This window comes from Pelophylax lessonae (assembly GCF_965119305.1).
Source record: "Pelophylax lessonae genome assembly, chromosome: 8".
Taxonomy (NCBI): domain Eukaryota; kingdom Metazoa; phylum Chordata; class Amphibia; order Anura; family Ranidae; genus Pelophylax; species Pelophylax lessonae.
This window is the reverse complement of record NC_138775.1, coordinates 150,907,123-151,051,301: the sequence shown is the minus strand read 5'-3', so window position 1 is coordinate 151,051,301 and position 144,179 is coordinate 150,907,123. Positions and strand designations below refer to the sequence as shown.

At 44.8% G+C, this 144,179-nt stretch overlaps 1 protein-coding gene across 2 annotated transcripts; it reads right to left on the bottom strand.

Annotated features, from left to right (window-relative positions):
* Positions 1–30,865: 30,865 nt before the first annotated feature.
* Positions 30,866–86,941, bottom strand: RNF2 (ring finger protein 2). 2 transcript variants are annotated; one of them, XM_082266127.1, is made up of 8 exons: positions 86,752–86,941; positions 64,917–64,952; positions 52,726–52,817; positions 52,466–52,626; positions 42,760–42,975; positions 38,541–38,813; positions 35,101–35,272; positions 30,866–31,920 (listed from the first exon to the last, which is right to left on the bottom strand). In XM_082266127.1, the coding sequence occupies exons 3-8, from the start codon at positions 52,810–52,812 to the stop codon at positions 31,819–31,821; spliced, it is 1,011 nt and encodes a 336-aa protein (XP_082122253.1). In that variant the 5' UTR covers positions 52,813–52,817; positions 64,917–64,952; positions 86,752–86,941; the 3' UTR covers positions 30,866–31,818. The 2 variants fall into 2 exon arrangements, with proteins under 2 accessions (XP_082122253.1, XP_082122252.1); XM_082266126.1 differs by having other exon boundaries at positions 86,758–86,941.
* Positions 86,942–144,179: the final 57,238 nt, after the last annotated feature.

Below are 144,179 nucleotides of genomic sequence, written 5' to 3'. Positions count from 1 at the left end.
ACACAAAAAGGTCACTTTAAGGGAGATTTAATCATTATTGGATCCTCTAGCTTTCACATGCAGGCTTATGCCTGTAGGGAGAGTTTTTTTTTCTAGATGGCCTTATATGGCTACATCTTGTTTAAAACCATCTTTCCCCCATATTAGGCTGACCAACTCACTTAAAGAAGATTTAATAGTCTGGGCTAGATTTCTGCTAGAGTTTAACGGTGAAGCCTTTTTTCAGGAGGAGTTTATAGATTGTGAGGCGTTAAAGCTATTCACAGATGCAGCAGGATCAGTAGGATTCGCAGGAGTTTGAGAATCTCACTGGTGCTTTGGGAGCTGGCCAAGGCACTGGGTTCTGAAAAAAGCTACAAAAATATTGTGTTATTAGAACTCTTTCTAGTGGAAGTACCCCTATAGTTATGGGAGGCTAGTTTTGCCAATAAGCATATTCTGTTACATACTGATAATAAAGGTGTGATGTTCCCAGTTAACTGCTTATCTTCCAAACCTTTATTTGTCATTCAACTACTAAGATACTTAGTATTTTTGTGCCTGAAATTTAATATTTGGTTGAAACCAAAATTAATTCCTGGGAAATTGAATATTAGTTTATAGATTACACTTTTACGCCAACTTCACCCTAACGCAGATGCAGTCAGTCAAGTATGCCCGGAACATTTGTGGAGCCTGATTTGATGGTGGTTTTCACTCAAATAAGGATTCTGTTGCCCCACATACTTGGGCGGGCTATTCATTCTCCTGGAATAAATGGGTTTAATTTTGTGAGAATGGAGGTTTTTCCCCTGACGATCTCTAAGAGAGTAGAATTTTATTATTTTTATTTTCTTTAATGAAACTGCGATACTCATACATTCACATACACTAGTTAAAACCCTACCTGGGGTTTCTTTCTTCATTAGATAGAATAGGCTTCCAGCTTGTAGTCAACATTTCTCAGTTAACCACTTCTGGACTGGAAGGATTTGCCCCCTTAATGACCAGGCCATTTTTTGCAATTTGGCACTGTGTGATTTTAACTGACAATTGTACGGTCATGCAATGCTGTACCCAAACAAAATTTACGTCCTTTTTTCCCACAAATAGAGCTTTCTTTTTTTATTTTTTTGTAATATAAACAAAGAAAGAGTGAAAATATTGAAAAAAAATAACAATAAACTAATTTTTTGCCATACATTTAGTCCAAAATGTATTAATGTCTTTGATAAAAAAAAAAAATCTCAATAAGCATATTTTTATTGGTTTGCGCAAAAGTTATAGGGTCTACAAACTATGGTGTATATACTGGAATTTACGCAGCTTTTACTTTCTGACTGCCTATCTCATTTCTTGAAGTAAAATGGCAAGTCAGTACAAAACCCACCAAATGACCCTGTTTTTAGAAAGTAGACATCCCAAGGAATTTCCTGAGAGGTATATTGAGCCCATTGAATATTTCATTATTTTGTCAAAGGTGTTTAAAAAAATGACAAAAAAAAATAAACACACAAAAAATAAAAGTTGTCACTGAAATTATATATTGCTCACGCATGCCATGGGTATATGTGGAATTACACCCCAAAATACATTTTGCTGCTTCTCCTGAGTATGGGGATACCCCATGTGTGAGACTTTTTGGCAGTTTAGCCGCGTACAGGACCCCTAAAACTAATCACTGCCTTCAGGCTTTCTAAGGGCGTAAATTGTTGATTTCACTCCTCACTACCTATCACAGTTTTGGAGGCCATGAAATGGCAAGATAGCACAACCCCCCCCCCCAAATGACCCCTTTTCGGAAAGTAGACACCCTAAGCTATTTACTGAGAGGCATGTTGAGTGTTTTCCAGATCTCACTAAGATCTAACATCTTTCGAGACCCTGTGTAAGTGTGCCCTAGGCTGTGCCGTGCTGTACCCTATACCTATAATCTACTAGTGTGTGGTAGCGTCTGAAACAGTCCCCAATGCAGAGAACAGGTTGGCTAGGACAGGAGGGACAAAAATAAAGGGTGTCATGCCTATATCCATGTTTTCAACAGCCACGACATCTTGTTTGGGGGTGTCTTTGGGTGTAGGTACTCGGAAGGACATCTGGAAAATGCCTCTCATGCAGCCGGCGCACTGCACCTGGATTGTGAATTTGAGACACAGCACCTTCTGGATACAGAAAGGCTGCGATGATCTCTTCTTGGAATTTTAGGAAGGATCCACTTCGTCCTGACACTTTGTATAGCACATAAGCGTACAGAAGAGCCAATTGAAATAGGTATACAGACACTTTCTTGTACCAGCATCTGGCCTTACGGGCAATTAAGTATGGCGCCATCATCTGGTCATTGAAGTCCACACCCTTCCATGTTAAGGTTGCATTCATGTACACAGAGGGGCTTCTCAACAACACCAGTCGCCGTTGAAATTTGGACTGTTGTATCTGCGTGAATGGAGGACAGAACGAAAACATTCTGTGTGTCCCTCTACTTGACTGCAAATAATCTGTTAGACTTCAAGCATGTTCTCTCCCCCCATCTAAGTCGGGAATCTATAAGCCGTTGGAGAAAGCCCCAGCGATTAGGTCACGCGGTGCCACATGCACCATTTGCAAATTCAGAAAGGTGACTAAAAAGTGGCATGCTTGTATAGAAGTTGTCCACACATAAATGGTACCCCTTTCCGAATAAGGGTGACACCAAGTCCCAAACAATCTTGCCGCTGCTCCCCATGTAGTCTGGGCAGTTGGGGGGCTCCACATTGCTATCTTTGCCCTCGTAAATCTCGAAACTACATGTATAGCCTGTTGCCCTGTCACAGAGCTTATACATCTTGATCCTGTATCTGGCACACTTGCTGCGGAGAAACTGTTTGAAAGCAAGGCGGCCAGAAAACTTAATCCGGGACAAATTAACGCAGACAGCTTGTTGGGGCATATACAAGGCTGCAAACTTCTGGATGAAGTGATTTATGAGGGGCCAAATCTTGTGGAACCGGTCATATCCAGGGTCACCCCGAGGATGACAGAGTTCATTGTCACTGAAGTGCATGAACCGTAGGATTTGCTCGTATCTCGTTCTAGCCATGGCAGCAGAGAACACGGGCATATGGTGAATTGGGCCAGTGGACCAATATGACCTCAACTCACTCTTTTTTAGTAATGCCCATGAGGAGGGATAGGCCCAGAAAGGTTTTAAATTTGGAAACATTGATACATTACCCTGCAAATTCTCTGGCAAGGGTAAAATTTGGATTTGGGGCGAATACTTGATCAGCATATAAGTTGCTTTGGTCCATAATAGATCTGCACAGATCTTCCATGAAAAGCAGCTCGTAAAAGTCAAGGGAAGTAAAATTGGCTTTTTACACCTGAATTCCGGGTTGGCCCGTGAATGAGGGAAGTACTGGTGAGGTAGAAGTGGTGGGCTCCCAAATAGGATTTGTCAGGAAGGACACTATGAGCTCTACAGGCCTGTCTTTGAATTCTTGGTGGTTGCAAGACACTACTTGTGCTAGCCACCGCACTAGCTTGAACTGCACTTAAGGGACTCGCCACGTCACCAAGTGTTACTGCAGTGCTGGTTTAACTATGACCAGGATGTACTAGGCCACTGGTGCTTGCCAGTTCACCAGAAGGTTGAGTGGCACTAATACCGACACTTTGTTGCATACGAGAACCCTGCGATTGCTGTACCTCAGCAACAGAAGAATGGGGTCGGGTACGCCTGACCCTAGCAGGGACCACTTATCCATCGTCAGAGCTACCTGTCAAGGTGCTGCTGCTGTCTACAGGTTCGTATACTGAGCCTGATTCTGACAGTGAGGCTTCCCCATCGCTCTCATCTGTCATGCTCAGTATCCTGTAGACATATACAAGAAATTCCTGGCGCTGGAAACTGGTTAGTCAGAGATCCCAAGCCCTGTGGTGTCAAGCTGTATGGGATGGACAGCTTTAGAAAAAGTGCCAATAAGTCATATCAGGGGTGCAGCTGTCCCATACTCAGATCCAGCTGAGAAAAGTACGACACAACAATTAGATGCATATGATAGCGCTCCCCAAAATGATGACAGGTGGGCACTAAAGTCACAGATAAAAAATGGATGATCACAGCGGATAAATGTCACGTTTATTAAAATTGGTAAAAACACTGTTAGGCAGGGTGCATCCAAGCAGTGAGGCAATACCTGTTGTGGAAACCAAGGGAATAGGTGGAAACGACTCTCCAGTTCCTCTGTTGGTAAAGGAGCCTCAGGAACAACTACACCAGGGAGATGGCGAAGCCTGAGGGTGTGTGATCTGACGAAGGGCTCAGCCCGAAACAAGTTATCTCCAATTCTGTGGCTTCTTTCTTCCCCCATCGCTAGGTAGCTACCGCTGCTGTGGTGAGGCTGCACGTCCTGCTCGGTGAGGCTGCCGCTACCATTGGGATCGGTGCTTTGAACGGTCTTCCGAGAGCCGATCGTCATCCGCCGATGACGTCATCCATCAGCGCTGCTCGAGTCACCTGAAGCAAGGAGACGCCGGTGAGCTGTGGGCTTGCTTGCGGCTGGCTCGGCTCACGGGGGGGTTGTGTTTCTGCCCCTCCCCTCTCACACACCCTCAGGCTTCGCCATCTCCCTGGTGTAGTTGTTCCTGAGGCTCCTTTACCAACAGAGGAACTGGAGAGTCGTTTCCACCTATTCCCTTGGTTTCCACAACAGGTATTGCCTCACTGCTTGGATGCACCCTGCCTAACAGTGTTTTTACCAATTTTAATAAACATGACATTTATCCACTGTGATCATCCATTTTTTATCTGTGACTTTAGTGCCCACCTGTCTCATTTTGGGGAGCGCTATCATACCCATCTAATTGTTGTGTCAGTATCCAGTAGGCCTCTTCACTAGTGTACCGTTCATTTGACATTTTGGCCAATAAATTTACAGGTACCTAGTGTGACTCACGGGTAACAAAGCACCTGGTTGTCGAGGACTGTTTGAATCACTATGAAAAAAAAACTGCTAGTGCTAGCAGAGATCAGGCCGGACTCTACTAAATACTGCAGTTTTGTGTACAGTCAATTTCAATACACAACAATCTGTTGATTACTGCACTTTTGGGATAGGCAAGTGCTGGCAGGTGTCGTGGCCGATCCTGCTAACGCTGCATTTTGGGAACACTAAACTATGTGGAACGCTAGTATAGTTCTGGTCAGATCAAAGATATTGAACCATTCAGACACTATACTAGTAATGAAGGTGTTTAGTGTGTGTATGTGTGTGTCACTGCCAAAGGGTTAAATTATATTACTAAATATGCAGCGGGGATCTGACGCTGTCCTAGATTGACGCTAACTAGCGTTACCGCTAACTGACATCACTTGTGACACTAATATAGTGATCAGAAAAAAGATCTGTACACTAAAAAGGGACACTGTGACAGGGCAATGAAGCTGTTAACCGGGGGTGATCAGGGGGTTAAATCTTATTGGGGGGATGGCGGGCACCCTAAACCTATTGGTACAGAAACTAATGGTCTCTCACACTAACTGAAGTCACAAGTGACCTATTACAGTAATCAGTAAAAAAAGCTATGTACTGTATATAGTGTGTACTGTGACAGGGAGTGAAAGGGTTAACTGGGGGGTGATCAGAGGGTGATCAAGGGGTAATATGTGTGCCTATGTGTACTGGTGTCAGTGTAGTGATGGTGTACTCACTGTTAGATGCTTTCTTCTCTCAAGCTGGAAGCTAAAAGGGCTCCACGAGGGAAGAGAGCATCATTTCCTGTGCCTGTGTTTACAAAATTGGTCAGGACCGATCACCAGGTCCAGGCCAAAAATCATTGGCCTGGACCCGATGACTGATTGGTTCTGAACCAAATCAGACCATTGCAGGGACAGAGGGCGGGCTTTCGTGCGCCCCCAAGCTCAGCGCACGACCAGCGTTAAGCTACGTCGGGTAGTGCAGCCGAGCCAGTCTGCCAAAGTAAATCTGTGGCAGACGGCCGTCAACCGGTTAAGCAAGCCCTAAAGGGGTACAGGAAAGTACATTTTGCTCCGGATTAGAAGAACTAAATCCAGAGACAACTTAATTCAGCTTTGTCAAGTAACTCCTTTCATTTGTTTTTCTTATTATAAAGCTTTACTGTTTAAAACGGCATTTACTTTGGCATTTTTTGGCGTCAAAAGGATTTCGGAGCTAGTTCCTCTCAACAAATGGATTGTTAATGGCATTAATTTAGATCAAATCCTCTTGCAGGAGTCAATACTTAAGATATGTATAAATAAATCCAAGACTGACCAGTTAGGTAGGGGTCAATGGATTTCGATAGCAAAGGATGACAATAGCAATTTGTGCCTGGGGACCTTTTAATAAATATCAATTTGATTTAATTCTTAAGAAAAGACTTACTGTAGATATCTGGGTTTACAGAATTTTAAATTTACCCCACACTCTTTTAGAATCAGAGCTGCATCTGAAGCTTCCAGGAGCGGTATGTTGCGGGATCATATCAAGGCACTAGGTAGGTGGAAATCTAAGAGTTTCTGGTTATACATTCTCCTTAACTTGTTTCTTTGATTTTGTGGGTGGGCCTTGCTGCATTTGCATCTTTGGGCACTCGTATATATTTTGGGTACGTAAGAGAGCAGCTCGACCGTGTTTTTCAGAAAATGTATCCATGTCACCTGCACTTTTCAACGTGCTATGGAAGGGTATTAGATGTCTGCAGTGGCAACAATTTTATTTCACTTTATCAAAATTATTTGAGACACGGCCTCTTCCATTGATATTAATAGTGCATTTAGGAGGTAATGACTTAGGTAAAATGAGGACTTTAGATTTACTGTTTGCTATAAAAAATTATTTGTATAGGTTCAAACTGACTTCTCCCAATACTAAGGTTATATTTTCGAAAATAGTCCCTAGATAATCTTGGCTATGCTCTCTTGTAGAATAATGGAAAAAAATCAGAAAAATAATTAATAGGGAAATGGAAAAATATTTACCTTTGCTGGTTTGTATCACCAAGATGGTGTTCACTTATCTGATGTTGGGCTAGACATCTTTAATTTGGGCCTACAGAATTGCATTCAAAGGGCCGTGGGTTTAAGGTAGGCCGGACTTGTTCTTTGAACAAGTGCCGGCTTGTAGGGAATTGTTGAAATTGCTGTAAAGTTAAGCTTGAGTTCTTGAAACTGAGCTATTGCTGATGTTATATTAAAATGATTTGTATTTTTACTAACAGCAATTATTTTGAAAAAGGGATATGTTTAATTTTGCAAATACCAATAAAGTGCCACTGCCTTTTCAATGCCAATAGTTTTGTGTACTGTGTTTCATTTGTAGGTTTTAGATCTGGTAAAGAAGTTGGCAGGTTGTGGCCTGCTATCCCATAAAAAAGGATAGTGAAATCTTTGGGCACACCTGTATGGGATAGTGGTTGCCCCTGCTTTATTAAAGTCTGGTTTTGCTCAATACATTTGTTTGAATGTGTTGGTCAATTTTGGGGACATTTATACAGTAGTATGAGGAGGGAAATCCAATAGCCAATAGGAATTCCTGGAATTTGTTAGAAGCTCACTAACCCTATATAAGACCCTGAGGAAATAGACTTTTCCTTTTTTCTTCTATGGAAGCTCCCTCCTACCCATCGCAGGGACTTTATGTGATCATCTGCCACCTTGATATTTCAAGGGGGGCATTGTTGTAATCGCTGTAAAGTTAGGCTCGAGATCTCAAAACTGGACTTGCTGATGTTATTATTGAAATGATTTGTATGTTTACCATTATTTTGAAGAAGTGACATGTTAATTTTGCAAATGGCAATAAAGTGCCACGGCCTTTTCTAGGCCAATAGTTTTGTGTGCTGTGTTTAATTTGTAGGTTTTAGATCTGGTAAGGTTTTTGGCAGGTTACTGCCTGCTATCCCATAAGCCACTCTGGCAGCTGCAGTGGACTGCGCACTAGTCTCTGTTTGGGTGAGGGAGGATGATGATGGTTTAGTAAGCCAGTCCGCCACCTCCTCTGCATGCTGTGGCTGGATGCAACATCACTAAACAGAGGAAATAATACCCTACCTTAGGAGGGACCACGTCCACCTTTGCCTGTGGACATGTACACTGCTGGCCCCCTCACAGTGTCATGGGAACATCTGCCTCTCCTTGTTGGCCTTCCAGACATTATGGGAAGGTGCTTATTAACAAAATGTAATAAAGATGTGGAAATGTGTATGTGAATACACTTAAATCAATGGAAAATGTTGTTTGGTACACTAACTTATGTACTCACAACATAGACACACCCCACTGACACACTACAATATACTGCAGGAAAACTGCATTGATGCACTGCAACATACTGTGCAATAAACGCGCACTAATGCACTGAAATGTGCTGCATTAAACGTGCAGCAACACACTGATATATACTGTGTTAAACGTGCAGTAACGCACTCAAATATACTGCATTAAACGTGCAGTAATGCACTGATATTTACTGCGTTAAACGTGCAGTAATGCACTCAAGTATACTCCTTTAAACATGCAGTAACACACGGATATATAATGCATTAAATGTGCAGTAACGCACTCAAATAAACTGCGTTATAAGTGCAATAACACACTCAAATATTCCATGTTAGAAATGCAGTGATGCCTAGCACCTAGCGATAGCTTTTGATAACGTCCTATGGGAGGGACGAAATGCATCAGCTGACCGCGGATGGGGACGTCAGGTCTGGCTAGGGAAATGCAAGTGGCAGCGTACTTCTAGTTCCCAGTTTTATGCTTGTTTTACCTTGTACAAAAGTGAGTGTAATAATATTTTTTTAGTATTATTTTAATAAACGGTGTTACGCTATATATTCCTCCTCTCCTCTGGCATTATACTATACATGAAGGGAATCCACACCCACAAAGAAGGAGCTCCGTTGGCGGACTACTAATCCCAACATCTGAGATGTTTTGCAAAGGGCACATGACTTCTATTATGGAATTCTTTAGCAGCTAGTGAGTGAGTGGGCACACAGGAGGGGAGCAAGGACTGCACTAATTTTGTTTACAGCATTTGCCACCTCAGCACTTTAAATATAATAGAACTACAATAATTCTATGTGATGGTTTTTTATTGATTTTGACTTCTATTGATTTTTGAACTTTGATATTGTGTGTGTATATATATATATATGTTTATGCTACCGTTCATACATATTAGGTTTTCATAGTGGGAGTGCCATTTTTACACATATATAGAGGAAGGCTGAACACAAATATATGAACTTTTATAAAGTGCATGTGCAGCACTGGTGTTGTGGACACAGAGTTGGATTGCACATAAATACATGAATTAGCATTATTGATCTATGGTATACACTCATCAGCCACGTAGGTACACCTTGCTAGTACCAGGTTGCACCCCCTTTTGCCTTCATTCTTCATGCCATAGATTAAACAAGGTGTTGGAAAAATTCCTCAGAGATTTTGGTCCATATTGATTAGCATCACGCAGTTTCTGCAGATTTGTCAGCTGCACATCCAAGATGCGAATCTCCTGTTCCACCACATTCCAAAGGTGCCTATTGGATTTAATTCTGGTGACTGTGGAGGCAATTGGAGTACAGTAAACTCACTGTCTGGTTCAAGAAACTAGTTTGAAATGATTTGAGCTTTGTGACATGGTGCATTATCCTAAGTAGTCATCAGAAAATGGATACACTGTAGTCATAAAGAGATGGACATGGTCAGCAACATACTCAAGTAAGTCATAGCATTTAAACGATGCGTAATTGGTACTAAGGAACCCAAAGTGTGCCAAGAAAATATTCCTCACACCATTACACCACCACCACCAACTCGAACTGTTGCAAGGCAGGATGGATCCATGCTTTCATGTTGTTTATGCCAAATTCTAACCCTGCCACCCGAATGTTGAAGCTGAAATCAGAGCAGGCAATGTTTTTCCAATCTTCTATTGTCCAATTTTGGTGAACCTGTGCAAATTGTAGCCTCAGTTTCCTGTTCTTAGCTGACAGGAGTGACACCCAGGGTGGTCTTCTGTTACTGAAGCCCATCTGGTTCATGGTTCGATGTGTTGTGCAATCAGAGATGATATTCTCCATGCCAAGGTTGTAACAAGTATTTATTTAAGTTACTGTTGCCTATATATGCTAAGTGCATATATTTCTTGTAATGTATTTGATAGTTTTTTTTTTTTTTATTTTGCTTGTTCTTTAACACATTGGAAGCAATTTGGGACACAAACAGCATGTTTGTGCACACTGGGGCTATATTTATTGTGGCAGGCAGCGCAGCAATCTCTTTATCCTTATAGGTGTGGGAACACATGTTTGATGCTAGCAGCAGCTGACGGTACACATTATTGTTTTAATAGAGTTGGTAGAGCAGGGGTTTTTGCACAGTTTTTATATAATGCGTTTTGGGATTTCTACTTGAACCTTTACAATCTCCAGAACCCACTGGACCCAATCCAGCTACAGCAAAAATGGAAACATATATGTGTTTATCTCATAGCCTCGGACCTCCCCTCAATCCCTACTGATGTGGTCGAATCTTAACGCTCTGATTACAACCAACAAATTTCTGATGAAGGTCTAATCCCTTAACTACCTGAGGACCGCCGCATGCATATATACAGCGAAGGGGCGGTCGCTCTGCCCTGGAACAGGTACATGTACGTGATCCGGCATTTCCAGGTAGTAGGCATGCGCTGCCCAATCTGTGCTGTATTCACTACAGCCAGCACAAGTCGGTTAGCAGGTCCCAGCCAATAAATTACTGTATGGCTGGGACCTGCTGATTGGCTTAGCGAATCACAGTACAGAGCCCTGTGTTTATGAACAACAGGGCTCTGTACAGTACATGGAGCAGAAATGTGGCTGTTTTTTCTCCCTGCAAAGGGGAGGGTTTTTTATTGAATACATTTATAGCTGAAAATACAAAATATTGGTTTTTATTTTTCTACATTTTCAGTCTTTTTCATTTATATAATAAGAAATAAATAAAAAAATTATATAAATTTAGTTTGGGTACAGCATTGCAGTTACCAGTTAAAATAGTGCAGTGCTAAATAGCAAAAAATGGCCTGGTCATGAAGGTGGTAAAACCTACGACAAAGCATTTGTCTCCATCATAGCCCCCAGGTTTATAGTAGCATTTAATTCAGTTTTAGATGGGCAATTTCTCCCAACCAGTGTTAATTTTGGCATCAAATTTTGATTTAGTTTTCGTTATAGTCTTTTGACTAAAATGTCATTTTAGTTAGAGTCCCATTTTAGTCATCGTATTTTAGTCAACTAAAATCTCCAGTACATTTTAGTCAAATAAAATCCAATGTGTTTAGTAAATTGTAATTTATAGAATTTCCAAACTCATATACTCCTGGAGTAAAAAAATGTAATATCATGTTATTATTTATGGTATTAAGGTTTGAACAAACTCACAGATACAGATTTAGTCACTCTGGACAGTGGTCTGAGGAGGCCTGTAATGCTGCAGAGTGCTGGATGGTGGTCTCAGGTCTGAGGGATGGCCTGTAATACACAGTGCTCTGGATGCTGTCATGCCAGTGGTTAGTGGTCAGAGGAGGTCTGTAATGCTGCACAGTGCTGGATGGTGGTCTCAGGTCTAAGGGATGGCCTGTAATGCACAGTGCTGCTCTGGTCTCTGGCAGTCGTCACATGGTGCACACAGTCGCTTTGTTGTGGAAATTATATTAATATTTTTTGTGGACATTTTTCAGGATGTGTTTTTAGTTAAACTGCCATTATTTCTCCCAGTGTCAGTTTACCAGTAATCACTATGCACAGCGAATATGGCTTTAACTGGCATTGCGGAAAGACCTGTAGTTGTGGAAACCTTCCATTAAATGGAGACTGCACGCTACTTGTAGCCTGATAATCCCTATCGGCGGTGCCAGTCACAAATGTAAATCAGCCAGCCGGGCCCTGGTATTCACAGACGGAGATAGGTTTGTGATGTGGAATTCTTATCATTTTGATAATATCTACCCTTTTGCCAGGATTAATGGCTGGTAGCTTTCTGTTATGCTTGATCCGCATGATTGAAATACTGCTGCTATTGTCCTTTGCAGATAAAGTCTCATTCACTAGTACAGTAGCATGATCACTATCAAATGTGGTTTTTATTAACTATATTATATAGGATTCACTCTAACAGGTTATGACGGGAGTGCATGCTTGTGAATTAGTGTGGCAGAGTCCATGAGAATCCATGATAGTGTTTGGCAGCCATGTTTAGTAATAGTGCTTTGTTTCGCTTTCACTTGACAGTTGGAATGTTACTGCTTAGTGCCCGTCACCGACAGGAAGATTCTTAATGTACGGTGTTGACGGGTCCCCATTACTTTTTATGTGGTTCTACAGCTTATAAGGTAATCCCCCCTAATGTGAAAGGTTTGTGTGCTTTAGTGAAGCTCTTATCTGCTTCTGCTATTCAGGAGGGCAAGGGTGCAAGGCAGGACTTGCAGAGAACTGTTTTCCAGCCGTGATACAGTGTGTGTCTGTCTCTCTGTTTGTCGCCAATCGCGCTAGGTTAACTTTATACAAAAGAGCTGTACATTGTACTTTTCAGTACAAGGGATTAATGGCGATTGGCGCATATTCATATCCACAAGTACGCTCTTCAGCGCAGCAAAGTTTTCAGCGAACCGAGCGAATTTCAATGCTCCAAACCCCATTAATTTCCACCACAGCTGCAACTCACTTGCCTGCTGGGAGCGGAAGCAGGCGAAGCTCGGTGAAAACCGGAAGTTAATAAACGTCCCTGCCTCACATTTTCGTCCCATTTGCATTCGTTAAAGAAAACGGATTTGATTTTCGTCATAGTTTTCGTCAGTGGACGAAAACGTGCTGTACTTTTCATCACTGTAAAAATGCCACTGACGAAAACTTTTTTGTTGAGAAAATTAACACTGCTCCCAACTGACACACTACAGGCATATAGTTCTGTCATCCTGAAGATAGAAAAGGACCCTACTCAATGTATGAATCTCAGTCCTTAATGTAGGAAGTTTTCCACCCTAATTAGTTGGTTTTTTGCCTACCAAAGAGGCAAGATAACACCACTAGGGTGTGCAACATATTCTACCTAGCCCATGTTAGCTAGCCCCCATTTGTATGGTTTTATTCGATGCAGAAAAGTATGGATCGGCACTTCCTAAAGATGACCTTGAGGGTAGGCGCAAATTTTAGTAAGTGGATTGATGCCATTGAAGTGGACTGATGCCATTTACACCATTTCTACAGCAGTAGTCAGGGAAAACAAGGGAACCTCAGCCTATTTTACACTGGCCATTGGTACATGACAGGGGGTGGCCCTTGTCACCCTAATTCTTATCCTGACACTTTAGCCCCTTCCTGTGCCACACGTGCCAAAGCCCAAGGGTTAGGAGCCTCCCTGTGGATACAGCAGAGCAGAAGGCAATGGCTTTTGCAGATGACTTGTTATGTTTTGTCACATCGTCAGAAGTTAACCTACTCAACCTCGTGAGTGAATTTTGTAAATATAGAGACCTATCTAATTTCAAGATCAGTTTGCACAAGACGGAGATGCTAAATGTTACATGGCCCTCCAAAACGAGCCCATACTCTCGAACTGTCCTTTCCTCTTCCATGGGCGACTTCTCATTTTATTCGCCTAGGGGCACGAATAACCTCCACTGTAGACAGGATCTTTGTGGCCAATTGTGCACCTATAATTTGTGTAATCACGGAAGATTTACATAAGTGGCACACTAATTCCTACACCTGGATGGGTAGGAATGCCACTCTCAAGATGAATTTCTGGATCCTCTCAACTATTTTCAAGCAGTCCATCTCTCTAGGTGATTGCCTGGTGTGGAGACTTTGGCCGCAAACAGTGGCTCAAGATCAAACAATCATGTACTGGTATCTCTCTGCAATGCTTAACCCTGGGTAGAATTACATTTCTGGGCACTCTCAAGAATCGTTCCCCTATTGGCACAACTCTTAAGGTACTGCATCAGTGTAACACTCCTCCCTATTCAAACGCTGATTTTACTCGGTTGTTCCCAGTGATTGGCAACCCAGTAGTCCCTCCTGGCCATACAGATGGGTGGTTCAGACAACATCTCCAATGAGATACATTCTGACTTCAAGATTTAATTTCTGGTCTGGGTCTGAAGCCCATTTTTGACTTGTGATCAATGTTTAATCCTCCACTGGATGCACGGTGGCTTTGACATATAACTAACTTACCAGTTTGCTCCCTCGCAGGCTTTCATTAAGCACCATTACCCATTTCTAGACCTCTGTCCAGAGCCTGGTCTTGGCTGCTTAGAAGTTGCTACTCCAGCCTTCTGAACCCTATGTACCTCCCTTCTTGATAAAGTTAGAAAGAGATCTGGGACTTATGTTTTCACCTGAACAGAGAGAACATGCTTTATACTTTGCCAACAACTTGTCTCTTGTGAGTTAATATCAGGAATTGGGGTACAAGATTCCCACTCACTAGTATAAGGTCCCCGAGAAAAATCCTTCCTAAAGGCCCGTACACACTTGACGGAAAGCTGCCTGACCTGGGACTCCTCTTGTTTTTTGTTGAAAAACAAAAAAACGGAATTTTTGTAAAATCTTACCTGTAAAATTCCTTTCTCTGAGTCCTCCGACAGTCGCCACCTCTTCATATTCGTCACATATGGGGTATTAGACTTTGCTCCGAAGGAGTAGCTAGGCAACAGAATATGTTAACATTAAAGCTTTTAACATATCCCACCCTCAAGGGGTGGTCCCCTCAGTCAATACCCTCCTACTTCCTGCAACCATATCTCAGTTTCAGTGGAATAGCAGTAGAGTATACAACCAAACCCCAAAAGAGGGGCGGGGGCGGCGACTGTCGGAGGACTCAGAGAAAGGAATTTTACAGGTAAGATTTTACAAAAATTCCGTTTTCTCTTACGTCCTCCGACAGTCGCCGCCTCTTCATATTCGTCACATATGGGGACGTCCCAAAGCAGTGCAAACATGAGGGGTGGGAAACGTATCCGCGCCGAAAGGCAACGCAGTCTCCGCATCAAAGAAAGGAACCTTACCAAAGGAAGGAAACCAGCTGGGCTACAGGAAAAATAATTGCTCAACAGGAGCAACAACCCAGGAAAAGACAAATAACCAGGGGATAAAAAACTTATCCCAACAGCCAGAGGTCCCCAACAAGGGACCCTAGGGAATTGCCGCACTAAGAACCTTGCGGCCAAAGGAAGCATCCGCCGATGCCTGAACATCTACTTTGTAGAATTTTGTGAAAGTGTGCACGGTCGACCAAGTCGCCGCCTTACACACCTGGGCTACAGAAGCCCCATGACGACAGGCCCAAGATGTACTCAGAGATCTAGTCGAGTGCGCCTTCACAGGCACAGGGGGAACCTTCCCCTGCAAGGCATAGGCCTGTTCAATGGTCTGCCTGATCCATTTGGCGATGGTAGAGGCCGACGCCGCCATGCCCTTCCGAGGACCCTCTGGAAGAACAAACAAGGAGTCCGTCTTTCGAAAAGACTCAGTCGATTTAAGGTAAACCCTTATCGCCCGAACAACATCCAAAGAATGTAATCTCACCTCCTTTGGATGTTTAGGCTTCGCGCACAGCGAAGGCAAGACAATATCCTCATTAAGATGGAATTCCGAAACTCGCTTCGGAAGAAAAGAAGGATTAGGTCGCAAGACCACCTTATCCAAATGAACAACCAGATACGGAGACTTGCAGGACAAAGCCGCCAGCTCCGACACTCTGCGAGCCGAAGTGATCGCAACCAAAAAGGTGACCTTTTTGGACAACATAGACAACGAGATCTCCCTGATCTGTTCAAAAGGAGCACGTTGTAACACAGATAGAACGAGATTCAAGTCCCAAGGGGGCAGAGGATGCCTCCTAGGAGGAACCAGATGCCGCACCCCCTGAACAAAAGTGCCAACCAAGGAGTTGGAAGCCACGGGACGTTGAAACAGAACGGCCAGCGCAGACACCTGACCCTTTATCGTAGCCAGCGCCAAACGCTGATCGACACCCGTTTGAAGGAAAGACAGCACTCGGGAAACCGAGTACGTGCGGGGTGAAAACCCCCTGGACTCACACCAGGCAAAATAGGCCTTCCAAGTACGGTAATAAACCTTCACCGAGGAAGACTTCCTCGCGTTGATCAAAGTATGAACGACCTCTGGGGAGAGACCCTTCTCCTTCAGGACCTCGGTCTCAACAGCCAGGCCGTCAAAGCCAGCGACTGTAAAGCAGGATGATATATCGGTCCTTGAGACAGGAGATCGTCTCGAAGAGGCAGACGCCACGGGGCGTCGACCGCCAGATTCACGAGGTCTGCGTACCAGGACCGGCGAGGCCAGTCCGGTGCCACAAGAATCACCGTGCTGCGTTCCGAGTGTAACCTGCGAAGGAACCTGGACAGCAACTGAATCGGTGGAAACGCGTACATCAGCTTGTACTGATGCCACGGGGCCACTAACGCGTCCGACGCGTCTGCCCGAGGGTCGCGCATCCTTGCCACGAACCTTCTCACCTTGTTGTTGAGACGAGACGCGAACAGGTCCACATCTGGAAGACCCCACTTCGCGCACAACAACTGGAAGACAGCCGGGTGGAGAGACCATTCCCCCTGATCCAGGGTCTGGCGACTCAGATAGTCCGCCTGCCAGTTCTCCACCCCCGGAATGTGAACCGCCGTTATCGCCGGGACATGAGTCTCGGCCCAAGACAGAATGTCGGCCACTTCTCGAGCCGCTCGGGCACTCCTGGTGCCCCCTTGGTGGTTGATGTAGGCCACCGCCGTGGCATTGTCCGTCTGCACCCGAACCGGGCAGCCCTGCAGCCGGTCCGTCCAGTGATGAAGACAGAGATTTATCGTACGCAATTCCAGAATGTTGATCGGAAGGGAAGACTCCCCCTCCGACCAAGTTCCCTGGGCGGACAGAACACCCAGAACACCACCCCAGCCCGACAGGCTGGCATCCGTGGTGATCACCGTCCACGAGATAGGATGAAACGACTTGCCCCCGGACACCATCGGGGACTGGAGCCACCACAGAAGGTCTCTTCTGGTGCGATGACTCAACGAGATTTGAAGATCCAGAGATTGAGGTCGCCCGTCCCACATGGACAGGATCTCCGCTTGGAGACCCCGCGTGTGAAACTGGGCGAAGGAAATCGCCTCGAAGGCCGAGACCATCAATCCCAGACATCTCATGCACGTCCGCAGAGACGAGTGCAGAACGTCCCTGAGGGACCTGACTTCCTGAGTTCTGAGTTTGTCTTCCGGCAGGAAGACCTTCGCCTGCACCGAGTCCAGAATCATTCCCAGGTAGGGAAGACGAACCGACGGACTCAGTGTCGACTTTGGAAAATTTATCGTCCAACCAAACTCCTGCAGAGTTTGCATCGTGACCGACAGGTCCTTCTCCAGACCCTGGCTGGTCGCAGACCGTACCAGAATGTCGTCCAGATACCCCAGGACAGAAATGCCCTGGGCCCTCAATAATGCCAGAACCGGTGCAAGCACCTTGGTGAAGACCCACGGAGCCAAGGCGAGACCAAAGGGCAACGCCACGAACTGGTAGTGATCCTCCGCAATGGCAAATCGAAGGTACCTCTGGTGACCCTCGAAAATGGGGATGTGAAGATACGCATCCTTCAAATCGATGGAAGCCGTGAATTCCCCCGGAACCAGGGCAGCCACCACCGACCGCAGGGATTCCATGCGGAACTTGCGAACCCGCACAGAGCGGTTCAGAGTCTTCAAGTTCAGAATCGGACGAACCTTGCCCTCCTTCCTGGGCATGGTGAACAGATTGGAATAAAACCCCCGAAATCTGTCCCGATGAGGCACCGGAACTACCACTCCCTGAGCCCGCAGGTCCCGCACCGCCAGGTGCAGGTCCCGTAAACGCTCTGGAGACAGTTGAAGATTTGAGGGAAAAACCTGCTCTCCGGCCGAGAGAGAAACTCGATCTTGTAACCAGATCGAACGATCTCCTGAACCCATCTGTCCCGCACGCGGGCCAACCAGGGCTGAAGAAAACCGAGCAAGCGTCCCCCCACCCCAAAACTGGGTGAGGGCGCCCCTTCAGGCCGCACTGTTATGGGCTGCAGATCCGGATTGACCGGACTTCTGTTTTCCAGACCAGGGCTTCTTCTGAGAGCCTTGACCTTTGAACAGTTTGCCCTTGTAGTGCGACCGAAAGGCACGAAAGGACCCCTGAGGGGGCCGAAAATTAGCATGCTTCTTCCCAGAAGCCCCCTTAGCCTTGGGGAAATGGGGCAAGAGAGTGCTCTTACCTCCGGTGATCCCCTTAATTAACACATCCAAGGACTCCCCAAAAAGGCGAGACCCATCATAAGGCAGATTGGCTAAGGTCTTACGTGAAGACTGGTCCACCGACCAACATTTCAACCAAACCAGGCGGCGAGACAACACCGCCACGCTGTGCACACGTACAGCCAACGGGACTAGGTCCAAGTCCGCATCACACAGATACATGACACCCTGGTGGATTTGATCCACCATATCCAGGGTCGCCGGCGAGGCCGAATCGGCCACTAGGACGCGCCTAAGCATCTGCGTCCAACTTGCGACCGCCTGGGCCGCCATGAGAGAGGCAAACAGAGCCTTAAGCATAGAACCCGTAACAGAATAAGTATGACGGGCAAGAGACTCCAATCTCCTATCCGTGGCATCACGGAACACAGGGGAATCCTCTGCAGGAATCGCAGTGGATTTGTTTAAAACCGCAATTGCGTGATCCACTGGGGGTGGTACACACCACCTTTCATCAGTGGAAGGCGAGAAAGGATAACGCAGCTTGAACCTACTTGGTACAGCAAAAGGTTTGCGCAGATTGCGCCATTGTTCCTTAACAGCGCGCTGAAAATCATCATTGCAGGGAAAAACCTGCGGCGTCCTGCGTTTTCTCTGCGTCCCATAAGCCGCCAAGGCAGCGGGGGGACACACTTCATCCTGCAAACACAGCGTTTGTTTTATGGAAGCAATCAATTCATCCATGATTGCAAGCTCTTCAGGCGAGCCAGGGGGAGAATTATCAACCCCTTCAACTTCAGCCTCCACCTCGGACCCCACTAGATCCAGGGAGGAGCGGGACCCCGAAAAGGAGGCCCCCGCCATAACAGCCCCATCACCTTCACCCTCAGAATCAGAGGAAAGAGAAACTCTGGGTCTTTTAGTAGATTGAGCAGCCACCAGCATCTGCACCTGAGCAGCAAGGCCAGCCACAATAGTGGCTAAATCCCCCCCTGGGGGGGAAACAGCGGTCCCCTGGCTTTCCACCAAGGCGGTAGGAAATTTGCCCTCCTGAGAATCCATTGCCCCTATTACAAATGCCGGATAAGAAAGGGTTAACTGCCCCTTTAACAAGCGCGGCGAGCGCAGCCCACCGCACCACACACAAGCACAATGAGACCCCCACAGGGACAATAAAACTGACACAGGCAATGGATAGGAAGGATATAACCTGAGGAGACCCTCGCCGCTGCTGCTGCCTCGATCGGTGTTCCTGGAGAAGAGGAAGTGATGCTGCCAGGGCGCTCTATGAAAGCCTATGGGAGGCTACAAGAAAATGGCCGCCATGCATGTAGAACATGCGGCCGGAGCGAGTGTAGGCAAAATGGCGCCGAAACCGCCGCTCCACAGTACAGTAATGCACACATGTCATTATAAAAAAAACATGTCAGATCGCCGCATCGATCGCTGTATAGTGCCCAAACATGCCCAAAAACATGCCCCACAGCACACAGCTTCTCACACTGACAAGGCTGACACACACAGTGTCACACAGCTCCCCCCCTTGCAGCCCACAGCATGCAGCCGAGTGATAGGGAGACAAACAGTGTGAACAGAGGCAGGTTACACAGTCCCAGACTGACACCCCCCCAGACAGACAGGTCCCCACATAGATACACTTACCTCACAATGGTGTGGGGGACCCGCACAGGCGAACAAGCCGCTGCACATGAGGCAGGGAGAGTCGCATACAAGACGCACAGAATGGGGGTTAAGAAACCGCACAGCGTCCAGTGAGGTGGCCACCTCACCAATCATCCCTGCACCGAACAGGGATGGGTCGTTCACTGTGCCAGGAGCGTTACCTGGCTGAACGCTCGATGGCAGGCTGGGAAGCCACTGACCCACGACCTGCGACCAGGGGGATCAGCCCGAGACCCAGCCCGCATGATCCTCTTCATCCGAAGAACTAACTAACGCTGACAAAAAGAACAGCTAAGTAATGCCCCATACACACGTGCAGATTATCTGCAGACTTTTGTCTGCAGACTTACCAAAACCATATAATATGAGGTCAAACCTAAACACTTTCAATTTGTATGCAATCCGGCAGTTCCTTGCACTACATAGAAAAGGTAAGTCTGCAGACAAAAGTCTGCAGATAATCTGCACGTGTGTACGGGGCATAAAGGTAGAGAGAAAACTCAAACAAAAAATCAAAAAAGAAGAAAGAGTCTGGGGCACAAAGCCCCAGCACAGAGAGAGCCAGCCACTCCTGACAAGCTAGACATTGAAACTGAGATATGGTTGCAGGAAGTAGGAGGGTATTGACTGAGGGGACCACCCCTTGAGGGTGGGATATGTTAAAAGCTTTAATGTTAACATATTCTGTTGCCTAGCTACTCCTTCGGAGCAAAGTCTAATACCCCATATGTGACGAATATGAAGAGGCGGCGACTGTCGGAGGACGTAAGAGAAACACTTATTTGGGCATTTGTGTGTGAAATGGATTTGTGTGTGAAATGGATAATTCTTATCTACAGTATCTCACAAAAGTGAGTATACCTCTCACATTTTTGTAAATATTTTATTATACGTATCTTTTCATGTGACAACACTGAAGAAATTACACTTTGCTACAAGCCATTTTCCCTTCCCGGTGTCATGTGACTTGTTAGTGTTACAAGGTCTCAGGTGTGAATGGGGAGCAGGTGTGTTAAATTCGGTGTTATTGCCCTCACTCTCTCATACTGGTCACTGGAAGTACAACATGGCACCTCATGGCAAAGAACTCTCTGAGGAGCTGAAAAAAAGAATTGTTGACCTACATAAAGATGACCTAGGCTATAAGAAGATTGCCAAGACCCTGAAACTGAGCTGCAGCAACATACAGCGGTTTAACAGGACAGGTTCCTCTCAGAACAGGCCTCACCATTGTTGACCAAAGAGGCTGAATGCACGTGCTCAGCGTCATATCCTGAGGTTATGTTTGGGAAATAGAGGTATGAGTGCTGCCAGCATTGCTGCAGAGGTTGAAGGAGTGGGGGGTCAACCTGTCAGTGCTCAGACCATACGCTGCACACTGCATCAAATTGATCTGTATGGCTGTCGTCCCAGAAAGAAGCCTCTTCTAAAGATGATACACAAGAAATCCGCAAACAGTTTGCTGAAGGCAAGCAGACTAAGGACATGGATTACTAGAACCATGTCCTGTGGTCATATGAGACCAAAAAAAAAACATATTTGGTTCAGAAGGTGTCAAGCGTGTGTGGCGGCAACCAGGTGAGGAGTACAAAGACATGTATGTCTTACCTACAGTCAATCATGGTGGTGGGAGTGTCATGGCCTGGGGCTGCATGAGTGCTGCCGGCACTAGGGAGCTACAGTTAATTTAGGAAACAAAGAATGCCAACATGTACTGTGACATACAGAAGCAGAGCATGAGCCCCTCCCTTCAGAGACTGGGCCACAGGGCAGTATTCCAAAATGATAACGACCCCAAACACACCTCCAAGACGACCACGGCCTTGCAAAAGAAGCTGAGGGTAAAGGTGATGGATTGGCCAAGCATATCTCCAGACCTAAACCCTATTGAGCATCTGTGGTGCATCCTCAAGTGGAGGGTGGAGGAATGCAAGGTCTCTAACATCCACCAGCTCGATGAGGCCTTCATGGAGGAGTGGAAGAGGACTCCAGTGGCAACCTGTGAAACTCTGGTGGACTCCATGCCCAAGAGGGTTAAGGTAGTGCTGGAAAATAATGATGGCCACACAAAATATTGACACTTTGGGCCCAATTTGGATTTTTACACTAAGGGGTGTACTCACTTTTGTTGCCAGGGGTTTAGACATTAATGGCAGTGTGTTGAGTTATTTTGAGGGGACAGCAAATTGACACTGTTATACAAGCTGTACACTTACTATTTTAGATTGTAGCAAATTTCTTCAGTGTTCTCACATCAAAAGCTATAATAAAATACTTACAAAAATGTGAGGGGTGTAATAACTTTTGTGGGATACTGTATGTGAAAGACAGTTTTAATAGCTTGGGTATATTAAATTTAATTCAGTCAACTGAATATAACCTACGATTTTCATTGACAAATTACAATTATTGAGAAAAAAGTCCAGTGCTTTATGGTCTTCGGATTTTAAAAGGCTCACTTAGTTCCTGTAAAATACATGAAAATGACTGTAGCTTTGTTAAGAGTATAAATTGGTTGTGTGGCATTTTAGGTATTAGGTTGAAGTTTGACCTGCTATATTTTACTTCACAGGAATCCAGAAGGCCTTGTAAATTTAGGCAACAGAAACTAATCATTTATGCTGTAGAAACTTAATACAAGAACTGGATGAATGTTCTGGGCAACAAAAGCTGTTCTTGTTTTAAATTTGTTTTTCTAAACACATTTTTATGATGTCCAGTGCATTCATGTGAAATGTACAATGCTAACAAACGGCAGATGAAATAAAAACTCAAATCCCATTAAGCCATACCTGGCCATCAGATTTTGTCCCTAATACTTACAACCATTTCTGTAAACTAAAATTACTTTTTTATGGTGTACTATGTTAAAACATTAAAATGTTTATCTGTGAGGATTGACAAGAAGCTCAGGAACCATAATCCAATACGTTCTCTGTTCTAACCCTGTCCATGTGTGTGATGTACTGTGTATTTCTGACAGGGACAAAGTATTTAATGGTGCTGGGTACTGGAATGCAAACAAGCCTTTGTCTCATTGCAAGCTAAGCAGAAATGTTAATTGGTTAAACACTGATTATGTTATCATGCTTTTTATTTAATCCAGGGTCCTTACTTATTTAATTTGTAAATGAAAAATACTTTATTTACAATTGAAATATCTCAAATAGTGTACACGTTATACTGATTATAATAGACTTGTTAAAACAAGTATACTTGGCAAAGCCAACCATAATATAGAGACAAACATTTACATGCCAATAGAAACTTCAAGACTACGATTACAAATGGCATTGTAAAATGCTCTTTTTTGTTTTTTTTAGCAGTGTATTCCTCATTTGCCCATTATCATAATATTAAGACACAATACAAGTATTTTTTTTAACAATACTTCATTGATTCAAAGCTGCAATACAGGAAAGTAAAGCAAAAACTGATTTGAACTGCTTTAGAAAAAACAACTGAATAATAATTTCAGTACATTCCACTTTGTATGTGTATTGTGCTTGAATATAATTCTGAAATGACCCTTTAATGTGCCCATGTTACATTAATTTCTCTTAAAATGGAAGAAAAGGCTACCCCATCACTTACATGGTAAATTATGCCTTATCTTTGCTCTGATCCTCTCTGCCTTCATTTTGTAATAAATCACTTATTGAATACTATTCTTTTAACTTTTCCTATGCATTCAAGTGACCGCAAAACTCCTGCACGCTGGCTCTGCAGCTAGAGGGCAGAAACTCTTCTAGCAGCTATCAATGCCTCCCCAACCCTGGGAGCTATGGACACCAGCTGGATGATGTCATGGCTACAGGGAATTCAGCACTGTTGTAAGACCCTCCACAGTACAGATAAGTGCTAAAACTTTGCAGTAATGTGACCGCATAGAAATAAAAAAAAAAAAAAAAAAATATTCAGAAAAATGGGATCTTTGACTTACCGTAAAATCAATTTCTCTGATGTTCATTAACGGACACAGCTCCTGATCTTCCTAACCATTGGGTTATACTACCCCCTACAGGAGTAGGACACTAGGTGGAAAAAAAGTCTGGCTAAGCCTATGTGCAGTCCCAGGGGGGTATACTGCCTCTCTCTGCTATAGGTACTCAGTTTTGTTACAAGCAGTGGCAGGAGAATTCTTACTCCACAGAGGGGTGGGTGCTGTGTCAGTCAATGAACATCAGAGAAATGTATTTTACGGTAAGTCAAAAATCCCATTTTCTCTTTTGATCATTGATGGACACAGCTCCTGATCTTCTTAATTATTGGGTCATCCCAAAGCAGCATTAAACATGAGGGGTAAGAACAGCGAAAAAGAAACTCCCAAAGCTAACTATCGCCAACCAGGTAAACAGGAGCTCAATCAAAGCAACTGGAGCTCACCTGAAAACAACAAAACACCCTCAAAGAGGACCAGGTCCTCTAAACAGCAGCCTTCAAAAACCTTGCAGCCAAAGGAAGCATCCGCAGATGCCAACACATCCACTTTATAGAACTTTATAAAAGTTGACCAGGAGGCCGCCTTGCAAACCTGCGTCATTGACGCCTGATGACGGAAGGCCCAGTAGGCACTGAGTGCCTGAGTAGAATGCGCCTTGACAGGGAAAGGAGGAACCTGACCCTTGATGGTATAGACCTGAACCACCTTCTGTCTGATCCATCTGGAAATGGTCGCAGAAGAAGCGAACAATCCTTTCCAAGGCCCATCCATGAGCACAAATAGTGAGTCTGACTTCGTAAAAGACTCCATAGCTGCCAGGTACACCCTAATTGCCCAGACCACATCCAAAGCATGCAAAGCAATTTCCTTCTGATGTTTTGGCCTGAAACACAAGGAAGGCAACACAATGTCTTTATTCAAATGAAAATCAGAGACAACCTGAGGAAGGAAGGAAGGACAGAGGCGAAAAACCATCTTATCTCTGTGAACCACCAAGTAAGGCGAACGATAGGATAATGCTGCCAATTCTGACACCCTGCACGCAGAGGTGATAGCCACCAAAAAGGGCACCTTCTGAGACAGCATAAGCAGGGGAATCTCCCGAAGATTCTCAAAAGGAGGCTTCTAAAAGACTAAGAGCACCAAATTGAGGTCCCAAGGCAGCAACAGAGACCGCACTGGAGGGGTCAAGTGCCTAACTCCTTGAAGAAAAGGGACAGGGAGTATGTGGCCGAAGGCCCTTGAAATATAACCACTAAGGCTGACACCTGACCCTTGATAGTACTCAAGGTCAGTTTCTGCTCAACCCCCGTTGTAGGAAGGTCAAGATCCGAGCCACCGAAAAATAGCAAGGATGAACCCTAAGAGACTCACACCACGCAATATACGTCTTCCACGTACAATGGTAGATCTTCCTAGAAGTATATTTCCTAGCTTTTAACAGTGTTGGAATCACTGACTCAGGCAAAACCTCTATCCATCAGCACCTGTCGTTCAACAGCCAAGCCATCAAAGCCAGTGGCTGTAAAACCAGGATGAAAGATTGGCCCTTGGGACAGCAGATCCTCACTGAGAGGAAGCTTCCAAGGAACGCTGGGAACCAGCCGCACCAGATCGGCGTGCCAAGCTGGGCGAGGCCAGCCTGGGGCCACTAAGATGACCAAAATCCCTTCTGCCTCGATCCTGCGTAGAAGTCTTGGCAGAAGCTTGAGAGGAGGGAAGGTGTGAATCAGACGATACTGACCCCACGGGGCCACCAGCGCATCTGTGGCATCTATGGCAACCGCCAGAAGATCCCTTAAATGAGCCACAAACCTCTGCACCTTTCTGTTGAGCCAAAACACTAACAGATCCACCTCGGGTATGCCCCACCGGAGACACAACAGATGAAACACTCCGGATGAAGGGACCACTCCCCTTGGTGCAACGTCTGCCTACTGAGGTAATCGGCCTGCCAGTTTTCCACCCCTGGAATGTGTACGGCGGAGAGGGCTGGAACGAACCATTCTGCCCACCTTAGAATGCCAGCTACCTCCGAGCCGCCAGGACACTTCTTGTGCCCCCCCCCGGGGATTGACATAAACCATGGCTGTTGTATTGTCCAATTGAATGCGCTCAGGACATCCCTGAAGACAATTGTCCAATGTTCCAGGAACAGTCTGATCGCTCAGAGTTCCAAGACATTGATCAGTAGTCTGGACTTTTCCAGTGTCCAGACAGAATTTTTGCCGAGGATGCCTCCCCAGCGGGACAGGCTGGCATCCATGGTGACCACTGTCCAATACAAGGGGAGGAAAGATTTTGCCCAGCCGAAGCGCCGAAGGACAAAGCCACCATATCAGGGACTCTTTCGTTCCCCGGCTCAGCCGAATCTGATTGTCCAGAAACTGCAGATCCTTGTCCCATTTGGCCAGAATCTCCCTTGCAGGGACCTCCTATGGAACTGTGAAAATGGAACCGCCTTGAAGGTAGACATAATCAGGCCCAGCACCAGCATGCAAGTCCAGGGGGGTGACCATCTGCTGGACAGCAGGAGACGAATTGCAGCCTGCAGTTTCTGGAGTTTGTCCGTCCAGAGGAAGGAGCACTCAGGCTAAGGCCGAGCCCAGAGTCAGACCCAGATAGTCGAGCTTTGTGGACAGAACCAGAACAGATTTCTGAAAATTCAGAATCGTGCCAAACTTCCTCAAAGGTGGTATGGTAATTTCCATGTTTTCCACCAAAGCAGTAGAAGACTCTGCTCACAGAAGGAGGTCATCCAAGTAGCCCAGTACCGCAATACCCCACTGGCGCAACAATGCTAGCACCAGGGCCAACACTTTTGTGAAGACCTGAGGAGCTGAGGCGAGACCAAAGGGTAACGCCACAAACTGATAATTCTCCTCTACCATGGCAAAACAGAGGAAGCGCTGGTGATGGACACATGTTGGAATGTGAAAGTAAGCGTCCTTGATGTCGATGGAGGCGAGAAAATACCCCTGATGCAGGGAAGCCACCACCGTGCAAATGGACTCCATTCTGAACTTCTGCACCCGCACAAAGCAGTTCATCGCCTTAAGGTCCGGAATTAGACGCACCTTGCCTTCCTTCCTAGGGACTGTAAACAGGTTTGAGTAAAACCCCCTGAAAACCGGGACAATCACCCTTCGAAGTAAAAAGGTCTTGCACCGCCCCAAAAAGGGCCTGTAAGCGGACCGGGGACAGTCGCATGTTGGAAGGAAGAACCTTCCCGGAGGAAAAGAACGAAACTCGATCTTGTAGCCGGACCGTATAACCTCGTGGACCCACTTGTCTTGTACCAGGGAGGTCCACGGGTCCGGGAACCAGCGAAAAAGTCCCCCCTCCCCAGATACGGTTAGGGCGCACCTTCATGCTGAAAGGGCCTTGTCCGTGGGTCTGGAGAAGCCTGCCCTTGACTTGCCAGACCAAGTTAGCTTGGATCCTTCAGAGGAGGCCCTGAAGGGCTTCGATCCCTTGTCAGTCGACCCTGAGGTACAAAAAAATCTTCTTATGAGTCGAGAAGGAGGGCCCACATCTACAAACGAGGGTCCTTGCCCTTGGTAGCCTGTGGAAGAAAAGTACTCTTCCCCCCTGTGAGACCTTTACTAAAGTCACCCAGGGTAGCAACAAAAAGGCGATTTTTTTTGAAAGGGAAGATCAGACCTTTTTAGAAGTCTGGTCCGCAGACCAGCATTTGTCCCAAAAGACACGCCGAAACAGAGAGCCGAGCCACTAGGGGAGCCACTTCTAAAGTGGCATCACAGATAAACTGCAGCCCCTGGACCAGCTGGTCCACCAGCTCAGCAAAGGCAGGGGGGAGCTACTCCCACTCCAGGTCATGGCGCAAAAGCTTAGCCCATTTGGTTAGAGTCTGCGACACCAGGGCAATGGTGAATACTGACCTCAGTGCCGAACGAGCTAGGGTGTACAAATTGCAGGCCACAGCCTCCGCCTTACTGTCAGACGGTTCCTTAAAGACTGGGGATGCTTCAACCGGAATCATGGTTGCCTTGTTTGTGAAACAATCCCCTTCTTAGGAAGGGACTCCTCATAGGGGTATAACTTAGCAACTCGCTTAGGGACCCCAAGGGGACGCTATGGTCTTCCCCACTCTTCAGTGACAATTCTGTCAAAATAGAAGGGGAAAGGGAACACTTTTGCTGCTCTGGATGGCTTGTGAGTGCCAAAGGAAACCTGAGCCTCTGTCGCAGCCGCAGCTGCATCCTCCAACTTTAAGTCTCAAACACAAATACAATTTGTGCCACCAGCACCTTTTTGTGCTCGGTTGCAGAAGTGGAAGAATCATCTTCACTATCTGAGGATTCAGGGCACATGGTCGCAGACCCAGCAGGGTGACCCATGTGCGCGGCGGTCGAACCAGATTCAGAATCTGAGGAGACAGATGAGGCAGGGTAAGGTGGGGGACGCTTTATGCCAGGCCGTCACCCAAAATCCACCTCCTCCTGGGACACAAAGGACTCCAGGGCCACCGTCAGTGAATCGATGGATGGATGGGACCCGGAAGGGCCCCACAGCCTCAGAGAGGGGATCAGGTGGGGAGATGTGCTCCAAAGACTCCATAAGTCACCAGGGGGACCCCACAAAAAAGTGTAAAACACTGATAAGGGACAACCCCCACTGCTCTGGCAGCACCACCCAGTTGACAGTCACAGAACACCAATCCAGAAACCAGGAACCGCAGCCACCAGGAGTATCTGCACTGCATGAGCAGCGATCAGGAAACGAAAGGATCCAGGAGTCAGCACCAGGAGATGAAGAGGGGCTCCCACTGCCGAAATCGCCGCCCAGAGGGCTCCACTGTCATGTCCGCCACTATTTTCAACCACCAAAAAATGGCTGCGGGACTTTACAAACATGGCCACCGTGCATTGAACACACAGGCTACAAAAAATGGCGGCACCACGAGGCTCCCAGGGACCAAGAAGGGATCCCTAGGCCTCAAGGACAGGCCCAGGCAGGACGGAGGGCCCTGGCAGGAGCCCTCACCAGGTACAGCCACCCCCCGCACACCCAATCGTCCAGACACCAGCAGGACACCCCCCCGCCCCTATCACCAGCATAGCGCCCTGCCTCCACCCCAGGAGGTGGACCAGAACACCCACACAGCCCCGGCATAAGTGTGGGGGGGTAGGATGGGAGGAACAGATGAAGGGGGGTGCCTGACGGGAAGGAGGGGCACCCGGGGGTCCGACCGTCCCATGGAGAGGCCCACATCCACCCCAAAACCCTCCAGAGGGAGAGGAGGGACAGCTACTCACCATACTAGGAACCCCTTGCCTTCAAAATGGGGGGCTGTCGGCAAGGAGGAATGCTGCGACTCGGGCCGGGAACCGGTCGTATGCGACCTCGCGAGGCATTTAACTCGCAGGCCAGCCCCTGTCCGGTGGGGCTATGTCGCGGCCAACCTATCGCTTTGCTGGGATCTACGCGCTTGCTGGCCAGATTGGGGTGACCACTGGATCTAGATTATCCAGCCCGTCGCCCAGTCCGGATGTTGATTGTAGATCTCACAGGAAAAAAAAAGGAGAAAAAATTGCCAGAACCAGAGATCCCAGCAAGGAACTAGGTCCTTACTCCTGACTAGGCAGAAAAACAACTGAGTACCTATAGCAGAGAGAGGGAGTATTCCCTCTGGGACTGCCCATAGGCGTAGCCAGACATTTTTATGCCTAGTGTCCTACTCCTGTAGGGGGCACTATAACCCAATAGTTAAGAAGATCAGGAGCTGTGTAAATCAATGAAAGAAAGAGAAAAGATGTATTATTATTATTATTATACAGGATTTATTTATTACACAATGTAGGCAGAGTGGATCAGAGCAAGGGGGGGGAAGTATCATTTTACGGGTACGTGACTGGGTAGCCTTTCCTTCCACTTTAAAAACAAACTTAACAATTCATCCAAAAAAATTAGTTAAACATTCGGCAGAAAGTGTATGTAAGCCCCGACAATGAATTTCTATTGTTTACTGCCTTTTGGTCTGTTAAATATAACGCTGTGTTTTGTTATATCTGTTTTCATAGGTGTAAAAGAAATATTTGTTCATCTTTCCGGATATCTTCTCAGCTGATAACTACCTGCACTCTTTGTCTGTGCTGCATTTTTATCAGTTACATTGTTCTGAGGACTACAAACCCCATCCATGTATGTTGGAGAAAGAGAAGAGATGAGGATGTTTCAGTAGTCCTGTCCTATTTAGAGTTTATCCTGATAGAGTTGGGTGTGTGCAAGCATTATCTCTCTAGGACAGGAAGTATTTTACTGGAAGAATATCCAGATGAAAGTAAAGGGAAAGGAGCTTGAAAAAACAAAAACAGCCATCACATATAGGGTCTTTTAAGCTGCAACCTATTAATGTTTAGCTCTTAGGTTTGGATACACTTTAGAGAGAAGGGAGAAACAAAAGCACCTCTAAGTGTTGACTTTTAAAAAATTTATTACAGGAAATGTGTCAAAACAACTCACATTTTTCAGGTTAGAAGGAAGCTTAAAACAGATCCATCTCCTGTGGGATCTGTCAGCCACATCAGGTCAGCTGCTGCTTGGTCCACCACTCATCTGGTTCCAGCAGCTGGCTGTGTGTGGAAGGAGACCCAGAAGGAAGGTTGGAATGCACGTGGAGTGCAGCGTCAGGCGTGATGAAGTCACTGGGAGTGTTCACGACGTGTTTCTGAGTGGTATGTCAGGCGCACTCCTTTGTCAAGCTGGATATGCAGGATGGTGGGACCTCTATATATATGGCAATATGGCGCCATCTATAAAAAGTAGAAGGACCACCCACTTAAAACCACTTTAGCCACCTAAAAATCAAGAAAATTTCCACACAGAGACATTGATGCTTCCAAGTCCTACATAGAAATCTGGTTCCAGGATGGAGTCTTGGCGTTTTTACTTATGGACTCACTTATATGGATTGCTTTTTTTTCCTAATGATCATATCATTTGTGCTGATACTATAATATTATTGGATACACTTCTTTCTCCCGCACCAGATACATATTTTACAGTTTCTACCACAAGCAAAAGGAGAATATCTTTGTTCAGGCAGCACCCTCTAGAGTGAACCTTTCTAAAGCAAGATACTCACTTCACCTCTTGTTCCTCAAGATATCAAGTTTTCCTGTGCATACTGACCAACAGTGCAGTGAAGCAAAAGATGTAACACCACACTATTCCCCATGTAAATACAGAAGCAGGTATAGTTATGGAATTGGGTTTAGCACCAGAAGTGGGGGACAGGTCTTAGATACAGCACAGTTGGGTTTAGCACCAGAGATGGAGAGTTGAGCTAAGTGGGATACAGTAAGCGAAGGAGTGTTTTATGACCACATACTTACATGTTTGTATACTGCAGCCTTTAATGTATTATAAGCCATAGAACTGTACTGATAACTGCACCAACATAAGGAAAAAGGGCTATTAAGTAAAAAAAAAAAAAAAAAAACTGTACATCTTGTCCAGGAGCTCTTCTTTCCGAAAGAGGATTACCAAGGTCATATTTTGTAGATTTCATGTATTCTAGACAACTGGATAAAGAGCTTCTAATATCTATGGGTACCGTAACATCTATATGATACCACTAGCTTTACAAATCGATCATTTTCAACTTGTTTTGGTGATACATTTGTTTCTGAACAAATCCACAGCCACCAATTAAGACAAAATAATAAATAAATGAGAATATCCATAATACGTAAAACCACAGTCCTCAACTTCCAGGATTACACAGATCCCTTATTTCCAAAAAGCTGTAAAGGTCTGTCTTCAAAAACACCATCAACATGTTTTTGTGACTAAATGCACAGATATCCTTTAGGAAAGATTGGAGATGCCACTTGAGTATGAAGTGTACATAGTTTGTCTTTAGGATAAAAAAAAAATCCTTTTGAAAAGAGAAGTCCCAAATTATTTGTGCTCCTTAGTAGGTGCATAGTAGAGTTCCATGGGTTTATTTACTTTCCAGTACTTTTCACTGACCAGTTCCAAGGAAAATGAGCCATTTAAAACCTAAAAAATAGACATTTCATGGTTATTGAATTTGTTATCAAAGTCTGCAATTTTCTTTCCAGCAATGTTTTATGTAATTTTTAAGATGATCATACACAGCACCATCAAAACACTATATTAGGTAACCAAACAGCAAATAAGGTGAGAGTCACAATGCAATTATTGAAAATGACTTGTGCATTCAAAAATTATAAACAAAAATTCCAATAAATAAGAATCAACTTAAATGTGTTACATTTACTTTAAATACAAAATAACACAATTAAACTATGATGCTATTAACAAGTCAACATGTAATCGCCACTAGATGGAATTCTGTTCTTTGACTGGATATCTGCTGCTATCTAGTGGCAATCACATGTTGGTGTAGCCTCTATGATGTATACACTGTACAGGACCAGGTCCCATTGATAGAAGACTCAATAGTTATCCTTAGGATAATACTCTTTATAGAATATGTGTTTTACTGATAAATGTTTTTTTTATTAAGGTTTTCTTTGTTGGTATGATAGATAAAGAATATCTTTAAACCCCCAAATCTGTGGAATGACTTGAAGACTGCAGTCCTCAAATGGCCACTATCAAATGTACCTGAACTTAAGCAGTTCTGCACAGAAGAGTGGACAAATTTTCCTAGATACAAGTCTAGATGTGCTAAGTTAGTAGAGACATATCCCAACAGACTAAAGGCTGTAATTAAAGCAAACGGTGGTTCAACAAAATCTGACACAAGGGATGATCCCTTTTCCAACTCATTGATTGTTTTTTATTTTTCTTACATGTTGGTGTTATATCTTTCACTTGGATGTTATAAGTTGCACTGAGTAAATACAGCTGGATAAAGCAAAAACTGTCTTCATTAAAGGCTGCAAAGCAACAAAATGTGAATATTTTAAAGGGGGTGAATATTTCTCCATACCCACTGTATACATTAAATAGAATACAGTTGGGAAAGCAGAGCTGGGGAAAGACTGAGGAAGGAAGGTAATTCTGTTAAAGTTAGTTTACTAGAAACACCCAAAAGAACCGTGTGTCCAAAATTAGCCTCCGAAGATGCAATATCGACCTTGTACAGCTTGGTAAAGGTATGATTAGAAGAACAGATATGCCTGAAAACCTATGAATCTGATGCCTGGTGGCGAAAAGCTGACAAGGTATTTACTGCCCAAGCACAATAAGTTGTAACTGGAAATGGAGGATTCAGGTGTAGATGGCATAAGCTAATGAATCCAACAAGAAATGGTGGCCTCAGAGGCCACCTAGCCTCTCTGTAACCCAACAGTGACCACAAAGGGGGAATTCGACTGGTGGAAAGAGGCTGTAGCATTTAAATAAACATAGCAGCCTTGACCACGTTTATGCAATGGAGAGCTATCTCCCATGAGGAACTGGTTTAGGATAGCATGTTAAAAAGACAATATCCTCTTAGGTGAAAGGAAGATTCCACCTTGGAAAAGAAAGCTGGCTTTGGGCAAAACTTGACTTGTTCTTATACAAGACCAGATAAGGAGGCTAGTAAGATAGGACTGCCAATCCGGAAACTCTTTAAACCTAAGGCTGACCATACATTATACAATTTTCCGTTTGATTTAACAAAACCATATAATATGAGGTCAAGCCTAAACACTTTCAGTTTTTTATGCAACCAGGCAGGCCCCTTGCACTACATAGTTAAAAGGTAAATCTGAAAGAAATTGAATAAGAAAGTTGTATAACGTATTGCCAGCTTTACAGGTAGCCAACAAAAAGATGAATTTCTGGGTAAAAGTAAACAAAATGATGACAGCAGGAGACAAGACACCTATCCTGAGGACCTGGCTTTCAAACAGTCAGCTGATTTATTGCAGTGCAGGATCAAAGATGGGTTCCTGAGTCAGCAAGTATGAACAAAGAGGGAGGACCAGGGAATATCTATGACCAGACAAATACCAACAAGGTCATTCTGGTGCCACTAGAATGATCATAAACCCTTGAAATTGATCTTTCAGAGCATCTAAGGTAGATACTTTAAAATAGGAAAGGAAAGTATAAGTCTCATGGAGACACCAGTGAATCTGTCACCCCTTGCCAGAGATCCTTAGTCCTGGCTACAAACCTTTCTACCTTGTGGTTGAGACAAGACTCCATCAGGTCCACATCTGGCTCCCCTCACCAAAAGTACAACTATTTGAATGTATCTGGGTGGAGAAGCCACTTCCCTAACCCTGGCACTGGTGACTTAGTAAACCTGTCAATAATTTACATCTGGAATGGACATTGTGGGAAGAACCAGAATGTGATTTTCTGCCCATTACAAGATGTGGCAAACCCCCAGCACTACAGAAACCTTTTTTTCCTCCTTGGTGCAGTGATGTGCGCCATTGCCATGGTGCTGTCAGACTGCCCTCTTACTGGATGTCCTTCCAGAGAACTTGTCCAGCACAGGAGTGGAGGACATTTTAAATGTCCAATGTTTCAGCATTTTGATAAAAAGTGGAGCCTTCTCTTGAGACCAGAGACAAGAGAGACTAAACTTAATCTGCTGCTGTGACCCGCATGGGTAAAGCAGAAGTTCCCTTTAATGAAAGCAGAACACTTGGGGTTACACTTGGGCAAAGGGCATCATATTGTGTGAAACTGCTGCCTTTTGTATGAACTAATTCTGAACTTATTTTTCACATGGTAATCTGGGATCATACAGGGGCTAAATATAGAAGAACATCTAATACCCATACAACTGAATGTCCAACTGTGGTCCACCCATTGTAGTATGTGTTAGAGCTGTTTCACCACTGAGCACTGCCCACCAACATGTGTCTGTTATTGAAACAAGCACCAGGTAAAGAACATGACCACCCAAGGAAGCTGTTGCCTGCATATTATTTCTCTCTGATTACAACTCTGTTGACAGAAGCAACATAGCTGACTGTCATTAGGAAGCAGACATTTCCAGTAATATATGGTGAAAAAAGAAAGGGTTGAAAATACCCATTTCAAGTGAATTAATAGGATGTAGGTTTACAGTCTAGGAGTGTTCACTGTTCAGTTTTTTCGGTTTGCATTAGGACTTTGATGATCTAGGTTGGATCCAAGTTCCCAGCTTAGCATGCTCATCTCTAATAATCGTGGTGGGAAATAACACCGCTTTGAATACCACTAAACAATATCAATGCGAGCAAACACAGAAAACAAAACACTTACCGTAAATTGCCCATTGGCTGTAGCAATGTATATAGTATACTGCTTTTCACTGGCAGCATTCAGACTCATCTGGTTGGTCTCTCCTTTATTCCGAAATTCTTCAAGAGCCAATCTTACAGCAAGGTATTTAGATAAGTGATCAACTGTAGCATTTCCAGAAGTCTTTATGTACCTTCAAGATAAGACAATGGTAAAGTGATGTCTTTGTTTTATAAGGATACGTGTGTGTGTGTAGAATGACAGTTGTATAACTACTAAGACTGCTCACGAAACAAACAGCTAAGGAAGCATCACGAGTCTTCCTGTGACACTGTTGTTAATTTGATTATACTATATTTAAGACAACAGCATTACACCTGAGCAATTTGAACAGAATTGTGAGTTCAATAATATTATATTATATGCTTCCACTGAAAGCTCATGTGAAGTTATATAAATAGATAAATAGATATTCAGTCTGATAGTAATAATCTGATAGTAATAATACCCTTCATTGTCATAGTTTCACTTCTACTATCCTGTTACAGCAGTTTCCCCCAGTGTGTTTAAAGCTGAACTCCAGGCAGATATAAAAAGACATAAAAAATGCAGCTCTGCATTAAAAAAAAAGGTAAACTCCAAAAAGCTTTTAACTCACCCCCCCTCCTTTTAAAAACATGAAAAATAATTTTGTACCTATATAGTTCCTTTAAAGCGATAGCCCAACTTTTACTCCCATGTCTTCACAGGGCTCCCTTCCAGATCTCTGCAGCAGCATCTGACCCATAAATCAATACAGGTCTCTCAGCGCCGAGTGACCAATATTCATTTATGGGTCAGATTTTTAAGGTGAGGGCACATCTTGAACCCAGTGGTGACACAAGAGTAAAATTGATTTGATTCACAGCACTGGGACTTTGTGGTTAAAGTGCTTTGCAGCATTAGTTTTGTGGTGACATTAGCATTTATTCTGCTTATTTTACAGCACCAGGACTTTGGTCACTATTTGAGCTCCCAACACTGTTTTCTAATGAGTGCATGATCTGTTTACAGTTAACATAACACTGACATTTTTTGGATCACACATTTGCTTGGATTTAGGACTAATATCGTACTTTATCATTTTGTACTTTATTTTTGTGGTATGCAGTATTATTGTTAGCTTAAGGACTTTTATTTTATTTTTTGATATACAGCAGCGCTCCACTAATTAGTTTAGCGGTGACTGTGAAAAGCAGACTCTGTCTTCTGTCGGACTGCTACTGTGTTTCCCCGACCACCCTGACGAAGTGTGCTGCATCTGTAGCTTGCTGTACGAGTATGACATCATAGGAATCTGATAGAGTAGGGATCTGGAAAAAACAAAGCCTGCCTTTCTTTAAAGTTGATGTGTCCACCAAAGAATAATTGTAGAGCGCTCAGTAAAGCAGAGTTGTAAATAGCTGAAGTGGGTGAGGATGCAGGCTTTGATTTCTGCCAGATCATTACTCTGCTGTCTTAGACAGAGCTGACAGTTTCTTATGTTGATATACAGCAAGTTACAGATATTGCATACTCTGGAGGGGCAGCACAATAGCAATCCAAGAGAAAACTAAGTCTGGCTTTGTCCTATTGCTCACCCTTACACCCACCACAAAGCCAACCCCAAAATCAGTGAGCTGAGGAAAAAGGCACAGGAGGTCGGTAGTGGGTAGAGCAGGGAGGAGACAGACAGGCAGAACCTAACCTAATCAAATTTTAATAAACTCGCCCAAAGTACAGAAAAACTACCCATGGCCATTCAGCAGACAGGTCACCCTGCTGCCTATGGCCTCTGAAGAATGACTTCAGTGAAGGAGAACGCGTTAATGCAGAAGAAAATCTTTTATCAGAGAACACATGATAAAAAAGGTAAAAAAAAAGGTAAAAAAAACTATTCTGTCCAAAGATAAGGCCAATGTATTTGTAAAATACAAACACGTGTAAGTACCTGAATTTGACTTGGTATGTGCCTTTAGCAATCTCTGTACAGCAGAAGGAAGGGGAGAGAGGTGATCCCTGGTGCTGCACATCTGTGTGATCCTATAGCGGTAGTAAGAGTGCCAACTTCAGCCTGGACTCCAACCAGGCCACAACCCAACGCGTTTCACTCCACCCTCGGAGCCTAGTCATCGGGATGGGCAGAGCGCAATGTGATGGGTGCGTGGCCTGGTTGGAGTCCAGGTTGAGGTTACCACTCTTACACTACTGCTATAGGATCACAAGGATGTGAGGCACCAGGGATAACTTCTCTCCTCTTACTTGAGGTACAGTAGGAGCCAGGATGGGCTACATCCATTGCCAGCAATCCCAGTGGCGGATGCTGAAGAATCTACATATATACCCTATATCAGCTGAGCCTGAGCGGCACACAAAGCAACACTATGGGTCACCCTGTACAGCAGAGCTCAGGATGGCAGAAGAAGAAGGAGCACACAGAACCATTTAGGTATGCTGTAGTGCTCATGTGCTAACAAGGCATATGCTGTTAGTGGAAGAAAGCATAGTGACAGAGAGAGAAGGTGAAGGAGAGACAGGACCTGTAAATGTTATACTGCAATAGAGAAAAATCAGGTCTTCTATCCTGGAGTTCAGATTTAAATATCATTATGCAGTGCAGAATGGACCAGAGTTAGACAACTCTGTGTAGCACACTCTTACTGACCTAGTCACACCCCCCACCTCTTTCTCCACATTACAAACGGATGTGCTGCTGGGTGTAGCCAGTACCTATCTATGCAAAAAAATAATAAACTGGAAGGGCAGGAATTAACATTTTCAATAAGAGAAAATCAGCTGAAAGGGAAGTATGGATTAAAAAAAAATATATACATACTTACCAAGATGGCTACAGTACAGATTCCAGCTGCAGCTTTGCCCCCTGCTGTCTCTAAGACTGAGAACTGAGTGATCAGAAACCGCTGATCGCTCAGTTCTCAGTCTTCAGCCTGCAGAGAGCTGGTGACTGTCAGTCACCAGTTCTCTGCTCTGCCCCTCCAGCATTTACTGAAACGCTAAGCTGGGAAGAGGAAGGGAGTGGCTGGCTCAGTCACCCAGCAGCTCACTGAGAGGCTGAGCCAGCTGCCGATCCAAGCATCTGGGAGAATCCAAACTGTAAAGTTGTGATCTTTCCCTTGCCTGCCCTGGCTGAGTGGCATCAGCCGACAGCAAGCTTTAGCCCCTTGTCTGAAAAAGGTTAACAGGACTTGCGAAGACACTGCATTTTTGTGATCCATAGGACAAGTATAGCCAAAATAGCTTCGGTAATACTTCTCCTTTATAAATCATGACATGTATCACTATAGGACAATACAATCAACAAGAGTGCAAGCCTTCATTTGGGCTCTTAACACATTTTCAGTGTTTGTAGCTTCAGTACAGCTTTGCTTGAAATTATACAGGTATAGTGATGAAATCACAAAGTACAGATGATATTCTTTTACCGTGTCTGAGCATTATCATCTTTCTCCATTAGTGTTGGGTGAGGCCTAAAGACCAACTCAATCTCATTGGATCCATCCAACACAGGATCAATTGTTACAGTCTCATTATTTGCATCCAGCTCCAAACCAGAATCATCAGATGTTTTTGTCCTCTTATTGCTGGGCCCAGCTTCTTGATTGCTGTGTACAGAAGCATTACTGCAGTGGGAACTGTCTGCATTATCTTCAGCTCCACTTCCATTTTCCACTTGTTGCTTCTTCCCCCTTTGTAATCTGTAATGCAATATTTATTCTGTCACAAATGTAACAGTGTTTTATCCATAAATGTGTGTTCCATGACAAACCATAAACAATTAGTGTTTTGGAAGCTGTCATGAAGGGAACATGTGAGCTTGTCCCTTTCCAAGATCTGCAACAAGCAAATGCAACTCAGAACAGAATGCGCAACGACATTAGTGACAACAGAAGATGAACAGGGCTTGAGACCGTTTACTTTTGCAATACACAATAATAAAAATATCAAATATTCAGATTTTCATGTTGTTTCTATTAGAGAGGCAAGGATAAAGCGGGTTAAATGAAGGAGATGGCCTTGGGTAACTTACTTAAAAGGCTTTCTCCATGTTTATTTTATACGGCTAATGGTTTTCAGCTCAAATATGTTCTTATTTGGACAAGTATTTCAAATGCACCCAACAATTTATTAGGCCAGGCCTTTTTTTTATTAACACTTTACCCTTTTAAAGTGATTGCTGTATGTATTGAATCAAATTGATATCTTGTGACATATATTTGTATTACAAAAGATTACACATTCATTATATTGTTCATACAGTAAAGCAGTCATTTCTACACATTTACACTTCCTTACAATAGGTGCCCACACACTATCTCCAATCGCTACATGTGTAGATCATAGAAAAATATTGATGGTTTACGTTTTCCAAAAATGTTTTTATATTAAAAAGAGAAAATTCTAAATTGGCTTACCATTTTGTTCTTCTCCTGCGGTTTTGTTTATTTTCCAGAAGAAGAAACTGGTAAGCAGATTAGAATGTTCTCCTTTCCCTGTACACAGCACAAAACAGAAGATACCTAAAATAATTACCCGTACATTAACTCTTAACTGGGATATGATATATGCAACGCCATTAATTAAATTTGTCTAGAAAATAATTTATTTAATTTTATGTCGTTTAAAAGCAATAGAAAAACAAATCAAAAGATCTGCAGAATGCTGAACAAGAAGGGTAAGCATATATAGATAAGGTACCATTTCATGAACATTTAACTCTTTAAAACAATTAAAACTCAAAATATGAAAATAGTGATGTGTGTAATATGGTGCGTACAACCCAGCATCATAAACTGATGTCATAGCAAGGACCAGAAATAAATAACTGAGAAATGATCTTAGAAAGAGGGGTACTTAAAGGGCTATAGAGAACATTCAATGTTGTTCTTTCTCTAACAATGATTACTTTTAAAGCATCTATAATTCACTGCAAATAAATATAATTAACATTTAATGTAAACACAGCTGTCTAACACAAGGATCTATTTGGTGAGCTTTTTTACCAATAATGTTACCAATTGTAACACTCAGCAGGCCCACAGTTTTCACTCTAATAGTTTGTACTGCCATCAGAAAATTGTGACTCACACTGTCACTAAATATTTTATGGAACATACATTTCTACCAACACTTTAGGAGACATGGAATGAGAGTGACGCTTGTAACAAATACAGTCCCAAAATATGTTCACTTGTTTATTATGTACCATAATCTACTCAGGTATCTCTGTAAGGTTTTATGTACAAGGCTATTAAATGCATACAGCACACTGCCCAGTACATCTGATTAAAGCAGTATTAACCCCAAAAGCAAACATTTTTTAGATTGCAGTTTACAAATTCTTAGATGTGATGGCTGTAATAGTTACCTTTTTTAGGCTTTCTTTCTTCTAATTTCATCTGGTGGCCCAGCCAGTAAGTCTGTTGTTTTGCAAAAGCTCTCCAGCAGAATGTATCAGTGTACATGGATGAGACAAACCACTGGATGACCAGGGGTGATTAAAGTGATCTGCTTTTTTTTTCCTCATGCAAAGCCTTTATCTCAAAAAGAAAACAAAACTGTTTTCTGAAACTGCATGTAAAGCGTGAGCTGAAGTTTGGCTTCAAATTGTTAGTGGTTCTAAATCTGCTAATACATTTAACACTGCCCCCCCAGACTAACAATGCTGATGTCTGCTGTGCTCCCCTGTACTCATTCTTACAGAGCTGTGTCTCACTAAACAAGGTGTGTTACTGGGCAGACGACCAGGTGAGAACAGGGAGAAATAAAGCCAAAGAAAAAACAAAAACAGCCACCACATCTAACGATTGGTAAGCAGAAATATAATACATTTTTGGTTTTGGCTTTAATACTGCTCTAATATCTGTTGGCAGATAAAAAGTTTGGAGGGTACAACCCAATCACAGGTTAATGACCCCAGTTGTGTGTATGTAACAGTGTGTTCACTATAGATGTGAATGAAATTTATAAACTTGCGAAAAGATGATAATTTAGGATATACAGTATTTACTAGGTATCAAGCACCAAGAGTACCTATGTATCTGAAGTTTTAAGACACTTTAGGTTGACTTTAAAACTTTTTTTTATTTTTTTTTGCTTAATGTCTGTTGAGTTTATGCAATGGGGTTCAATAGAATTGCATGTAGAATATCAAGTACCTTAAGGCCTCTTGCACACGATACTCCTGTTTGAGCATCTCGCGGCTTGAAAATGCTCAGTACAGCTTTTTGAGGTAAAATACAGCCCATTAATTGTAATGTGTCTATGCACACAGGCGCGTAAAGAAGCGCTGTGCATTCTTCAGTAAGAACAAAATAGAAAAATCTGCATTTTTGGTCAGTAATTTAAGCCTCAATGCACGCAAATACTCGCGAATACTCGCAAATACATGCAAAAAAAAAGGTCTGGAAAAAGTAGATGCTCAAACAGGAGTATTGTGTGCAAGAGGCCAAAGGGAGATGCTCAAACGGGAGTATCGTGTGCAAGAGGCCTAAAAAAAACAAACTATTCCTAAAAACAAACCAACCCTAGAAAAAATGTTTTGCTTTACACTTAATAAATACAAAAAAAGAAACAGGAAAAAAATAAAAGATTGCACATAAACACGGAATGGTTGGAGAGGATGGAACAGAAGTCAAAAGGGGGCAATGGAGTTTCCATTTGTCTGTCTGCATATGTTTTCCAAGTCAGTGACTCAAAGCAATGAAGTGAGTAGACACGCATGACAGACAGGCAACTAGCATCTTAATAGGAAAAGCTCAGACATCCCAGTCTCTGTGTGTCTCATTACAGATTTCTTTTAGGGAACAAGATTGCCTGAAAAGTCTTCTGTAGTTGTAGCAGTAAATCAAAAATATCTGCATTCTAAAATCTGAGCAGAGGTTTTAATAACAACATTACTATTGAGAAGACAATAATTCTGACTGATGTCAATGACTATGTATACCCTCAACACTGAAAAGGGGCTTTAGGTTAGAGCTCTTGTTTTATATTAAGCGTTTAGTGTTACTGGTTGTAGTTAAGTGGTAGTAAACTCCTTTTCTGCTCTTGTACCTACAGGTAAACCTATAATAAGGCTTTATCTGTAGGTACAGTGAATATCTCCTAAACTTGTGGTGTTTAGAAGATATTCACACTGGATGCCGCCAGTGACGTCACTGGCGCATGCGCTCTGAAGGAGATTGAATGGATTCAATTGCTATAAACTAGCTGATGCCTCTCCTTACGAACACTACTTAAAAGAAAACTCCCATTCTGACTTATATAATGCAAGGACTTTAGGAAACTTTTTTGTAGCATCATACTTTTTTTCTGGTCTAAAAAAGTGAATACAGGTTCCCCTAAACTAAGGCAGCCCAATCCTAATGCCTTAAATGTATTTCAGTATATGCCACAACATTTTTTGTGTGTTTACTCACTCAAATAAATGTCAGTGAAATATTTATTGTAGATAAAAACGCTGAGAGAAAAGTTTTGTAAACCAGATGTGCTCCGAGAGAGACCTCAAGCAAAGGTTGTAATTAGACCACAGTATTTGATGTTTTCTTTAGTTTTCTTCTATGCTTTTTACAAATGCAGATAAAACAGTTACTGTACATAATGGTAGGTCTCCACCTTGAAATATTTTGTTACCTAGAGTTTTACCTGTTCATTGCTTGTATCTTAAGACCTTCTTCAATACTGTGGCTCAGTGCTTGTTGATTGTTATGTTTGCTGATCCGGGCCAGTACTCTTTCCTGATGAGCTTCATATTCATCTCGGCTTGGGTAGATCTTACTGATGAGGGCATCAAAGTTTGGATCTGGACGCAATGATCTTTTGGAGACCAATTTTTTACGGCATGTTGGACATTCTTTATTTCTGTGGAGAACAGATGGGCCGAAGTTTGAAAATGCACATAAAATACAAATCTAAAAGATGTAATCCCAGGATTTTTTCTGTCCAAATACTGAGCTGCTTATTCCTTACATGCAGTGACCTACTACTTTTCTTTCTGTACATTTTATGTACCAAGCATTAAAGTTATTTTCAAATAAATAGTAAGCTATAAGTCTTAGTTTACCATATTATACACCATAACTGCATTAATGCTTATTGCCTAACTCCAGCCAAAACTCTTTTTTTATTAAATAGACTGGGGAAGGATCAGTTTAGGCCTCATGCACATGGGTGCCTGGGGCTCTACAATGTAAAATTCAGGCATCTTATACTGTACAATTAATAAGTAATATTTAAATGTTAAGGGAAGTTAATATTTTAACTGTATGGACAGGATCTCCTCTGATGGGATTTTTTAGGGCATGAATGTCAACGTGATATAAAATGTTAAACAATATACTTTATTACCATATACTGTATATGAAAAAGACACAAGACGTCAACATGGATTACGACTTAAGGACAGGCCTATTTCTGACACTTGTTGTTTACAATTTAAAATCTGTATTTTATTGCTCGAAAATTACTTAGAACCCCCAAACATTGTATATATTTTTTTAGCAGAGACCCTAGAGAATAAAATGAAGATTGCTGCAATACTTTATGTCATACCGTATTTACGCAGCGGTCCTACAAACGAAATTTTTGTTTTTAAAAATACACTTTTTTGAATAAAAAAATTAGAAAATAATAAAGTTAGCCAAATTTTTTTTATAATGTGAAAGATAATGTTATGCCAAGTAAATAGATACCCAACATGTCATGCTTCAAAATTGCGCACACTCGTGGAATGGCGACAAACACTGGTACTTAAAAATCTCCATAGGCAACACTTTAAAATTTCTACAGGTTACCAATTTAGAGTTACAGAGGAGGTCTAGGGCTAGAATTATCGCACTCGCTCTAATGATTGCGGAGATACCTCACACGTGTGGTTTGAACACCGTTTACATATGTGGGCACGACTTGCGTGTGCGTTCGCTTCTGCGCCCGACATCAGAGGGACGGGGCGCTTTAAGTTTTTTTTTTCTTATTCATTTTACCTTTTATTTTTACACTGTCCCTTTAAAAAAAAAATTTTGATCACTTTTATTCCTATTACAAGGAAACATCCATTGTAATAGAAATAAGCAGGACAGGTCCTCTTTAATGTGAGATATGGGGGTCAAAAAGACCTCAGATCTCACATCTACACTAAAAAGCAAAAGAAAAATTCATTTTTTTTCCAGCATGAAAAAAAAGTGGGCCCTTTAAGGCTGTTGGGAGGAAGCAATGTATGATGTCGCTCTGGTCCTCCAAGGCCAAAAAGTCGAGTGGGGGCCATCTTGCCCTCACTCGACTTCCTGCCTTGGACATGGATGGACCAGATAGTTTCCCCGCTACCGACGGGGAAAAGTGGGGGGGGGGGGGGGGGACACCTCTTCTGCGGCCCATAAAAGTGATCCCGCAGGGACCACTTTTTTTGTGAAAGAGGACCGACCCCCTGTAAGAAACTACCGGTGTTACGGCTGCTATCTGGTCAAAGTACCAACGTAAAACTGTGGCGGGCGTTACGGAAGTGGTTAAAATATCAATGTGGTTATATAGGATAACACTATTGCTGAATGTACAGACGTAACCACGTCCATCTGTAAAAAACAGAGGTATAGACCCAACGCGTTTCCAAAAAAAAATGATAAATTTCTTCTTCAGGGGTGAGTGGTTACTATGTAAGAATTTTCTAGAAAATAAAGAGGGTATAGGTAAATTACATGTACATCAGTTAATGCGTAATACTCACAACATATATGTGTACATACTGACACTTTAAAGCCGCATAACAATAGCAGAAAACCCGCATCATCTTGAAAACGACACAGAGAAAAAGACACAGAGTTGTCATCCATAGTCTTTAATCTTAGGAAAATGATGGAAAAGAAATCCGTATATCATTGGCACACACACTCCTTTGAGCAATACGTTAAAGAAAACATTTCTCCTTTTGGATTACGGATACAAATTTTTCCAACATTAGACAATATTGGGGCATCATTCAAAAGTGAATGGGAGAAAAAAATTACAATTATGCTCAAAGGGGATGTACCTTCTGACTGAAAAGTATCAAAACAGACTTAAAGAACTGGATAAGAAATTAGATTTTGTTTATTCACTATAAAAAAAAACATCCAGCTTCCCCCACAATATGATAAAGAATTGAACAAGCACTTAGAACAGTATAACTGATAAATCCTGATTAAGAAGGAGAAGAAAACTACATAGGGACTAACTAGCATTCCAGGAGAATAGAGCCTACAACTGGAATTCATCTCGCCCGTGAACAAAACCTACCTTTAGGAAAGGAACTAATTACACTGAACGTGCTATGTGTGATATATCTTCTAATTCTTCTATCTTTATTTCCTCAAAAGGATCTTTGAAATCTATGAAATTATATAAATCAAAAAGGAATTCACAAGGTGACGGATCACAGTAGAGGTGCACAAAAAAACATATTACTTAGCAAGCACCTTCTACTGGCCCTACTGAGGGCCCTCACGTGGTGTCAGGTAACACTCATGGTACTATGGGTCTGTTTTCTCTTTCCTCCTCCAATGGCAACACTCTACCTATATACAGTATGTCCACACTAAACCCTATAGAATCACAACCAGGCAAGTCATCACAAGGGATTTTTTTAGAGCCAACGTCAGACAACTTACTCTTTAACGAGACAAGGAGAACACTAGACCAGCCTTTTTTAACCAGGGTGCCCAGGCACACTGGGGTGCCTTGAGGTTTCTTCACGGGTGCCTTGGCAAAATGCTTAAAAATTGCCCAGAAATTGTATACAGACCAGCGTGTGGCTGAAGGCTGCCTTTTAGTGACACAAAGCCACAAGTTTTCATTGTGCACCATTACAACCTTCAAGCTGTTTGATCCTCCCCTGCCCCTCTCCATCAGTGTTGGGGATACTAGTAATACTGTAATACTAGTCAGTAGCAGTTTGCAAAAGTGGATTTGCTTTTGAAGAATAACTCACCTCTAAATTTGGGTGTCCTACTTGTGTGGATGTTACTGCATTATGTAAAACTATTAGAAAAGTTTATACATTTTAGAATAGGGTGCCTTGAGACTGTCCATAATTTTTAAAGGGTGCCTCAAAATTGTCCATAATTTTTAAAGGGTGCCTTGACTGACAAAAGGTTGAGAAGCACTGCACTAGACCAAACACATCACTTCCATTAATTCAACATGATGATGAGACTCCTAATGTGGTCAACTTATCTAAATACACAAGGAAAATTGTGGTAGGGGGAGATAGCGGCTTTTTAAACAGACATTCGTTGGCACCACCCCCAGAGAGCAAAAATTGTGTGTAGAGGGTAAAGGCTCGTGCTGGTCTGCACGACAAGGTAATGCAGGCCAGCCACAGAGCCTGGGGGTTTAAATGTGCCACATATACTGAAAAAATATTTCCACACTTCCAAGCAATATTTAAAACAATGGATACAAATTTTATTAGTTTTTGTTTACAAAATAATACCAGAGAAAGGGAAAGACATACATATACAGTACAAAGATAGTATATTAAATTATATTCATTACACTCCAGGAAGCCCAATGATAGGGGCTGTACAGAATAGAAGAGGAGCTGGAACTACGCGTTTCGCAGATAATGCTTCTTCGGGCTCCAGCAAGTTAAGAACATTAATTTTTCTATAACATTGTTGTATCGTTGATTCTTACTGAATACATATATATAGTCTGTTGACTGGGTATGTGTCTTTCAAAAGAACATAGATGGGGAAGGACTAGGGAAGAGGGGGTAGGGAAAAGAATGGAGGGATAACATTTGAAACCCTGTGAGGATGAGATGAATAATTTCAAAGAAATATGTATATAGTAAAATATAAGTAAGCTTCCAAGGAGATGGTTGACGTGTGGTATTCAAAGGATTGGATATGCCATGGGGATGTTGATATGAAATGATTAGCCGTCTCTTTAAATAGCGCTGTTTAGGGGTTCCACTGACTGGATACCAGTCTCAGGGACCCCATCTTGTTCCATCAGCGCAGATTAAAAGAGTATACGGATCATAAAGAATCAAAAATTTGCTGGAAAGTATATCCCCGTGTATCAGCTGGCAATGGTAGCTGATACACGGGGATATACTTTCCAGCAAATTTTTGATACAGCTACCTTTCATACAGCTACCTTTCTAGATGTCCAAATCCACAAAGGTCCAGATGGGTTACTCTCTAGTGGTCTCTATAAAAAGCCCACAGCGGGCCACTTCATTCTACATGCAATCAATTTTCAGCCTTAACCCCTTATCACATCGATACAGTGTAACCAATATTTAAGGATCAGACGGAATTGCTCAGATGATATTATGTTTAAAAAAGAGGCAGATAAATTGAAGGAAAGACTTCTCTCCCGTGGCTACTTCTCTACATGCCTACAACACAAAGATGCAGCATGGTCTGCTTTATAACCACCCCCCCCCCCCCCCCTCTCCGTCACCAGAAAAGTAACCCTGTCCGCATTATAACTCGATTTTCCAACCAAAATTCTACAATTAGGCGGATTGTTCAGAAGTACTGGCACATGTTAACTATGGACCCTACAGTTGGCCCTATGGTGCCGGAGTCCCCTGCATTCACTTTTAGAAGAGCCAGGTCCCGCAAGAACAGGCTGGTCTCAGAGGGGTACAGGGGCGGTGCCACTAAGGACCCCTGTAAATGGTTTGGTACTTTCAACTGTGGGGGTTGTAACTACTGCAAGTACATGAATGTATCTCAAACTAATATTCTACCTAATTGAGAAATTTATACCACAGCACTTGCCAATTGTAAAACAAAACGGTAGGTTTATCTCCTCTTGTGCGACTGCTTATGTTTCTACATAGGTAAAACTAAAATGGAGTTTTGGCAACATGCATACCGTCACTTGACAAGTATGAGATCCTGCAACCCAGACCTCCCCCTGGGCAGACATGTTACTTCTATACATGGTGGTATTTTTCCTAGATTCTCTTTTGTGATTCTGGATCGAGTACACCCAGGTGAAAGGGGGACGACTTTAATAAAATTCTTCTACAGCGGGAACAGAGATGGATATTTAAATTAAATGTGATATGCCCCAGGCCTCAATGAATCTATATCATTCAAACCTTTCCTGGAAGGCTTTGTGTCAGGGGGTACAGAACTGGACTAATTCTGGTGATAGATTAGTCATATAGATTTTTTTATAATTGGGTCCATTGCCATGTTGATAATCTTTCCTTTTCTGTTTCTGTTTGGGATGTAAAACTCTAATTAGAAAATCTTTTTGACATTACTACCATTCTGGTGATAGATCAGCCATATAGGTTTATTCACAATAAGAGCCATTATCATACTGACAGTCTTTCCGTTCTGAATTTTTGTTTGTTGTTTACAGATTTAATTTAAATTATTTTTGACATTATTACCCACTGTGTCTCCTGCTGGTTAAAAAAATGCTATTAAATTAGCTAGTCCCCCCTCTTTGGTAATGTAATGCTATGTTTTGTACAGTATATATATATATATATACACACACAATGTTTCCGGTGCTTTTTTATGTGCTGCTGCGATTGTTATTGCCTGTTCCCGCAGTCTGTCACTAGATGGAGCTGCTGTTTTCACCCATGTCCCTTTTTCCACCCAGCGCACAGGGGCCGCCAGTGACCAAGTCGCTGTCGGCCCATTATCTGGTCCATGGAGCCGGGAAGCTTCCTGGTCTCCATGGTACTGCTTGTGCACTGGCGAGCTTCCGGCGCGTGATGACGCCCCTCGTTGGCTGGAAGTGACGCGTGATCCACTGGTGACGTCATTACGCCAACCTCCGGCAGCATCCCATCACACCGCCTGCAATGTTTGTGCGGGAGACCGCGTGGAGGGGTGGAGCTGCCAGCTATGGCTATGGAGGGGCCTGCTCTGCTGATGGAGTTCATGGGAGGGGCATATCCTCTGTCCCTCCTTTTCCCCTTTTCCCTCATAAACCCCCCCCCCCCCTATCAAGCTCACATATAAAAAGGTACTAGGAGGCGATCAGTCTTGTGGAGCTGCTGACCTGAAGGACCTATGAACCATGGGATGATACTAGATAATATACCCAATAAATGTTTTGGAGTACACACTAGCAGATGCGGAAGTGAGCTATAAATACTTTATTGACATGTTGATTATACTTAGGAGGTTCCCTTCTTTTCCTCCACAGATTTTTGAATCCACAAACTTGGGGGTTATTACTAACTTTGTTTGTCCCCAAGAGATACTCTCCTACATCATCTACTAGGGATAGACCGATATGGTTTTTTCAAGGCCAATACCGATATTTTGGTCACAATGTATCGGCCGATATTTTGTACATTTAAAGTTTTGAAAAATAAAGACAATTTTGACACAAATCTGGTACTGAACATGTTAATTTTTTTTTAATGCTTAATGGCTGGCTTGCTGGCACCTTGTGGTGGGTGGCTGGCTGGCTGGCACCCTGTGGTGGGTGGCTGGCTGTCTGGGACCCTGTGGTGGGTGGGTGGCTGGCACAGGGCCTGTGGGTGGCTGGCACAGGGCCTGTGGGCGGCTGGCTGGTACAGTGCCTGTGGCTGGCTGGTACAGGGCCTGTGGGCGGCTGGCTGGCTGGTACCCTGTCTGTGGGTGGCTGGCTGGCACCCTGTGGTGGGTGGGTGGCTGGCACAGGGGCTGTGGGTGGCTGGCTGGTACAGGGCCTGTGGGTGGCTGGCTGGTACATAAATCTTTCCCGTAGTTAGTAGACGCGATAACTTTTGCGCAAACCAATCAAAATACGCTTATTGCAAATTTTTTTACCAAAAATATGTAGCAGAAAACAAATTGGCCTAAAATGTTAGAAAATTTAGATTTTTAAATTTTTTTTTTGAGAATGTCATATAGCAGAATGTGAAAAATATTGTTTTTTTTTTTTAAATTGTCGCTCTTTTTTTTTTGTTTATAGCGCAAAAAATAAAAATCGCACATAGAGAAAGCTCTATTTGTGGGAAAAAAAAGGGCATCAATTTTATTTGGGTACAGTATCGCACGACCGCGGAATTGTCCGTTAAAATAACACAGTGCCAAATTGCAAAATAGGGCCTGGTCATTAAGGGGGCAAATCCTTCCGGTCTTAAAGTGGTTAAACAATGGTTTTTAATTGTTCTTTTTAGATACCAGATCCAAATTAGTGATTGTTTTGAATCCCTGGTTAGTGGCATCTCCCTTTTATGCTTCCCTTCCTCTTCCGTGTACACCATACTGGGGCTGATTTTCCCACTGGGGTAGGGCGCAGGTAGGCATATATTGCTGCAATGGTGAAATGATTTTCTTTTCATTATTATACATTGTATCTTTCATCATTTTATATATTTTTTGGCAATATTTTGATAAATTTGGGCCTTCACTTCTAACCCCTTGTGGGTCTAGCGATGTGGGTTGCAGCCGCTCTGCCAGATGGACTTTTGGTAGCAGGCAATAGCAAAAACCCGTGTTTTTTTAAAATGATGCGGTTTTCTACTATTGTTATGCGGCTTTATAGGGTCAGTATGTACAAATATATGTTGTGAGTATTACGCATTAACTCATGTACATGTAATTTACCTGTACCCTCTTTACAATCTAGAAAATTCCTACATTGTAACCACTCACCCCTGAAGCACATTGGGTATACCTCTGTTTTTATACAAATGGATGTGGTTACGACTGTACATTCAGCAATAGTATTATCTTATTTAACCGTATTGATATTTTAATCAATGTTGACGTCTTGTGTCTTTTTCATATATGGGTTAATAAAGTATATTGTTTAACATTTTATATCACGTTGCCATTCATGTCCTAAAAAATCCCTTATACAGCAATACACCCCATACATAGTTAATATTTTAATGTCTACATGCTCCAACATTGGGACAAATTGAGAAGGACCAATATAAAAAACATAAGCAATTCAGGTTTATCCTCTTGCGACTGCCCACAATGCTCTGCGGACAGGCACACTGTGCAGACACTTGTACATAGCGGGAGTCTGTCAGCATGTCCTGGCAAATGATAAATGGTCAGTACCTGCTGGTTGGCTGTATCCAATTACAGCCCAGAGCCCTGTGATGACAATCAACACAGGGTTCTGTACAGAGGGAACAATCTCTCTGTTTCTTATCCCTGCAAATAAGGTATAAGAAACAGACATTTAGCAAAAATTCAAAAATTGGAATACATTACACATTGTTAGGCACACAATTAACCCCTTGATCGCCCTAGATGTTAACCCATTTCCAGCCAGTGTCATTAGTACATTGATAGTGAATAGTATTATCACTGATCACTGTATTAGTGTCACTGGTGATGTCAGTGGCAGTTAGTTAGTCCCCCCCCCCCCTCTGGCATCAGTGAGTGTTAAATAGGCTGCCACACTATCGCAGTCCCATTATAAGTCGCTGATTACCGCCATTACTAGTATAAAACCAAAGACATGTAGCAGAGTACATTTTGTCCAAAATTAATGAAGACATTTTTTTTTATGTATTGGATGTTTTATAGCAAAAAGTAAAAAAAATATTTTTTTTTATTTTTTTTTCATTTATATCACAAAAAAATAAAAAACCCAGTGGTCATCAAATACAACCAAAAGAAAACTCTATTTGTGTAAAAAAAAGTTATATAAATTTTGTTTGGGTAAAGCATTGCATGTCCGCAGAATTACCAGCAAAGTAGCACAGTGCAAAATAGCATAAAATGGGCTGGTCATGAAGGGGGTAAAATCTTCCAGAGCTGAAGTGATTAAAAGGGCAACATCCAAGTAAGACTCGATTCACACCAGCGCGAGTTGTCAGGCGACTTGTCAGCCTGACAAGTCGCGGTCCCTCGCGGTCCATTGACTGCTACAGGACCCGTTCTAATAGGAGCGACACAAGTCACTTCGACTTAGAAAAAGGGTCCTGTACTACTTCGGGGCGACCTCGGAGCGACTTGCATAGACATTCATTATATGAAGTCCGTGCAAGTTGCGCCAAAGTCGCAGTGCACTGGACTTCACAAGTCGCCCCCGAAGTAGGACAGGGTCGTGTCGCCATAGTGTGAACCGACTCTTATGAAACAAATGAAGTAACTAAGAAGTAACTAATGCTTTCTGAATTCCTTTGCTCAGATAGCTTTTATTATTATATTAGGATGGTTCCATGTCCACTTGTTTGTGAAACCAGGTCAAATGAGCTGTGACTTGTACGTTCTGTTGCATTTACAAAGGATGAAGTGCAAGTTCAGCTGGAACATTATAGAAATTATACATTAAAATAAAAAAGGAAGAGTTTTTTAGTGGGAAGAAACAATACCTTATTCGGTAGAGCCTCTGCTGCTAGCCCTGGACAAAATAACAACTACAAACAGGCTATACTTACCCACTTCTGAGAGCAGTTATTATGCAGTCAGCACAAAACCTGTGCAGACATTCTTTAGTTGTCATTGTGTTCTTCAGCATGTCAAGGCAAATTGGACACATAAGTTCACTGTGCAAGCTTCTGGGTGATACTACAATTTCTAGCCCATCTGTAATTGCTTCCTGTCAAAACATGAAATATTCAAAATATGAGTATTATTACAAACCCACAACCAACAGTAAAATCTCTACTTCCACACAGATATAATGGAATGTCTTTACCTGCGGTGTTCTCTGCAGTTCATATAAACTTAGCTCCCATGTTTTGCTGAGTGGCTGAACTCCATTGGCTTGCACTGTCTGAGACATAATGCCTGAAATTCAGATACAAAGCTGATTTACTGATAGGCCCAAATATTCCACATATTCAACAGAAAATCAAGAACAGCACATCTTACGTTCCAGGTGCCAAAAGTAAAAGGTAAACATAGTCATACATAGAAGGCTTACAGGGTAACTCAATTTTCAAGGGAAAAAAAATGCAAATAAAAAAAAAAAAAAATATATAGAATTGCGACACAAATCATTTTGTGACTGAATGTTATTAAAACTTATCTTTCCTTTTTACATAGTTACATAGTTAGTAAGGTTGAAAAAAGACACCGGTCCATTTAGTTTAACCCAATCTGCAGCTCTGTTATTTTCTGTAAAATGCAACACCCTCAAGAAATGTAATTTCCTGCTTGTGTGATTGGCTTACTGATTTTCCCAGAAGTCTGCACTAAGACTCAGATTTTAGGCATCCTCTGCAACAAAAATGTCACTTTGGTGAAATACTCCCAATAGAAAATCACGTCTAAAGGGATTCACACCCTGCCACTTTCCTCATTAGAACCCTGCAAGTACAGCAACTTATTGATAATGATAAAATCACTCCCCCGCTGATTCACTTTGCACATGGACACTGACGAAAAAAAATGGGATTTTTGACTTACCGTAAAATCCATTTATCTGATGTTCATTGACGGACACAGGTTCAAATCTTCTTAATTGATGGGTTATATTGCCCCCTATAGGAGTAGGACACTAGGCAGAAAAAAAAGTCTGGCTATGCCCATGGGCAGTCCCAGGGGGTATACTACCTCTTTCTACTATAGGCACTCAGTTTAGTTAAAAGCAGTGTCAGAAGAATTACAACTCCACAGAGGGGTGGGTGCTGTGTCAATGAACATCAGAGCAATGGATTTTAAGGCAAGTAAAAAAATCCAATTTTCTTTCGTTCATTGACGGACACAGCTTCAGATCTTCATACCCGTTGGGAAGTCCCACAGCAGTGTTAAAATGAGGGGTAGGAACAGCAAAAAAATTCCCAAGACTAAACAGTAGCCAACCAGGCAACAGGAGCTCAACCAAAACAACTGGAGCCACCTGAGAAAAAAAACAATACTCTCGAAAAGGATCAGTTTCTCTTAGCAGCAGCCTGCAAAACCTTGCGGCCAAAAGAAGAATCCGCAGATGCCAACACATCCACTTTAAAAAAAATAGCAAAAGTGTGCACTGACGACAAGTGGCTGCCTTGCAAACCTGCGTCATTGACGCCTGTTGACGGAAAGCCCAGGAGACACTAAGCGCCCGAGTAGAGTGCGCCTTAACAGGGAAAGGAGGAACCTGACCCTTAATGGAATAGGCCTGAATAGGTCTGTCTGATCCATCTGGAAATGGTCACAGAGGAAGCTAACAAACCTTTACGAGGCCCATCTGTGAGCACAAAGAGAGAGTCTGACTTCCTGAAAGACTCTGTAGCTGCCAGGTACACCCTAATTGCCCAGACCACATTCAAGACATGCAAGGCAATTTCCTTCGGATGTTTAGGCCTGGGACACCGGGAAGTCAACACGATGCCTTCATTCAAATGAAAATCAGAGATAACCTTTGGAAAAACCACCTTATCTCTGTGAATCACCTGCTAAGGTCAACGACAGGACAATGCCGCCAGTTCCGACACCCTGCGCACAGAGGTGATAGCCACCAAAAAGGCCACCTTCTGGGACAGCGTAAGAAGGGGAATCTCCTGATGAATCTCAAAGAGAAGCTTCTGGAGGACCAAAAGCACCAAATTGAGGTCCCAAGGCGGCAACGGAGCCCGCACTGGAGGAACCAAATGTCGGACACCCCGAAGAAAAGTATGCACCAGGGAGTGTGTGGCCAAAGGTCATTGGAAGAAGACCGCCAAAGCCGACAACTGGCCCTTGATGGTACTTTAATACCAATTTCTGCTCAATTTCTGAAGGAAGGTCAAGATACGAGCCACCGAGAAGAAGCGAGGATGAACCCAAAGAGACTCACACCACCCAATGTACGTCTTTCAAGTACGATGGTAGATTCTCATACAAGTAATTTCCTAGATTTTACCATGTAGGAATCACAGACTCAGATAAACCTCTATCCTTCAGCACCTGTCGTTCAACAGCCAAGCAGTCAAAGCCAGCAACTGTAAAGCAGGATGGAAGATCAATTCTTGGGACAGCACACACCAGATTAGTGTACAAAGCCGGGTGAGGCCCCTCCGGAGCCACTAAGATGACCGGAATCCCTTCTGCCTCAATCCTGCGTAGAAGTTTTGGCAGTAGCTTGAGTAAACCAGATACGGACCCCACGGTGCCACCAACGTGTCTGTGGCGTCCGCCAGAGGATCCCTTGACCGAGCCACAAACCTCTACACCTTTCTGTTGAGCTGAGACGCCAACAGATCCACCTCAGGGGTGCCCCCCCCGGAAACACAATTGATGAAACACCACCGGATGAAGGGACCATTCCCCTTGGTCCAACACCTGCCGACTGAAGTAATCCGCCTGCCAGTTTTCCACCCCTCTAATGTGTACGGCGGAGAGGGCTAGAACGAACCATTCTGCTCACCTTAGAATGCCGGCTACCTCCAGAGCCACCAGGACACTTCTTGTGCCCCTTTGGTGATTGAAATAAGCCATGGCCGTGGCATTGTTCGATTGAATGCGCACAGGACAACCCTGAAGACGATCCGTCCAATGGTCCAGACACAGTCTGATCGCTTGGAGTTCCAAGACATTGATCAGTAGTCTGGACTCTTCAGATCCCCTGAGCAGAATTTTTGCCAAGGACGCCTTCCCAGCCGAATAGGCTGGCATCCGTGGTGACCACTGTCCAATACAAGGGTAGGAAGGATTTTCCCAGCTGAAGTGCCGGAGAACGAAGCCATCGTATCAGGGACTCCTTTGTTCCCCAACTCAGCCGGATCTGATTGTCCGGAGACAGTGGAGTCTTGTCCCATTTGGTCAGAATCTCTCTTTGCCGGGACCTTGTATGGAACTGTGCAAACAGAACCAACCATCAGGCCCAGCACCCGCAAGGAAGTCCGGAGGGGTGACCATCTGTTGGACAGCAGGGGGCGAATTGCAGCCTGCAATATCTGGAGTTTGTCTGGCTAAGGTCGAGTCCAGAGTCAGGCCCAGATAGTCCAACTTTGTGGACAGAACCAGGGCAGACTTCTGAAAATTCAGAATCCATTCAGAATCCAGACGAACTCCTGTAGAGCTTGTATGGTGATCTCAAGGTTTTTTCCAGAGCAGAAGGAGATTCCGCTCGCAGAAGGATATCGTCCAAGTAGCCCAGTACCACGATCCCCCATTGGCGTAGCAAAGCTAGTACCAGGGCTAACACTTTTGTGAAGACCCAAGGAGCAAAGGTGAGACCAAAGGGTAACGCCACAAACTGATAATGCTCCTCTCCCACGGCAAAGCGGAGCAAGCACTGGTGACTGGCACATATTGGAATGTGAAGTTAAGCATCCTTGATGTCGATAGAGGCAAGGAAATCCCCTTGACGCAAGGATGCCACCACTGTGCGAATGAACTCCATTTTATTTATTTATTTCAGGTACTTATATGGCGCTATCAATTTACGCAGCTCTTTACATATACATTGCACATTCACATCAGTCCCTGCCCTCAAGGAGCTTACAATCTAAGGTCCCTAACTCACATACATACACAGTAGGGCCAATTTTATACAGGATCCAATTAACCTACCAGCATGTCTTTGGAGTGTAGGAGGAAACCGGAGTACCCGGAGCAAACCCACGCAGGCACAGGGAGAACATGCAAACTCCAGGCAGGTAGTGTCGTGGTTGGGATTCGAACCAGCGACCCTCTTGCTGCTAGGTGAAAGTGCTAACCACTACACCACTGTGCCGCCCTATAACTCCATTCTGAACTTCTGCACCCGCACAAAGCATTTTAGCGCCTTGAGGTCAAGGATTGGATGCACTTTGCCTTCTTTCCTGGGAACTGTAAACAGGTTTGAGTAAAAACCCTGAAAATGTTCGAAAGTCAGAACCGGGACAATCACTCCTTGACGTAACAGGTCTTGTACTGCCTGAAACAGACCCTGTAGTGGTCCGAGGACAGGCGCAAGTTGGAAGGAAAGAACCTTGCTGGGGGACAAGAGAGAAACTCGATCTTGTAGCCGGACCGAATTACTTCGTAGACCCACTTGTCTTGCACCAGGGAAGTCTACGGGTCCAGAAACCAGGGAAGACGTCCCCCCACCCCCGATATGGGTGAGGGCGCCCCTTCATGCTGAAGGAGCCTAGCCTGCAGGTCTGGGGAAGCCCGCTCTTAGCTTGCCAGATCAGGTTTGTTTGGATCCCCGAGAGGAGGCCCTGAAAGGCTTCGAGCCCTTGTCAGCCGACCCTGAGGGACGAAAAAACTTCTTATGGAAGACATCAATGACGAGGTTCCTTGCCCTTAGTAGCCTGTGAAGAAAGGTACTCTTTCCACCTGTGAGACCTTTATGATTTCATCCAGGGTAGCTCCAAACAGGCGATCTTCTTGAAAGGGAAGATTAGTCAAGGCCTTTTTAGAAGTCTGGTCCGCAGACCAGCATTTGAGCCAAAAGACACGCCGAAGGACCACTGCCATAACAGAGAGCGAAGCCACTAGGGGAGCCGCATCAAAAGAGGCATCACAGATAAACTGCAGCCCCTGGATCAGCTGGTCCACCAGCTCAGAAAAGGCAGGAGGGAGCTGTTCTCCCTCCAGGTCACGGCTTAGCTTAGTCGGTCAGAGTCTGCGACACCAGGGCAATGGTGAATACGGACCTCATTGCCGAACCAGCCAGAGTGTACATATTGCAGGCCACAGCCTCTGCCTTCCTGTCAGCCGGATCCTTAAAGCGGAGTTCCGGGCACAAAATCGACCTAATTGATTTTGTGTACATCCGCTTGCTCTTCTTCACCTGAAAAGGAATTGGATAGTTAGGGTTATTTTTTTTTTTTTTTACTTACCTTGTAATTGTAGAAAGAAATACTCACCTATTTTCCACTTCCTCCCTCTGTGGCCGCGGCCCGCGCCGTCACTTCCGGTTTGCAATGATTCCTGGGAGCTGAACGTCATCGCTCCCAGGAATCAATGCGACGGCACCGGCCCCGCTCGTCACTTCCGGTGCCGACTTCCCTGCTAAACAGCTTCTGGGCATGCCCAGAAGCTGTGGAGGAATGCGGCGCCACACCGGAAGTGACGAGAGGGGCCGGGGAAGGCGCATTCTGGGAGAAAAAGACGCGGAAGAGGACGCAGAAGAGGATCGCGCTGGCTTCAGCTGCCCACAACAGAGATGGCAGAAGAAATTTTAAAAGTGAGTATTTCTTCTTGCGGGTGAGTGCGAACCGGGACAGATCAGAGGCTAGCCATTGTGGAATGTACTAGCCCTGACTGTCCCGGGGGTATGTTCATTGAAAAAACGATTCTGTGCCCGGAACCCCGCTTTAAAGGCCGAGGGACTCTTCAACCAAAATCATGGTTGCCTTGTTCAATCTGGAAACCGGAGGGTCCACCACTGGTGGAACAGTCCACTTCTTAAGAAGGGACTCCTCATAGGGGTAACGCCTAGTAAAGTGCTTAGGGAACCCACGGAATGCTTTGGTCGTCCCCGCTCTTTAGCTACAATTCTGTCAAAATAGGCAGGGCAAGGGAACCCCTTTGCCGCTCTGGATGGCTTGAGAATGCCAAAGGGAACCTGCTCCTCTGTCACAGCTGCATCCTCCATCTTCAGGTTCTCACACAAAGATACAATCAGTGCTTCCACCAGTGCCTTTTCGTGTGCAGTTGCAGACGTGGAGGAATTATCCTCATCCTCACTATTAGAGGATTCTGGGCGGGTGGTTGCAGACCCAACAGGGTGACGCACGTCCGTGGTGGCCGAATCAGATTCAGGATCTGAGGAGACAGATGAGGCAGGGGAAGGCTTTATGCCTGTCGCCCGAAGACCACCTACACCGAGGACACAAAAGACTCCAGGACCGGTGTCAGTGCATCGATAGATGGTTGGGACCCGGAGGGCCCCGCAGCCTCAGAGAGGGGATCAGGTAGGGAGATGTGCTCCACAGACTCCATGAGTCACCAGGGGGACCCCACAAAAAGTGTAAAACAGTGCAAGGGACCACCCCCACCGCTCTGGCAGCACCACCCGGCCGCCAGGCATAAGCATTAAGCGATCTCCAGCAGAGAGGGAGAGAATGCCAGCAGACTCACCAACCAGCAGGAAACAGGCACCTGCAGCCACCAGTATAATTTGCACTCCATGCGTGGTGATTAGGAAGTGAAAGGATCCAGGAATCCGCACCAGGGGATGAGGAGGGCTCCCATCACTGAAATCGCCACCCACAGGGCTCCACTGTCATAGCCGCCGCTATTTTCAATCACAAGCCACCGCAAAATGGCCACCAGACTACAGGAAAAAGATCGCCGTGTATAGAAACACACAGGCTACAACAAAATGGCGGCCCCGCGAAGCACCTTGAGGCTTACAGGGACCCTGGCCTCAAGAACAGACCCAAACAGGAAGGGGGGGCCCTTCCAGTGCACCAGACCACTCAAACAGCCCCAATATATGTGGAGGGGGAGGGGGGGTAGGATGGGGGGCAGATGACAAGGGGGGGTGCCTGACGGGAAGGAGGGGAACCCGGGGGTCCCACCGTTCCAAGGAGGGGCCCATGTCCACCCCAAAACCATCCAGAGGGAGAGGGGGGCAGCTACTCACTATACCCGGAACCAGGCAGGCACTGCTTCAGACTGAATCCCTTGCCATCAAAATGGGGGGCTGTGGGGCAGGAGGAATGCTGCGACTCGGGTCGAGACCCGGTCGTATGCGACCTCGCAAGGCATTTAACTCGCAGGCAAGCCCTCTGTCCAGTGGGGCTATGTCAAGGCTGACCTAGTGGGGAGGTCTGTGCGTGCTAGCTGGCCAGACTGGGGTGACCACTGGATCTAGATTATCCAACCTGTTGCCCAGTCTGGCAGTTGATTGTGGATCGCACAGGAAAAATCCAGGAGAAAAAAATTTCTATCTAAAAATAAATAATTGCCAGGACCAAAGATCCCAGCAGGGAACTAGGACCTTACTACTGACTAGGCAGAAAAAACTGAGTCCCTATCGCAAGAGAGACAGAGTATACCCCCTGGGTCTGCCCATGGGCTTAGCCAGACTTTTTCTGCCTAGTGTCCTACTCCTGTAGGGGGCAGTATAACCCATCGGATATGAAGATCTGAAGCTGTGTCCATCAATGAACGAAAGAGAAAACAGCTATTTCTTCAGAACAATAAAAAAGGTTGAAATCTGCAACAAAGTTTGTTTAAAAATCCCTGCAAAGTACATAGATCACCCAGTGGAGAATGTTTTTTTCTCAACAGAAGTCAAGTTACTCTTTAACGCACATGGGTATCTATCCCTTGTTGTATAAAAATGTTTAATCAGGTGGTGTTAAGTTTCATTCTACTTCTATACATGTAGGGAAACTTCAAGTATACAGCCATTATCTTCAATTTTGCACTACTTCTCTTGTGTATTCAAATTGCTTACTCTGATTTCATTGCACCCTATAAACTTCTCACAGTGTGCTTTAGAAGCTGCAGAAAGTCTGACAGAGCCTGCCTCATTTGCTGTCTGGAAGATTCCAGCATCATCCAGCCCTTTCCTAAGTAGTCTGACTGTCTCTGGTCTGTCCTTTTCTTTTATTGAATTTTGGTTCTTTCAATTATGGAGGCTCACGTCTAATGTGGGTGTTACCTGAAACAGCGTACATGCAAATGCACCCTACTAGGACTGCAAACTCATTTCCTTCCAATAGCCAGCCAAAATGTTTGCATCAGGGCTGAGGGCTCATAAAATAAGTGCTGAAGCAGGGGGCTGTAATGTTTTCAGGAAGATACAGTTCCTTGAAATTCATACCCCTTGAAATTTTCCACATTTTGCCATGTTGCAACCAAAAACAGAAGTGTATTTTATTGGGATCTTATGTGATAGACATAACGTGTGAAAAGTGAGGTGTGCATTTGTATTCAGCCCCCCTCAGTCAATACTTTATAGAACCATCATTTGCTGCAATAAAAGCTGCAAATCTTTTTAGGCATGTCTCTACCAGCTTAGCACATCTAGAGAGTGACATTTTTGCCTATTCTTTGCAAAATAGCTCAAGCTCTGTCAGATTTGATGGAAAGCACCTGAACAGCAATTTTCAAGTCTTCCCACAAATTATCATTTTGATTTAGGTCTGGACTTTGACTGGACCATTCTGGCTGTATGTTTAGGGTCATTGTCCTGCTGATAGGTGAACCTCTACCCCATTCTCAAGTCTTTTGCAGACTCTAACACAGGGATCCTCAAACTACGGCCCTCCAGCTGTTGCGGAACTACACATCCCATGAGGCATTGAAAACTCTGACATTCACAGACATGATTGGGCATGATGGGAATTGTAGTTCCTGAACAACTGGAGGGCCATAGTTTGAAGACCCCTGCTCTAACAGGTTTTCTTCTAAGATTGCCTTTTTTTGGCTTTATCCATCTTCCCATTACCTCGAACCAGCTTTCCCGCCCTGCCATAGAAAAGCATCCACACAACATGATGCTGCCACCACAATGTTTCATAGTGGGGATGATGTGTTCAGGGTGGTGTGCAGGTTAGTTTTCCGCCACACATAATGTTTTGCTTTTAGGCCAAAAAGTTCAATTTTGGTCTCATCTGACCAGAGCACCTTCTTCCACATGTATGCTGTGTCTCCCACATGGCTTCTTGCAAACTGCAAATGGGACTTCTTATGGCTTCTTTCAACAATGGCTTTCTTCTTCCAACTCTTCCATAAAGGCCAGATTTGTGGAGTGCACGACTAATAGTTGTCTTGTGGAAAGTATCTCCCACATGAGCTGTGGATCACTGCAGCTCCTCCAGAGTTACCATGGGCCTCTTGGATGATTCTCTGATTAATGCCCTCCTTGCCCAGCCTGTCAGTTTAGGCGGGACCTGAGGAAGGAGACATGGCCTCCGAAACGCGTTGTCCATAGCAACCATCAGCAGGTTTTGCATCCCCTTGGATCCCTCTATCCGCCCCACACTGCACACAGCCTCGGCCGAGGCTAAGGCCAGCTCATCCGGCGGTGAATGACGGCGGGAGAGTGTGCAGGCGCACTATTGTCCACACGTTGTGATCTGGCGGGGGGGGGCAGGAGTAGGAAGTGATTGAGAGCGGGCTGGAGCGGCGTGAGCTGCGAACAGTGAGACCGGAGGTTACCTAGGAAGGACGGGAGGAGTTAGAAGCTACCACTGATGTGCTTGTCCTATAAGGACATAAATGTGAGTGCAACCTTTTTCTGTTTTGTATTGTCCGCCATTAAAGCGTTATCATCTGAGGTCTGCGTGCGCTCTCCTTTTTACAGTTTGGTGTCAGTTTAGGTGGATGGCCATGTCTTAGTAGGTTTGCAGGTGTGCCATACTCTCTTTTTTCAGATGATGGATTGAACAGTGCTCCCTGAGATGTTCAAAGCTAGAAGTATTTTTTTTAACCCAACCCTGCTTTAAACTTCTCCACAACTCTATCCCTGACCTGTCGGTGTTTTCCTTGGCCTTCATGATGCTGTGTGTTCACGGAGGTTCTATAAAAAAACCTCTGAGGGCTTCACAGAACAGCTGTATTTATACTGAGATTAAATTACACACAGGTGGACTCTATTTACTAATTAGGTGACTACTGAAGGTAATTGGTTCCACTAGATTTTAGTTAGGGGTATCCTCCTCCGACCAAGTTCCCTGGGCGGACAGAACGCCCAGAACACCACCCCAGCCCGACAGGCTGGCATCCGTGGTGATCACCGTCCACGACAAAGGACGAAAGGACTTGCCCCCCGACACCGCCGGGGACTGGAGCCACCACAAAAGACCCCTGCGGGTGAGACGGCTCAACGACAGCCGCAGATCCAGAGATTGCGGACGCCCGTCCCACTTGGCCAGGACCTCCGCCTGAAGCTCCCATGTGTGAAACTGGGCGAAGGGAATTGCCTCGAAAGCCGAAACCATCAATCCCAGACACCTCATACACGTCCGGAGGGACGAGCACTGATTGTCCCTGAGGGACCTGACTTCGCACTGAAGTGTCCGAAGCTTGTCTTCCGGCAGGAAGACCTTCGCTTGAACAGAGTCCAGAATCATCCCCAGGTAGGGAAGACGAACCGACGGACACAACGTTGACTTTAGAAAATTTATCGTCCAACCGAATTCCTGCAGAGTCTGCATCGTGATGGACAGGTCGTTCACCAGGCCCTGACTGGTCGCGGACCGAATCAGGATATCATCCAGATACCCCAGGACAGAAATGCCCTGGGCCCTCAATAAGGCCAGAACCGGCGCAAGCACCTTGGTGAAAACCCGCGGAGCCGAAGCGAGACCAAAAGGCAACGCCACAAATTGATAATGATCCTCCGCAATGGCAAATCGAAGGTACCTCTGGTGACCCTCGAAAATGGGGATGTGAAGGTATGCATCCTTCAAGTCGATGGAGGCCATGAATTCCCCCGGAACCAGGGCAGCCACCACTGATCGCAGGGATTCCATGCGGAACTTGCGAACCCGCACAAAGCGGTTCAGAGCTTTTAAGTCCAGAATCGGACGTACCTTGCCCTCCTTTCTGGGCACAGTGAACAGATTGGAATAGAACCCCCGAAATCTGTCCCGATGAGGCACCGGAACCACCACTCCCTGGGCCCGCAGGTCCCGCACCGCCAGATGCAGATCCTGCAAGCGCTCCGGAGTCAGCTGAAGGTTTGAGGGGAAAAATCTGCCCGCCGTCCGAGAGAGAAACTCGATCTTGTATCCAGATCGAACGATTTCCTGAACCCATCTGTCCCGAATGCGGTCCAGCCAGGGTTGAAGAAAACCGAGCATACGTCCCCCCACCCCAGAACCGGGTGAGGGCGTCCCTTCAGGCCGCATTGTTATGGGCAGCGGACCCGGACTGGCCGGACTTCTGCTTACCCGTCCACGGCTTCTTCTGGGAGCCTTGGCCCTTAAAGGGCTTGCCCTTATAGTGCGACCGAAAGGCACGAAAGGACCCCTGAGAGGGCCTAAACGAGGCATTCTTCTTACCACGAACAAACTTATTCTTGTGACATTGGGGCAAGAGAGTGCTCTTACCCCCAGAAATACCCTTTATCAGAGTATCCAAAGATTCGCCAAAAAGGCGCGATCCCGCGTAGGGCAAATTAGCCAAAGTCTTGCGGGAAGATTGGTCAACAGACCAACATTTCAGCCATATCAGGCGACGGTTCAATACCGCCACACTAGAAAGACGCGCAGCCAAAAGGGACCATATCTAAGTCCGCATCACACAAATACATGACACCCTGATGAATCTGATCCACCATAGCCAAAGTTGTCGGCGGGGCAGAGTCAGCCACCAGGGTGCGCCTGAGCACCTGCGTCCAATCCGCAATAGCCTGGGCTGCCATAATGGAAGCAAAAATAGGCTTCAGCATAGAGCCAGCAACCGTATAAGAATGACGGGCCAGAGATTCCAATCTCCTGTCCGTCGGGTCCCGGAACACCGAGGTATCCTCAGCAGGGATCGCAGTTGATTTATTCAAAATCACCACCGCGTGATCCACCTGAGGCGGCACACACCAACGCTCATCAGTGGCGGGTGTAAAGGGTTAGTTACATAGGTCCAGCCTGGATCAATGTAATCATGTATATACCATACCTGACCAATGCCCCTGAAAGCTGGAAACCACTGAAGTAGACGCTGCTACTCCAGTGATTTCCACTGCCACTCAGCATGGGCACCATTCAGAGGATTCTTAATTCTTATAGAATAATTGGGAGGACAAGGTGTGAAGATAATGGTAAATGATTACGTTAGTAATGTTCAACAAAAAAAGAAAAGAAGAAAGGAAGCAACATAGTAGCCAAGCCAAATGTTGGGTTCTACCTTCAGACTAATTTAGGGGTGAACCCACAATAATACAGCACATGGGACTTATGTTACTTAAATTAAATCCAACATTTCCAATACTATATTCCTGATGTAAGGTAAAAAGTGTGATGTTTATTCCCACAGTGCAGTGCAGGAGTAGCCAGTAACATACTGGGATCTTACCTTTTCTGTTGCACTTACCTTAATTTATGCTGGAGAGCTGGAGCTTATATGATCCTAGAAAATAGAAAAAGTAGTGATAATTAATTTTTTTTCTTTTATATATGTATATAGCTGTAGTATATTGTATTTAGCCATAGAAAGTATTTAATTGAAACTCCAGTTAAAATATGTTGGGTAAGAGAAAAACAACTCCTTTCATATTAGCTCATATCAAGTGAATTGGATAAAAACTTTTCCTAGTGACGGCTTTCCTGCAGTTGTGATGATCTGCTATGATTTACCACTTAAAGACCAGAAGGTTTTACCCCCTTAATGACCAGGCCATTTTTTGCGATACAGCACTGCGTTACTTTAACTGACAATTGCGCGGTCGTGCGACACTATACCCAAATAAAATGTATTTTTTTTCCCAGAAATAGAGCTTTCTTTTGGTGGTATTTTATCACCTCTGCAATTTTTATTTTTTGCGCTATAAAACAAAAAATAACGACAATTCTGAAAAAACAAAAAAAACAATATTTTTTACCTTCTGCTATAAAACATTCCCAATAAAAAAAAATTTAAAAATAATTTTTTTTCATCAATTTAGGCCAATATGTATTCTGCTACATATTTTTGGTAAAAAAAATTCCAATAAGTGTATATTGATTGGTTTGCGCAAAAGTTATCGCATCTACAAACTAGGGGAAAGATTTATGTAATTTTTATTTTTTACTAGTAATGGCGGTGATCAGCGATTTTTAGCGGGACTGCCGACATTGGGGCGGACATATCAGACACCTAACTGACACTTTTGGGGGGACCAGTGACATTACTACAGTAATCAGTGCTAAAAATATGCACTGTTACAGTACTAATGACACTGGCAGGGAAGGGGCAAACACCAGGGGCGATCAAAGGGTTAAATATGTGCCTAGGGGATAGAAACATAGAAACATAGAATGTGTCGGCAGATAAGAACCATTTGGCCCATCTAGTCTGCCCAATATATCTGAATCCTATGAATAGTCCCTGGCCCTATCTTATATGAAGGATAGCCTTATGCCTATCCCATGCATGCTTAAACTCCTTCACTGTATTTGCAGCTACCACTTCTGCAGGAAGGTTATTCCATGCATCCACTACTCTCTCAGTAAAGTAATACTTCCTCATATTACTTTTAAACCTTTGCCCCTCTAATTTAAAACTGTGTCCTCTTGTGGTAGTTTTTCTTCTTTTAAATATGCTCTCCTCCTTTACCGAGTTGATTATGTATTTAAAAGTTTCTATCATATCCCCTCTGTCTCTTCTTTCTTCCAAGCTATACATGTTAAGGTCCTTTAACCTTTCCTGGTAAGTTTTTTCCTGCAATCCATGTACTAGTTTAGTAGCTCTTCTCTGAACTCTCTCTAGAGTATCTATATCCTTCTGGAGATATGGCCTCCAGTACTGCGCACAATACTCCAAGTGAGGTCTCACCAGTGTTCTGTACAGCGGCATAAGCACTTCACTCTTTCTACTGCTTATACCTCTATACTGCTTTCTAAGGCTGGCCATACACTATACAATTTTCTTATTCAATTTCCTTTAGATTTACCTTAAACTATGTAGTACAAGGGCCTGCCTGATTGCATACAAATTGAAAGTTTGTAGGTTTGACCCTATATTACATGGTTTTGGTAAATCTAAAGGAAAGTTGAACAAGAAAATTGTATAGTGTATGGCCAGCCTAACTGTGTGTGGGGGGGGGGGTTGTATTCACTGGATGAACACAGACCTGAGTTCCTAAATAGGAGGAACACAGGATCCCTGTGTTCATCACTGACAGAACAGCGGTTGTCGTTCTGTCTCCATGGGGAGGGATCGCGGGTGCCTGGCAGACATCACGTCCACTGGACCCGCTGATTGCCTCCTCCTAGAGCCAATTAGCGCGTGCATGCCTCCACTTACTGCTACATGAAACGACGTACATGTATGTTGTTTTGCGTAACAGAGCCGACCTGCCGCAGTATAACTACAGCAGCTGGTTGGCAAGTGGTTAAATCATTTGCCCAAAGTTGTAATAAAACACACTTCACGTTCCCTTTAGAAATAAACATAATTCACAAAAGCTAAAGTTCCCAGAGCAGTAAACCTAAAGCCTTAGCTTGTACAATTATACATGATCTAGTTAAAGTTAAAAATTCTGGAATATTCCCTAGGTTCACACTGTAGCTGTTCACAGTTAATGTTGGCATGGGCACAGTAGCCTAGTCATTTGAATGGGCTGCTGTACCTGCGTAAGATGTAGGAAATAGGTTCCCAGGAATTTCCGCTATATATGGGCCTCTCAATACATCTGCTAATCTGCCATATATGAAGGACTGGGATGCATATTTAGATAATGACAACGCGGTGGAATCATGGTATTCCTGTTTTCAGAGCATTGATCATTACTGTAGTAATGTTACTGGTCCCCCCAAAAGTGTAAAAAAATGTCAGCTTGGGGTCCGATCTGTCCGCTGTAATCACTGGTCCCCCCAAAAGTGTCAAAAATGTCAGTTAGGGGTCTGATCTGTCCGCTGCAATCACTGGTCCCCCCAAAAGTGTCAAATGTCAGTTAGGGGTCCGATCTGTCCGCTGCAATCACTGGTCCCCCCCAAAAGTGTCAAAATGTCAGTTAGGGGTCCAATCTGCCCCCTGCAATCACTGGCCCCCCCAAAAGTGTAAAAAATGTCAGTTAGGGGTCTGATCTGTCCGCTGCAATCACTGGTCCCCCCAAAAGTGTAAAAAATGTCAGTTAGGGGTCTGATCTGTCCGCTGCAATCACTGGTCCCCCCAAAAGTGTAAAATATGTCAGTTAGGGGTCTGATCTGTCCGCTGCAATGTTGCAGTCCCGCTAAACATCGCAGATCGCCCCCATTACTATTAAAATAAATAAATGAATTAAAAAAGACATAAATCTTTCTCCTGTTTGTAGACGCGATTACCTTTTGCGCTTATTGGGATTTTTTTTAACAAAAATATGTGGCAGAATACAAATTGGCCTAAAAGGATAAAAACCTTTGTTTTTTATTTTTTGTTTTTTTGGGGAATGTTATATAGCAGAAAATAAAAATATATATTTTTTTCCAGAATTGACGCTTTTTTTCTGTTTATAGTGCAATAAATAAAAACCGCAGAGGTGATCAAATACTGCCAAAAGAAAGCTCTATTTGTGGGAAAAGAAGGACATGAATTTTATTTGGGTACAGAGTCGCACGATTCCACAATTGTCAGTTAAAGTAATGCAGTGCCGTATCATAAAAAATGGCCTGGTCATTAAGGGGGGTAAAACCTTCCGGTCCTTAAGTGGTTAACTAAGCTTGGTCCCATATACATTGATTGTTAAAAACACATTGTATGAGCTCACCATAATAATGCCAAGTCAGATTGTGTTTTCTAAAATGTTATTTGGTGACTCCAGGGTAAGACATAATTGTGACAACCTAATTTATGTGCTACAGTTCAAACCCAACCTACCCGATTTATTAAGGTTTAGGGTTCATGTACAGAAGCCTAATAAAATACTGATATCTATGCAGGATTCTGATGGATGAAAAATCCAGTGTAAAAAATGTCTGGCGATGGTCCGTGAATCGCTTCTGTTTTTGTACTTTTAGACACATATCCGTCTGTAACATGTTCACATCTGTAAAACATCTTCCATTCCTCTAGCTCAGTTTTCAATTCCAGCACGTACACAGTTACATACTTTTACATGTAAATATGTGTAAACCACTCAGATATACTGAACAGAATTTTCTGCTTTGATTTCAAACAGCTGACTGCAGTGCAAGATTACTGAGCATAATGCAGCTTTGTGTAAGGACCCATAATAAACAATGCTGCCGCTGTTCTGATCTGTAAAAAAAAAAAAATGATATACTGTATGGATCTAAAGCAGAGATTATTATGCCCATGAGTCTAAGGCCTCTTTCGCAAAGAGCGGACCGTATTTCGATCCGCTCCGGCACTTTTTTTTTTTTTTTACGGACACGGATGACACTTGTATCATCCGGTCCGTATGTCCGCATATCAACCCATCCGTTTTCGGATGATATACGGAAATAATGTATGTCTATGGGATTGCGGATGTCAGCGGATGACACCGCTGACATCCGATTTTGCGTCCTTTCCGAAAAATAGGGTTCTGTTCCGTTCCAAAAAATGGAACAGAACTGAAAGGACGAAAATCGGACGTCATCTGCTGACATCCGCAATCCCATTGACAAGCATTATGTCCGTATATCACCCGCAAATGGATGGGGTGATATACGGACATACGGAACGCCGTGTGAAAGAGGCCTTAGGCCTCTTGCATACTGCAGCTTTAAAAAGCTCAGTACAGCGTTTTTTTTTTTACTGATCTAAAATGCATTCCATTGTTTAACCACTTCTGGGCCGGAAGATTTTCCCCCTTAATGACAGGCCATATTTTGCGATTCGGCACTGCGTTATTTTAACGGACAATTGCGCGGCCGTTTGACGCTGTACCTAAATAAAATTGATGTCCTTTTTTCCCCACAAATAAAGCTTTCTTTTGGTGGTATTTGATCACCTGTGCGATTTTTATTTTTTGCGCTATAAACAAAAAAAGAGCAACAATTTTGAAAAAAACTATATTTTTCACATTCTGCTATATAACATTTAATTAAAAAATCTAAATATTTTACCTTTTAGGCCAATTTGTTTTCTGCTACATATTTTTTTTAAAAAAAATCGCAATAAGCGTATTTTGATTGATTTGCACATAAGTTATCGCGTCTACTAACTACGGGAAAGATTTATGTAATTTTTATTGTTTTTTTTTTACTAGTAATGGCGGCGATCAGTGATTTTTAGCAGGACTGCAACATTGCAGCAGACAGATCGGACCCTTAACTGACATTTTTTACACTTTTGGGGGGACCAGTGACATTACTACAGTAATCAGTGCTAAAAATATGCACTGTTACTGTAATAATGACACTGGCAGGGAAGGGGTTAACATTGTGGGTGATCAAGGGGTTAAATGTGAGTCTAGGGGAGTGATAACTGTGGGGGGGGGGCGTGGCTTGTGAAATGATCATAGAGACATGTGATCCTATATAGAAGGATCACAGGGGCTCTAGGATCATTCCGGGGGAAGATCTACATCGATTTGCGCAGGAGAGCCACCCTGCCGCAGTAAAAAGGTGGCAGGTGGTCGGCAACAGGTTAAAACGTGCATGTAAACACAAGCATGTAAACAAGCGATGCATGTTCTTGGGTAAGAAAGAAAAAAATTAAACCTCTGCATTCCCAGTCAGTATTTTGTGCTAGTACGCACAAAAAAACGTGCATATGAGCATGAAAACGAATGAATTTTCCCTAGGAGTGTATTGCGCGTGTGAATGCGGGCATAAATACGCATGAATACACGCAAAACACTCACCTGAAATTGCACCCAAAACAGCAGATGCTCAGATGTCTGCAAGAGGCCTTATGCGAATATGCCAACCGAACGTGAACATCTAAATGTTATCTTCACAAAGTGTGCTATGTGACTGCAACATCATAAATACACTGATCAAAATTATAAACGCAACACTTTTGTTTTTGCCCCCATCATGGGTGACATGTCCGGTGAATATGCTGGCCATACAAGAACTGGGATGTTTTCAGCTTCCAGGAATTGTGTACAGATCCTTGCAACATGGGGCTGTGCATTATCATGCTGCAACACAAGGATTGTGGATAGATGGCGCAACAATGGGCCTCAGGATCCCGTCATGGTATCTCTGTGCATTTAAAATGCCATCAATAAAATGCACCTGTGTTCGTTGTTAACCACTTGCCGACCAGCCGGCGGCAGGTCAGCAGGTTCCTACGAATCACCGTATTTGTACTTGCTAGTGAGGAAGCCGATCCACGGGGCTGGTGGCCGCAAATTTCCGCCAGGCACCCGTGATCACTCCCCATGAAAAGAGAACAGTGGTCTGCTGTTGTAAACACAGCAGACTGTTCTCTCTGGAATCAATACAGAGCGCCAGTGTTCCTCCTATTTAGGAACACAGGTCTCTGTGTTGATTTCACAAGCCCATCCCCCCACAGTTAGAAAACACCCCCCTAGACTCACATTTAACCCTTTGCGTGCCCCCTTTCTTGCCAGTGTCACTATTACAGTAACAGTGGATATTTTTAGCACTGATTACTGTAGTAATGTCACTGGTCCCCCCAAAAGTGTTAAAAATGTCAGTTAGCTGACTGATCTGTCCGCCGCAATGTCTCAGTCCCGCTAAAAATCGCTGATCGCCACCATTACTGGTAAAAAAAAATTAAATAAATAAAAATGACTTAAATCTTTCCCTTCGTTTTTAGATACGATAACTTTTGCGCAAATCAAACAAAATACGCTTATTGGGATTTTGTTTATCAAAAATATGTAGCAGAATATAAATTAGCCTAAAATGATGAAAAAAATTTGATTTTTACATTTTTTTATTGGCAATGTTATATAGCAGAAAGTGAAAAATATTGTTTTTTTTTTTTTCAGACTACCACCAAAAGAAAGCTCTATTTGTGGGAAAAAAGGACATTTTGAGTACAGCGTCGCACGACAGCGCAAAGTCCGTTAAAGTAACGCAGTGCCGAAAAATTACCTGGTCTTTAAGGGGGAAAATCTTCTGGTCCAGAAGTGGTAAATAACATATGCCTGCCCATACCATAACTCCACCGCCACCATGGGCCACTCAATCCACAACACTGACATCAGCAAACCGCTCACCCACACAACGCCATACACACTGTCTGCCATCTGCCCTGTACAGTGAAAACCGGGAGAAACCCTCTCCAAAGTGCCAGACGCCATCAAATGTGAGCATTTGCCCACTCAAGTTGGTTTTACGAAGACGAACTGCAGTCAGGTCGAGACCCCGATGAGGAGGACGAGCATGCAGATGAGATTCCCTGAGGCGGTTTCTGACAGTTTGTGCAGAAATTCTTTGGTTATGCAAACCAATTGTTACAGCAGCTGTTTGGGTGGCTGGTCTCAGACGATCTTGGAGGTGAAGATGCTGGATGTGGAGGTCCTGGGCTGGTGTGGTTACACATGGTCTGCGGTTGTGATGCCGGTTGGAGGTACTGCCAAATTCTCTGAATAGCCTTTGGAGACGGCTTATGGTAGAGAAATGAACATTCAATTCATGGGCAACAGCTCTGGTGGACATTCCTGCAGTCAGCATGCCAATTGCACGCTCCCTCAAAACTTGTGACATCTGTGGCATTGTGCTGTGTGATAAAACTGCACATTTTAGAGTGGCCTTTTATTGTGGCCAGCCTAAAGGCACACCTGTGCAAAAATCATGCAGTCTAATCAGCATCTTGATATGCCACACCTGTGAGGAGGATGGATTATCTTGGCAAAGGAGAAGTGCTCACCAACACAGATTTAGACAGATTTGTGAACAATATTTGAGAGAAATAGGCCTTTTGTTTTGTGTACATTAAAAAAGTCTTAGATCTTTGAGTTCAGCTCATGAAAAATGGGGGCAAAAACAAAAAAGTGTAGCGTTTATAATTTTGTTCAGTGTTTAATGCTTTTCAATCACTTGCCGACCGCCCACCATAATATTACTGTGGCAGGATGGCTCGGCTGCGTCAAGTCACGTAGAACTACGTGACTGGAGTGCATGTGGCTTCGGCAGCGTGTTTAGACACCAAGTTTAGAAACCGAGAAGACCCACCTGCTTATGTAAACAAAGCAGGTGGATCTTCTGTCAGACAGGCAGGGAAAGATCCCTTTAACCCCTTTGGTTACCCCCAGTATTATTTAGCACTGATTACTGTATTAGTGCCACTGGTCCCCAAAAAGTGTCAAAAATGTCAGGGGTCCAATCTGTCCGCTGCAATGTCGCAGTCCTGCTAAAAATCGCAGATTGCTGCCATTACTACTAAAAAAAAAAAAATAAATAAAAAGTCCAAAAATCTATCCCGTAGTTTGTAAACGCTATAACTTTTGCGCAAACCAATTAAAATACGCTTTTTGGGATTTTTTTTTACTAACAATATGTAGCAGAATAAAAAAATTTTTATTGGGAATATTTTATAGCAGAAAGTAAAAAATATGTTTTTTTTTTCCAAAATTGTCGCTTTTTTTTTTGTTTATAGCACAAAATCTAAAAATCACAGAGGTGATCAAATACCACCAAAAGAAAGCTCTATTTGTGGGAAAAAAAGGACATCAATTGTACTTGGGTACAGCGTCGCACGACCATGCAATTTTCCGTTAAAGTAACGCAGTGCCGAATTGCAAAAAATGGCCTGGTCATTAAGGGGGTAAAACCTTCCAGGGCTGAAGTGGTTAAGAAGTTTTAGTATCAAGAGTACTCGTCAGTATTCGCACATATATCAGATAAACTGTCCCTACCACCTATGCTGTCTATCTCCACTCTGTTAAGACCCTTTCACATGGGTGGTCCGATCAGGTCCGCCTGTCAGTTTTTCAGGCGGACCGGATCAGACGCTCCATTCACCCCATGGGGCAGCGGATATCAGCGGTGACATGTCCACTGACACCCACTGCTATCCAATCCGATCTTGTCTGTGAAATCCAGAGAGAAAAAAAGAGCTACACTTGCTAGAAAATCTTCAGCCTGGTCCCCATCTGGTTGATCAGCTGTCCCTGTCCTCTATATTATTGGGACACAGTAGCGTCACACGACCCAGCAGATCAAATCATTGCACCCAGTGGGGGACCAGTCATTTGACACTACCCAAAGTGTTAGATATTAAAGATTCTTCATCAAGCATAGTTTTTTTTATAGTATACAGTATGTACAGCTAAAATGTTTTTCTTAGTTTAAAAAAAGAGTAGGGAAGGGTTTGAATCCCTGTTGGGTTGTTTTCTGTTATCTGGGCTTTGTTAGAGAGATTTAGGCTCCATGTACACGGGACGTTGTAAATGGCCGTTTAGGAGCAGTTGGGCGTTTTTTTTAGAAGCCCCTGAACCCACCTGCGTGTTATCTTATCTGTTCATGTACACAGGGTTGTTTACAGTCATTTGCAGGCAGTTGAGTTCAGGGACGTTTTTTGTAACGCAATTATTTGCGTTCGAACGCGTGTTTCCCGGCGTTTCAAGCGCAAAAACGGGACCGAACGCGACCGAACGTGATGAAGTACGTTCAACCACGTTATACATTTTTTTTTTCTTCCATTCAAAATCAATGGTTCCCTATGGGAGCCTATTGATTTCAATGGAAGTCGCCCCGCAAGTCGGATCAGGATGATCCGACTTGCGGCGTGACTTGCGCTGTGAGAATCTTGAGGGGGAACTCTACGCCAAAAATGGGAAAAGAACTGCGTGGGGGTCCCCCCCCAGGTTCCAAACCAGGCCCTTCGAGTCTGGTATGGAATTTGAGGGTAGCCCCACGCCGAGTCCCCCCCAAAATCCATACCAGACCCTTATCCGAGCACGCAGCTCGGTAGGGCAGGAAGGGGGAGGGGACGAGCGAGCGACCCCACCCCCCCTGGACCATACCAGGCCCCACGCCCTCAACATGGGGGGGTGTTGGTGCTTTGGGGCAGGGGGGGCTCTGCACCCCCCACCTCAAAGCACCTTGCCCCCATATTGATGAGGACAAGGGCCTCATCACCACAACCCTGGCCGGTGGTTGTGGGGGTCTGCGGGCAGGGGGCTCATCGGAATCTGGAAGCCCCCTTTAACAAGGGTGGCCCCCCAGATCCCAGACCCCCTCCCTATGTGTACACTGTACCCCTATCCATTCACCCCATAAAAGGCAGTGTATGTAAATAACGACAGGAGACGTTTTGGAAAGTTTATTAAAAATCTTCATCCAGACTTTTCCGCTCTGGTCTTCTCCTCTCCGCTCTTCTTGTCTTCTGGTCTTCTCCTCTCCGCTCTTCTTGTCTTCTGGTTTTTTCCTCTCTGCTCTTCTTGTCTTCTGGTCTTTTGCTGTCCGCTCTTCTGCTGTCCAATCTTCTGCTCTTTTGCCCTCGGCTCTTCTTCTTCCTCCAGTCCTCCTCCGACGATGTCCCTGGTGATTATGCCAGTCTCCAGTCTCTGCAGCTTGTTATATAGCCATTGTGGGCGTGGTCGCCAGGTGACGTCATCAGGAGACCCCGACCCCTCATGTCACAGATGGCATCATCACCGGGGACATCGTCGGAGGAGGACCGGAGGAAGAAGAAGAGCCGAGGGCAAAAGAGCAGAAGATTGGACAGCGGAAGAGCAGACAGCAAAAGAGCAGAAGACAAGAAGAGCGTAGAGGAGAAGACCAGAAGAGCGGAGAGGAGAAGACCAGAGCGGAGAAGTCCGGATGAAGATTTTTAATAGACTTTCCAAAACGTCTCCTGTCGTCATTTACATACACAGCCTTTTATGGGGTGAATGGGTAGGGGTACAGTGTACCCCATACCCATTCACATAGGGAGGGGGTCCAGGATCTGGGGGGCCACCCTTGTTAAAGGGGGCTTCCAGATTCAGATGAGCCCCCTGCCCGCAGACCCCCACAACCACTGGCCAGGGTTGTGGGGATGAGGCCCTTGCACCCATCAACATGGGGGCAAGGTGCTTTGAGGTGGGGGGTGCAGAGCCCCCCCTGCCCCAAAGCACCAACACCCCCCCATGTTGAGGGCGTGTGGCCTGGTATGGTCCAGGGGGGGTGGGGTCGCTCGCTCGTCCCCTCCCCCTTCCTGCCCTATCGGGCTGCGTGCTCGGATAAGGGTCTGGTATGGATTGTGGGGGAGACCCCACGCCGTTTTTTCGGCGTGGGGCTACCCTCAAATTCCATACCAGACCCTAAGGGCCTGGTTTGGAACCTGGGGGGGACCCCCACGCAGTTTTTTTCCCATTTTTGGCGTGGAGTTCCCCCTCAAGATTCTCACAGCGCAAGTCGCCCCGCAAGTCAAATTATCCTGATCCGACTTGTGGGGCGACTTCCATTCAAATCAATAGGCTCCCATAGGGAACCATTGATTTTGAATGGAGGCAGAAAAAACGCTGCTAAAAGCAACGTGGCTAAACGTGCAATAACGCCAATGGAAAAAGCTACTGAAAGCACATTTAACAGCTGCTTTTTCCCGGCGTCAGAAATAGCTTTGCAGCATGTTTTTTCTAACGTCCCGTGTACATGGAGCCTTACCCTCACAGTCCTGCTGACAATGTTTTACAAGACAGGCAGTGATAGGAACTCTCCAATGGAAACACTAACAGAAATAATAATAATTTTCTTTTGTAAAGTAGGGAGAGGCTGGAAGCCGTGTGATATTTCTGTTTCTGTCAATCTTGCAGATTTTCCCCTATTTTCAATGTCAGCAGTATAGGAAGTGAGGACAGAGGCCCATTCACACCAGCTGTGCACTACAACACATGTGTTTTGAGGCATAAATGTGTATGGCATTAAAAAAGATGTTTTTTTTTTTTTTTTTTTTTTTAAGATTCATACTTACCTAGGTGGATGCAGCATCAATCCAATGCTGCATCTGTCCCCCCGGCGCCTCTAACACTGAGAGCCAAGCGATCGAACACCGCCAATCGCTTGGTTCTCACAACTCCCTGACAGTCAGCAGCTTTCTGCTCTGCCCCTCCAGTGCTCACTGGAGCGCTGGACTGTGGAGGGGGCGGGAGCGGCCAGCTCAGGCTCTCATTATAAATGTGAAACTTGTGCATTCGGGGAATATATCATATGTACATGAAAACATCAGCACTTATGTACGTATAAGCCTGTGCAGCCATTCACATCTATGGGTGCCTGTATGGGTCACCTGCAGCTCCCCGGCCGCAGGAAAACAACATGATTTTTAAGCCAAACCCTGCCTGCATCTCCTACTGTCCATATGAATGAGACCTAAGCCCTAAGAAAGATATGATTATCAGCGTGACAGGTCTTTTCTTTACAAGCAGCCCTTACTTTCACGTTTTCAATAAATCTAGAGTGTTAGGCAGGCCACAGATGGAGCGAATTTCTAAAATTGCTTGATTCCCCCAACACAGACAGTGTTGACAGGGGAATCCCTCCCACTGAGCCATTGAGCATGCAATGCCAAGCTGCGGTTTCCAAAACAAGCAAAGTCCTTTCTTGTCATCATATATACTAGGGTGAGTAGAACTGGGGGAATCCATAGCGGAGAAGAATCAGGGTGTTCTGGTAGATCATAAGCTTAATAATAGCATGCAATGCCAAGCTGCGGTTTCCAAAGCAAGCAAAGTCCTTTCTTGTATTAACAGAAGCATGGACTCCAGAGAGAGAGATATCATTTTTCCCCTGTACAAATCATTAGTAAGACCTCACCTGGAATATGCAGTTCAGTTTTGGGCAAAACTCAAAATGATATCGGGGAACTGGAGAAAGTGCAGAGAAGGGCAACCAAACTGATAAGAGGCATGGAGGAGCTCAGCTATGAGGATAGATTAGAGGAACTGAAAAGGAGATTAGGGGGGATATGATCAACATGTATAAATACATAAGGGGTTCAAATAGTGAACTTGGTGTTGAGTTGTTCACTTTAAGGCTTTCATAGAGGACAAGGGGGCACTCTTTACATATAGAGGAAAACAGATTTTGTCTCCAAATATGGAAAGGTTTCTTCACAGTAAGAGCTGTGAAAATGTGGAATAGACTCCCTCCAGAGGTGGTTCTGGCCAGCTCAGTAGATTGTTTAAAAAAAAAGTCTGGATTCTTTCCTAGGTGTAAATAATATAAATGGGTACTAATATTTATAGGTAAAGTTGATCCAGGGAATATCTGATTGCCTCTCGGGGGATCAGAAAGGAATTTTTTCCCCTGCTGTAGCAAACTGGATCATGCTTTGCTGGGGTTTTTCGCCTCCCTTGGATCAACTGCGGGTATAGGATTGTGTATATGGGATTGTATGGTTGGGATTTCTTTACTGTTTTTTGTTTTTTATTGGTTGAGCCAGATGGACTTGTGTCTTTTTTCAACCTGACTAACTATGTAACTATAATACAGGTTTTATATTATATAATAATAATTATTAATATACAGAATTTATATAGTGCAGGGTTTACCTGCATGGGAGGCATGGAGTACAGTACAGGCAGCCTGGTAAAATCAATGACAGGTAAATGGCTGCACAGATCTCCAAGCACATCCCCTTAGTGTACATTCGTGCAGTGGCGTACCTAGAGCATTTGGCACCCCGGGGCGGATCCTATATCTGACACCCCCCCCAACTTTGGCACCCGGGGCGGATCCTATATCTGACACCCCCCCCAACTTTAGAATGTAAAAACACCCACAAAAATTTGTAATGTTTTCAGGAATATTTATTGCACAAATTTTACAGCCCCCCATCACAGTGCCCCTTGCAGTGGTCCTCCGTCTCTCTAATCACAGTGCCCCCTTTTACAATCTCTGCCTCCCATGCACAGTCCTACCTTCAGCATAAATAGATAGCTAATATTATTAGCAATGTGCTTAAGTTTGAGTAAGAGATTGGAGACTTGCTAAAGGAGATGGTCAGAGACTGCGGACATGATACAGGAGATGGTCAGAGACTGCAGACATGATACAGAAGATGGTCAGAGACTGCAGACATGATACAGGAGATGGTCAAAGACTGCAGACATGATACAAGAGATGGTCAAAGACTGCAGACATGATACAAGAGATGGTCAGAGACTGCGGACATGATACAGAAGATGGTCAGAGACTGCGGACATGATACAGGAGATGGTCAGAGACTGAGGACATGATACAAGAGATGGTCAGAGAATGCGGACATGATACAGAAGATGGTCAGAGACTGCGGACATGATACAGAAGATGGTCAGAGACTGCAGACATGATACAGAAGATGGTCAGAGACTGCAGACATGATACAGAAGATGGTCAGACACTGCAGACATGATACAGAAGATGGTCAGAGACTGCAGACATGATACAGGAGATGGTCAGAGACTGCAGACATGATACAGGAGATGGTCAAAGACTGCAGACATGATACAAGAGATGGTCAAAGACTGCAGACATGATACAAGAGATGGTCAGAGACTGCGGACATGATACAGAAGATGGTCAGAGACTGCAGATATGATACAGGAGATGGTCAGAGACTGCAGACATGATACCGGAGATTGTCAGAGACTGCAGACATAGTACAGGAGAGGGTCAGAGACTGCAGACAGGATACAGTAGATGGTCAGAGACTGCAGACATGATACAGGAGATGGTCAGCGACTGCAGACATAGTACAGGAGAGGGTCAGAGACTGCAGACATAGTACAGGAGATGGTCAGAGACTGCAGACATGATACAGAAGATGGTCAGACACTGCAGACATGATACAGAAGATGGTCAGAGACTGCAGACATGATACAGGAGATGGTCAGAGACTGCAGACATGATACAGGAGATGGTCAAAGACTGCAGACATGATACAAGAGATGGTCAAAGACTGCAGACATGATACAAGAGATGGTCAGAGACTGCGGACATGATACAGAAGATGGTCAGAGACTGCGGACATGATACAGGAGATGGTCAGAGACTGAGGACATGATACAAGAGATGGTCAGAGAATGCGGACATGATACAGAAGATGGTCAGAGACTGCGGACATGATACAGGAGATGGTCAGAGACTGAGGACATGATACAAGAGATGTCAGAGACTGCGGAAATGATACAGAAGATGGTCAGAGACTGCGGACATGATACAAGAGATGTCTGAGACTGCGGAAATGATACAGAAGATGGTCAGAGACTGCGGACATGATACAGGAGATGGTCAGAGACTGCGGACATGATAGAAGATAGAAGAGCACTAGGGGGGCCGGAGAGCACAGGCGAAGCAGAGAGCACTGGAGGAGCTGAAGGGCACGGTGGGGGGGGAGAGAATTAAGAGGGGGTTTGGAAAGCATTGCAGGGGGGTTGGAAGGCGCAGGGGGTGGAGAGAACTGGGGGGGGGACAGGGAGCATAGGGGGGAGGGAGATTAAAAGCACTGTGGGGAGCTGAAGAGCACCGGGGGGTGGGGGCTAAAGAACAGGGGGGGGTCCAGTGCAATGGGGGGGGTTAAGAGCACTGAGGGGGGGGATAAGAGCACTGGAGGGGGGGATAAGAGCACTGGGGAGCCAGCAAAAGAAGTTGTATAGGAGGGGGATGGGGCAGCTGCATATAGATGAATTGATCGTTCCCTATTCTTCCTGCAGGAGGGAGAGGAGGAGGAGAATCAGTTTTTCAGCAGCTGCAGGACCAGGAACCTTTCCCTGCTCTATTTACCTTCCCTAACAATCAGGGACACTGTCCTTGATCTACCACTCGCTCCAGGCATGCCAGAATTACGGTGTCAGAGAACAGTTTGTAGAAGGATTGGCACATCTGCAAATGCCCAGCAAATCCAAAGATTGGCACATAGAAATTTGCCAATGCTAATGCACTTGTGCACACGGGCAGGATCCATGCACCAATGTTCATGCAATGTGTGACAGATGCTGGTGCCCACTGGCTGCTGCCCCATCCCCCTCCTATCCAGCATACACACTTGGGCACTTGCCTTCTTCCCGCTGAGGCTCCGTCCCTTCTTCCCGCCGAGGCTCCGCCCCCTTCTTCCCACGTGGCTCCGCCCCCCGCTAGCAGTGCCGACTGAAGGAGCTGCCACTGCAGCTGCCTTCACACTGCATACGGGATAACCAGAACACGCAGGGCAGGATGCTGGCTGACACCCCCCCCCAGTGCGTGGCACCCGGGGCGGGCCGCCCCCCCCGCCCCCCGTTGGTACGCCACTGCATTCGTGCAATTGGTCCTGCATGGGTGTACACTGCGGGATGTGCTTGGAGATCATCCACCAATCATTCATTTTTAGGCCTCATGCACACTGGATGTTAGAAAAACACCAGGAGCGTTAGCTGTAGAAAGCTGTAGTTGTAGAATGAGTTTTGCAGTGTTTTTCATGTTTTGGGTTTTTTAGCTTTTTCTAGCAAAACTATACTCCCACTAAGGCTCCGTTCACATCTAGGCGTTTTTGGGGAGTTTTTCTGCTCTAGGATCAGCTCTCAAAACGCCCAACAAGACAAATCCTATTGATTTCAATGGCCCCTGTTCACATCTGAGCGTTTTGACGCTGTAAGCAAAACGCCCAATGCTCAAAAAAGTACATGAGCTTCTTTTTGGGCAGATTACAGGCGTTTTCCATTGGTTTCTATTCAATCTAAAAACGCCTGCACAAAAAACGCCTGTAAAAACGCCTGTAAATCGCGGTAAAAATCGCAGTAAAATCGCGGTAAAAATCGCGGTAAAATCGCGGTAAAAAACGCTACGCTCAGGTGTGAATGTAGCCAAAAGCTTTTGTCTCAAAAACGCACGTAAATGCTGAATAGCCGCATTTTTCAGAGTTAGAGCATTTTTACAGCTGAACAACTCCTCTCAAAGCCACTCGTTCTGGATTTGTTTCCAGCCATAAAATGCCCCTGCCAAAAAACACTGATAGCAGCCTATGTGTGCATGGACACATAGGAGAACATGCTGGGGAGTTTACTGGCTGCAGAAAAAAACATCTGAAGCCAAAAACATCCAATGTGCATGAGGCCTTAACAGGTGGCTTGCATGTCATCTCTGTTTTTATTATTATAATACTGGATTTATGCCCTGTTCACACCTGAGCGTATTTCAGCTCGTAAAACGCTCATCTCTGAAGTCTAAAAACGCCCAACAAGCAAAGTCCCATTCATTTCAATGACCCCTGTTCACATATGAGTGTTTTGTCACCTGAAGCTCAAAAAAGTACATGAGCTTCTTTTTTGGCAGATTACAAGCGTTTTTGTTAGCTGTCAATGCTTGCCTCCAAACACCTGCAAAAAAAACACCCAAAAAAACGCCTGAAAACGATACGCTCAGGTGTGAATGGAGCTTTTTGGTACATTTTAAAATAATAATTATTATTATTTTACAGGATTTATATAGTGCCAACAGTTTGCGCAGGACTGATACTGTTCAGAGGGCTGTGTGTACCCGCACGAGGGGCAAGGTGTTTCGTGCAGGCAACCTGGTAAAATCAATGACAGGTAGACAGCTGCATGGATCTCCAATCACCTTCCGCCGTGTACATCTGTGTGGAGTAATGCATGGATCAGAATGCAGACAGACGGTGTTCTAATCCATGCATCGGTCCTACACAGAGGTACACTTAGAGATATGTACAGCCATCTGCCTGTCATTGATTTTAACAGGTTGCCTGTGCAGAACATGTCTTTCTGCGTGGGTGTATGGAACAGTGCTCCTGTGTGGATGAGGCCTATAAATCACTGTGCAAACTGTTGGCACTATATAAATTCTGTATAGTAATAATATTATGACGAAAACACAGAGACAGCATTGTTTGAATGTATAACAAGCACTGCAATCTAGGATCACACCGTACACATTGAAGATTAACATGCTATTTGCTAGGAAACAATGGGGGAATTTACTAAAACTGGAGCACCCAGAATCTGGTGCAGCTCTACATAAGAGCCAATCAGATACTAAGTTCAGCTTGTTCAATTAGTGGCCCATTCACATGATCGGAATATTGTAAAAAAAATATCGCTTTTAAAGCTATCGTACGATAATTTGTTCGTTAGTACACAGCTCCAAAATTTTCCTGAAGGGACAAACATGAAAATCTCTCTTGTATGATACCAGATCAATCAATTTTCTTAATCAGTACCATTTTCATCCGAAATGTTATTCTGACGTGTGAGAATTTCCATACTTTAGTAACCTATTTGTTTTTGATATGAAGACTAGCATGCAAAAAAAAAAAAAAGAAAGGATGATTGTTTGTCAGATAATGTCATCGTGTGTATTAGGCTTAAGCTTTGACAATAAAACCTGGAAGCTGATTGGTGCTGCACCAGATTTTGCACTCTCTGGTGTTAGTAAATCTCCCTCACTATAGTAGTAAATCAGGACAAGTATAGAGTTAGCACATATACTGTATGTAATATACACTCGCTGGCCACTTTATTAGGTACACCTGTTCAATTGCTTGGTAACACAAACTGCTAATCAGCCAATCACATGGCAGCAACTAACTGCATTTAGGCATCTAGACATGGCAAGGACGACTTGTTGAAGTTCAAACCGAGCATCAAAATGGGGAAGAAAAGGGGATTTAAGTGACTTTGAACATAGCATGGTTGTTGGTGTCAGAAGGGTATTTCAAAAACTGTTGACGTACTGTGATTTTCACACACAACCATCTCGCAGGTTTACAGAGAATGGTAAGAAAAAGAGAAAATATCCAGTGAGCGGCAGTTGTGTGGACGAAAATGTCTTGTTGATATTAGAGGTTAGAGGAGAACAGGCAAGATGACAGAAAGGCAACAGTAACTCAAATAACTACTCGTTACAACCGTTACAAGGTATGCAGAATACCATCTCTGAACGCACAACGCATCAAACTAGAGCTGCACGATTAATCGTTAAAAAAATCGCGATCTCGATTCACCCCCCCCTGACGATCTTAAAACTGCATGTCCTCGATTCTTACTGAGCCGTTTTCTGCTCACTCACAGCTGTAAAAAAAAAAAAAAAAAAAGTCTTCGGCAAATGTTTATCAACATTGTTAAAGCTGCTAGATAAGTATAAACAAAATGCTTTACAATGTATCTTTTCCTTCTTTTAGAGCAGGGGTGGGGAACCTATGGTACGGGGGCCGTATGCGGCCCTCGAAGTCATTTGGTTCGGCCCCCTGTGCAGCTGAGTCTGTGTCTCTCAGCTGATCAGTTAGAATCGGGCCGATTCTTCCTGTATAGTTCCGGCTCCGTTCTGACAGTCTGAGTGAGTCACAGGCGGAGTGATATTAAATGCACTCTGCCTGTGACCAATACAGGAAACATCGCCTCTTCCTCCAGCACGGCGTCGCTGCTAGCCTGCATTTCCCGCCAGAAGCACACACAGCAGTACCAGCCAGAGCCAGCAGTACTCACCGCAGTACCAGTCAGAGCCAGCAGTACTCACCGCAGTACCAGCCAGAGCCAGCAGTACCAGCCAGAGCCAGCAGTACCAGCCAGAACCAGCAGTACCAGTCAGAGCCAGCAGTATTCACAGCAGTACCAGCCAGAACCAGCAGTACTCACTGCAGTACCAGCCAGAGCCAGCAGTACTCACCGCAGTACCAGCCAGAGCCAGCAGTGCCAGCCAGAACCAGCAGTACTCACAGCAGTACCAGCCCGAGCCAGCAGTACCAGCCAGAGCCAGCAGTACCAGCCAGAGCCAGCAGTATTCACAGCAGTACCAGCCAGAACCAGCAGTACTCACTGCAGTACCAGCCAGGACCAGCAGTAGCAGCCAGAGCCAGCAGTACTCAAGGCAGTACCAGCCAGAGCCAGCAGTACCAGCCAGAACCAGCAGTACTCAAAGCAGTACCAGCCAGAACCAGCAGTACCCACAGCAGTACCAGCCAGAGCCAGCAGTACTCACAGCAGTACCAGCCAGGACCAGCAGTAGCAGCCAGAGCCAGAAGTACTCACAGCAGTAGCAGCCAGAGCCAGCAGTACCCAGAGCAGTAGCAGCCAAAGCCAGCAGTACCCACAGCAGTTCCAGCCAGAGCCAGCAATACCAGCAAGAGCCAGCAGTACCAGCCAGAGCCAGCAGTACCCACAGCAGTACCAGCCAGAACCAGCAGTACCCACAGCGGTACCACCCAGAGCCAGCAGTACTCACAACGGTACCACCCAGAGCCAGCAGTACTCACAGCAGTACCAGCCAGAGCCAGCAGTACTCACAGCAGTACCAGCCAGAGCCAGCAGTACCCACAGCAGTACCAGCCAGAGCCAGCAGTACCCACAGCAGAACCTGGAAGACCACTTGCGAGTAGCAACATCATCAATACCAGCTAACATCACACATTTCACCAAAAAGAAGCAATTGCAGCCATCACATCAGGGATGAGTTAAATAAATGTTTGACCAAATATAACAGGTACATTTTTAAGTTGACAATTTTGTACGGCCCCCGAATGATTTTATAAATACCCAAATGGCCCTCGGCAGAAAAAAGGTTCCCCGCCCCTGTTTTAGAGCAAAGGAATGAACTTCCGGCTGTAGGGAGAGCAGTTTAACCTCTTAAAGTATTTTTTGCTAGAAAATTACTTAGAACCCCCAAACATTACATATATATTTTTTAGCAGAGACTCTAGAGAATAAAATGGCGATCATTGCAATCTTTTATGTCACACGGTATTTGTGCAGAAGTCTTTCAAACGCAGTTTTTGGGGAAAAAAATACAAGTTAGCCAAATTGTTTTTTTATATAATGTAAAAGATGATGTTGCGCCGAGAATCGTGATCTTTATTCTAAGCAAAAAAATCGTGATTCTCATTTTAGCCAGAATCGTGCAGCTCTACATCAAACCTTGAAGCAGATGGGCTACAGTAGAGAAGACCACACTGGATGCCACTCCTGTCAGCTAAGAACAGGAAACTGAGGCTACAATTTGCACAGGCTCATCAAATTTGGACATTAGAAGATTGTAAAAACGTTGCGGTGGAACAGGAGATTCGCATCATGGATGTGCACCTGTTAAATCTGCAGCAACTGCGTGATGCTATCATCTCAATATGGACCAAACTCTCTGCAACACCTTGTTCATCCCATGCCATGAAGAATTAAGGCCGTTCTGAAGGTAAAGAAAATGACCGGTAAGTGGGTCTATAGCAGGGGGTCTTCAAACTATGGCCCTCCAGTTGTTCTGGAACTACAATTCCCATCATGCCTAGTCATGTCTGTGAATGACAGTTTTACAATGCCTCATGGGAGGCATCAGATGATAATAGAGATGAGCACACAGAGCTCCAGACCTCAGATGATAATAGAGATGAGCACAGAGCTCCAGACCTCAGATGATAATAGAGATGAGCACACAGAGCTCCAGACCTCAGATGATAATAGAGATGAGCACACAGAGCTCCAGACCTCAGATGATAATAGAGATGAGCACAGAGCTCCAGACCTCAGATGATAATAGAGATGAGCACACAGAGCTCCAGACCTCAGATGATAATAGAGATGAGCACAGAGCTCCAGACCTCAGATGATAATAGAGATGAGCACAGAGCTCCAGACCTCAGATGATAATAGAGATGAGCCCAGAGCTCCATACCTCAGATGATAATAGAGATGAGCACAGAGCTCCAGACCTCAGATGATAATAGAGATGAGCACACAGAGCTCCAGACCTCAGATGATAATAGAGATGAGCACACAGAGCTCCAGACCTCAGATGATAATAGAGATGAGCACAGAGCTCCAGACCTCAGATGATAATAGAGATGAGCCCAGAGCTCCATACCTCAGATGATAATAGAGATGAGCACAGAGCTCCATACCTCAGATGATAATAAAGATGAGCACAGAGCTCCAGACCTCAGATGATAATAGAGATGAGCACAGAGCTCCATACCTCAGATGATAATAGAGATGAGCACAGAGCTCCATACCTCACCATACCTCAGATGATAATAGAGATGAGCACAGAGCTCCATACCTCAGATGATAATAGAGATGAGCACACAGAGCTCCATACCTCAGATGATAATAGAGATGAGCACACAGAGCTCCAGACCTCAGATGAGTGCAGTGGATGAAGGTGTAGGGTGACAGAGGATGGATATCCCCCCCCCCCCCCTGCTGGGTATTGTGTGTGTGCTGATTCCAGTCAGGCTCTTTGTGCTCAGTGTATGTAAATAGAGGGCCCAGGTCTGGAGGCTGCACTGTGAGGAGAGGAGCTCCCAGTCGTCCTCCCTGTCTATATACAGGCCCCTATCTATACACAGGCTCCCCCCCCCCCCCCCCGGTGTATCATTCCCTGGAATAGGAAGGTAGGAGCCCCCCTCCCGCTGTATCATTCCCCGGTATAGAGAAGCAGAGACTCACACTCACACGCCGTGTCCTGAGGGGGGGAAGGTGACGTCCGCCGTGTTCAGGTCTCCTCAGTCAGCGGGGCTGGGGTCAGGCAGCATCTGCAGTGTTGTTGGTGGGGGGGTGTGAGGGAGGAGGAAGGAGCTGAGGCCTATGACGATGAGGTGGGGGGCTCCTCTCCGCCTGCTGGGATGTGCAATCCCTGTCAGAGGAGGGAGAGGAGAGCTGTGGGCTGGGCCATGCAGCCTGCTGTAATTTGGGAAGATGGTGAAGGGAATGGAGCTGCTTCTTTGTTATGTGAGGATGCAGGGGAGTTTATCCTGAATTAGGGACCTGTGGACATTTATCATCATAGGTTGGGAAAAGTCCTTCTTCCCCTGGAGCTCCTCTCCATCATTCTAAACTGACGCTGCAAGGCGGCTGTGTGATCTGTTGGGGATCATGTTAACACCATGCAAGCCGTACCCCCCAGGAGGAAGAATATTTATATGCTGTATAAGGCCTTTGAGGTGTTTTGGTTTTTCTGCCTCAATATTAGTTTATGCGTCCATGTACATGGAAGCATTTACAGGCAGAGAAAAAACCCAGGGTCGGTGCGTTCCGAGCGTTCCAGCGTAAAAAACAAAAAAAATAAATGCTTATCCACTTCCATACCGTACAAATTCTGGCATTCCTCTCCTACATGTAAAAAAAAAAGTGTTTTAAAAATTGCTGCACAAATACCGTGTGACATCAAAAAATTGCAATGACCGCCATTTTATTCCCTAAGGTCTCTGCTGAAAAATATGTATATAATGTTTGGGGCTTCTGAGTCATTTTCTAGCAAAAAAATAAAATTTTTACATGTAGGAGAGAAATGGAATGAAAGCAGTTAAGTATTTTTTTTCCCAAAATCAGCATTTTTCTTGCTAGAAAATGACTCAGAATCCCCAAACATAATATATATATATATTTTTTAGAAGAGACCCTATAGAAAAAAATTAGTGGTCATTGCAATTTTTTATGTCACACGATCTTTGCGCTGCAATTAAAACACAATTTTTGGGGGAAAAATAAATGCTTAACTGCATCCATACCATGCAAATGCTGGCATTCCTCTCCTATATGTAAAAAAAAAAAAATCATGTTTTAAAAATTGCTGCGCAAATACTGTGTGACATAAAAAAATTGCAATGACTGCCATTTTATTCCCTAAGGTCTCTGCTGAAAAATATGTATATAATGTTTAGGGCTTTTGAGTAATTTTCTAGCAAAAAAATGTAATTTCTCTTACGTCCTCCGACAGTCGCCGCCGCTTCATATTCATCACTAATGGGGGTTATTGACCTTTGCTCCGCAGGAGTAGCTAGGCAACAAAATAGTTAATATCAAAGCTTTTAACATATCCCACCCCTAGGGGGTGGTCCCCTCAGTCAATACCTCCCTGCTTCCTGCATTCCCAACTCAGTTTCTAATGCCTAGCTTAGGAGTAGGCTGGCTGTTCCTGTGCTGGGGCTCTCAGTCTCAGCTTCTTTTCTCATTTTGATTTTATTTTGAGTTTTTTTCTCTTTCTTTTACTTAGCTGTTGATTTTCAGCATTAGTTGGATTCTTCTGATGAAGATGATCGTGCGGAGCTGGGTCTCAGTCTGGCCATCCTGGATCCCAGGGCTCAGGGCCAGGGGCTTCCCAGCCTGCCATCGAGCGTTCAGCCAAGGGTACCCTGGCACATTGAACGACCCATCCCTGTTTGCTGCAGGGATGCTATCTGTGAGGTGGCTACCTCACTGGATGCCATGCGGTTTCGCACCACAGTTCCTATGCGTCCTGGCTGTGACACTCCCTGTCCTTCAGTGCAGCGGTTTGATCGCTGGAGCAGGCTCCCCACGCCATCCGGACTGGTAAGTGTGCATCTATGTGGGGACCTGTCTGTTTGGGTGTCAGTCTGGGACTGTGTGACCCTACATGTCTGTGTGGCTGCTGAGCTCCCTGTCAGTTCCTGTGTGGAATTGCTGCCTGTGTGTGGGCTGTGAGGGGGGGGCTCTCCTGCTCTGCTGGGTGAATACATGATGCAGTCTGCGTTTTGGGCATGCTGTGCGGCGATCGCTGCGGCGACCCGCCATTTTTTCTGCGGCAATTAGGGTGGCTGGTCCTGTGTGGTAAGGCGCGGCGTTTTGGCGCCAAAACGCCGCCATTTTGGCGGCGATCGATCAGGCCACATGTCGGCGCCATTTTCTATTTGCCTATGGAAATCCTCAGCCGAGCGGCCATGTTTGTGTAGCCTCTCATAGGCTTCATAGGGGCGGTCAGTCTTGCATCACTTCCTTTTGCTCTGGGACAGCAATCGGTGGCAGCAGCCTGTGGATCTCTCCAGGTTTTTACCTTTCCATTTTCCTGTATTCCTTGCCCAGTGTTCCTATCCCTGTGGGGGTCGGTGTATTCAGTGGGTGCGGGGGGCTACGATCGCCGCGATCTTAAAGGGACAGTGCTCCTTTTTTCCTAATATTGCTGGGGCATGGATTCTCAGGATTGCAAGTTTCCTCCCACCTTGGTGGGGGGCCAAGGGGCTGCTGCTTCCCCCGAGGGGGCTGATCTGGCTACTATTGTGGCAAATTTGGCTGCTCAGGTGCAGATGCTGGTGGCTGATCGATCCACAAAACGGCCCAGAGTGTCTATTTCCTCTGATTCAGAGGGCGATGGGGCTGCTATGGCTGGAGTGCCCTTCTCAGGGTCTCACTCATCTCTAAACCTTGTGGGGTCTGAAGGGGAGGCTGAGGTGGAAGGGGTTGATAATTCTCCCCCTGGCTCGTCTGAAGAGCTTGCACTCATGGATGAGTTGGTTGCTTCTATCAAGCAAACGCTGCATTTGCAGGATGAACCATGTCCTCCTGTTTTGATGTCCTCTTATGGGACGCAAAGGAAACGCAAAACATCGCAGGTTTTTCCTTGCTCTGAGAAATTTCAGCGCGCGGTTGATGAGCAATGGCGCAATTTAAAGAAGCCTTTTGCTGTACCGAGTAGGTTCAAACTGCGTTATCCATTTACGCCCACCACTGATGAGCGTTGGTGTGTGCCGCCTCAGGTGGATCATGCAGTGGTGATTTTGAATAAGTCCACTGCGATCCCCGCTGAGGATACCCCGGTGTTCCGGGATCCGACGGACAGGAGATTGGAGTCTCTGGCCCGTCATGCTTATATGGTTGCTGGTTCTATGCTGAAGCCTATTTTTGCTTCGATTATGGCAGCCCAGGCTATTGCGGATTGGACGCAGGTGCTCAGGCGCACCCTGGTGGCTGACTCGGCCCCGCCGACAACTTTGGCTATGGTGGATCAAATTCATCAGGGTATCATGTATTTGTGTGATGCGGACTTAGATTTGGTCCCCTTGGCTGCGCGCCTTTCTAGTGTGGCGGTGTTGAACCGTCGCCTGATATGGCTGAAATGTTGGTCTGTTGACCAATCTTACCGCAAGACTTTAGCTAATTTGCCCTACGCGGGATCTCGCCTTTTTGGCAAATCTTTGGATACTCTGATAAAGGGTATTTCTGGGGGTAAGAGCACTCTCTTGCCCCAAACTCACAAGAATAAGTTTGTTCGTGGTAAGAAGAATGCCTCGTTTAGGCCCTCTCAGGGGTCCTTTCGTGCCTTTCGTTTGCGCTATAAGGGCAAGCCCTTCAAGGGCCAAGGCTCCCAGAAGAAGCCATGGGCGGGTAAGCAGAAGTCCGGCCAGTCCGGGTCCGCTGCCCATAACAATGCGGCCTGAAGGGACGCCCTCACCCGGTTCTGGGGTTGGGGGACGTTTGCTCGGTTTTCTTCAACCCTGGCTGGACTGCATTCGATACAGATGGGTTCAGGAAATAGTTTGATCTGGGTAAAAGATCGAGTTTCTCTCTCGGCTGGTGGGCAGATTTTTCCCCTCGAACCTTCAGCTGACTCCGGAGCGCTTGCAGGATCTGCACCTGGCGGTGCGGGACCTGCGGGCCCAGGGAGTGGTGGTTCCGGTGCCTCATCGGGACAGATTTCGGGGGTTCTATTCCAATCTGTTCACTGTGCCCAGAAAGGAGGGCAAGGTACGTCCGATTCTGGACTTAAAAGCTCTGAACCGCTTTGTGCGGGTTCGCAAGTTCCGCATGGAATCACTGCGCTCGGTGGTGGCTGCCCTGGTTCCGGGGGAATTCATGGCTTCCATTGATCTGAAGGATGCGTACCTTCACATCCCCATTTTCGAGGGTCACCAGAGGTACCTTCGATTCGCCATTGTGGAGGATCATTACCAATTCGTGGCGTTGCCCTTCGGTCTCGCTTCGGCTCCGTGGGTTTTCACCAAGGTGCTTGCACCGGTTCTGGCTTTGTTGAGAGCCCAGGGCATTGCTGTCCTGGGGTATCTGGACGATATCTTGATTCGGTCTGCGTCCAGTCAGGGCCTGGTGAACGACCTGTCCATTACGATGCAGACTCTACAGGAGTTCGGGTGGACGATAAACTTTCCAAAGTCAACTCTGTGTCCGTCAGTTCGTCTTCCCTACCTGGGAATGATCCTGGACTCTGCTCAAGCAAAGGTCTTCCTGCCGGAAGACAAGCTCCGGACGCTTCAGGACGCAGTCCAGTCCCTCAGGGTCAATCAGTACTCGTCCCTCCGGACGTGTATGAGGTGTCTGGGATTGATGGTCTCGGCCTTCAAGGCGATTCCCTTCGCCCAGTTTCACACGCTTTGTCTCCAGGCGGTTCTGGCCGTGTGGGTCAGGCGACCGCAGTTTCTGGATCTACGGATCTCATTGAGTCATCGTGCCAGAAGGGATCTTCTGTGGTGGCTCCGTTCCCCGGCGGTGTCGGGGGGCAAGTCTTTTCGCCCTTTCTCATGGACAGTGATCACCACGGATGCCAGCCTGTCGGGCTGGGGTGGTGTTCTGGGCGTTCTGTCCGCCCAGGGAACTTAGTCGGAGGAGGAATCCTCCCTTCTGATCAACGTTCTGGAATTGCGAGCAATATATCTTTGCCTTCTACGTTGGACGGACAGGCTTCTAGGCCGTCCGGTTCGGGTGCAGACGGATAATGCCACGGCGGTGGCCTACATCAACCACCAAGGGGGCACCAGGAGTGCCCGGGCGGCTCGGGAAGTAGCCGACATTCTGTCTTGGGCCGAGACGCACGTCCCGGCGGTATCTGCAGTCCACATTCCGGGAGTGGAGAACTGGCAGGCGGATTATCTGAGTCGCCAGACCTTGGACCAGGGAGAATGGTCCCTTCACCCGGATGTTTTTCGGATGCTGTGCGCGAAGTGGGGGTCCCCAGATGTGGACCTGTTCGCGTCTCGTCTAAACATCTAAACAACAAGGTGGAAAGGTTCGTAGCAAGGACGCGCGATCCTCGGGCAGACGCCTCAGACGCGTTAGTGACGCCTTGGCGTCAGTATCGTCTGATGTATGCCTTTCCACCGATTCAGCTGCTGTCCAGGTTCCTTCGCAGGTTGGCCTCGGAACCGCACGCGGTGATTCTGGTGGCACCGGACTGGCCTCGCCGGTCTTGGTACGCAGACCTCGTGAATCTGGCGGTCGACGCTCCGTGGCGTCTACCTCTTCAAGAAGATCTCCTGTCTCAAGGACCGATATTCCATCCTGCTCTATGGCACTTTTCCACTGCAAGTACCGGCTAGTACCAGCTCGGCTCTACTCGGCCCTGCTTGGCCCGGTTTGCTTTTCCACTGCGGTACCACATGGTATAGTGTCGGAACGGTTCGGTAGGGTACGGTATAGGTTTGCTTTTCCACTAAAGTAGTACTAAAGTTAAGTGGGTGGGATAACAACGGGGTGGGTGTGATTCTCTGACCAATCAGTGGCTAGTAGTGACTGCATGCAAAGGATTGTGGGATATGGTACCAGCTTGGTACCTGTTGGAACCACAATCGAGTAGGTACTGTTTTTTCAGAGCCGTACCGTACCGTACTGTTCGGTTCCATGCAGTGGAAAAGCAAACCTATACCGTACCGTACCGAACCGTTCCGACCCTATACCATGCGGTACCGCAGTGGAAAAGCACAAAAGCGTGCCGAACCGGTACGGTTCCATGCAGTGGAAAAGCGCCATTACAGTCGCTGGCTTTAACGGCCTGGCTGTTGAAAGCCAGGTCCTGAAGGATAGGGGTCTTTCCCCTGAGGTCATTCCCACTTTGATCAAGGCCAGGAAGGCCTCTTCGGGGAAGATTTACTACCGTACTTGGAAAGCGTACTTTGCCTGGTGTGAGTCCAGGGGGTACTCCCCTCGCTCGTACTCGGTATCGAGAGTGTTGGCTTTCCTTCAAACGGGCGTGGACCAGCGTTTGGCGTTGGCCACGATTAAGGGTCAGATTTCTGCGCTGGCCGTTCTCTTTCAACGCCCTGTGGCGTCTAACTCTTTGGTTAGCACCTTTGTTCAAGGGGTGCGACACCTGGTCTCTCCTAGGAGGGAGCCTTTACCTCCATGGGACTTGAACCTTGTTCTGTCCGTGTTGCAACATGCTCCTTTTTAAAAGATCAGGGAGATCTCGTTACCTCTGTTGTCCAAGAAGGTTGCCTTTTTGGTGGCGATCACTTCGGCTCGCAGAGTGTCGGAGCTGGCGGCCTTGTCCTGCAGCTCTCCCTACTTGGTGATTCACTTGGATAAGGTGGTCTTGCGACCTAATCCGTCTTTTCTTCCGAAGAGGATTTCGGAATTTCATCTCAATGAGGACATTGTCTTGCCTTCGCTCTGCGCGAGGCCAAAGCATCCGAAGGAGGTGGCTTTACATTCTTTGGATGTTGTTCGGGCGATAAGGGTTTACCTGTCGGCGACTAAGTCTTTTCGCAAGTCGGATTCTCTATTTGTCCTTCCTGAAGGGCCTCGGAAGGGCATGGCGGCGTCGGCTTCTACCATCGCCAAATGGATCAGGCAGACCATTGAGCAGGCCTATGTTTTGAGGGGGAGGGTTCCTCCCGTGCCTGTGAAGGCGCACTCTACCAGATCTCGGAGTACGTCTTGGGCCTGTCATCATCGGGCTTCTGTGGCCCAGGTGTGTAAGGCGGCGACTTGGTCGTCAGTTCACACCTTCTCCAAATTCTACAAGGTGGATGTTCAGGCATCGGCGGATGCTTCCTTTGGCCGCAAAGTTCTTAGTGCGGCAGTGCCTTAGGGTCCCTTGCTTGGGTCCTTGGCTGTTGGGATGTCTTATCCCTGGGTTACTTGTTTTCCTGGGTTGTTGCTCCTGTTGAGCACGTTTTCATGTTGCCCAGTTGGTTCTCTTGCTTTGGTAAGGTTCCTTTTTCTCTGTTGTGGGTACTGCGTTGCTTTATGCGCAGCTGCGTTTTCCCACCCCTCATGTTTACACTGCTATGGGACGTCCCCATTAGTGATGAATATGAAGCGGCGGCGACTGTCGGAGGACGTAAGAGAAAACGGAATTTTTGTAAAATCTTACCTGTAAAAGTCCTCCGACAGTCGCCGCCCCCACCCCTCTTTTGGGGTTTGTTTATGTACTCTACTGCTATGCTACTGAAACTGAGTTGGGAATGCAGGAAGCAGGGAGGTATTGACTGAGGGGACCACCCCCTAGGGGTGGGATATGTTAAAAGCTTTGATATTAACTATTTTGTTGCCTAGCTACTCCTGCGGAGAAAAGGTCAATAACCCCCATTAGTGATGAATATGAAGCAGCGGCGACTGTCGGAGGACTCAGAGAAAGGAATTTTACAGGTAAGATTTTACAAAAAATTCAGTTTTTTACATGTAGGAGAGAAATGCCGAAACGGAATGAAAGCAGTTAAGCATTTTTTTTTTCCAAAATCAGCATTTTTCTTGCTAGAAAATTACTCAGAAGCCCCAAACATAATATATATATTTTTTGCAGAGACCCTAGGGAATAAAATGGCAGTCATTGCATTTTTTTATTTCGCGGTATTTGCGCAGCAATTTTTAAAACAGTATTTTTTTTTAGGGAAAAACAAAAAACGCTTAACCGCTTCCATACCGTGCAAATTCCGGCACTCCTCTCCTACATGTAAAAATTATAATTTTTTTACTAGAAAACTACTCTGAACCACCAAACATTATATATATAATGGGAGGTGCTTTTACTAGGGAAAGTAATCAGTTTTATTCTCTCATTTCTGGGGAAAGAAAATCCATTACTGCCCTACTGACAGGACAGAGCACTGTCCTGTGTAAACTCATGAGGTGCAGGCATCATCCCTGTATTCGCAACCTCTGAAACAGTTCATACCCAACTGTAAGTTATACTTTTGCAAGGATATCTAGGTTTGCTTACTTTTTGGATAAACGGTTGTTTTAGATACTTGAATTGTTCCTGCTCCTGATGAAGTGATTGCTCACGAAACGTGTTGAGCCTAATAGGAGGCAATTTTATTATTGCAAGTTCTATCATGTATCCAACTGTTTAACCACTTTACGACCGCTCACTGTGCCTCTACTGCGGCACAGTGGCTCGTTATCGCCCAGCGACGTAGTACTACGTCGCTGGACTCCTCCCCTTGTGGGCGGCGCTCGCGCGCAGCCGGAGGCTCGCTCCCGCTGTATTCATTCACAGCGGGACTCGGGCCAGGGGAGGAGCAGCGGCGATCGCCGCTGCTCTTCCCCGATCGTCGGGGAATCGAGTTTGGAGATCCGCCCGCTTGTGTAAACAGAGCGGGCAGATCTCCTCAGTGACAAACAGTGATAGATTGCAGGGTTCAGCATAGCTGAACATGCGATCTGTCCCTGTGTCACTCAGTCACCTCCCCCCACACACATAAGTAAGCACCAGGCATACATTAACCCCTCCCTCTCCAATAAAATTAACCCCTTCCCTGCCAGTGTCATTTTTACAGTAACAGTGCATATGTATAGCACTGATTACTGTAGCAATGTCACTGGTACCCCCAAAAGTGTCAAAAATGTCAGTCAAGGGTCCGATCTGTCCGCCACAATGTCGCAGCCCCGCAAAAAAAATCGCAGATCGCCGCCATTACTCGTTAAAAAAAAAAAAACACCAAAAATGACAGAAAGCTTTCCCTTAGTTAGTAAACGCAATAACTTTTGCGCAAACCAATCAAAATACGCTTATTGTGATTTTTTTTTACCAAACATAGGTGTCAGAAAACAAATTGGCCAAAAATGTAAAAACATTTTTGATTTTTACATTTTTTTGGGGGGGGAATTTCATATAAAAAAATGTGAAGAATATTGTTATTTTTTCAAAATTTACGCTCTTTTTTTGTTTTTAGCGCAAAAAGTAAAAATCGCACAGGTGATCAAATACCACCAAAAGAAAGCTCTGTTTGTGAGAAAAAAAGGACGTCAATTTTGTTTGGGTACGGCGTCGCACGACCGTGCAATTGTCAGTTAAAGTCGCACAGTGCCGAATTGCAAAAAGTGGCCTGGACGTAAGACAGCAAAATCCTCCGATGGTAAAGTGGTTACATTTTTATCAATTCTCCAATCTATGTATTTATGCCAATATCTACTATCAGGACATTGTTCCACTACCTTGTACTATTGTTATGGTTCTACTATACCATTTATACCTACATGGTTATTATTCATGTCTACCCCAAATGTATTGGTTACATGTTTTTATCTAGAGATATTGGCTTTACTATCATTCGTTTTCAGATGTATTAATAAACATACGATTTCTATATATTTATTTGTTTTTCTTGTTTACAAAATATGTTCATATTCATTTTTTAAACCGGTCACTCCTCACACAAAGTCCCAAATTTACATTTTGTTCCTTTGCTCTGTTGCATACAGGGATGAAGACTCAATATGACCATGAGCCCTGGTTCACACTTATGCGATGCGGGAAGGCTGCGAATTCGCAGCCTGTTCCCGCATCGCAAACGCACCACTGGCAGTTCACACTGCCATATGCGATATGCTGGGGGTGTCAATGTAATCTTAACGACACCCCCAGTTTGATCGCATATCGCAGTGCGATCTTACAGTTCGCACAGGATCGGATCGCACAAGTGTGAACCAATATGCGATCCGATCCTGATGCGGCTGCAAAAAAGGGTCCTGTGCGTCTTTGCTGCGGGTGCGGTGCGAATTTAGCCATACAAAGTGTATGGCTAAACTCGCACCGCACAGCCGATCGCATGTAATGAAGGAGCAGTGCGCTCCGACATTACATGCGATCGCCGCAGCCGCACTAGTGTGAACCGGCACTGAGTCTCATTTAAAGTCCCAATATACCCCCTCTTGTTCAAATCCCAGTATAACCACCTGAAGTCCTGGGACATATGGGTACGTTGTTGACCCAGAAGTGGATAAAAAGAAAAGAACAATCCTATAAATTACATGATTTGGAAATGCTTTTAAGGCTAGGTTCACACATGTCTGGCAGTCCGAGGTCCGCTGCGGTTTTGTTCACCGGTTCAGATGCAATTTAAGTGCACATTTTTACTTAAATTTGCACCTAAACTGGACTCGAAATTGCACAGAACCCTTTTCAGAAAAGGACCGTGGCCGTCCCGGACATGTGTGAACCGGCTCCATTGAAAGCCTTTCTGATTACTATGTTATGTGAATTGGATGCGGTTAAAAACGCATCCGATTTGCATATATGTGAAACAAACCTAAAGACGAATTCCAGGTATAGATATTTTTTATATTAGGTACATTGTTCCTTTATGTTTGCAAAGTTAAGAAGAGAGGCAGGTTTTCTTGAAGTAAACATTAATGTGTATTTGACAAGAAAATATGTAAGAGACAATAACTACATATATGTAGTGAGTGTGAGTGCCAGAGCACTAGAACAGGCCACAAACTTTGATGCATGACACAGGATTTTTCTCTTTTCAAATTTGCTAACACGGGTCTAGTTGTGGAAACATTGTGTGGCAGCTATACAGTGCCTGGTTTTAAAAGTATGGTTTTAGGTTTTTTTTAGGGAATCATACTTACCTATGTAGATGCAGCATCGGTTCGGTGCTGCATTTGTCCCCCAGCGCTTCTACCCTGAGAACCGAGTGATCAAACACTGCCGATCACTCAGTCCTGACAGCTCCCAGAGCAGAGAACTGCTGACTCCTTGCTCATAGAAGTATGAAGCTGTGGAGGGGCAAGGAGTGGTCAGCTGAGGCTCTCAGGCTCAGGCGGCTAGCTGAGAGGCTGAGCCGGGTGTCAGTCCAGGCTCCTGGCAGATCCCGACACCGTGGTTGTGATGACGCGGTGCCTGGACCGACATCTGCGACATCAGCAACTTCAGTCCGCTCTCTGCTAAAAACAGGTCACATAGGAGATGTACAGCCAAAACGAGCTTTGGCTGTACATCTCCTTTAAGTTTAAATAATAAAAAAAACATGCTTAGTTCAGGACAATCAATGACTGCTGCACCTGTGGCCACTGATAAGGCAGTACAGCCAGCCCTCCTGTATTGGGCCCAGGCCTCATCAGTTCAAAAGGGGGGCCCGGGCACCTGCTGATCAGGAGGGCTGGCAGTACTGCCTTATTGCGGACACTTGTGACTCTTGTGCAGTGCTGCATCACTCTTGTGATGCTGTCCACACCATCCTCAATGAACACTGTGTGAAATTGGTACAGATCGCTCAATAAGGGGGTGTAGATATTGCCTCAGTGCAACTATTAACTTTTGTTATAATTTCTTCTATGGCTGCAAAGCATAGCAGCGCGGCAATTGCATTTTAGCAAAAACATCATTTGATATGGATATGGAGGAGGGGGGGGGGGGGCCCTGTCAGGTAGGCTTTACAGGGCCCTGTGATTTCTATCAGCAGCCCTGGCTGCAGTTACAAAAATCCTGAAAATTACTAAACTGGTGAAAATAATTATTATTTAGCATCAAATTAATGACAACAGTGCCAAAATCCACGTACACTTCTAATACAATAAAGCAAAATATAGCAAAAAAAAAAAATGTAAAGTTCATAAACCTGTATAATAGTCCAAATCCACATAAAGTGCTCAGTAATAGATCAACAAATCGTGCTTCTGTGTTTAAGTACATTTCCCCAAGCCAGGCCTCTTACCTGACAGGAATAACCTCAAGCCAAGGAGATCACACATGATTTGACTCCCACCATCAGGCTTCCAAGTAAGCCTATGAGTGCTGAGTGTGATATTCTCATTACCCACTCTAGGAACAATGGATTTTGGGAAGATATTGACTTCCCTAGACCTTAGTTCATTACTGGTATGTACCTTGTGATATACTATACCTCTATAGGATATCCTATCCATGGCCATCCTGCACTGTAGATTTGGACCAGGATAGTAGCTTGAGGATTTTATCTGGGGTTTGAGAGATGTCCTAGGGAGGAAGCTATGTCCCCCATCCTTTTCTTTTCCATCCCCTTTTCTGAGTTTAAATATCCGTCTATAATTAGATATCGGAATGGAAAAGCCATCTATAATGAGGGGGGGACATGGCTCTGCAATTGATGTTGCACTTGGGAGACCACTATTCTTAGATGGATAGTACTTAGGGGCCAATGAGACATATATTGGACCCGTAGCTGGTACTATTGTTCTTGGGATGTGACCACGATGTTATAAATATCTCCTGTATTTAGTATTTAAATGTATTATTTTTTGATACATTTTCCACAATGACACTTAAGTTTGTCTGGTGTCTGTACCTGTACATAAATGCTGGGGAGTGTTCCAGTTCCCTGCTCACTGAGGGCATCTTGTGGCCAATTTGTGGAAATGCACCACTGGTTAATTAGTAAATAAAGGTGTACTTAATTAAGGTGCATATACAGTATAAAGAGGCCCCAAAGAACACTCCCTTAGATCTGATGAAACCAGATTCCATTGGCTGGTGAAATGCGTCATCTTTACTACACGAATGAGGGATGCCGGTGTCAGTAAGCCTATCTGCTTGAGCAGGAAACTGTCAAGGAAGTCAGTTTGAAGTGACGGCCTGCTACTCGGCCCTCCTGCACATGCTCAGTACAAGCACAGGAGCCAGCTGGAAGCTTCCGCAGCTCTGGAGACCCACGCTGAACACCCGGATCCCAGGACCACAGCGCCAGGAGGATGTGACAGACTGTTTGATTCCAAGGAGGTATTGTGCTTTACATATCGATCATACAGAGAACTCTGCTACTACGCTTAACATTTGCACAACTAATCTCCAACATACCGGCCTATGCCAATGACTCCATTACTGCTGGACTGTGTTTTTTTTCAGGCTTTCAGTTCATACTGCTTATTTCTACTATAGGGAATATTCCCTGTGCGTTCCCTGTGCAGTCTACCTGGAATATTGATTGAATCCATATATTGAACTGATTATCTGAATGCTGTGGATCCATGTTTGGCCAAACCACTCACCCCTGTGGAATCAGTTAATTATCAGGGACTGCGCCCCACTTCACAAGTGGATCCCCCCTCCCTTCTTTCATCAATTTCACAATTTTGATCTATTCAGAGGTCTGGGGGATTGTTGGGTTGGTTACTGCAGTTATCCCTCAAGTTGTTTGTTGTTTTTATGTACATGTTTTTATTGTTGAGAGTTTGTATGGCTTTGGGAGTCTATGCATGCCACATTTTTCAATAAATAAAGTTTCTCCTTTGAATACATTTTGTGTCCATTGTTGACCCTTGTCTGGGGAGAATTTCCTATCTCCTATTTCCTATTTTTGCATATTTATTAATTTGGTCAACGGACTATATTAGCCCCCATTAGGGCAATAGGTGGTATAGAGAGCATTTCTAGGGGTTGATCTTTTGTCCACTGCCCCCCCCCCCCCCCCGCTCCTATTCATTACATTCATATAGCCGTATAGGAGATCTTTCGCTTTTCATTAGGCTTCCAAGTAAATCTGTGACCCCATTGCCAAGATGCACCAATGATGTCCCCGCAAAAGGAAAAAGGATCACAAGAGCAGCTCTCATCCACCAAACTCACTCCAATATATATAATGGAAAATTATTACCAATACTTACCGTAATTTTCCTTTCCTGGCTCTGCGTCATGCCATCATACTACGGGTCAACTCCGCCCCTCTGACCCCCATAGGACATCCCTGAAATAGCATAAAAGGCAGGCAGTACCTGGTGGAGGTGTTCTGTATGAGCTTGTGACGGACCAGGGAGGGTTTGTGCTGGCATGACGCAGAGCCAGGAAAGGAAAATTAGGGTAAGTATTAGTAACAATTTTCCATTTTCCTGGCTCTGCGTCATGCCATCATACTACGGGACTTAACTAGCCAAAACACAGGGTGGGAAGAATAAATTACAAACACCAGGTACTGCTGCAAGAAACTAATTTTAATATCTTGATAAAGCAGAAGACACTACTGAAGCTCCCATCTGAGCATACCAGGATGACATCACATCCAGCTTATAGTGTTTTATGCAGGTATTAGGAGATCTCCAACCTGCTGCCTTACAGACCACGTCTGCCGATACTTTGGACCAAGCTGCCCAGGAGGATGACACCGCTCTTATGGAATGTGTTCGGATCTCCTGAGGGGGGAGGCCTTCCAGGGAGTAAGCTGTTTGGATTGCTTTAAATATCCCTGTCGAGAGGACTCTTGGAGGGCCCGGCATACCCATCCTGGGACTCTTTGGGAATACAAAAATAGAGCATCTGTTTTCCGTAACGAGACCGTTCTGGGCAGCTTTGTCTGTGGGAGAGACTTCATATCCAGATCATACCATCTAGGCTCCTCCAAGTCTGATTGAAAAGGTGAAAGGCCGGGAGAACCGGTTCCCAATTAAAATGAAATTCCAACGAGACTTTAGGAAGGGACTTCGGAGAAGGTCGTAACACCACGCTGTCCTGAAGGAAGATGCAGAACGGCTCTTTGTAGGAGAAGGCTGCAGTGTCTGAGCCTCATCTGGCTGAGACCAAAACTGTCAAGAAAACCGTCTTTAATGTCAGGTACCATAAAGGACTGTCCGAATCTGGGGGAAAAAGGGACTTTTTAGCAACCCCATTAATACTAACAGTAAATCCCACTTTGGAAAGAAAAGGACGAATAGGCGGGTATATCTTGATTCCTGCACGGAGGAATCCAACTACTAGAGACTCCTTTGACCATGAGGTATTGGTAAGGGCCAAAAGTGCTGAAATTTTAACTTTAAGCATGTTGAAGCTTAGTCCCGAGTCGAGGCCGTACTGCAGAAAATCCAATATATAATCGCCACTGAGGTGAAACGGGAAGAAAATCCCTGCTGGACTGAGAAATCCTCAAACCTCTGCCACACTCTAATAATAAGTGGCCTTTAGTAGATTCTTTCCTGGATGGCAGAATGGTGGACATTCCTGAGTCAGAGAGATTTAGATTCTTGAGCTTGCTCCTCTCAAATTCCATGCAGTCAAGGCCAGACAGGCCGAGTTGGGGTGAGTGTGGCCATTGCAGATGAGAAGGTCCCTGACCTGAGGGAGCCTTATTGGAGGACACACCGCCAGATGACAAAGAAGGGGAAACCATGGCCTCCTCGGCCCGAATAGAGCTATCACAATAGCGGGTACTCCCTCCTCCATGATCTTCACCAATGATTTGAGGATCAGAGTAATTGGTGGAAATAGGTAGACCTGCTTGAAGCCCCACTTCTGATAGAGAGCATCCTGCCGTGGCGCCGTTTCCAGGAAGTGGGGAAGGGTACCTGTCAAAAACAGGTAACCGTTCCCCCCTCCCCCCTGAAAGGTGCCAAATGTGGCACCGAAGGGGGGGAGAAAGAAAATGGGCGGAAGTTCCACTTTTGGGTGTAACTCCGCTTTAAAGTCCTTTAAAGCGGAAGTAAGCCCATCCATTTAACAGTTTCTAAAAAACAGTTACATTTCTGGCACGTGCCGGGAATGTAACACTGCTATTGGCTGTGTTCACCAAACTGTCAAACCATCCAATGGCTGTTGTCATAACTGATCACATGTGCAGCATCAATGCAGTTGTATTTCAAGCAGAGGTCAAGATACCAGCTTCCTTAGCCGAAAACGAAAGGAGGGTTTACTTCAACTTTAATAGACGGTTATTGCACTTAAACAGTGTAGAAATTGAGAAGCGGTATACACATCCAAAGCACCACCCCGGGACCGCTGGCGCACACATGCGTAGTGATGTCACAGGGCCAGCTCCATCTGATGTGTTTCCCTGTAAGAGGCATCTTCAAGGAAGGACTTCCCTAATGAATATATCTTCCCACCTGCTTTTTTTTTCAAATATAATTTTATTAAATACGGAAGGTGGTACAGTAGAACAGAACAGTGGGGTCACATAGACCAAAACATAGGTAAACATAAGGAGGTCATACAGAATTGTTAAGTCCATATGTAAAGCTAGTGAGAAAAGAAAAAAGGCCCACAATCCAACCGTAAGTAAAGGCACATAGTTATTTATATGGCATTCTCAATGAACCTAGCCATGGATTTAAAGGAGTGATTTCTTCACTGGACAGAATAAAGAGATTCCAGAGTTTCCAGGTTTTATGATATTGCTCTTGTTTATGTTGCACCGTCAACATTAGATCTTCCATTTTATTGATGGCCTCTACCCTCTGTAACCAAGGTGCCACAGTAGGAGGATGTTGGTTTTTCCACCAGAGGGGGATGCACACTTTGGCAGCATTTAAGAGGTGGCAGACAATCTATTTTTTGTATACCTTCACAGGAATATCTGACACATTTAAAAGGAAAAAAGCGGGGTAGTCAGGTACGTTGTAGTCTGCAAATTTCTGAACGATCGATCTGACACCCGTCCAAAAGGACCACAATTTTGGACATGTCCAGAAGACATGAAGTAAAAGTAACCTCCCGCGGGCCTCCCGACACCTCCAGCACTCTGCAGTCGTACCTGGGAATAACTGGTGTAGTGAGTGTGGGGTATCACCTAGTTATAGCTTGAAGTTAGTTTCCTGAACTTTTGTGCACACGGAGGACGTGAGAGTGCACCCAATGATGTTTTCCGTACTTAGGCACGTGAAAATGTGCCTTGCAAGTCAGTTTCCCATTTAGATATGCACCGTAGGGGGGGCTTCTCAGTTGGTGTAGTCAAAAGGTTGTACAGTTTAGAAAAAGTTTAGAGCAAGCTGCTCGCTGTGGGGGCACTCAACAGGAGGAAGGGGGCCAGGATCAGGGGAGTTCTGGGCCGGGGCAGGGGAGCAATTGCCCCCTGGGCCGCTCTGATGTCCTGTAAAAAGGCTGCACTGCTTCTGCCAAAGACATGCCTAAAATATTCCTGGGAAGAGAAGTAAAATGTCCCCGCCACTGACCTACTGAGTGCGGGATGAAGACAAGGACAGAGTGCAGACCCCCCCCCCCCCCCCCCCCAGCATGAATGGTGTTACTGCCTATGATCTGACGTTTATGGTGATACCTGTGTGGGACGATTGCTGTGAGTGCGGGACTTGTGCACAAGCACAGGGGTGGGGGCACTTACATTTTAATTATTGTGTTTTATTATTTTAAATTTTTTGCACTGTTGCTTAAATTTTTTTATCTTTTTTGATCACATTTTATTGCTGTGACAAGGAATGTAAACATAAGCAATAGGCATGTGACAGGTACTCTTTATGGAGGGATCTGGGGTCAATAAGACCCTAAATCCCTCCTCTACACTTAAAAGTAGAGCTGCACGATTCATCATTAAAAAATCGTGATCTCGATTCACAAACCCCCCCCCCCCTTACAATCTTAAAACAGCATGTCCTCGATTTTTACAGAGTTGTTCTCTGCTCACTCACAGCTCTCAAAAAAAAAGAGCCTCTGGCAAATGTTTATCAACATTGTTAATACTGCTAGATATTTATAAGCGTAAGGCTACGTTCACATCTTGGCGTTGGCGTTTTTCAGGCGTTTTCTGGCGTTTTTCCAGCGTTGTTTTGGCGTTTTTCAGGCGTTTTTGCAAGCGTTTTACAGGCATTTTTAATGGCGTTTTTATAGGCGTTTTTGTGTAGTGAGTTGGCCAATGAAAAGCATTGTGTTTTTTTTACAAAATTTGCAAAGGAACCTCCCAGGGACCTCCTCCCCTGCATTGGACCTCCCAGGGACCTCCTCTTCTGCATTTTGTGGTGTTCTTTGTTGTCTGTGTGAGTTCTCTGCTGCTTATAAAATGGACGACAATGAACGAGGATTTCTGTTTTGTGCATCACTTCCACTTCTGATGCTGGAGGAAGAGGAGGAAGAGAGTAATCGACAATACTGGGTACATCCTGTAATTGCTAATCGGCGACAGCGTGGCCAGTTCTGGGCAATGTATGATGACCTTCGAGTGCACGAGGACACATTTTTTCAATACACATGGATGTCAGTAAAAAGGTGTGTTCATCTCCTAATATCCTCAATAAGCTTGTACTATGTATGATAGATTATTTGCCCACTAACAATCAATATTATATTGTACAGTTTTGATGAGTTGCTGGAGTTACTCTCTGCACATCTACAGTGACAAGACACTGATTTTCGTGACTGTATTCCACCTGTGGAAAGGCTGATCATTACACTGCGGTAAGCAACAACCCACGTCCCCATCCCCTCTCAAACCCCATCTCCCTCACCCTACTCCCCTCACAATTAGTGCCACGCATCAGTGCCACAAATCAGTGTCCACCATTGCCACGTATCAGTGCCCCGAATAAGTGTCCACCAGTGCCACATATCAGTGCCACAAATAAGTGTCCACCAGTGCCACGTATCAGTGCCATGAATAAGTATCTACCAGTGCCACGTATTAGTGCCACTAATAAGTGTCCACCAGTGCCACGTATCAGTGCCACGAATAAGTATCCACCAGTGCCACGTATTAGTGCCACAAATAAGTGTCCACCAGTGCCACGTATCAGTGCCACGAATAAGTATCCACCAGTGCCACGTATTAGTGCCACGAATAAGTGTCCACCAGTGCCACGTACAAACACCTCCGTTCCCATCATGTACACCCGCAAGAGTGTCGCTGGTTGGAATCCCAACCACGACACTACCTGCCTGGAGTTTGTATGTTCTCCCTGTGCCTGCGTGGGTTTACTCCCACACTCCAAAGACATGCTGATAGGTTAATTGGATCCTGTATAAAATTGGCCCTACTATGTATGTATGAATTGTACTCTCCTTGAGTGCAGGGAATGATGTGAATATACAATGTATATGAAAGCGCTGCATAAATTGATAAAGAAATAAATAAATACATAAAACCGCCAACCTCCTCCCCCCTGTCCTCTACCCCAGGTATTGCTGAGCCTATGGCCATACAGCTGTTGCAGAACTACAAGTCCCATTAACCATTGCAAGCTGCTGACAGTTACAAGCATGAGACTCCCAAAGGCGGAGACATGATGTGATTTGTAGTCCCACAACAGATGGAGGGCCACAGGTTGAGCATCCATGCTCTACCCCCTATGAATAAGCCATGCTCTACCCCCTATGAATAAGAGACACAAACACAACATTTGTACTTGTGGTACATTTTTTTTTATTTTTTTAATATGCTTAGAAACATTGCATAGAACTCTATGCTAATTTAACACAAAAATGTTGAAGACAGGAGAGTGTCCTGAGAAAACCTCAGGTATCAACTTGGCAACCATTGACTTTGGTTAGAACAACAGTTTAAAAAACTGTAAAAAAGGAACCAAAAAATTTACAAATTGTGATAACTTGTAGAGGGGGAGCTTGGGCGGAAAGTATCAATCATTGCTCCCTGGGGAGTATTTGTTGAGGCAGAAGGACCTGAGGATGTGGTAGCCGGAGCGTAATGTTGTGTAGAGGGATGCATTGTTGGTTGGGAAGAATGCATGGAAGGAGGAGGATGAAATGAGTGCGCGGGAGTGTATGATGGTTGAGTGGAATGCATTGCATAGTGTTGGACGGAATGAAGGCCAGTTGGAGGTTGCGGGGAATCTATTGAAGATGATGCAGATTGTGGTTGATAGTATGTGGATGGAGCAGAAGGATGAGAGTTGGTTTGGTAATGGTGAAAACCGGAGTAGGGAGGTGGTCGTGTTGGCGGTGGTGGTGCTGGTGTGTATATGGATGGTGCATGGTGGTAAGAAGGAGGTTGAAATGAAGGACAGGTCATGTGTGCAGGTGCTGAAGATGGGCAGGGTGGGTTTTGAGAGTCATCTGTGGGAATGAAAGAGGAAATGCAATCAAAGATTGCCTTCCTCATGGCTATCTGCCGAGATTCTAGAACTTTGTCCACAAAAGGTTCCAGGCTCTTTAGGAATATAACAGTTGGCTTTTCCTCTCTTCTTTGGGAAAATTGGGACATCATGTTGACAATTCGATTATATCTTTCATTCCTTCCTCTAGGGGCCCTTGTTGAGGATCGCTGCAGTGTAGCAGCAGGGGGGGTAAGCAATTCAGGACTGGCAGATGTTCTGGTATTATTTATCATAGCACTGGGTCTTGATACCTCTGCCAATGGTATGTCTGGTACTGGCATGTCTGGTACTGGCATGTCTGGTACTGGCATGTCAGGTACTGGCATGTCAGGTAATGGCATGTCAGGTAATGGTATGTCCGGTAATGGCATGTCCGGTAATGGCATGTCAGGTAATGGCATTTCAGGTATTTCCTGGCTTTCTTCTGCTGCATACATATCTTCATGATCCTCATCTTCTTCAGCCGCTGTATTGTTCCAGGAACTTTGGGTACTGTGAAAAAAAAAAAAAAACATGCTCTAGAATATCTGCATGCATACTTCATATGTAACTTTCAAAGTAACATGACCTACCTGTTCATTTGTAATGAAGGCCTCAGAAAGTCCAAATCTTTGGCATGAATGTATTGGGGAGGTTCTTCTGCTGCCTGCCCACTCCGAAATTCTCGCAATTGTTGCCTGTAACGGGTGTACGCGTCTTTCAAGCTCTTCCATTTTTTTTTTAATAGAAAAACTGTAAAAAATAAAATACTTATGTCATTTTTTTTCTTTTTCTACAGGTACTTAGCAACTGGTCAATCCCTGGCCAGTTTACACTTTGCATTTATGATTGGGAAATCCACAGCTAGCTACATTATACGGGACACTTGTGCAAAAATCTGGAATGTCTTACATGATGTGGAGATGGCCCAACCTAAGGAGGACGAGTGGCTCTCAATTTCTAAAGTCTTTTGGGAAAGATGCAATTTCCCAAACTGTGTAGGAGCTATAGATGGGAAGCATATACGAGTAATGAAACCAGTTGACAGTGGTACAAAATATTTTAATTATAAAAAATATTTCTCTTTTGTTCTATTGGCGGTCGTGGATGCCAATTATTGCTTCCGCTACATTGATATTGGCTCTTACGGGAGTAGTTCGGACTCCAGAATCTTTGCGCATTCTACTTTTGGCCAGATGCTGCGTAACAATAACCTAGACCTACCTGATAACAATCCACTACTGGGAACCAATGGTCCACCTGTCCCCTATGCAGAGGCGGCTCTAGACTTTTTGAGGCCTTAGGCAAAATTAAAATATGAGGCCCCCCCTTGCGCGATAAAACCCCAGGCGCCCCAGGGAGCTATGTAAGAGGCACCGTGACCCAAGGACTCGAGAGCCATGTTTATGCCACGGTCTTATCTTCAGCAGAACTTCTGCTGAAGATAAGACCGTGGCATAAACATGGCTCTCAGTCAAGTCCTTGGGTCACGGTGCCTCTTACATAGCTCCCCCCATGGGTATAAAAAAGGAGATCTCCATAGTGAGGTACCTTCCAGTTATTATATTCAAAGATCAGCTTCCCCTCTGCCCTAGCAAATGGGTGCGTGCGCTCCTGCAAAGCGACATATGGGCACATCATTTTGCGGGAATCTGCCAACCTGCAGTATATGTTTTGGTGGCTGGTCAGCAAGTGCTAAAAGATAGGGGGGAAAAGAGAAACCCCATCTGATATACTTTATTTTTATATATATATATTTACACACAGAGTTTGGTCAGAAATATGGTACACTTCATGAATCGCAGGTGTCAAAGTGACAACATGTTTTGCGTTCATAGCAGAAGTGATATAACAGGGGACGGTAGATGGCATTACATATACTCCAAATATACAAAGAATACTGGACACACCAAACTGGATTAATAACGTCTCTGCAGCCTTTTTTTATTGGTTCTTAAAAAAAATTAACAATTCACTAACTCTTTTAACCACTTCAGCTCCAGAACATGTTACCCCCTCTATGCAGAAGTGCAGGCAGTCTACACACCATTCATCTGGGATCTGGCACCTTATTAAAGCTGTGACCCTGTGACAGGCGTTATTCCCTTGAATTGTCCAGTGAGTTGGGGGGGATTGAGAGGGGAGCACTGAGTGGATGCACTGGTCTGGATATAAAATAAATTGTGAGGAATCCATCTGAGCACAGAGCACTTATATAAAGAAAAAAACATACCATTGGGTTGTCATAAGATAAGAAGCAATAGCATGATTCATGATGGAGCAGAAGCACTGAGCACTTTATTATTTTTTTTAATCTAATTTTTTCAATTGCAAAGGATTATAGAACGTTTCCCATATTAATTATATTTTTCATTTCAAGCCAGCCTGGAATGGTACTTATAACTTAAATATTCAAATTTCAGGAGGATGACAGGTGTCAGGACAGTCCTCTGCAGCTGCAGGCGGCGGCTGGCTGCCTCTTGGACAGGACAGGCCTTCTTTTTGCAGTCAGTCACCCACTCTGAGTCCTCCAGCTCCAGTCCTTACCTTTTCGTCTTCTTCTTCTGGTCTGCTCTTATCTTCAAGTTCTCCTCATGGTACCGATGCCGGGAGAATGCAGGGGAGGGGTTACGTGACATCACGTCGTGACGTCATCGCTATCCCGGACCATGATTCGTGGAATGCAGGAGAAAGAGGCGGAGACTCAGTGCAGCAGCAGCCCAACCAGAAGAAGCCGATGTGAGTGCGTCAGGGGCGTACCTAGAGAATTTGGCACCCGGGGCGGATCCAATATCTGGCACCCCCCCCCCCCCAGGCGGAAAGACGACGCACCACACATCGACGTGTCATCAAGTGCACTGCGGCCTTAAACCTGAAAGAATTCTCCTCCCTCTGCTCCCCCTGGGTGGCCAGGCCCCCCTCCTCCTCTTCCTCCTTTGCAAAAACGGCGCAGACTGACCTGAGGCACCAGACAGAAATACATTTAACTGCCAGTGGCATCACTAGGATTGCAGTCACCTGGTGCATTAAAACATGGTGTAACTCCCCCGCCAAAAAAGATGATTTTCCTGTTTTCTGAAAGTGCGCCAAAGATGCAGCATGTGGGAATTTTGGTGCGCTTTCAGAAAATGCAGAAAAAAAAAAAAAGCGCAATCTAATAGAAATCTATAGACTGCAGCTATAACTGCGGGTAAAATGTAGGAAGACCCTCTTTACATTACACAGCCCCGTACCTCTGGACCTCTTTACATCACACAGCCCCCATACCTCTGGACCCCTTTACATTACACGGCCCCTGTACCTCTGGACCCCTTTACATTACACAGCCCCTGTACCTCTGGACCCCTTTACATTACACATCCCCCCGTACCTCTGGACCCCTTTACATTACACAGCCCCCGTACCTCTGGACCCCTTTACATTACACAGCCCCGTACCTCTGGACCTCTTTACATCACACAGCCCCCATACCTCTGGACCCCTTTACATTACACGGCCCCTGTACCTCTGGACCCCTTTACATTACACAGCCCCTGTACCTCTGGACCCCTTTACATTACACATCCCCCCGTACCTCTGGACCCCTTTACATTACACAGCCCCCGTACCTCTGGACCCCTTTACATTACACAGCCCCGTACCTCTGGACCTCTTTACATCACACAGCCCCTATACCTCTGGACCCCTTTACATTACATGGCCCCTGTACCTCTGGACCCCTTTACATTACACAGCCCCTGTACCTCTGGACCCCTTTACATTACACATCCCCCCGTACCTCTGGACCCCTTTACATTACACAGCCCCCGTACCTCTGGACCCCTTTACATTACACAGCCCCGTACCTCTGGACCTCTTTACATCACACAGCCCCCATACCTCTGGACCCCTTTACATTACACGGCCCCTGTACCTCTGGACCCCTTTACATTACACAGCCCCTGTACCTCTGGACCCCTTTACATTACACATCCCCCCGTACCTCTGGACCCCTTTACATTACACAGCCCCCGTACCTCTGGACCCCTTTACATTACACAGCCCCGTACCTCTGGACCCCTTTACATTACACAGCCCCTGTACCTCTGGACCCCTTTACATTACACAGCCCCTGTACCTCTGGACCCCTTTACATTACACATCCCCCCATACCTCTGGACCCCTTTACATTACACAGCCCCTGTACCTCTGGACCCATTCACATTACACATCCCCCCGTACCTCTGGACCCCTTTACATTACACAGCCCCTGTACCTCTGGACCCCTTTACATTACACAGCCCCCGTACCACTGGACCCCTTCACATTACACAGCCACCCACAACTCTGGACCCCTTTGCATTACACAGCCCCTCCTACACCTCTGGACCCCTTTACATTACACATCCCCCCACACCTCTGGACCCCTTTACATTACACATCCCCCCACACCTCTGGACCCCTTTACATTACACATCCCCCACACCTCTGGACCCCTTTACATTACACATCCCCCCACACCTCTGGACCCCTTTACATTACACAGCCCCTCCTACACCTCTGGACCCCTTTACATTACACATCCCCCCACACCTCTGGACCCCTTTACATTACACATCCCCCCCACACCTCTGGACCCCTTTACATTACACATCCCCCCACACCTCTGGACCCCTTCACATTACACATCCCCCCACAACTCTGGACCCCTTTGCATTACACATCCCCCCCACACCTCTGGACCCCTTTACATTACATATCCCTCCACACCTCTGGACCCCTTTACATTACACATCCCCCCCACACCTCTGGACCCCTTTACATTACACATCCCCCCACACCTCTGGACCCCTTTACATTACACATCCCCCCACACCTCTGGACCCCTTTACATTACACATCCCCCCACAACTCTGGACCCCTTTGCATTACACATCCCCCCACACCTCTGGACCCCTTTACATTACACATCCCCCCCACACCTCTGGACCCCTTTACATTACACATCCCCCCACACCTCTGGACCCCTTTACATTACACATCCCCCCCACACCTCTGGACCCCTTTACATTACACATCCCCCCACAACTCTGGACCCCTTTGCATTACACATCCCCCCACACCTCTGGACCCCTTTACATTACACATCCCCCCCACACCTCTGGACCCCTTTACATTACACATCCCCCCACACCTCTGGACCCCTTTACATTACACATCCCCCCCACACCTCTGGACCCCTTTACATTACACATCCCCCACACCACCCCCCCTCATGGAACCCTTTAGATTATACAGCCCCCCCAAATGAACCATTTACATTATACAGCCTCCCCCCATGGAACCCTTTAGATTATATATACAGTATATATACACAGCCCGCCCCCATGAACCATTTGCATTACATTATACAACCTCCCCATGGAATCCTTTAGATTATATATACAGCCCCCCACTCCCCTCCCCCAAAGAACCATTTACATTATAAAGCAAAAGCCCCCCCATCCCATCCCATCCCATCCCCCATCCTCCCATCCTACCTTATTAGGAGAGCAGAGCAGGGAGCAGTCAGTGTAAAGCAGAACAGGGCAGGGAAAATCATCATGAGCGCTGAATATAGAGCGGGAATTACTGAAGTTAAACTTGCTAGTTACAGCAGGTGATTGGTTGCTAGGGGGTCATAGCAACCAATCACCTGCTTATTAATCGGCAGTGTCCGCCCCACTGTATATTCAGCGCTGATGATTCTCCTTGTGGCTGTGCTGTTCTACACTCGCTGCCTCTTGCTCCGCTCTCCAGGGTCAGTGAGCGGCAGACTCGGCAGTTTGGTGGCCGGCTCTGGGTGTCACCCTGGGGCTCCCTGGCACTCCCCAATGTGTGGCACCCGGGGCGGACCCCCCCGCCCCCCTGTTGGTACACCACTGGAGTGCGTGCACTGCGGGGCCTGGCTGGCTGGAGACTGGACTGGAGAATTGCTATACAGACAGTCCACTGGTGTAGCGCGTAGCGCTGCTGAGCTGGCGCCCGGCATTTAATGTTGAGGATGTGGCATGTGGAGTGTGCGGATGCGGCCCCCGGCGACCTGGCGTGTCGCAAGGTGAAGAACCACTCTATTCATTAAAAAAAAAAAAAAAAAATGTTTGGGAAGGATCATGCGAGGCCCCTTTAAGTGCGAGGCCTTCGGCGGCCGCCTTACCGGCCTAATTAGAGAGCCGCCTCTGATGCTGTGCCCTCCGTTGTGCTGGACTCTGTCACTGTCCACTCTGCCCTGTGCTCTACCATGGCTGAAACTTTGTGTATCGTTTCTTGGAATGTGCGTGGACTGAATAACCCGGTGAAGAAAACTGCTGTCCTACAGAACCTGAAAAGACTGCAGGCGGACGTAGTTTGCCTGCAGGAGACTCACTTGAATGCTGACTCCCCCCTAGTATTGCCCCTGGTTTGTATCCCCACCAGTACCATTCTACTTTCTCTACGTACTCTAGAGGTGTAAGTCTGCTGGTACGGTGGGGGGTTGATTTTACCTGCTCTTCTACCTATATTGATCCGGAGGGTATATTTGTGCTGCTGCTGTGTATTATTGGGGGTCTGTCATGTGCGATAATTGCTGTGTATGTGCCCCCGCCGTTTTCGGCTGCGGTAATTGGTTTGCTAGCGGAGAGAATTGCGGGCCTCCCAACGGTTCCTCTGCTGGTAATTGGCGATTTTAACGCCACCCTGGATCCTCATTGGGATAGGTTCACCCCTCGCTCCAAGCCTCCTCCACCAGCGGGAAATGGGCCCCCCTTTGCTCGGTTGATGGGGGAGTTGGGACTGACGGAAGTTTGGCCGATGGGGCATCCGGGTGACCGAGTGTATTCTTGCTTCTCCGCTGCACGGTCTGGCCTCTCCTGCATTGATCTGAGGTTTGGCAATCCGGCCCTCTTGCCTCTGGTGGCTGGGGCTGAGTATGGGCTGAGATTGGTCTCGGACCATGCTCCGCTTCGGATCAAACTGTCCCTGCCGACTAGATCGGGGAGACCCCTTCGGAAGCTGAACCCTTTTTGGCTCACACTTTTTCCTAGTCCTGATCCCATCCCTGACCTACTGTCTTCCTTCCTTGCAACTAATTTGTACACAGCTTAACTGGGGGTGGTGTGGGACTCTGCGAAGGCCTTCCTGCTTGGGCAGTTTAGTTACTTGATTAACAACATTAAGTCCTCTACTAAGGCGTGGGAGACTACCGTGTTGGATGAGGTGACTAAGACGGAAGCAGCTTATGTTAATGACCCCTCGGAGGAGTCTCAGCGCTCCTGGCTGGCAGCTCAGTCCTTCTCTAAGACGGTGGCCCTGCAGTTAGCTGAAAATAAGCGGTTTTTCCTTCAACAGAAACATTTTGAGGAGGGGGAGAGTATGGGTCACGTGCTGGCTATGCTGGTTCATTCCCAGCGGCGTTCATTACTGCGCTTCGGGACCCTTCGGGTGTCCTGAGGAGCACTACCCCCGAGATCTCTAGGGCTCTGAGGGAGTTCTATTCGGATTTGTATTCGTCTAAGGTGTCGGCCCCCCCACAAGTGGTGGAGGACTTCTTGGACGCGGGCGATCTGCCGGTGCTCTCTGCCCGGGAGGCGGAGGGCCTGGATGCTCCTCTGATGGAGGATGAGCTCCTCGTGGCATTGAAGGCCGCTCCGCAGGGTAAGTCCCCGGGGGTGGACGGTCTGCCGTCTGAGGTGTATGGGCGGTATTCTGAGCAGATGGTCCCCGTCCTCTTGAAGGTGTTTAATGACACTCTGCAGAGGGGGTCCTTGCCTGACTCTATGTGCGAGGCGATCGTAGTATTGATCCCTAAACCTGGTAAGGATCCATTGCTAGCTGACTCTTATAGACCCATCTCCCTGTTGACTTTGGACGTTAAGCTCCTTGCCAAAATACTGGCCACTAGACTGTCTGCGGTTGTGCAGAGCATTATACACAGAGACCAATCTGGCTTTATCTCCATGAGGGCTACGGCCTTAAACCTGCGGCGCCTGTTTCTTAACCTTCAGCTCCCCGTGGATAATCCTGGTAATAGAGCGATCTTTTCCCTTGATGCAGCTAAGGCCTTCGATAGCGTCGAGTGGCCTTATCTCTGGGCGGTATTGAGGTGCTTTGGAGTGGGGGACACCTTTATTAATTGGGTTAAACTGTTGTATGCCAACCCCAGAGCCAGACTTAGGGTCAATGGGGACCTGTCGGAACCCCTCTGCTTGTTCCGGGGCACCCGGCAGGGGTGTGCGCTTTTGCCCCTGTTTGCCATGGCGTTGGAGCCGTTTGCGGTGCGTATCCGAGCCCATCCGGAGATTGTTGGCTTCCAACGGGGCCCCTATGTAGATGTTGTTTCATTATATTCAGATGATACCCTGCTTTATTTGGGGGACATGGGGAGGTCGCTGAGTGAGGTCATGACTTTGATTGACTTTTTCGGTTCCTTCTCCGGGTTCTCTATAAACTGGGATAAGTCGGTCCTTATGCCTTTAGACCCTATTATGACCCCCGTGCCGGAGAGGGCTAGAGATGTGCGTGTGGTTGATCAGTTTAGATACCTGGGTGTCCAGGTGACCCCAGATGTCAACCGCTATTTAGAACCTAATCTAGTACCCCTGCTTCATAAACTTTGACTTAAGTGTACAGCTTGGTGTAGGCTCCCTCTGTCGGTGGCGGGACGGGTCAACCTGGTTAAAATGATTTGGGCACCCCAGCTTCTCTATGTCCTACACAATGCCCCTCTCTGGATTCCGAGACGCTGGTTTATTCGTGTGGAATCTCTGTTTCGCAACCTCATATGGAAAAGAAGGGTGGCCCGCATTAGACTGACTACGCTTCAGATGGGTAAAGACAGCGGGGGTCTGGCGGTCCCCAACCCTAGGGTGTACTTTCTCGCCTCTCAGGTTCAGCACCTGGGTGGCTGGGAGTTGACTGACCCTTCTGACCCCATACGTGCTCTCCTGGTTCCCCCTGACTCACCGTATACTGCGTTTACGCATTTAGAGGCGGGTTTCGCGCACTTGCAGGCCTCTCTCCCGACTATCAGACTTCTCCTTACCTTATGGCGCTGTGTGCGCAAAATGCTGCGAATACAGGGGTCCTTCCATGGTACTTTGCTGTGGCGGAACTCCAACTATCGGGAGTTGTCTCGGTTGGAGGGAAAGGGGTGCTGGGAGTCGCGGGTCCTGGCATTCTTTGTACAGATTTATCGTAGGGACGTGGGGGCTGAAGTCCTTTCAGGAACTTCAACAGGAGTTTGGCATTCCTAGGCACTTATTTTTTAGATACCTTCAGTTGCGCCATGCTATAGATATCCAGTCACGGACTGTCCCCCTTAGACTGACGGAACATATATTGACGACTGATGTTTTTAAGTCTACTGACAGACGAGGAATGATCTCCCGGGTATACCTTACTTTGTTGGCTGCCCTGCAGGATCCGGCCTCTCTTCCGGCCCGAGCTGGCTGGGAGAGGGATTTGGGCCCCATTGATGGGGAGACGTGGGAGCTGTGTCTCTCCTCTATACCGTTAGTGTCAGTGTCGGCATCGCAGAAGGTTTCTCATTTATTTTTTATTGTTTCATAGGGCATATCGCACTCCGGTTCAGCTGTTCAAATGGGGGCGTAGGGACAGTGATGCCTGTCCCAAGTGTGACAGGGACCAGGGCATGCTGGTTCATATGCTTTGGAGGTGTCCCAAATTGTTTCGGTATTGGAACGAGGTTATTGATTCTATATCCAGAGTATATCATTTCACATTGCCCAGAGATCCGGTTGTGTGTCTACTTGGGGCGCTGGAGGATGAAACCTTGATCCCTCATGCCCATACGGCGGTCCTTAGACTGCTGTATGTGGCACGCAAACTGATTGCTAGATATTGGATCACCTTCAGGGTCGCGACGACTGCGCAATGGATCGAACAAGTTAATCATTTGTTGATCAGGGAAAAAGTTACCTACCAGCATCGTAGGGCACATAAAAAGTTTTATTCCTTGTGGCAACCTTGGCTGGATGATCCATCCCGGGCCCCTCCCCAGCTGGTGATGGATAGGCTCTTGATGGGATAAGTGCGGTATATTTATTGATTGTTATGTGTGCTGATCCACCTTTCTCTCCAGTGGTTCCCCCTTTCCCCTTCCCCTTCCCATTTTTCTAGTTTTTTGTCCCTACTCCTACAACTTGTGCTTACTTTACTTGTATGTATTATTGTTACCTCAACAGTTGTGATGTGATATGATTGAGCCACGATCTCTACACTGTGTTTTTCTCTACTAATGTTGCAGTTTCTGGTACCTGTGCCCTGACTGTATGTGCTATTTGATATTTTGCACCTTTTTGCATTGGTCTGTATATTTTTATTACCAGTTGTACATTGTACCTTTTTCTGCTCTTGTTTGCACTTTGGATTTATTTATGTGCTCAATAAAAGTTTATTTTCTTGAAAAAAAAAAAAAAATACAGCCAAAAGAAAGCTCTGTTTGTGGGAAAAAAAAGGACGTAAATTTTGTTTGGGTACGGCGTCGCCCGACCGCGCAATTGTCAGTTAAATTCGCACAGTGCCGAATCGCAAAAAGTGGCCTGGACGTAAGACAGCAAAATCCCCCGGTGGTAAAGTGGTTAATGAATAAATTAAAAGAATAAATTATTAATAAAAAATGTAAATAAAATAAGGCAGGGCACTGGACAAAGCATTAGGGACAAAACTGAGGTGAAATGGTTTCATACAGTAATGTAATCCTAACAGATTACAACGTATCATGTCATAGAAACATAGAAACATAGAATGTGTCGGCAGATAAGAACCATTTGGCCCATCTAGTCTGCCCAATATATCTGAATCCTATGAATAGTCCCTGGCCCTATCTTATATGAAGGATAGCCTTATGCCTATCCCATGCATGCTTAAACTCCTTCACTGTATTTGCAGCTACCACTTCTGCAGGAAGGTTATTCCATGCATCCACTACTCTCTCAGTAAAGTAATACTTCCTCATATTACTTTTAAACCTTTGCCCCTCTAATTTAAAACTGTGTCCTCTTGTGGTAGTTTTTCTTCTTTTAAATATGCTCTCCTCCTTTACCGAGTTGATTCCCTTTATGTATTTAAAAGTTTCTATCATATCCCCTCTGTCTCTTCTTTCTTCCAAGCTATACATGTTAAGGTCCTTTAACCTTTCCTGGTAAGTTTTTTCCTGCAATCCATGTACTAGTTTAGTAGCTCTTCTCTGAACTCTCTCTAGAGTATCTATATCCTTCTGGAGATATGGCCTCCAGTACTGCACACAATACTCCAAGTGAGGTCTCACCAGTGTTCTGTACAGCGGCATAAGCACTTCTCTCTTTCTACTGCTTATACCTCTCCCTATACATCCAAGCATTCTGCTGGCATTTCGTGCTGCTCTATTACATTGTCTTCCCACCTTTAAATCTTCTGAAATAATTACTCCTAAATCCCTTTCCTCAGATACTGAGGTCAGGACTGTGTCAAATATTCTATATTCTGCCCTTGGGTTTTTACGCCCCAGTTGCATTATCTTGCACTTATCCACATTAAATTTCAGTTGCCAGAGTTCTGACCATTCTTCTAGTTTTCCTAAATCCTTTTCCATTTGGCGTTTCCCTCCAGGAACATCAACCCTGTTACATATCTTTGTGTCATCAGCAAAAAGACAAACCTTACCATCGAGGCCTTTTGCAATATCACTTATGAAGATATTAAACAAAATTGGTCCCAGTACAGATCCCTGAGGTACCCCACTGGTAACATGACCTTGTTCTGAATGTTCTCCATTGACTACAACCCTCTGTTGTCTGTCACTCAGCCACTGGCTAATCCACTCAACAATATGGGAGTCCCTGCTCAATGACTGCAGTTTATTGATAAGTCTTCTATATGGGACAGTGTCAAAAGCCTTACTAAAATCTAGATATGCAATGTCTACTGCCGTCTATTATTTTAGTCACCCAGTCAAAAAAAATCTATAAGATTTGTTTGACATGATCTCCCTGAAGTAAACCCATGTTGTTTTTCATCTTGCAATCCATGGGATTTAAGATGTTCCACAATCCTATCCTTTAATAGGGTTTCCATTAATTTGCCTGCTATTGATTTCAGACTCACTGGTCTATAGTTGCTCGATTCCTCCCTACTACCTTTCTTGTGAATGGGCACGACATTTGCCAATTTCCAATCTTCCGGGACGACTCCTGTTACTAATGATTGGTTAAATAAATCTGTTAATGGTTTTGCCAGCTCACCACTAAGCTCTTTTAATAATTTTGGGTGTATCTCATCAGGACCCTGTGACTTATTTGTCTTCACTTTAGAGAGCAATCTTAGAACGTCTTCCTCTGTAAAGACACATGCATCAAACAATTCATTAGTCATCCTTTCAAGTGGAGGTCCTTCTCCTTTTTCTTCTATAAAAACTGAACAGAAGTATTCATTAAGGCAGTCGGCTAGCCCTTTATTCTCTTCTACATACCTTCCGTCCTTTGTTTTTAATTTAGTTATTCCTTGTTTTAATTTCCTTTTTTCATTTATATATCTGAAGAATGTCTTATCCCCCTTTTTCATAGACTGAGCTAGTTTTTCTTCTGCCTGCGCTTTATAAGTTCTTATAACTTGCTTGGCCTCTTTCTGCCTAATCTTGTAGATTTCCTTATCTTCATTGCTCTGGGTTTTTTTATAATTACAAAATGCTAGCTTTTTATTTTTAATGATTTGGGCCACTTCTGCTGAGTACCACAGTGGTCTCTTCCTTTTTTTGCTTTTACTGACAAGTCTAATGCAATTTTCTGTTGCCTTCAATAATGCACCTTTTAAGTAGTCCCATTTCTCCTGGACTCCATGTAATCCGTTCCAGTCTGATAAGGACTTATTTATGACTAATTTCATTTTTGAAAAGTCTGTTTTTCTAAAATCTAAAACTTTTGTTTTTGTGTGGTGTGACTCTTTCACAGTTCTTATATTAAACCACACTGACTGGTGATCACTAGATCCCAAGGTTTCGCCTATAATGACATCATATACCGAATCCCCATTTGTGAATACCAAATCCAAAATGTCATGTTTTGTGTACTCTTTTTAATTTTCCGTCCGGTTCTGCCCCCCTGTGTCGCCGCGCTCTCAGGGAAGGGAACCCAAAAGACGGATGCTGGCGTTCTATCGGAATACCGCTACCTATCAGATTCTGCCACTGGAAGTGATGTTTGGAAAAGAAAACTTACTGCGCATGTGCCATGCGTTCCAACATGGCCGCTATGCTTTCCAATAGCTTTCCTAATGTGACAGAAAATGCTTGCATTTAACATTTGGAAGGTAAGCAGGTAGTGTGGCCACATCCCTCGAGGATCCCGGCGCCTCCTTCCTTTATTGTATTATACATCGCTGCAGCTCTAAGTGACCTGTATCTTTGGAAGAAATAGTTGGAAGGGACTTTTGTATATCTGATTGCAATCTGAACTGTGCCCACGGACAGTTTATTTTATTCACCAGCGTGCTACTTATGTGTAGGAGAAGTCCCTCTACTTATCTTGTTCATCCTGTCTGCTCTCATTAGCACAGCTTGTGCCTGAATACTATTTGCTGTTAATTGAAACCAATCTGATTATCTTTGTTTGGTTTATTATCATTACTAGAAAATTCACTACTGGGTTTTCCCTTACTATTTATATTTTTATGCTTCCTTCGCAATTAATGGTTTTATATTATTTTTCGCACTGAAGTGATTTAGATACAACTGTTCCCCTTTATTTTATTGCATTGAAGTAATTTAGATACAACTGTCCATCTTTATTTTATTGTATTTATTCATACATTTTTGGGAGACTGCATTTCAGATACACCTCTATTTACCTTGAATACATTATTTATCCTTATTTATTTTTCCAGTACTATACACTTTACTTACCTGGCCCATCACTACATGTAGAGATATTATTTGTGACTCTACTAGTTATTCAGCAATTTTTGAATAGCGCAGCATCGTTTCTTCTTTACTCATTTGCACATTTTTGGCTTTGGAATTTGCCATTTTTGATGCTTGCAGTTGCTCCATAAAGACAATTGACTTTTTTAAATGTGATAGCGCGTGGGTTTCCCTCTTTCTGTTTAGTGACAGGTACTCTTTATGGAGGGATCTGGGGGTCTATATTCTATTAGACCCTAAATCCCTCCTTTGCACTTAAAAGCATTCAAAACGCTAAGTTTGGCTGTTTTGAATACTGTAATTTTTTTAGAATCGATTGCCTTTTAAGGCTCCCGTAACCGGAAGTGATGTCATGACATAGCTTCCGGGTTACTAGAGATGAGACCCGATCAAAGCCAATTCCAGCAGGAGGGGGGTAACGCACTCTCCCGCTGCTTGTGATAACAGCTGAGCAGCTAATCAGGCACATCAGTTGTTATCACAAGAAAGCTGACCGTCTGCTGAAAAAAAATGTATCAGGGTGGTGATTGCAGCTGCAGGCATCCCCCTGGTACAACCCCTTGGAGCCGAAGGACGCATATTTGTGTTGCGCCGGCATGAAAAGGTTAAACATAAAGATAGAAGGATTTTTTTTTTTTTACCTTAATGCAATCTCTGCATTAGGGTGAAAAACCTTCTGCATGGAACTCTCCCCCTTACACTTACCTGAGCCTCTCTCTGCTCTCTCCCTCCTCATTGCCTCAGAGGCAGCATCTGGAGCCAATGGCTTTGGCTGCTGTCATTTACAGCCAGTGAGAGGGGAGCAGGGGCTATTGGACACCATTGGCAGAACCATTGCACAGAGCAGGTAAATATGACATGTTTGTTATTTGAAAGATAAAAAAAAGTGTAGCTTTACAATCATTTTAATAGTCAGATTCTTGCATAAGTCCAATGATGACTAGTTGAATTGAAACTAAACCTGATCTTGATTTTCTATTTACAGAGAACAGAGCAATCTATAATACATTATACTGCATATTTTTTTGAAAACTACACTCAAATTAATTTTAGTGCACAAAATTATACCCAGTTTTTCTGGTAAAATATAAAAGATGACTTGCGTCAGGTAATACATCACCAACACCAAGATTTAAAATTGCGCGCTCCTGTGAAATGGCAACATCTACAGTACCTGACATTGTCCATTGGCAACACTTTAAAAGCCTTTATAGGTTATCTGTGGGCTCTGGCACTAGAACTTTTTCTCTCACTATGAGGTTCATAGCGATAACTTACACGTGTGATGCAATCATTGTTTACATATGCATGCCAGACCTAAGCACACAATTGCATTTGCGCATGATCATGAGGGCAGGTGGGTGTGTTTTAAATTGTTTATTCTAATTATTATTTTTTTATTTGGATTTTTTTGTTACACTTTTTTAAAATATAGTTTTTCATTCAACTTTAATGCTATTACAAGGGGTGGACAAGACCCCCTGTGATAGCTTTGGACAGTGACGGGCACTCCTCGTGGAGAAATCAAGGGTCTCTTAGATCGTTGATCCCTCCTCTGCCCTACAAGACAGCTGACCAGATAGAGGTTTGATTTTTTTTTTTAATACACATTTTTTTTTTATCTAAAATATAATAGGTAATGTTGCATCAGGTAAATCGATACCAAGCATGTCATGTGCATGCTTGTGAAATGGTGACAAACTACGTTACCTGAAATTGTCCATAGGCAATGCTTTAAAAGCCTTTTACAGGTTATCAGTTTAGAATTAAATGTGAGCTCTGGCTTTAGAATTACTGTTCTTACTTTGATGTATACGGTGGTATCTCATTGATGCAATTACTGTTTACATATGTGTGCCAGACCTACATGTGCATTCGTGTGTGCACAGGGGACAGGGGTGGTTTGAATTTTTTTTTTTTTGTGTATTTTTTATCAATTAAAACTGAATGGGTGGCTGTAAAAATTGAGAACAAGATCATGGCTGCTGCTGCACCCCTAATCCTAGTATAACTGCTTGCCATTCAGAATGTATATATACATATGCTGAATGGCAAGTGGTAAAACATATAAACTCTAAATAAACAATTTGAATTTGGTAGCAAAAGACAGGACAGATTCAGCTTTCTTTTGGTGGTAAATGTTAATAGATATCTCCTTATTTTTATTATCAAAGAGAAAACTGACCCAAAAATAGTTATATATAACTATTATATATATATATATATATATATATAGCTCACTCTGTACATGGTAATTCCATAAAATATAAAGCTAAATAAAAAGAAATAAATACATTATATATTTAAAAAATTATACATATATATATATATATATATATATTTTTTTTTTAAATATATAATTTTTTTAAACAAATTTATGGAATTTTTATATGGAAAATTTATGGAATTGCCATGTACAGATTTTTTTTTTTCAGAATTCTGAGTTTGAAAGTCAGAATTCTGAGATTAAAAATCAGAATTCTGAGATTACAAGTTTTGACCATGCTAAAATTTATTAAACACAATTCTGAGATAAAAAGTCAGAATTCTGACTTTGAAAGTCAGAATTCTGAGTTTAAAAGTCAGAATTCTGAGATTAAAAGTCAGAATTCTGACTTTGAAAGTCAGAATTCTGAGTTTAAAAAGTCAGAATTCTGAGTTTATTAATACAGTAGTCTTTATTAGGATGATTTTAGAACCAATGAGGAATCATGTAGTAACACCCACAGAGCATCTTTCTGCAGAATTACATATCTTCTGCTCTGTAAGATTTGTACATCTATCCTAGTTACAGCACACAGTATATATAGGGAAGCAGGGCAGTGCTGGGCTCTGTGGTTCCTCTACTGTATTAAAAGCTCCTCATTTCGCTGTCATCCTCCTTCTCTGCCATCTGCTCCATCATAAAGAGCCACGCTGAAAACGTGTGTGTCTATGGTCATAACAGATCAATCATAGCAGTTACTTGTCTGGACTAATACAGCTCTGTTACAGAGACTTATGCCCCATACACACGTGCAGATTATCTGCAGACTTTTGTCTGCAGACTTACCAAAACCATATAATATGAGGTCAAACCTAAACACTTTCAATTTGTATTCAATCCGGCAGGCCCTTGCACTACATAGAAAAGGTAAATCTGCAGACAAAAGTCTGCAGATAATCTGCACGTGTGTACGGGGCATTAGATCTATAAAAGTGCCATCTGGAGCAGTCCTGAGGCAATAGCGTAGTGGTTAGGGTACTAGGTTTATCATGGTGAAGATTATGGGTTCTAGCCCAGATGATGTTTTTTATATTTATATAATCTACAGTACTTTTTAGATTATATATATAAACTTTAAATATATTGATATTATTTTTAAAATATATGTTAAAAAGAGTCATGTGTGTGTGTGTGTATGGGGGGGGCCCAGCTCGTTGTGCTACTGTTATGGTTGATCTGTTATGGCCATAGACACACACGTTTTCAGCATGGCTCTTTATGGCGGAGCAGATGGCAGAGAAGGAAGATGACAGCAAAATGAGGAGCTTAAGGCTGCATTCACACTTGAGCGTAGCATTTTCGCGTGTTTTTTACCGCGATTTTACCGCATTTTCAGGCGTTTTTTTCAGGCGTTTTTGGAGGCAGGCATTAAAATCTAACAAAAACGCTGGTAATCAGCCCAAAAAGAAGCTCCTGTACTTTTTTCAGCTACAGGCGTTTTGTTTCAGGCGTTAAAACGCTCAGATGTGAACAGGGGCCATTTAAATGAATGGGGTTTTACTTGTTGGGCGTTTTGGAACGTTTTTTTTGAGCGTTTTTGGAGCTGAAAAAATCTCAAAAACGCCCAGGTGTGAATGGAGCCTTAAATACAGTAGAGGAACCACAGAGCCCAGCACTGCCCTGCTTTCCTATATATACTGTGTGCTGTAACTAGGATAGATTTACAAATCTTGCAGGAGCAGAAGATATGTATGTCTGCAGAAAGATGCTCTGTGGGTGTAACTACATTATTCCTCATTGGTTCTAAAATCATCATAATAGAGACTAGTGATGATCGAACTTTTGAAAAGTTCGGTTCGACCAGAACACCCGAATTTCCCAAAAGTTCGGTTCGGATTTCAGAACCCCATTGAAATCAATGGGACCCGAACTTCGGTAATCAAAAAACACAATTTTTAAGCCCTAAAACCCAATAAATGCCCCTAAAAAGTGCCTAGGGTTCTGGGTCATGCCCCATTAACTATTAATCACACAAAAAAAAGTTCTTAAAAATTGTCATTTTTGATAAAAAAGCCAATTATTGAAAAAAAAAAGAGATTTTTTTTATTTTGACTTTGGATTTAGTATCTGGGGGGGGGGGGTCTAAAAAGTGTACATGTGAAGTTTCAGCTCTGTAGCATGTCCAGAACCATGAAAAAAAAAAAAGATAATTTTTCAGTAGAACAGGGATGTGGGACCCTCCTTTAACACCTATATGATCTTTTTTTCTGGTTCTGGACATGCTACAGAGCTGAAACTTCACAGGTACACCTTTTAGACCCCCCAGACACAAAATCACACAAAAAAAGTTCTTAAAAATTGTCATTTTTGATAAAGAAGCCAATTATTGAAAAATTTTAAAAAAAAGAGATTTTTTTGATTTTTATTTATTAGTGTGAGGAAAGGGATATCTAGTGTAGTTAGAGTGCTCCTTTACACTTAAGTTAGCTTCAAAAATTTAGTTTCTGTAGGGAAAGTGTTAAGTGTAAGGGGACCGTAGTGTAGTGTAGGGTTAACTGGCAGTGACTGCTATGGCAGGGTGACAAAACCCTTCCATAGCAGGGTGACCGCTATAGAGAAATGATAATTTCTCTGAATTGCTTCGGCACACCCATATGGCTTCTCACCAGCCAAGCATTTTTTATGCTGCAGGGGCTGCCACTGCCAGTGCTTTTTTGAGGACATGTTTGATGTCAGACATGACATCTGAACATGTGTATAGGGGGTATATATACACATATATGTCTGTATATATACCCCTAGACATATATAGGTGTGATAGTAGCAGAAATAAATGCTTGCGCTAATGAAATCATTTACAGTAATATATTTCTGCTACTATTACACCTATATATGGCTAGGTGTCTATATACATATAATTATGTGTGTATATATACCACTATACACAAGTTCAGATGTTTTGCCTGCCTCAAAAGAACCCAAAAAACGCTAGCGTCAAAAAAAAAATGCCCAGGTGTGTTTTTGCTGGCATTTTTTGGGGGGTTTTGGAGGCAGGCAAAACATCTGAACTTGTGCACAGTACCACTATACACAAGTTCAGATGTTTTGCCTGCCTCAAAAGAACCCAAAAAAATGCCAAAAAAACGCTAGCGTCAAAAAAAAAATGCCCAGGTGTGTTTTTGCTGGCATTTTTTGGGGGGTTTTGGAGGCAGGCAAAACATCTGAACTTGTGTATAGTGGTGTATATACACACATCCATATATTTATATACACACCTAGACATATATAGGTGTGATAGTAGCAGAAATATATACTTGCGCTAATGAAATCATTTACAGTAATATATTTCTGCTACTATCACACCTATATATGGCTAGGTGTCTATATACATATAATTATGTGTGTATATATACCACTATACACAAGTTCAGATGTTTTGCCTGCCTCAAAAGAACCCAAAAAAACACTAGCGTCAAAAAAAAATGCCCAGGTGTGTTTTTGCTGGCATTTTTTGGGGGGTTTTGGAGGCAGGCAAAACATCTGAACTTGTGCACAGTACCACTATACACAAGTTCAGATGTTTTTCCTGACTGCAAAGAACCCAAAAAAATGCCTGCTTTGAAACCGCCAAGGTGTGAAAACCGAGGAGAGAAGCTAACCCCCTGAGCTGAAAGTTTTCTAATACATACAATCCTTTTTTTTTCTGGTTCTGGACATGCTACAGAGCTGAAACTTCACAGGTACACCTTTAGACCCCCCAGACACAAAATCACACAAAAAAAAAGTTCTTAAAAATTGTCATTTTTGATAAAAAAGCCAATTATTGAAAAAAAAAAAAAAAAAAAAGAGATTTTTTGATTTTTACTTTGGATTTCAGATCTGGGGGGTCTAAAAAGTGTACATGTGAAGTTTCAGCTCTGTAGCATGTCCAGAACCATAAAAAAAAAGATCGTTTGTATTAGAAAACTTTCAGCTCAGGGGGTTGGCTTCGCTGCCTTAACACCTTGCCGGTTTAATAGAAGGCATTTTTTTGGGTTCTTTGCAGTCAGGAAAAACATCTGAACTTGTGTATAGTGGTACTGTGCACAAGTTCTGATGTTTTGCCTGCCTCCAAAAACCCCCAAAAAATGCCAGCAAAAACACACCTGGGCATTTTTTTTTGACGCTAGCATTTTTTTGGCATTTTTTGGGGTTCTTTTGAGGCAGGCAAAACATCTGAACTTGTGTATAGTGGTGTATATACACACATACATATATTTATATACACACCTAGACATATATAGGTGTGATAGTAGCAGAAATATATGCTTGCGATAATTAAATCATTTACAGTAATATATTTCTGCTACTATCACACCTATATATGGCTAGGTGTGATAGTAGCAAAAATTATATACATATAATTATGTGTGTATATATACCACTATACACAAGTTCAGATGTTTTGCCTGCCTCAAAAGAACCCCAAAAAATGCCAAAAAAAAAACGCTAGCGTCAAAAAAAAAAATGCCCAGGTGTGTTTTTGCTGGCATTTTTTGGGGGTTTTTGGAGGCAGGCAAAACATCAGAACTTGTGCACAGTACCACTATACACAGGTTCAGATGTCAAAAATGACAATTTTTAATAACTTTTTTTGTGTGATTTTGTGTCTGGGGGGTCTAAAAGGTGTACCTGTGAAGTTTCAGCTCTGTAGCATGTCCAGAACCAGAAAAAAAAGGATTGTATGTATTAGAAAACTTTCAGCTCAGGGGGTTAGCTTCTCTCCTCGGTTTTCACACCTTGCCGGTTTCAAAGCAGGCATTTTTTTGGGTTCTTTGCAGTCAGGAAAAACATCTGAACTTGTGTATAGTGGTACTGTGCACAAGTTCAGATGTTTTGCCTGCCTCCAAAACCCCCCAAAAAATGCCAGCAAAAACACACCTGGGCATTTTTTTTTTGATGCTAGCGTTTTTTTGGCATTTTTTTGGGTTCTTTTGAGGCAGGCAAAACATCTGAACTTGTGTATAGTGGTATATATACACACATAATTATATGTATATAGACACCTAGCCATATATAGGTGTGATAGTAGCAGAAATATATTACTGTAAATGATTTCATTAGCGCAAGCGTTTATTTCTGCTACTATCACACCTATATATGTCTAGGGGTATATATACAGACATATATGTGTATATATACCCCCTATACACATGTTCAGATGTCATGTCTGACATCAAACATGTCCTCAAAAAAGCACTGGCAGTGGCAGCCCCTGCAGCATAAAAAATGCTTGGCTGGTGAGAAGCCATATGGGTGTGCTGAAGCAATTCAGAGAAATGACCCGAACCGTTCGATCATCTCTAATAGAGACTACTGTATTAATAATCTCAGAATTCTGACTTTCAAACTCAGAATTCTGTAAAAAAAAAAAAATTTTTCTTATGATGGCCCCAGGGCTCTTCCATACTTTCACATGGCCGTTCAGTTTTTTTGTTCCGCTCCGGTGCTTTTTTTTTTGCATGGACACGGATGACACTTGTGTCATCCGCTCCGTTTGTCCGCATATCATCCCATATTTTTAAACGGAAGAAAAAACTGAATTTTTGTAAAATCTTACCTGTAAAATTCCTTTCTCTGAGTCCTCCAACGTCGCCGCCTCCTCTAAGTCATCACTATTGGGTATTGACTTCCGCTCTGCAGGAGTAGCTAGGCATAAGACTTAGTCAAAAGAACAAAGGCATTTGCATATACACACCCATGGGGGCTGTCCCACTGGTCAATACCCCCCTGCAATGACCACTCCCAACTCAGTTTGGTAGCATAGCAGTAGGTAATAAGAGAACAACCCCAAAAGAGGGGCGGGGGCAGCGACTGTCGGAGGACTCAGAGAAAGGAATTTTACAGGTAAGATTTTACAAAAATTCAGTTTTCTCTTACGTCCTCCGACAGTCGCCGCCTCCTCTAAGTCATCACTATTGGGATGTCCCAAAGCAGTGTAGACATGAGGGGTGGGAGACGCAACCGTAGAAAAAGGCAACGCAGTACCCACATCAGAGAAAGGAACCTTACAAGCACAGTAAGAGAACCTTCTGGGCAAAAGAAAAAAACAAGGCTCAACAGGAGCAACAGCCCAGGAAAGCAAATACCAACAGCCAGGGACCCACAAAAACACAAGGGTCCTTTATGGCACTGCCGCACTGAGAACTTTGCAGCCAAAGGAGGCATCAGCTGATGCCAGAACATCTACCTTGTAGAATTTGGAAAAGGTGTTCACCTGACAACCAAGTCGCAGCCTTGCACACCTGGGCCACCGAGGCACGATGCCAATAGGCCCAGGACGCACTCAAAGATCTGGTAGAGTGCGCCTTAACAGGGAAGGGTGGAACCCATTCCTTCAAAGCATAAGCCTGTTCAATGGTCTGTCTGATCCATTTGGCAATAGTCGCTGCAGACGCAGCCATGCCCTTCCGAGGTCCCTCAGGAAGGACAAAGAGGGAATCCGTCCTCCGAAAGGACTCCGTAGACGACAGGTAAACCCTGATCGCCCTGACAACATCCAAGGAATGCAAAGCAACCCCCTTAGGATGCTTAGGCTTCGTACAAAGCGAAGGCAGGACAATGTCCTCATTAAGGTGGAACTCAGAGACCACCTTAGGAAGAAAAGAGGAATGTGGACGCAAGACCACCTTATCCTTGTGAATTACCAAGTAAGGAGAGCGGCAAGACAACGCTGCCAGCTCTGATACTCTGCAAGCCGAAGTGATCGCCACTAAAAAGGCAACCTTCTTAGACCGCAGAGGTAACGATATCTCCCGGATGTTTTCAAAGGGAGCACGCTGTAGCATGGACAGAACCAAGTTCAAGTCCCATGGAGGTAAAGGCTCCTTCTTGGGAGGAGCCAAATGGCGCACACCTTGAATGAAGGTGCGAATTAAGGAATGAGACGCTACAGGGCATTGGAAAAGAACAGCCAGTGCAGACACCTGGCCCTTTATTGTGGCCAGCGCCAGGTGCTGATCCACTCCAGACTGGAGGAAAGCCAACACTCTCGACACCGAGTAAGAGCGAGGGGGAGAACCCCCTGGACTCACACCAGGCGAAATAAGCTTTCCAGGTACGGTAATAGATTTTACCAGATAAGGTTTCCTAGCCTTGATCAGAGTAGGGATGACCTCAGGGGAGAGACCCCTGTCTCTCAGGACCTGGGTCTCAACAGCCAGGCCGTTAAGCCAGCGACTGTAAAACAGGATGGAAGATCGGTCCCTGAGAAAGCAGATCTTCCCGCATTGGCAGCCGCCACGGAGGCGCCACTGCCAGGTGAACAACGTCGGTGTACCAGGACCGGCGTGGCCAGTCCGGCGCCACCAGAGTCACCAGGTGCGGTTCCGAGGCTAACCTGCGGAGGAACCTGGATAACAACTGAATCAGAGGAAAGGCATACATCAGACGATACTGATGCCAAGGGGCCACCAACGCATCCGAGGCGTCTGCCAGAGGATCGCGCGTTCTTGCCACGAACCTTTTGGTTTAGACGAGACGCGAACAGATCCACGTCCGGAGATCCCCACTTCGAACACAGCATTCGAAAGACCTCCGGGTGTAGGGACCATTCCCCCTGGTCCAGGGTCTGGCGGCTCAGATAGTCGGCCTGCCAATTCTCCACACCCGGAATGTGAACTGCTGAAATTGCCGGGACATGAGTCTCGGCCCAAGAAAGAATGTCGGTCACCTCCCGGGCCACCCGGGCACTCCTGGTGCCCCCTTGGTGGTTGATGTAAGCCACCGCGGTAGCATTGTCCGTCTGTACCCGAACAGGACTGTCCCGAAGACGTTCCGACCACTGGAAGAGACAGAGTTTGATCACTCTCAATTCCAGCACATTGATCGGAAGGGAGGATTCCTCCTCCGACCAAGTGCCCTGGGCAGACAGGTTGCCCAGGACACCACCCCAGCCTGACAGGCTGGCATCCGTGGTAATCACCGTCCACAACAACGGCCGGAAGGACTTGCCTGCCGACACCGCCGGGGACTGGAGCCACCACAGAAGATCCATTCTGGTCTGCGACTCAATGAGACACTCAGATCCAGGGACTGAGGTAGTCTGTCCCACCTTGCCAGGATCTCCGATTGAAGAGACCGTGTGTGAAACTGAGCAAAGGGTATCGCCTCAAAGGCTGACACCATCAACCCCAGGGACCGCATGCAGGTCCTGAGTGATGAGGACGGATTGTCCCTGAGGGACCTGATCTCGTCCTGCAAGGTCCAGAGCTTGTCCTCCGGCAAGAACACCTTTGCCTGAGCAGAATCCAGGATCATTCCCAGATAGGGAAGACGAACCGATGGAGAGAATGTCGACTCCTGTACGTTGATGGTCCATCCGAACTCCTGGAGCGTCTGTACTGTGGTGGACAGGTCGTGCAGTAGGTCCTGGCTGACACTCGATCTTAGCAGGAGATCGTCCAGATACCCCAAGACCGTAATGCCCCGGGCCCTTAGTAGGCCCAGAACAGGCGCCAGCACTTTGGTAAAGACCCTTGGAGCCGAAGCGAGACCGAAAGGTAACGCCACAAACTGATAGTGGTCCACTGCGACAGCGAACCGAAGGTACCTTTGGTGACCTTCGAAAATGGGGATGTGCAGATACGCATCCTTCAGGTCTATAGAGGCCAGGAATTCCCCTGGGCTCAGGGAGGCCACCACCGAACGGAGAGATTCCATACAGAACTTCCGAACACGCACGAAGCGGTTCAGCGCTTTCAGGTCCAGAATAGGACGTACCTTGCCCTCCTTTCTGGGCAAAGTGAACAGATTTGAATAAAATCCCCGAAACCTGTCCCGATGAGGCACAGGGACAATTACCCCCTGGGCAAGAAGGTCCTGCAAGTCCTGCAGACGCCCTGGAGGCAAATGAAGATTTGAGGGAAAAAATCTTTCCGCCGGCCGGGAAAGGAATTCGATCTTGTACCCTGATCTAATGATTTCTTGAACCCACCTGTCCGAAATTTGGAGCAGCCAAGGTTGGAAGAAACCGCGCAAACGTCCCCCCACCCCTGCAACGGGTGAGGGCGCCCCTTCAGGCAGAGGCGGATTGACCCGCCGAGCCGGCATTGCCGGCCTTCTGCTTGCCTGGCCAGGGCTTCTTCTGGCTACCTTGGCCCTTGAAGGGCTTGCCCTTGGATTGGTTCCAAAAGGCACGAAAGGACCCCTGATTGGGCCGAGAGGTGGAACCCTGCTTGCCTCGAAAAGGACTTTTTCTTCGGGTTCTGGGGCAACATGGTGCTCTTCCCCCCGTGACGCCCTTTACCAAGGTATCCAATGCCTCGCCAAAAAGGCGAGAGCCAGCATAGGGAAAATCAGCAACTGTTTTCCACGATGTCTGGTCAGCCGACCAGCTCGTCAGCCAGATCAGTCGACGGTTAAGCACCGCAACACTAGATAGGCGTGCTACCAAAAGGGCCTCATTTAAGGCCGCATCGCACAAATACATGACTCCTTGGTGAATTTGATCCACCATAGCCAGCCGGGCAGGTGGAACAAAATCAGACACGAGGTTGCTCCTAAGCACCTTACTCCAATCAGCCACCGCTTGAGCCACCAAAACGGATGCAAAAACAGGTTTGAGCAAGGAACCCGCCACTGTGTAGGAATGGCGGGCTAGAGACTACAACCGTCTGTCCGTGGGATCCCGAAAAACCGGGGTCTCCTCAGTAGGAATCAAGGTAGCCTTGTTTAACACGGCCACAGTGTGATCCACCTGTGGAGGCACACACCATCGCGATTCCGTAGCCGGTGCAAAGGGATAAAGAAATTTAAACCGACTAGGCACCAGGAATGGACGTTTCGAAGTGCACCACAGTTCATTAATGTAATGGAAATTACCGTTAGACCACAAGCTGATTCAAAGAAGAATTCATTTATTACTCGTATACGAGGAGAGAGGTTATATCGACATCCTTTTCTGTGAGCTTCTATAACCTTTCTGGTTTGCATACGTGTCTGCAGTCCTTATAAATGTTTCAGACAGAGTTAAAATTGAACCCCCCCTCCTTCCTTTGGACAATGATCGACAGCCTTTAATATATCCTAAGGAAGGGGGTTGAACAGCAGTCTATTATTTCTAAACATCTGGACAGGATATACAGAGTAACTTCATATAGTAAGTCTTTGTAAGTGTGAAAACTTCATATAAGTATAGAGTATAATTCGTGTGAGTTCCCTTGTAAGTACATAGTCTTTGTCAAAGAGGTGTCAATGAAACGTTGGAGGAGTCCTCCAACACAGGGAATGCAACAGCAACCACACACAGTTAGCATTGTGGCGGCCATTATTATTGAAATCAGTGCATTTTTTACCAATTCACCCCACCTACCGAACCAAGTCTCAAAGAGTCAGTTAAGGGGTTTTCCACCCCAGAATTCTCTGCTAGTTCCTCAGATAGCATCTACAATCCTTGCAGAGCCCTCATTATGCTACCATCAGGAGCTGTATTGTTAGGAATGAAGGTGCAACAAAAAGTTCCAAACATCTTGCACACACCTCCTTTTTCCGCCAGCAGCATATCGAGAGCAATACGATTCTGCCAGGCTACCAACGAAGTTGCATCCAGTTGGCCGGCTAGTCTTTTAAGAGCTTTTCGGGTATAGTTCACAAACCTTTGCTGGTTATAGTAGATGTAATTTATCCAGTCAACATTCTTTTTGGGCTGTACCCATAGGAAGATGGAGGTGAGTCCGGCTAATACTTGGTTCTGTGCTTTGAACTCATCAGGGACTCCTCGTGGCACTCCGATGGAATCAACATAGACTCAGTTGTCAAACGATCCTCGAGGTGTTTTTCTTTTCATGTGAAAGTGGTGCTTCTCCAACCGAGGTATTTTTACTTCAGCACCTACAGGTATCATATAGAAGGGAAGAAGCAAGTGTGTTAAAGCACAGCTCCCTTTCCACCTGGTAGGGAGTTTAGGCCTAAGCTTCATATCCCCGCATAACCACCATACATCAGCTAATTGCTTCTCCTGATCCTCAAACCATGTCTGTTGGTAATGTGAATTTGTGATAGGTACGTTCTGGGGGCAGTAAGATGAGGGTAGCTTCCCTACTTGTTGTCCCGTCTCATCAGTACTTATGAAACAAGTAAAATTTCCCGGAACTACTCTAATTAATGGGGGCACACTCCACATTTTAGTTGCTGGGTATAACTCCCCCTCATTTTTGCACTGGTCATCTGTTACATTCTCTTTAAACATCATTATTATGCACGTAAATCTGTTTCGTCAACCAGAAAGGGAACTGTTGCTAAGTAGGGTCGTGAGTTGGCACATGAAATACAATTTCCCTGCTCCTTACTTTTAGTAGTTCATCTAACCCATTTTATCCATTCATTCTTATCTCCATATCTTGTTTCAATACTTAGTTGTTCTTTGTAGGTAAAATCTGTTTTAAATAGGTATTCAGATTTAGTATCAGGAAGATTTAAGTCGGGGTTTACTGAGAGTGGTGTTGGAGGAGTATTAGGTGTGACTTGGATTCTTATTCTCATCAAAATGTCTGATCCGTAGTTCCATGGGACAGCTATTCCTAAACCATAATCTCCAGAGTCAGTGCTTTTAGGATTTTTTAGGGTTACAGTCAAAAAGTTATGGTTATAGCCCGGGTAAATAAATTGACTTATTGACAGTCTGGATACCAAATCCTTTTTACTCTCAGGGACTACAGCACCTTTGTTATAATACCCTAACTTATCTGTTGTCCACCATACATTACTCCAGGATGAACAGGTGGGGTCTCCGCACAGATATCTCTCATATTTTTTACTATTATACCTTAAATTCCAATTACTGGGGCAGTAGTTAATGCTACAGATATCAATTCGCATCATTGTGGTAACCCCCTCATTGACCGTCATAGTATATACTCCATCTTTGTCCCCTCTTCTTATCTCTCTTTTTGTCATTCCTGAGTTTACCCTGTTGACCCACTGAGGGGAGTTGATGTCCAAGAGTATCAATATTAGTGCTATAATCCCTCCGACTACCATTCCACCTAATAAGATCCTACCTGTCCATGTCTTAGTAAAATACCCAGGTTCCAATAGCTGTCTTTCCCTAAGCTGTTTTATCACCCCTATGAGCCTATCTTGTTCCATTTTCTTCACCGGGTTTGAGACGAGTGGTCCCTATTGGAGTCACCCCCCTTTGTACCCGGACTTACAATCAAGGCTCTGTGGGCTCAAGGCTTTCTTCTGGCCCTAGATACTTTTGCCTTCTTGCAATGTGATAGATGTATCCAAGGTACTCTTTCTGCTACTTTTACAGCTGTGGGTGTAGACAATAGTACCTGATAAGGCCCTTCCCACCTTGAATCTGGCCACTGTTTTCTCTTGATTATTTTGATCCACACCCAATCCCCTGGTTGCACAAGGATGCCCTGCTCTGCCGGAGTTTTTGACCTGTAAGAGAATTCAGAGACAACACTTCCTTAGATGTTAACAGTTTTCCCATATAGTTTGCTAGACCACTGTCCGATTCCTCATCTTCTCTAACATCTTCTCTAACAAATGGCCTAAGTTATGGGATGTCGTGCGGTCTCCCATACAATATCTCATAAGGTATCAACCCCGTTTCTGTGGGAGTTACTCTCATGCTTAGCAAGGCTATTGGCAAACACTGTATCCAGGTTTTATTTTAGTCTCTTCTATTCATTTTCTCAATTTACCATTTAAAATACCATTATGTCTCTCTACGGTACCCGCAAACTGTGGGTGATAGACACAACGGTTTTGTAAGTCACTACTGTACCATTTGCCGATCTGCTGTATTGTCAGATTCACAAAATAAGAACCATTATTATTATAAATGATGGAAGGGATCCTAAACCTGGGAACTATTTCCTTTATGCTTATCCTGGCCCCCTGACTGCTCATCAGGGTGTCCATACATATCGTATGAAAGGGGTAAGGAGACTTAGGGAAGTGGCCTCGTAGAGGTCTAAGTACCCCTTGCATATGATATCTATTGCAGGTTGGACATGTCAAACAAAAAATGTTTTAGTAAATAGTGAAACCATATGTTGCAAACACTTTGTTAACCATCTGTACCATCCCCCCTTTTGAGACATGGCTTTGCCCATGACTCAATAAGGCTACATATCTAAACAAGGAGGAAGGCAAGATAGGTTTGCCTTCCATACTTGTGTAGATACCCTTCGCCTGTGTCGCTCCTTTTCATAACCATTTTTGTTTTTCGCTTTCAGGTGCTGTTCTCTGCATTTCTGTCAGCCAGGTCTCATCTATTGTTTTCTGTATTTCTACTGGTTTAGCGAGATAGGAGTGTGTTTCCTGTTTACCTCCAGCTACCTCTTTCGCTGCCTTGTCTGCTAAGGCATTCCCTTGTGTGATAGGATCTGTCCCTTTCTTATGGGCTGTGCACTCGCTACTTGGATTGGCTTTTGTACATGGTCTAACAGGGCAAGAATAAGATCTCTGTGTAAAATGGATTTACCTATTTATGTGACCATACCTGTATTCTTCCATTGTTGTGCAAACACATGTAAGGTGGAAAAGCATACATATACATACATATGTATACATATATACATACATACATACATATGTTGAAAGCACATATAGTGGGAAAGGCATATTTGGCTCTCTGTGTATATAGTCACCTTTTCCCTTTACCCAAGTTACATGCCCTTGTTAGAGCTATGATCTCTGAATGTTGGTCATATATTACAACAGCATACCCTGTTTGATTTGTACCTGCATCATTTTTCTTTACACAACCCATCAACAAAACAAATAATAACAACATTATAATAACCCATCCATGCGGTCTTTCATAAAACATATTCTTTCATCAATTTAAGTTATTTGGTCATGTGAACCCCCTTCAATGGGTGTAAGCATAAGTGATGTGAGGTTGCCCTAAGAGAGTGGTCATACATGACAAATGTCTTGCTGGGGGTAAATAAAAATGTTATCCTGGAGTAAGATTACTGAAATGGCATATAAAACCCTCAGAACAAGAGGGTGAAATAAAGCTATTGTTTTATATAAAAAAAACTTTTTCATAATTAGAAAACTCCAGGACCTATGCACATTAGACACAAAGATTATACATCACCATTCATACTGAGTAACGATTACAACCTCTTACCCAATTATACATGTCTTGGAATCACTATTAAGAACAACGTAAAACAGACATTTCCAGTAATCATCTTCCGTTGTCCTATTTCACACTGTCACTCTTAGAACATGCTACACAGTCTCATATTTCACACAGGATGTGTTCATGAAGGAGGGGGGGGGGAGCTGGAACCTATTCTTGTCACATTTCTCTGCACATCCAAAACACATAAACATGAGAGGTGGGGGGGGAGGAATCTGCAGATACAGGCAGGCTTTTCTCATCTACTTTTGTAGTGGAAATTAATAGGGCTTGTACTGAAAAGTACAATTGTATTGCTCTTTTGCATAAGGATTTACCAAGCGCTCGGCGACAAAAGGAACAGACGCGCTGGGTCATTTTGATGCCATCTGCCAGGTCTCTCTACATTGGATATGTATGTGTGTGCATGTGTATAAGAGCAAGTGTTTGTGTGTGAGAGTTTATGTGTCTCTTCATGGATGAATGATGTGTGAGCTGCTGTGTGAGCTTGTGTGTGTGTGTGTGTGTGTCTATGTGCCTTCTTCTGTGTCCTCTGTGCTCTGTGTGTTCTGTGTGTCCCAGGGCAGGCTTGTTTTATTTACAGAAAGGGAGATACAGGGAGTGGCTTCAAGGCCACCAATCACAGATACGTATACATTCAAAAAACACAATAGAAGCTGTGGAGTACATGCCCATAGATGGACACGAATGAACAAAAGGCTCAACTGCCATAAGAAGCACATGGCTTTTCATTGTTCATTCATGTCAATCCATAAACATGTACTCCATTACTTGTTGGTGGGTCTTCATCAAACATGATTAATATATAAACCATTTTTTAAGGTGACCATTCTATTTGTTCCAGTTGATGAGGCTTTATCTGCATAAGATAATAGCAGCAGCCCCCCCCCCCCAGTCACACCGATTGAATGTGACTATAAGGAGCCATCTATTAATCTCAGTAAAATAAAAGATTCCATATCACAGACATATCTCAGCAGCGCAGGGCCCGGAACCGCAGACATAGACCTATGCGATGGACTCTCTTTGCTACAAGTATTGTGCCATCTCATCCAGTGGAAGATTTTCACCAACAAGTCTTTCCTGCAATGACAGTTAAAGCGACAATCACTGTAAATGGCGATTATCAGTAAAGCTTGACACTGGGAGACATTATGACTATTTAAACTAAAGAAAATGTCCACAACCAAAATTTCCACAACACTTTCTCATACAACGGAAAAGCAAAAACTCATGTCACAAGTCAGTCACACCTCAACCCCACACCCCCCGCTCCCCACCCATGCAACATTGTCATTCCACACAGACAACACAACATGCCTTAAACATCTTTCTCAAGGGCATCGTTTTTAATAGGGTCACATAGTACTTTTTTAGGGGTGCTTTGTACTTCACTTACCGTTTTGAGTACCCTCCTGAAAGGTGCACTCCTGGAGTACATTGTGTGACCCAATTAAGGTTGAAAGACTGGATTCCCTTTATTGTCTGTTGTTCAGGTGTCATATGTACCCAGTCGATCAAAAGTTCCCATAACTCATACCAATCTAACGAGACATTCCGAGTAATTGATACATGGGGTATAATTCTTCCATTATGTAACTTGAATATCTCATCAGGAAGGAGACAGGTGGCCACGCTGTTTCTCTCCTGATTCAAGTATAACGTTTTCAACGTAATTCTGACCCCTAAGAATTTACCCAATTTTCTTTCATAATCAACATCAGTTCCTATGGAATGTTTAAAAGACATAATGCAGTGTAAATTATGTTGAACCTCATAGCTTTTTCCTTTAACCTTTTCTTCTGCTATTTTGAGAAGGGGTTAATCGGACACTCTTCAGATATCACAATTTTACACTCTGTTTTTCTTTAGTTTGTGGGTCTTCCACAAGAAGTTTTTTAGACACATCTTCTTCACATATTACAAGTACTATATTCTCAACATTAGCTAGCTATGAACAATTTGGACATACACACATATATTACGCTACTGCAGTTTTATAATCTGAGCAGTCAGCTCATCGTTTTTAATGTCCAACCAAGTCTCATTGCTCTGAAACTTCTACCATCCAAATACCAATAGTTGCAAGCTGGTGTCCAGTCAACTCTGAGTCTAAGTCAGATCTTATATTTTGTCAATTATTATATCATTTTGTTCAGGTGTATCTATGGGCTTAATTACTACACAATTTCCCATTATAATATATGAAAAACGCATCACTGATCTTACTTTCCGCTCATAATGTACTGTAGAATCAGACAACGAAGTGCTTGTTACAGCCTTATCTTCCCTTAGAATTTCTCCCTGTTCCCCTTCTCCCTCCATTCTGGCTATCTGGGAGTTGTTGTTCTGTGTGTGAGCAAAGACACAGTAGGATTCAGTCGTAAATCATCTCTCTTCTTCAGTGGGAGGGAGGAGTATATGGCAGGCAATTTAATTATCCCATCCTTAAATACTTTGTCAAATCTGTATTCCCTGAAAACCCATGGGAGTGCTAAATTATTAGTTGACAGATCTACATTTAATCATACGAGAGAGAGAGGTTCTCATAGCACCAGCGGACACCTTTTCTTCTTTTTTTTTTTTTCAGAAGTTTAACACTTAAAGACGCAGACACCACAATAAATCTATTCTGTCCAAACTCAACTCAAATAACATATATGCCTACTTATTTCTTCTTGTTTCACACATCTCTGGTTCATTCTCACACAATTAACCTTGGCCTTTTTGGCGTGCGCACAGAGTTAGTTAAGGTCTTCTCACACAGACACTTATGCACAATACTTTTGTTAACTCGCAGACATACACAGACTCTCTGAGCGGTTTCTTCAACCCTCCTAGTTCTATGTTCTACTAACTATTGACATTCTTAGGCTGGCCATAAATGTTCAACTTTTGTTGTCCAATTTTCTGTTAGATTCACCACAAACCGAAGGTAAATCCCAAGAAAACTGGACAGAAAATTGTAAGAGAATTGTATCATGTATGGTCAGACCTATATTTATACACAATATTTTTGTTATCTCACAGTCAGACACAGACTCCATAAGAGTTCTGTGTTCTACTAAAAAATATTGGCATTCTTGACACCTATACACAGTCATGCAATTTTTATATTTGATTCAGAGATATTTATGTTGTCTGCACAGGACTTTTTACAGATTTACATGGCTGCTTTGGACTTAAAAGTCCTACAAATTTCCTTTGTCTGCTGCCTGGCACTTATTAGAGACCATACCTCTGTATCAAGCTAAGACAGAGACACATAAGACAGACCGATATGCAGTTGTTTGATCTCACGGATATTTATGTTGTCTGCACGGGACTTCTTTACAGAGTTACAAGGCTGCTTTGGACTTAAAAGTCCTACAAATTTCCTTTCTCCGTGGCCCGGCATATATTATAGACATATCCGTGCATCAAACCAGACACAGAAACAAAATAAGACTGACAAAAACATACTCTGATACATAGACAAACAAATAAACCTTTTAACCATATACACAACTAACATTCTTAGTTTTATCGATATATATGCATATATAAATAAAATGTTCTTACCTTGAACCAGATTGGGTCTCTTTCTTACTGATTCGTGGAAAACCCGTCACCTGTTACTGAGGACCAGCCCCAGATAACCGGCCTCTGATAACGCAAATTCAGACTGAGGACTTCAAGATAGGAATTCCGCCTGAACCGGAAATTCCCCTGTACAGTATCGGTCACTAGTAATGCTGGTCCTTCACAACAGGATTTTGGATTCCCGGACGTTTCGGCACCAAATGTAATGGAAATTACCGTTAGACCACAAGCTGATTCAAAGAAGAATTAATTTATTACTCTTATACGAGGAGAGAGGTTATATTGACATCCTTTTCTGTGAGCTTCTATAACCTGTCTGGTTTGCATACGTGTCTGCAGTCCTTATACATGTTTCAGACAGAGTTCAAATTGAACTCCCCCTCCTTCCTTTGGACAATGATTGACAGCCTTTAATATATCCTAAGGAAGGGGGTTGAACAGCAGTCTATTATTTCTAAACATCTGGACAGGATATACAGAGTAACTTCATATAGTAAGTCTTTGTAAGTGTGAAAACTTCATATAAGGTCTTAACAAGGACCATATGGCAGGAAATGCTGTAGCCACTGTTTAAATTATTAGCAGAATCTGCTGAAATATGCAGTTCTAGAATAGAATACATGATTATAATACATATACACATATAATAATTATGAAACATTCATAATTTCTTTAACAATTAACAGTGTAATGAAACTCAGCGGGGCAGGGAAAAACCTGCGCCGACTTGCGGGTCCTGTGTGTCCCAAACGAGGACACAATGCCGGAGGATTGGGCTCATCCTCCAAATGGAGTGTTTCCTTCACAGAAACAATCAATTCATCCATGGCCGCGCGTTCTTCAGGCGACCCCGGGGGAGAAGCATCAACCCCCTCCACCTCCGCCTCCCCCTCAGACCCCTGCGGGTCCAAGGATGAGCGAGACCCTGAAAAGGGCACGCCCGCCGCAGCAGCCATATCACCATCTAAATCAGAGGAGAGAGATAATCTGGGCCTCTTTCTAGCAGCACGTGCAGCCATCAGCACCTCCATTTTGGACACTAAGGACGCCACTACAGTGGCCAAATCAGGCATAACAGGGGCCACAGCAGGACTGGGGTCCCCCACCAGGGCTGGAGGGAATTTGTTGTCCTAAGAATCCATTGCCCAAGGTGAAAAAAATAGTGCAATAAAAAGGGTACTGTCCCTTTAACGCCGCTGCGGAGTGCGCAGCCCACCGCTATATGAACAGTGACAAAAGACCCCCAATAGGAGAAGAAAACTGAGCCAGAAATGACAAAACAGAAGGTTATGGAAGAGACAGTCTACAGAGCCCCACAGAGTGTTACCACCTAGATCGCTGCTTCAGAGGAAAAGGAAGTGAGGTCATGAGAGGCTGAACTGTAAGCTGCAAAGGACCCAGGGAAAATGGCTGCCCATAGAACTGAATGGAAGACTTCTGGAAAATGGCCGCCGAACATGTGCGGAACGATCGTTCTGCCACACGCAAGATGGCGCCAGATGGCGCCAAAACAGCATGTAAATCAGCCCAGTGAAGCCAACATGCTAGCCCAAAGTAAAGATGGCGGACCGCGCATTTTTTTCCCCGCTGTGGCCGCCACCCATGTCGTCTGCACCCCCAGTGAAAGCACCTAAGTGACACAGGGAAAAGGGCTCCCACAAACACACAGCACCATAGCGCAGCGTATGTACAAAAAGACCCCCGCAGGGATCACAACAGGGAGGCCCACACCGGCACAGACATGGGGGACACACAGCAACACAGGACTGCCACCCCAGACAGAGGCCCCACACAGAAGTACTTACCTGTACCAGATGGTGTGGGGAGCCTCTCAGAACGGAAAGCCTCTGTCCTCATCTGACAGGGAATGCTGTTAGCCAAGGACATTACACTGCAGTATCGCAGATGTGTCCAGTGAGGTAGCCACATCACGGCTGCATCCCTGCTGCGAGCAGGGATGGGTCGTTCATAATGCCAGGACGAACCATGGCTGAACGCTCGATGGCGGGCTGGGGGTCCCTCTGACCCTCTGCCCTGGAGAACCAGGGCAGCCAGTCCGATTCCCAGCTCCGCATGAATCCATCTTCATCCAAAGAATCGACTATAATCAAAGAAAAAACTGACATTTTCAAAGAAAATCAAATAAAAAAGATTAGAAAGGCTGAGACTGTAGCCCCAGCACACGGAAGCCTAACTACTCCTGACGCTAGGCAGAAAGAAACTGAGTTGGGAGTGGTCGCTGCAGGGGGGGTATTGACCAGTGGGACAGCCCCCATGGGTGTGTATATGCAAATACCTTTGTTCTTTTGACTAAGTCTTATGCCTAGCTACTCCTGCAGAGCGGAAGTCAATACCCAATAGTGATTACTTAGAATAGGCGGCGACTTTCGGAGGACGTATGAGAAATAGGGTTCTGTTCCGTTCCAAAAAACGGAACAGAACTGAAAGGACGAAAATCGGATGTCAGTGGATGGTCATCCGCTGAAATCCGCAATGCCATTGAAATACATTATGTCCGTATATCATCCGCAAAAAAAGTAGGATGATATACGGACATGCACAACACCCGTGTGAAAGGGGCCTTACAGACAGAAGTTAATTCCTTTGATCTAAAAGAACGAATTGATAAATTGTAAAGCATTAGAGCCCATTCACACTAGCACGACTTGTGAGTAGAATATTTTGTTTCCAAAATGGTATATATATTTCATTATCTCTGCTTGGTCTGTGTGAGTGGCACTGGTGGACACTGATTCGTGGCACTGATACGTGGCACTGGTGGACACTGATTCATGGCACTGATACGTGGCACTGGTGGACACTGATTCATGGCACTGATACGTGGCACTGGTGGACACTGATTTGTGGCACTGATACGTGGCACTGATACGTGGCACTGGTGGACACTGATTCGTGGCACTGATACGTGGCACTGATCTGTGGCACTGGTGGACACTGATTATTGGCACTGATACGTGGCACTGGTGGACACTGATTTGTGGCACTGATACGTGGCACTGATACGTGGCACTGGTGGACACTGATACGTGGCACTGATACGTGGCACTGGTGGACACTGATTCATGGCACTGATACATGGCACTGGTGGACACTAATACGTGGCACTGATACATGGCACTGGTGGACACTGATTAGTGGCACTGATACGTGGCACTGATACGTGGCACTGGTGGACACTGATTCGTGGCACTGATACGTGGCACTGATACGTGGCACTGGTGGACACTGATTTGTGGCACTGATATGTGGCACTAGTGGACACTGATTCGTGGCACTGATTCGTGGCACTGATACGTGGCACTGATACGTGGGACTGATATGTGGCACTGGTGGACACTGATTTGTGGCACTGATACGTGGCACTGGTGGACACTGATTCGTGGCACTGATACATGGCACTGGTGGACACTAATACGTGGCACTGATACGTGGCACTGATATGTGGCACTGGTGGACACTGATGCATGGCACTGATACGTGGCACTGGTGGACACTGATACGTGGCACTGATACGTTGCACTGGTGGACACTGATTC

Coding starts and splice junctions, on each gene's coding strand:
- RNF2 (XM_082266127.1), bottom strand. CDS start 52,812: ATGTCTCAGACAGTGCAAGCCAATGGAGTTCAGCCACTCAGCAAAACA. Junction 52,627..52,725: donor AACTGCAGAGAACACCGCAG/GTAAAGACATTC, acceptor ATGTTTTGACAG/GAAGCAATTACAGATGGGCT. Junction 31,921..35,100: donor CAGCCAATGGGCAATTTACG/GTAAGTGTTTTG, acceptor TCTATTTTTTAG/GTTTTAAATGGCTCATTTTC.